The following is a 144,179-nucleotide window of genomic DNA, read 5'->3' on the forward strand; positions in this document are numbered from 1 at the left end:
GCACCAGTACTCAGGGGGAACTTCATGAAATGATTGTAAGGAAAGAAGTGTGTAGGGGGGACAGAGAGAGAGAGAGAGAGAGAGAGAGAGAGAGAGAGAGAGAGAGAGAGGTTGTCTCCAGGTGAATTGTTTCTATACAGCTGGAGATGTGAGCAAGCCTTCCATTTCTATCCATGCCAGCGATAATTTCATCATGCACTTGACTGATGATGTCATCCTGCATTTGACTGGTGCCCATAGCTTTCTCAGAGAAACCTAAAGCGTGTACAAGCTTACCTGTGTGTAGGAGGACAATTGGTTGAATATCATTTGCATGAAAATAATAGATTAGATATTGTTTGCATGAGAATGATTGATTGTATATACGAAGAGAGGTGCTTCCCTAAGCAGGGAACCAGGAACTAACAGACCAAGGAAAGGAGACTTCCTCTTGCTGCTGAAATGTAAATTCCTCAAACCCTCTTCCCTGAATGCCTACATGACCATCTGTCTTTAAAAGGTCTGATGTTGTTAGTAAACTTTGGCTATTGATCATCAGTCAGTAGTCCATGCATCTTATCTGCTCCGTGCACCAAATCCATCGCAGCCTGACAGCAAACACCTGTGCACAGGTCTTCAGTTCAGGGGTTCAGGACTCTCCATGGCTTTAATTTATATTCATCAATATTTCTTTTTAAAATTGTCCTCCTTTGAGAAAGTCCTTGAACTAAAGTTAGCTAGCGGTGGTGACGCATATTGCTTGACTTAAGTTGCATCCTTTGGGCCTTGCTTGCCTTTTGTTCTCAAGGACTTTCTATGTTGATACTTCACTTTAGCTCAACTCAGTCACTGTGCATCCCATACTTTTCCTTCTCTGATATCCTACCCGGGAGACTGCAATATACGCCACACAGAAAGTGCTTGAGAAATATGTCTGAACTCTTCTTGAATGGATAGGCTGTTAATCACCTGACTTAGCCAAACTGAAATCTTCTCAAGACCTGGATGCATATCAGGCTTTTACTCTTGAAACAGGCCAGTGGCTGTTGAATAATTTGGAAGGAAAATTTAACCCTTGCCACAACAGCCAATGAGTCTCTAATGACTTGACCCCACAGTGGAGGGAGCAGTCCAGGAGGAAAACCACAAAGACATGACTCATATAAATCCAAGCTCAGCTTGGCGCCCACTTTTATTCAGTTAGCCAGTCCCATCACGCACCATCACTTTCCTCCGCATTGGGGTTAATACTGCAGTAGACAAAACAAAAATCCCCTTGATGTGGAACTTGCAGAATTGTGCGTCTTTGTGCTGCTTGGCTGAATTTTGAGTTTTGGGGGAGCAAGAATCTTCCTGGTTGCTGAGACCAGGGGGAGTCTGTAGATTGTAGAAGCCATCAGCCAGCTGACTCAACATTAAAGAGTGAGACCTGAGTGCAGCTCGCTCTATCTTCCTTCTCTGAGGATAAGGCGTAAACCATCTATGTAAGACCTTCAGTCCAAAATTACCCATGTAGGAAGCACGCCATAAAAAGTAATTGTTGAGTTATACATCAGTTTAATCCTGTAGAAAAAGGTTGATGGCAATTGTTGCTGCAAAATGATAGCCAAACATCTCCATGTTAGCTAGAAAGCCCTTCGGACTGTGTGCCCTGAAATTCCAGATGCCACAGCTGGGACAGCTGTGGCTCCAGCTCTTTCGTCGCATTCCCTTCACTGTGGGAGTGGAATTCAACTCCTGGACTCCCAGCTTCAGCACTCATAGATGCTGCAGCTGCAAAATTTTCCTCTTTATTTTTGGGGGAAGAACCTCTGCATTTCTGTGCCCTTCAAGACAAGCCTTTCTTGCTACTGGGGAGGACAATTTAAACAACTGTGCAGATGATGTCTTTAAAATAGGTTTAGTAATGGTGACTTTGTGGAAAATAATTTCGAAAATGCAACTTTAAGGCATGAAATACCAATTCACATCATCAAATACCAAATTTTGACAAGGAAAAACAAAGACATTATAGGCATGAAAGCCTCTTTTTTCCCCCTTTCTAAATGACTTTCATGGTCATTTAGAAAATCTGATGAAATAACTCATTGCGAATGTTTATTTGCTCTTGTTCTTTTTGTCAAAATGTCTCTTCTCTTGTTTTCTTCTTTTCTGTAGAAAAACTTTCAGTAAATGAAGCATTGAGCTTCCACTGTGGCACCTGTAACTGCATCACACCTGAAAAGTTCCATTGTGTTGAAATGACAATTAAGTCATTTAAACAGTTCTATTGTGTTCAAATGTCTTGCAGCAATGACGATGACAAAATTCTATTTCAAAAAAATTTTGATGCCTCTAAAAAGTAGTATTTCTTCACCTATCATTAAAAATAAATCTTATCCTAGACGTGGATTTTTAGGCTTTCAAAGCTAAAGCTGAAAATATGCATCTTGAAATGAATCTTTGTTCCATGACAGGAGACTTTCATGACAAACAACTGAAAGCAAATAAGAGATTATTTTCTTGGCAGATTTTAAGTATTGTTCCATTTGAATTTTGATTACAGAGTTCCAGCCTCTGTGAGATGTATTATAGTCAAGGAAGAAAATCAAGGGGCCATACCTCACCTATCCCTAAAGTGCTGCTGCTTAATATAGATATTATAGCACACTGATATCAGAAGAGTGTGCTATTCAGAAGGATTTCTACAAAATCTATTGGAGGATTTTTTGTATGAACAAAGTTACATGATACCGTTCTGCACAATATCCCAGCCATGTTACTCAACCTCTTGGGAACTTTATTTTATTGTACTTAGAATGACAGGGCTACTCCCTATACTTGAGATTTTAGCTTTAAGCCTAAATTCTAAGAAACACACTTGTTTCTATTACACTTCACATATTCTGGTACAGGAAGTATTCTATTTATCCCACATTAAATGATTCCTAGCCTCTCTGCAAAACCTGAGGATGGCTCCTCTGCGAAGCTAGGAAACGTACAGCTAGGTGATTCCCATGTGGCCTTGGGAAGCGGGTTGTACAAGTGGACAGGAGATATTATGGTGGAAGTTATCAGCCAGTATTAAGATAGTCTGATAACTGGAATGTCAGTTTTTAGGTTTACCAAAGGGAAACGCTGAGCCTAATGTCAAATACATGTGAACATTGAGGATAAAACCAAGGGAGAGGCTCCTAATTCTGCAGTGTTGCTTGTGCAGGGTTGGTTCCTTCTCAGGTAAAGCAGACAGTGGTCCAGAAAGAAACAATGTGCAGGGCTCTTCTGCCATTGCAGACATGTGTTTGGTGTGATCTAGATGTCCACTTGAGCTATTCCTAGCACATGAGTAATTGAAAAGCTTTCTCTTTCTGAGTCAAAATAACTTTGTTATCCATCTTTGCTACATATGGTCATGGATCGTTTCCAAGACACTGGATTTAATGTCAGCTAGACCAACTGATTACAAAGTCGTCTTCCATTCTGTGAATGTTTCATTTTTTCTGGAAGTTTTCACATGGTTGGATTTTAATGCCACCATTTCTGGGTATGGATAGATCTTTCCTAGACTTTTAAAGAATGATGAGGGATATGCAAAATGGTGATGGCTTACATGGGTTATAAATGCTAAGGCAACTTGAAAATCATTGGAATACTGCCAGCGGTGACACTATCAAACTAAAACCAGCCTTAATGCTCTCAAAACCTTGGCTTATTTTCTCACACGCCAAAAGGACCATTGGCTCCAGCCTCTGCATTCCATTTTTTGAACAGAGAATTCTTATCTGCAATAAAACATATGCCAAAGCTTGGAACCATTGACAGGGCTCACGATCAGCTGCCTTACTCCCTCCAGCTCTCCATGCAGGCTGTTGACAGTCTGATGTCCGTTCTGCACCAAGAACCAAGACTATGTCCAGCTTTGGCCAATGTATTTATAGAGAGTGTTTTTTTTTTTAATCTGTTACTTTTTTGCTGGGGCAAGTATGTTGTCACACACACACCCATCCCATGCAATGTTTCGGGCAGAAATGCAGATTGCTTCTGAACATTGCAATTTCCCTACTTCTCCAAGTTATTCTTGCCATGGTCATTGAGTATGGACATACGACAAAACGTGTGAACGTGGCTAAGGTGACAATGATGAGGAGGGAAGTGATGGTGATATAATTTCTCAGAGCCCCATGTGAGTGAAGTACTAACTGGCACGCAGTTGTAAAGCTAGCCAGTGACTGCACATTTTCAGTACATCACAGGAAGATCTGTAAAGCAGAATGCCAATGCCCTGGTTGTGTTATCACTTTGTGCCTTTGATCTGCCAGCATGCGTGTTTATTTTTTTATGTCATAGTTAAGAAAGAATCAGACAGGTTTTCAAGCAGGGCTGCATTAGTTGACCTGAATGTCATGTCATTATGTGAGACAACCTTAAGCATGGTGAAATCTCTGGAAATGCTTTCCAGGAGAATGATGAGTCGAAACATTTCTGCGTTCTTCAGTTTCTTTTGTTGACATCGAACCTCCTCTCACTTTAAAAATCATTCTGATTCTTAGGGCTGTGGTTGTACATCAAGAGCTTTGGCATCAGTCTTAGCCACAGCTGCAATTCAGTGAAATGTTGATCTAGAAACTAGATTGTGCTACTTTCGACGTTACTGTGATAGGTAAAGGAGGCAATGTGAGGCCGGGAACACTCATGTCAGATATCTATATCCCCTAAAGTCCTAATATGGAAATTTTCTTTTCTTGATCCATTTGAATTTCTTCCTCCAAAATTGTTTTCAGGAAAGTTTGTCATTTGCATGGTGGCTTAAGAATCTTACAGAATATGTGTGCATTCAGTTGACCAAAAAGTTTAATTAAAATGTGGAACTCCTAGTTGAGTATTTCTTATAAATCCCTTAAAGGATTTAAATGTCTTTGAGACATTAAATGCGTTTGAAAATTTCTCATAAGTATCCTTGTCACCTTGAGGGGAATTTCCGATTTGCTAAGGATCTTAGTCTGTGCACTATATTAATGCATGTTGATCTAGTTTCTAAAAGGATTACATTCCAGCTTCTTTTTTGTTTGTTTTTGCTCTCTTTTAAACTCAATTTTGCATGTTGCACAATTAAAACAAAATCTTAACAGATTCACTACTGTGGGAATAGCTCTATTTTGATTTATAAGGTTTTTGTAGTATTTATATGCTTTGTGTGCGATAAAGACCAGTCATGACCCTCATCATGTAAAAGGCTTTCATTTGTATAAGCATGCAAGGATGAGAACAGTGTGAGAAACTTCTCAGTTGTTGAAATCAATAAATCTTGATTATGTTAGTTCATCCTCAAGTTCTTTGCTGATTTTTGGAAAGATTAGTCATCTTCGTATGCATTTTTAGTACAAGTAGTGAGAGAAAGTGACTAATGCGGTTGAATCGTCATTTTACACACTCCTTGGACTGTCACTGTTTCCTTCCCCTACACGTATTCATAGGCATTAATACATGTGATACAGTTGTGCACAGAGACACAACTGAGACGTTTCTATTTGGTCGATGGCGATCCAAAAGCATAGTTGGTGTTTTTTTATTATGCCACTCCATTTTCACTGTCTTTCTCGTCCCCACAATATTGACTGCTAAAGAAGAAACAATATACATATAATGTGATGTGGTCATTGTTTAGTTCTTTTTTCCTTAGTAAATGATAGGCAGCACTGTTGATCAATTCCTGTGTCTTCTTTTGCAAAGCCCCGATGGCATTTGTTACAGTAACATGTCCATTCCAAATCAGACAAAGTCATAGATGAATTTGTCATTTAGTTACTTTGCAACAACTGAGATTTGTGCAGTGTTTACTAATAAGTGGTTGGAGGAAATCATCTGTTCACAGTGTTGGGTCTTCGGGGAAATGGGAGGAGTTAGAGGAGATCGGGTTAAATGACAGCAGAAGAGGCAGGTTAGTTTGGCAAACAGAAAGCTGGAGTACAGCTAATTTCCTCGCATGAGAGTCTTAGCAAAGAGAACAATTTTAATCAGTTACAAAAATATTTGTGATCCATATGTTGCTCTCTGTTCATCCCATATGCCCATATGCTCTTTTATCTTGGTAGATGATGACTTTATGATTCAGGCATGCAAGAATAATACCTCTCTGACTTTAGAGCCCAGTGCTATTTCAAAAAGTGTTCTGGTAATTACGCATATATACTTGCCCAGGCTGTTCCCGCTCTGAGTGACTTAAATGAATATCAGTTTGTTCTTACTGCATGGGAGGAATTATATCTTGCATCCTCCTACTGAAGCTGGATTCACACATTTAGAACTTAGATTTGGAAAACAGCATTGCCATTTACCTGCTAGCTTAAATGCCACTTTTCAAACACAAGGGTCAGAAAAAGAGGCAAGAGGGCTGCAAGGATCACTAGTAACTTACAGGAAAAGGATTACAAATCTGGAAGGGCTTGGTGATTCCATTCATCATGGATGTTTATTCTAAGACATGTTAGATAATGAACTCGTTAGCTAAATGGATCCAAATTTTAACACCTGATGATTTGTAGTTGATATCCAGTGTGTTGCAGTAGACCTGATAAAACAGGTTGACATTGAAAATTAAAGTTGTTCTTGGTGAGTGCTTTGTTCTCATTCTAAATGCTTGTTTGCTCATCTTGTAATAGCTCTATAATTTCTAACAGCAGAAGAAGCATGTTTTAATATAAAATTTTGTGTTTTAATGAAGCATGGATAAGCCTAGATATTATTGACTGGGCAAGTAATTGTGCCTTCAACAATATTTTTTTGTCTCAACAAATGGCTTTGTAACCCAACATTGTTGCTAATACAGTCATAGTAAAATCCTTTTGGGAACCAGCTGCTCTCACTTAAACTTGCAAAGAAGGGATGGCAAGAAGGAGGAAGAGAGGGTTTCTAATCTACGGGTTAAAGAACTGAGATGCATTTAGTTTCCAGAGACAGACACGCGATGGAAGAGATACGCATGCTGGTAGACTTTTTAGCCTGGCACCAATGTAGTCGCAACAAAGGGAAGAAGATCCAACTTGGTGTTGGCACATGCTCCTGGAAGCCCACCTCCGTGTTTGCATCCAGTCTGTCTTTGCTGCTGTTGTGGTAGGAGTTGGTGAGACAAAGAAAATGCGCATTCTATTGTAGATTGTTTCCAACAGGCTGTGAGATTGGAGATCTGCTGAGTCTCCCTGACAGTGTTTTCTTGCTGTCAAATGGAATGCCCTGCTGGCAGCGGCCGCCCTGCTGGGAAGAGAGGGCTGTGCTTGGACTGTGCTCAGCACACAATGAGAATGTTAGGGATCTTTCAAAGTTGTAGAAGCAAAGATACAAAGTATTCTCAGCCAAGACAAAGTGAAAGTTTCCCATTACCCCTTAAAAAAAGAGAAAGAAAAACTTTTATAGATAATGCCTGATTAAATCAAAACTCTTAAATATGCATGATTATGGTAACAAAAAGTGATCACAGAAATAGCAATACATTGTATCATTAATCTATAATTAAGACAAAGCCTTCGGTTAAAAAACAGGCAAGACTTTTGCACATAGGTGATCTCAATTCTCATTGAGGCAAACATACAGCTTGTTTTTTTTTTTTTTAAATACAAAGTGCGAGATTTCACTAAAAAAGGTTAAAATTGAAGTGAGTAATCTTCGGTGCATAATGCAATTGTTAATTTTAGCTCCTTGCGTGGGTGCCTTTCTGACTTGAACAGCCGGCTGTAGCCTTCATCAGAGAAGAGGCAGGCAGCTTGAAACAGGTGGAGTTGGATCAAGCTGTGAACGTGATTTGCTGGAAGCTGGTCATCACTGTTAGAAACTCAGTCTTCTCTATTTACCCTTAGCCTTACCATGCTTGTGGCCGCGACGGTTATTTACTTCTCATGTTTTTTTCAGGTTGATGATGATGGGTCACACGGTGTAAACCAGTCGCATGGACATGGACATTCCGAACTGCTAGTGGGGACATGGGACTCCAGTTGTCTCGGGTCACTTGCGTGGATTTTCGCGGTGTAGAACGACAGAAGCCGCTAGCACGTCGCCAGGACCGACTGCCAACATTCTGTGTGAGAGGTAAAGGTCCCGTTGTCTGGCTGTCATCCCATCTGTTTTTCGTTCGTAATAATATAGCAGGAGGCAGATTTGCACAGCACAGCTCACGGAGTGCAACCGTCACAGACAGGATCCGTGTGGGGGACGCATTGGGTTTGTAGTTCAGAGAATCAGAGCTCAATGTGTTCATTACATTTTAAATCGGATCCCAATCTGTTTTCTACTGAAGTACTCGGGGAAAAAAAACAAAAGAAAGTTAGGACAACGAAAGTGCCCCGTTCTTACCCTCTGCACTACGGTTGCAAAGGCAAGCTATTTGCCTTTAGGAAGGGGAACTTTCTATTTTTATTACCCATTCATACTGGGTGCCGCTGAAATATTAGAAATCTGTCAGGAGTCACTGAATCCTGAAACTTAAAAGCTTTGTTCGCTAGTTCTAGAGGCAAACTCCCATCCTCAAGGGAAAGTGCTCCTTTTACATTCCCAGAATCCCTTGCCAGATGCCTCTGAGTATTTTAAACACAGCGTTAGAAGCCATCTGTTCTGTCATGGTTGTTTTTTTTACAAATTCGCAATCAAAATGGCTATGGATTAGACTTGTGTGTTGTAGGATCCCATAAGAAATAGAGAATGTGAGTTAGTGAATGGTAATTAAAGACTCTCAGAGCAAGAAGCCGAAACAAGGATCTTTGTAATAATAATTACCATTGGAACAACTGGAAAGGAGACCAAATCTGCTTCGGAATTTGGGAAAGAAATGGCATTTTGAACATTTCTCTTTTTCTTTTTCTCTTCTTTCCTTCATTTCTTCCTTCATCCCTTCCTTTTTTTTTTTTTAATTTTCTTTGTTGCAGCCTAAAAAAAGGGGAAGGAAGTAAATGCTAAATTATTCATGAGCCTCCTTTGACAGCACATCAGAAAGAAAAGTGTCAGGAGGTTTATGGAGGTAGGGAGAGAAAAAAAAAAAAAGGTACTCACATGCATTAACTTGGAAAAGCCATTTCCCGAGTCTGGGTAGCAGTCTACTGGAGCCTGCAGTGGCGGGTTTGGTTGCAATAGCTTCATTCCAGTTGCCTGCCCAAGACTTCTTCCTCAGGATCTTGCAAATACTGGCGACTGCCAGGAATTTAGGAAAGGGGCTCACGTTTTTAATAATGGAGCTGTCAGTTTGAAGCCTGGCGATGTTGACCCAAAGAGGTTTATTACAAGATTGAGGCCCTAAATTTATACTGGTTTATGACTACCTCCTTGACTAATATTTGCCCCCCTGGTTGAGTGGACTGTTCTTCTTGTACCTTGGGAAGGCTGAACCTTACGAATCATTTTGAGTCATCTCAGAGATACCGCAGAACATCAGTATTCCCTCACAAATCAGAAGCTGGAGAAATACTCTCTTTTTTACGCCTTGTGGTGGGGCGTGGAGACCGGCAGCTGTGTGGCAGTGTGTGTCTGCATTTCAGATGTGTGTTTGTCCGTTTGTATGGCAGGGTGTACCCGTAAGCGGATGTGAAGGTGCGGACGGGGCAACCACGTGCATCTGTTGATTCCATCCTGTTTTATTCCGCTTTTCCATGAAGTAGGCAATCATGAAATCTTCCATGAATGGCAGCTGGGATCTCCCCTGAGCTGATGTTACTTTCTAATATCTTAACCTTCTAGAGCTCAACACCTTGTTCATTTAATTTCCACCTGGGAGGATGTCTGAGCGAGGAGACCTAAATCAGGCGAGAGTGGACGAAGGAGGGATTGAACAGGAGACGGTCGCCCCAGAGAATGGCATTGTGAAATCGGAAAGTCTGGATGAGGAGGAGAAGCTGGAACTGCAGGTGAGCACTCACTCTGTGGGGTTCTGAGTCTTTATTTCTACACTACCTCAGCCACGTAGTTCCTTTTGAGCGGAATTTGGTAACATGATCAGAAATCTACAATGCTAATCCTATCCTTTTCCAGTCTGTAGACATCTCTCACCACCCCTCCTCCCCGGGGGCGCAGAACCATGCTCTAAAATGCCTCTTGGAAAAACAAAACAAAACAAAAACAAAACAAAAACTACCCAAAGAGCATGTTTACTTGGTGAATTTCCTCAGAGCCAGTTTCCAGGTCTAAGTGGGGGCTTATCTGGAAATAGTTTTAGGCTGACTTACAAAAAATGCATTTGCTCTCCACTGGACAGACAAGATCCCAATTCATTGTAGACCAAGTAAGATGAAAGACATGAGCTCTGTTGATCTTCACGGACAGGTGAGAGTTCAAATTTTACTGGCAAACAGCAGCAGTCCTAATATTGCCAAAGACAGAAAGCCCTGGAAGAGATGGGGGCAAGTTAGAATGACAACAGGAAGGGAAAACGAATTAGGAGTAAATACTCCAAAACTGACAACAGAAAAGAAGGTTTTAGTGAGGCAAAATACACTGTACTTACAAATTGGGTGTAGGTGTTGATTTTTCTTCAGACTACAAACACATTTGCTCTCCTGTACTGTCGTTAGCAAAAGCAACATTGCCACAAAAGAGCCACGCAACATTATTGCTTCCAGTCTGAGTTTTCCCTGAAAATCTAACAGTTACATTGTCTGTAGAAGCTTGGGAAGTCATCTCCAGTGAATATGGAACTGTATGGCAAGACTCACTTCTGGAGTTTCAACAATAGGGACTCTCTCTCCCCACTCCACTCCCCTGCTGTCCTGCCCCAACCTCCATTGGTTGTTGGTTCCCTGTTTTATTTGGCTTCATTTTGTTTCCAACAAACAGAGGCGGTTGGCAGCGCAGAACCAAGAGAGAAGAAAATCCAAGGTAAGATTCTTGGTATTCTACATAGATCTGACACCCTCCGTCTTAAACTGCCTACCGCACATGAGTTCAAAGTGTCGCCAGCATGTCATATGGTCTTGCAATAACTTTGTGGTAGATCCCAGGCACTGTCTGCTTCATGGGGCTATTTTTCACATTCATCTGTCTTTACCTGTGTGCTTCTGAGTTAAAGCATTTGGGTTCGAGTAGCTATTTGCAAGTGTGTATATTCGATTCTATTTTGACACATAGGGCTGTGACAGGACTTTCGTTTAGTTTTGATTTTAGATAAAATTTGTCTTGGGCATTGATTCCTGCCTTGAAGTAAGTGGGTACTTCTGTTGAGCGTATTTTTCATCGTGTGCAGCATCTTCTCAGATCCCCTCCACACCGAGTTTTGATGAAACGCAATTCTTTGTCATTTTTGTTTGCTTTACGTATATTCTCATGAAAAGACAGCCATTTATGTGTGTGTGTGTGTGTGTGTGTGCTTCTGGCATCATGGGCACATTTGCTAGGTGTGACTTTGATTCACCCCCATCCCCATCAACACAGTCACTGTGAGCTGTGCTGATGCGAAGACTGGAATCTTGGTTTTATAAATCTGACCCGGGACTGCCACGTGAATGGCCAATTGTCTGAAGATGTATTCTCTTTGTTTCCTTGATTGCTTCTCTTTCCCTCTGTTTCTCTCCTCTCCCAGTCAGGAGCTGGAAAAGGGAAACTGACCCGGAGCCTGGCTGTGTGTGAAGAGTCAGCCAGACCAGGAGGAGAAGGACTACACGATCAGGTATAACCCTGTCTCTGCCACCAGGGTGCATGCATGGGATCTGCCTTGTGTGCATGCCTGTTCACCCGGCCCCCAATGGTGTTTCGGGGCAGTCAACCATAATTGGATAATGAAATCATGTTCTGGCTTCATCCCGTGTGTATGAGACATTCTAAAGCAGTTTAACAGTTTGTCACCAAGTATTACGTTTGCTTTCTTTCCAGACTCTCTGAAAACTGCCAGTGAAAAGGAATTCAAAAAGAATTTAGTTTAAACTAAGTAAAACTAATAATAAAAAAAGAAAAATAAGCACAGCAGTGCTGAATTTCCACAAAGGCTCTCTCAATAAGGCTGAACCAAATAGAGTCTTAATTATTCCATCTCCTCTTTCACTGGAGATGTCTTACCTCTCAGCTCCCCCAAATGCACATGCCTATAACAGACACACCTGCTGGCTTATGGGAAACTTAGGGAATGGTGAATAAGGTACATTGGATTTGGGAGAGATCTTTTTATGGCCTGTGATGGAGAGTTCTCAGTATTGCAAATGCTGTCCAAAATGGATCTGAACTGATGGTGAATTTAAGTGAATCTTATTAATAGAACACGGCATATCCTTTCCTTCATTTTTGCTCCTGACAGCAGGATGTCCAGACTTTTAAAAGTTTAAATTGTAACAGAACTCTCCTATGAGATCGGGAGAAAGTGCAAATCCTAGTTATCCTTCTTTGCCTTGTAGGCATCACATCAGCTTTTATAAAGACAGTCTTACTGCTGAAATTTTGCTAATTTTTTTCCCCAGAGGCTGAGAGCAGTCAAGGCAAATATATATATTCTGAGCCCAGGGGAGGAAAAATTGACTAAGACATTTATTTTTTGGCTTTTTTTCTTTTTTGCTTTTCTCTTTGGAGTCTAATTAAATATTGTAAACTCTCTTCATGAATATAGAGAGCATTGAAAGCACTTTCTTTAAAAGGACCAAAAATAAATTCCTGATCGAGCTTGTCCTAAGAGTAATTTTTTTTGTTGTTTTGTTTCCTCCTGGTTCCTTCTCCTTACCATGCCACTCATGTCATAAGGTCCCCCACAGGCTGTCTTTCAGTAGCCAACACTTCATTTTCTATATATGCTTTTTTATTTGACTGTTTTTCAACTTGGGCTCTGAGAAATGTGTGGCTTTTCTTCTGCATTTTATTTGTGCTTCTATTTGGACTAGAGATTGAAAAGGGGATTTGATGTGGGTATCACAGCTTGTATTATTACGTGTGGATTGGTGGCTTGTAATGGATTGCACATGATACATGTTGCTTCTGCAGAATGACAAACCCTGGGAGAAGTAACGCCGCCATTGCCCCACTCTCCTTATGCCAGGCACAGAAAGACATCCTTTAAGATCCTAATCTGCTTTTGGGCACATTTGATAAGGAGGAAAGATGTTTTAAGAGATTAGCTGTATCATAGTGCCCATCCTGGACCTAAATCTAATTTTCCTATACAATTGGTGCAGAGAAATAAGATGCAAACGGTGCTTTGTTCCTGCTGGTTCCAAGCTCAGAAACCAAGATCAGCTTTGTAGGAGACAGTCAAAGCCTGCAAGCTTCTCTTCCGTTAGCTGAAGAGGGCTGGGAACAGGGGGCAGGTAAAAAACACTCACACGTATAAGCGAATGGTTATGCTACTTTATGTAGAGAATGAAAAAGCAAACCTTGGAGTTTATGTACAATGCCTTCATCAGGTATCACTGACACTTATAAAATGTGTGGATGGAATCCCAGAGAACGTTGGTGGAAATAGAGAGTACATGGATTGTATTGCTCAACCCAATGTGTATACATTGTTCACAGTATTTGGAAAACTGCCTTCATTTTCCTGTGTGGGAAAATCTCTTGCTACCTGTATTACTTGATCTTAGACCCATACCTGATGGTTCAGTCTGTCCTCCAGTTAAAAAAGGAATTTTGCTTTTCAAATGTTCTACTATTTAACAATCAGTGTATTCCTGCAATTTGAATCACTCTTTTATTGTTGTTGGATATAAGCTTATCCTGTACTAATGTATTTATTAAACTTGTATTTTATTATCGAGTCTATCAATAAAAATATTTAAAAATAACAGATTTGGTTTTTTAACAATTCTATAGCACTTTTGTGTGTTCTTTCAACACCATAATGTGTATTTATGTACAAAATGATGTTTTCAAGGATAGTATCTATCAACACATGGTGTCAGTTTGTACATTTTTTTTTTTTTTGGTTTGTTTTGTGGGGAATATCCCTTAACCTTCAGCCTTTGATTTGTAATAGGTTCCCAAGCCCCTATGATTTTCAATTCAAACTTACAGAGGCTGAGTGACTCAGTCAGTTCTGCAGAAACCATGAGACCCCTTTCATGGTCTGGGTCCATCCGGTTTCCCCTCCCAACCAACAAATGCCCCGACTCTCCCCAAACCTCAGCCAGGTTTTTCATTCCTGGAGTATACTTAATGGGTAGAAGCAACGCATAACTCTAAAATCTGCTGGAAGCTGTTTCTGTCCCAAAGCATGTGAGAAAAGTTTTTTTATAATCAAATTCACTCCATTTTTACATATTTGTTTTTTAGATGTTCATCCGTAGGATAAATGCATGGAAGTCAGAAAACCTATTTGTGGTAAATATCAATGATGGGAATGTATTGCACTTCCCCTAAGTATCTTTACATCTTCCCAAACAGGGTGTCTTTGGTCCAGCCAGGAGTTCATAATGAAGCCCTTCCCAACAAACAAGTTTTCTTAGGAAGATTCTTAATGTATGCTTGGAAGATTAGCTGGATTTATCAAAAACCAGGGAGAATTTCAGATCAACCACAGTGGAAACAGGCATGCCAATTAAGTCACATGTAGTGGGGGAACATTAGTTCAGTCTTGGTAAAAAAAAAAATTATTAGTCACTGGGAACACTTTTCCTGCATCATAAATTTTAATGTCTCTAGTGAAAGAGAACTTCCCGCAACATGTGATCTCTTACATAAGAATAAGTGGGCTTAATGTTGGGTAATTTGTCAAACTTTTAATCAGAGCATATTTTTCCATAAAACATTTAAGAACATAATTTGGCTTATTTTTCTTTGAAACTGAAAATACTATCAACCAAATGACTAATACACAAGAATTTATATAAAAGAAGCTGTTTTAGTATAAAATAAAAACAAAACATAGATCTTACACTAATACCAGTGGGTGAAGCACTAATTCAACAGAATCTTATATTTTGAAGAGAGATAGCGTTACTAAAAAATATCAAATAAACATGCAATTTATGGAAAACACAATTCTACATCCTACCTTTTCTAAAAGCCAAAGCTTAGCAGGATTATATGTTATGAAGATTTACTAATGGCATCTGTAACTAATGATGACAAAAATCCAAACCTATTATCCCTACAGTTACATAGTTTGGGTTTTCATGATAGTAAAATAGAAATCATTGTTGGCTTGGTTCTAGTCCTCTTTTTGTAAATTAGCTGTCAGTGGCTTTTTTATGTTCGATCTATCTGTAATTAGGAATATAATATCTATCTCTCTGTGCCAATTTCTCCTTATATGGAATTACAGAAAGAACTGCAGAAACCTCTTTTTTTTAATTTCAAGATGTGAGAGTGACTGTAATACCAGTTTACTTATAAAAGAATTTTTTCATAAGTGTTTAAAAATAGAACTGCAGAAAAAAAGGCTGTGATCTATTGGAGTTTAGCTTGGTTACAGTTAATATTCATGAGGCAAAGTTTTAATGCTGGGTTTTTCTCATGACCCGCCATTGACTTCTTAAGTTTAATCCACCCTAAAGGGCAATTATTTTTCTGACAGGTTTAATTTTTTTTTTTAGCGTGTAAGAAAAAAATGTGCACCTGGCTTTCATTTTCCTGTACTCAGTAACTTCTATGCAAAATAGAAACCAGATAGAGATGATTAAATCCAGCCTTAAATTATTATATTTTTTTCCTCAACAGGAATCAATTCATTTACAGCTTTCCAGTTTTCCCAGCCTGCAAGAGGAGGATAAACCTAGGAAAGATGACTCTGAAAGAGAGAAGGAAAAGGATAAAAACAAAGATAAAACCTCTGAGAAACCCAAGATCAGAACGTTATCAAAAGGTGAATGTGAAAAATGTCTCTTGAACTCACTCAGTCGGGGCACACAGGTAGCCATACAATGTATCTGAAGTTTCATACGTACAATCATCTCCCACTAAGCTCGGCTATGTAGAGCTTTATATCTGTATCGATATGTGTGTGTGTGTGTGTGTGTGTGTGTGTGTGTGTGTGTGTGTGTGTGAACTTGATTTTCATTCTGTTTCTGCTGTCAGTGTTCTTGCAGCTAGAGAGATTACGTCTAGATTATGTGTTGTGTGTATGTATGTGTGTGTAATTTGCATTAGAGCCTACTAAATTTCATGACAAGCCTTTATCAAGGATAAATATAAACCTGCTCTTAATTCATATTTATTAGACCGTTTATTTGATTAGGGAGAGAATAATGATAGCTGGCTTTGTGCCTTCACTTACATACGACCTTAAAAAACAGAGAATACATGAATAAGCCTTCATCATTGAATGATGATGTCCACAAGACACAGATGACCAGTGAGCAATCCACAGTTTATCTGACACTGATGGGATTTTTGTCTCTGCACTCGCATAACTTCATGTAATGCGGCACTAAAAAATACATGCTTGTATAGCAATAAATACTTTTCCCCCAGAAAGTCGTTTCTTCAAAGGTCTACAAATCCATAACTGAACCTTTCAAATTGTTGTCATACATATCATTATAAAAAAACAACACCAAGTTAATGCAAAACAGAGAGTCCCGGGAGCTAAAAGCTTTACAATGGTCTCTCTCTCTCTCTCCCTCTCTCCCTTCCTCCCTCTCTCTCTCTCTCTCTCTCTCACACACACACACACACACACGCACACACCAAATGCTGAGGGCTTCTAATCATCAGGGAAATGATGATGACAGTTACTGCTATTGTCATGCTTTACATATCTGTTTCTATTGGTTATCTCTGTTTCAGAGCATCTGAAAACCAAGGTGTATAGATGCCTGTAATTGTGTTGAAAATTAAGCTTTCCACTACATCAGGAATACTTGCAAAACTTGAACATATTTTGTGCCCTTATATGTTTGGTACTGATTTGTATTCAGACTGTGTAGTTACAGAACTCTCATTTTGTTATTGAGACTGTTTTGTTTACTTCCCTGTAATAAGAGGGAGGAAGTTTCATAGGATCTCAACTCTTGAGTGACTTTTGTGGGGAGTGCCTGCCACACGTGGCCTGTGCCTTGCTGACATAGATCACTCAGTGATCGGTCACCTGGTCTTGGGCTCCACCCTCCTGCCTCTCAGGCGGTGACCACTTTCCTCCCAAGACTCTCGCGTCATGTGCACAGTTAGGCTGTCCTCAGTATGTTCAGCCTCTGAATCGATTTCCATTCTGATGTGATACTGCTAGCTTTCTGTTGTTGAAATATACATTCATACCAATCGCTTCGGAAAGTTGCCTGAGCAGAGAAATTGGAAAGGTTGGGGTTTTTACCACCCTTCCGCTTCCCACCATTCCTGACAACTCCATCTTGCTGTTTGTTTCAGATTGCAGCCAGGAATATACGGATTCCACAGGCATAGATTTACATGAATTTCTGCTTAGCACATTAAAGAATAATTCCAGGTAAACTGTTAAATGAATTTCTTCCTTCTTGAAAGATGTGAGGTCATCACAATCATGATTATTACTTTCTTTTTTTTTAATTTTTGAAATAACATGTTTTTCATTTACATCATGGCTAAAGACTAACGTTCCACTAAATGGAGATTTCAACAAATAAACAGCACAAATTAATCCAAACACATCTGAGATGATAATAGTCAAATACAGCTTTGTTCTTTATTTTCTTTTGTCCTGTGAATGGCTTGCATGTTTTCTTATGGTAATCTTAATACCTGCATTACAACTCACTGATGGTGCTTTCTAGATCGCAGAGATCGTGATTAAAGGGCCACATAGAGAATGAACATTATTGATATCGATTAAATCAATTATTCATAACATCACCCAGTTTTACGTATCCAACCACAGCCAATACTTTTCATAACATCACCCGGTTTTACATATCCAACCACAGCCAATATTTTTCATGCCATCAGCCAGTTTTATGTATCCAACCACAATACTTTTCACTTTTTGTTCTAGCTTCGTGTGAATTTAAAATGCAGTATGTATTTGAGTCACTTTATTATACCAACAGCTTGCAGATTATTATTAACATTAAGAATGCAGCATTCAGATATAACCATGATGTTTAATAGATGAGAGGAGAACTAGCCAAACCTGAGTAGAATGAAATAGTGTATAAATGGCCAACCTGTTCCAGAGGCAAGTTAGATACAGTTGTGCAGCCAGCCACATATCTTGAATGTCTTTGAAGATGAAAAATACACACAGCCCCTTCATTGTAACTTTTTTTTTTTTGCAGGGACAGAATGATACTTTTGAAAATGGAGCAGGAAATGATTGATTTCATTGGTGACAACAAGTATGTTCAATTACAATGCTGCTTAATTTTATTCTGGGTTTCAGTTTTTATATGTGGGTTAATTATTCAATACAGTAAGATTTAGGGATAAATAAACCACTGGTTAATGTGTTTATTTATTTGTAAGCTAGAGATGTTATTGGAATGAGAAGCCAAATGTTGATGGGAATGGTTGCTTGGTTAAGTTCCTGACAGAAATGGCTGGGAACAGGGGGCCACTGATTAGCATAGAGTTGCTGTGACAAGAAGCAACCCTGTCCATTTTTATTATAATTTCCTAATGGGTTCCAGCTGGCTGCAGTCAGTTCTGACTGGAAATAACTGTGCTGCTTTCAGTGTCAACCATGTAATGACATGTGTCCAGATAGGCATCTGTAGTCACCTGTGATGTCACATTATTTGTCGTGTGTCTGGCTCCCTTGATCATGTATTATGGATTAAAATAGAACCCATTGCAGCCAGCATATTTCCCAGGCTGGGGAAATGAGTAATAGTAAGGCAAAAAATACCCAGTTGCCCATTAATCAATAGATCTGTAGTATGTGGAAATTCTGTCTGGAAACAAAAATACTCAGTAATGCCAAAAACAAAACAGGGTGCCTCGTTATGAGGAAAGAGAAACAGATGCATGGGTTTATCTGTAAAATCTATGTGGGCAAGAACTAAAGCAGGCTTAGTCCACTGGTTCTGATCCTCTGTTGCAGCAATCATTACAAAAAGTTCCCTCCGATGTCTTCGTATCAGAGGATGCTTCTCCACCGCGTGGCAGCTTACTTCGGGTTGGATCACAACGTGGACCAGACAGGAAAATCGGTGATCATCCACAAGAGCAGCAGCACCAGAATGTAAGCCTCATCACTGTAGTGCTTCACCGTCTTCCCTTTCTCTTACAGATTCGTTTGTAAGAACACAGTATCAGATTCAAACTGCATGACATTTAAAATGTTATTTATCTCTTGCTCTTAGCAGCAGTAGTATGGCACTTGTCTGCAGGAGATGATCTGAGCGCCTGGAAAGTTTGCAGAATTCAGACAAGACAATAGGTTTATTCCTCAGTCTTCGACATAGCTCCTGTGTTTGTTTTCGGTCTCCTCTCAGTACCCGATGAAACCACATAGGAAACCACGGAAAAGTGGCTGTCAAAACAGATTTCAGTTTGAAAGTGGACAGTATGAATCCATCATGGCATATACAGCAGAGTCTTCTTTTTTTTCTTCTATGTTCTGGTTTGTGTCTGAAACAAAACAAAAACAACTCTGATATCTTGCCTGAAAAACCCAAACCCAATATGGCTTGCTTAGTGGGTGACCTGGCACAGGTGCTTCAACATCTGCTCTCTCTGAGTGTTTCCTGGCCATGGAGAGTTCAGAGCTAAACCATATTTGAGTTTTAACTCCAAAAGGAAGATAGATTCTTCATGTCCCTCAAAAGAGTGTTTGCTCTAGTCTTAATCGCTTTTCATTATCTCAGTAAATTGCCCATAGCATAACATGAATAATCCTTGATTTGAAAACTTGGAGATGCTCATCTTGAACTCTTACAGCTTTTGGGTACAGGGTGGATTACTTTTATAGCCAAAGGCAGCTTAGACTCAAAACTGATTCCCATGTCAGTGTCCTCTTGGAGAGTTTCTCTTTCTGCACCATGTTTGGTAAACTGTTATAACTTTCATGGCCTTTAGGAATGCCGTGTTACAGAAAGGAACTTTCATGGCAAGCAGAGAGCTATGGTTGAAATGTGTTTTTTCTATCAGCTCAGCAGAGGTCAAGACAAAGTGGAGATGGAGATGAGACTCTATCTGCTGGAGGAGCAATCTGGGCTCAGGCGAGCCTGAGTGAAACAGACAGGGAGAGTTGGGACAGGGCTTAGCTATTGTCTTAGGGACACAGAGTACTCCATTTCTCCAGGCTTCAAATTACACATATCTGCCGGACAGATGGAAGTGGATAACGTGTAAGGGCCGTTGAAACTTCAGAATCATTGGACCCTGCAGTTGCTGGCGAACACATGTTCAAATTCATCATCTTTCCACTTTATCTGATTGTTGATGCATGAGATTCTGTTGGGAATCAAAGGTCACTCTTCCTTATTCCTTTACACTTTCTCCATCAGCTATTCCTGGTTACAGTTAGGGTGATCTTGTTCTTCCCATTCTCCATTCTGTTGTTTCTTCTGGCTCTCAGATAACAAACTACAGGGAAACACTGACTGCAAAATAAATGGAAGCTTCTGTTGGACTTTTTCTAAATTTTTTGTGTCACCAAATCTTAGCAAACATGTAAAAAAAAAAAAAAAAAAGCAGTCCGCAAATCAAGCAGATTATGTTTCAAGCAGCAGATGACATGTTTATTTTCATTTCACATGGATTTTGCAATCATATAACGAAGGATACATATTTGACACCTGGTTCCCTATGGACAAGTTCTGGGGAAAAATTAAGCCTTGTTCCTAAAGGATCTTGGTACACTGTGAATGATAGTGTTAAGATTGTATTGTCTTCAAGGGTAACAATTTGATTCACTTTTAAAGTCATAAATTTAATCAAGTAGATCAGAAGTGCTTGTTCTAATCAAGTGTGTATTTCTGAAAGTTTTAATGTCCATCTAGTCTCTAAATTCTATATGATCTGAAAATTCTCAAATAGCACAACAGTGTATCATTGGCCCTTAAAAACGTTCATTTTGTGGTTAGCGAACATTATGTGAGTAAACTTCACTTCTAGAAAAGTCGCTGGTTTTCTTTTCCGTGACCATTTTGAAAGTGAACACCTCCTGGTGACACCTTCAGGGAGAGTGGCAAGTCAGTATGAGAAAGGTGTATGCGCAATCTCTTCTTGAAGGTGAGATTGCTGGGGAGGAAGACAGAGGTTCCGAGTAGCCATAAGCCCTGGTTTTACATTCCACCTTTCATGAATCAAATCATTCCTCAGCATTGAAGAGACATTACCACAGGTCATGGACGTCCCAAGCATTTCCTAAAGAATCAAGACAAATGCCTATCACGCCCTGCTATTCAGTTCTAGACACATTTCAGGCCATCTTCCAGCTAAGCAGCTTTTAGAACAAAGGGACACAGAAGTGTTGGTTCAAGTCAAATTGATATATTCTGGAAGAATTGACGTGGACGAACTGAATGTCCTTTTTCCCAATGGTAATTAGTTTCGATTTTCAGGACCTGAAACATTGTTGATAGTTTCAGCTCAAAGAAACGGTGTTTTGTTTGAAACTTTGTATTTGGTTTGAAAACTATGTTGCTATGCTCTTTGGAGTTTCCAATGTGAAATGGAAACATTCTAATCAGGACATTCTATTTATGTTGTAGGTGACTTGATTTTCCTTCCGTTCTTGAAAATTTCAAGTGTCTTAGTGTGGTAGTTGAGTGATGACCAGTGGCAGTCATGTTGATCTGGAAATAGAGTAGGATTGAAATGCTTCCGTTTACTTAAAGAAGGCTGAGATGAGAATTCCTCAGGTGATCCTGGGTAATTTTAATGTTCATGATCTACCTTTTCAGTTTAAACAGTTGTGTGCTTGCCTGGTGCAGATACATGAAAATGGGCATTTCAGGCGGCACATTATGTTGAGAGAAATGTACAAAAATGTGGCAGCAGATACTCAAAAATATAGGTATAAAAATGAACGAGGAGGTTGAAAGAGAGAGCAAGTTTCTTCTGTTGACTTTAAATGCATTGGGAAATAAAGTGCTTCTGTGATAAGGATACATTCATAACTGCAATTGTGTCAGCTAAACACTGCCTGAGATTTATTCCCCAGAATCCTTCTTTGTTTAAAAAATGCGAAGTTTAGAACTTTTATAATTCACTTCAGAATGTTACATTTGCATGGAGGGAAAATGCTTTGGTCACCATGACCCACTGTGTAAGCATTGCATCAATGCATATGGGCACATGGGTGTGTGGTTGCCAGAGTGGCACTATTTCCCTTAACAACCTTGGCTACAATCCATCTGTCTTAATGGGAAGAATTTCTTCAAAGCATTGTTCAGATAGGTGTTCAGATAGGTTGAGAATTCCAACTCTTAAATCATTTATTGTCTGATAAGAGACAATGATGGAGTGAAAAGATATTTTTGAAGGTTAATTCCATGAGATTAGCAGGGGGAAAAAAAAGACTTCTCAACATCTTGATATTTCTGCTAGGATTTCTGTGCTTATTACTGTTGCAAGATGTGAATTTTATTGAAATAGTACATCCATAAGCTTCACGTCTCTCTTCTATTTCATTGTCTTTTTCCATAAGGATGAAAAGTAGTGCAGACAGTATTAATGTAGATGATAAGTCTATTCATTGTTTATTGCTTAATGACTGCCACAAGCATTTTGATGGCCCAACTCCTGGCTTCAAGTCACTTCACGAAAGTGTCAGTGTCATAAGGGAGGGTAGAACAAGATGAGATAGTGAAAGCATAGTTACCAGAGGCTTCAAGTGAGTTCATTTTGTGTCTGTGGTGGACTGGTGAATTACCTAATGCAAGCAGGGATGTCAGAACCTGGAAGTCTTGTCCTGTGCCTGTGCCAGACTTTCCAGGCATTCAAAGCATTTCCAACAACATTAACCCACCCCCCAGACACCCAGCATCAGAATTTGCCCTCTGTGGTTACACAAAAATTGCAAGATGCCATTTCTGTCATCACTCATCTTAGGCTCCATATGTAGAGACCAGGTGCATAAATTCAGAATATCAGACATTTGAAGACCTGAAAAAATGTTATACAACTCATGGTAGACTCTCAGAAAATTCCTACCTACCTAAGGGAGGGTGGTGTGATGGAAGGTTCAGTCTATCAAGTACTGTGCGGTAAACACATAACATGTTCTAGGGAATATTGCCTGCTGATTTTCTGGTTCTGGTAAGCGTCAAGGAAGAATTGGAGTGAGATGAAGACTTCAAACAAATGTGGCGAGAGTAGGGATACTTGGACCTGAGATATTACTAGAAACAAGTATCTGATACTAGTCACAGTGTTTACTGAGACTAACCAGGATACTGTGCTGAGGTCATGGTTGTTGTTTCTTACAGCCACCAAATGAAAACACGTTTCCTACCTATTGTAAAGGAGTTATAGTGATGGAGCATTGGTAAATGACCCCAAAGCACACTGCTATCAGAGCTGGGAGGTCAGGATTCTAATCATGATCATCTGCCCTCAAAGGCGGGGGAACTTCACAGTGATGTTCTGCTGCCTGGAATGAAATTTGCTGAGACAATCCTGTCAACCACCAGTGAGAGGCTATGTAAAATTGGGGGACACCCTGCATTAAGTAGCCCTTACAGCTTTAGAACACAGACATGGACATATTCACATGATATTTTAGAAAGGTTAATCTGGCTTTGACAAGAGAGAATGTTCATGCAGGAGTGGCTAGTAAAATGCATGCAGGAGGGACAGATAAGGTTAGAAGGACTTGCGTGACTATCACTATCACCATGGCAGCAGGCTGGAGTTAAGGATTTAATCTGGAGAGTAGAAAATTATGATTGTATTTCTGTAGAAGACAGTCAAGGCTGATGACATTGCTTGAGCGAACTGAAGCCAGCTCAGAGCAGGTAAGAACAAGTGAATGAATATACGTGGCCAGAACGGTATCTTCTGGTCCACAAATTGAGCCTTAAAAACCAGAGATGTTTCTCATCAGAGCTACTTTTCTTTGGAAAGAACAGGTGCATCTTGTGAGCTGAAAGTTCTGTTGCTTCACCTTTAATTAGTCTCCACTCACTGGAAATTGTGAGAAACATATTTCCCTCCCGAGTACCCTTTTATTGTTCCTCCCGGAATTCTCTGTTATCTGTAATATTACAAGGTGATGCCCAATGAGCCCCTTGGAATAGAGGACAGAGTTTTTAGGTTCTATGTTACTTGGATACCACAAGTTATACCTATGTTGTATTTACTGACTACAATGCTATATTTTATATATTTATAACTGAAGCTTAAATATACAAATAGTGTTGTTATCCAGATATGCTAACCCTACAAACACATACGTGTTAGGAAGAGAAGCTTTGCCATTTCTGTATCTCCTTCTGATCTCTAATTTCTCTTTCACTCATATTTCACTGTTTTAGCACAAAATGTTTCATTTTTCTCCTATTAGTTTGTTTGCTTCTTCTTCATTGTCATTCTAGAGGAAGGATAGACTTGGGTGCACCACGTGGAAACCAGGAGACATTCATTTGCACTGCTATTTTACAGAAGGCCAAGAGGAGCTATAGGCACTGAGAATCCCCTGCATATCTGGATGGGTTTGCTTATGTCACAGCAAATGTTGAACTCATCCCACATGATCTTCATATTAAAAGGTTGTCCTCTCGTGAGCATGTTCTCTTTTGTCTTTCACATCCACCCCCTGTCTTTAACTCAGATCCCCTACTCCAAGAGTGCAGAGTGGAAAAATTAAAAAGTGCATCTCCTGAAGGAGAGTAGTTACAGAAATTGTCCAACAAGAATAGTGATGCAAAGTCATTTGGTTTGAGAGTCAAGAACACAACCCAGCAACTCCTCTCTGAGAAGTGTGCTTCTGTAATTTCTACTGGAAGGATCATGCTGTGTTATTCAGCTTTTAGTGTATGTGTTGCTGGAGTAAATATGTGGGTCATTAGCTTTTTAATTACTATAATGAAGTACCTGAGGCAAGCTAAGTCCATGAATCAATGAGGCTTTTATCTTGGCTGATAGTCCTGGAGGTTCATGGTCCAAGACTGGGCAGGCTGCACTAATGGTCCTTGGATGATGATGTTCTTGCCCAGTCCCAAAGTGATGCAGTGCATCCTGGTGCGAGATAAAGGGCATCCAAGTTTCTAGGTGGTTTTTTTTTTTTTTTCACTACTGAAGTCGGTAAGATCCTATCCAAAGGGATCCACTCTAATGACCTAAATGTGAACACGTCTCAAAGACCTCATTGGATTGGATTTTCACCAAAGCAGTTCCATTAACATGAGGTTTTGGGAGTACTTCTGTTCACACAAAACTTGTGAACTAAAGTCTTGCATGATTTCGAGGAGTAATTTGTAGTCAAGGTGCAGCAAGGGATTTATAGTAACTAGAATAACTTGTTTATCCCAGAAAGGATAGCTGGCTATTTCATAAATGGTAGGAACCATGAAACTCATTCTAAACAAAGTTGCCCCAGAGTGAAGAAAATGAGGTCAGTTGGTCTTGTTCAGAATCTCCTGGATTGGTGGATAATTGCTTTAATGAAAGGCAGTGAGCCAACCCAGGCAGGGGTGATGTACAGCACATTAACGTTTAGGGTCTAACAGGACTGGTGTGCTGAGTTCCTGACTCGACTTACCTTCCTGAACAGGCTTATGCTAAAAATGGAACTCTATGCCTTCTTATTTTATATTTATTTATTTTTATTGAAAAGTCAGATATACAGAGAGGAGGAGAGACAGAGAAGATCTTCCATCTATGATTCACTCCCCAAGTGGCCACAATGGTAGAACTGAACCAGTCTAAAGCCAGGAGCCCAGAGTCCCTTCTAGGTCTCCCATGTGGGCACAGGGTCCCAAGGCTTTGGGCTGTGCTTGAAGCCCACAAGCAGGGAGCTAGATGGAAAGAGGGGCCACCAGAATTAGAACTGACATCCATATGGGATCCTGGCGCATTCAAGGCGAGGACTTTAGCTGCTAAGCTACCACGCCGGGCCCTCAATGCCTTCTGATAGGTGTTTCACTCCTTCACTCTTTATAGGAAATTATGTGCATCTATAACTACACAAAACAACTACAACAAAGTTGTTTTTTTTAAAATCTAACATGGGTTATATTTCTTTTTTCTCTTTCTTTCCATTTTTTTTTTTCAGCTAGAAATGCAAGTACCTCTGTTAACATAAGTGGCAGGACCCCAACCAAATGCTCACTTAATAATAATTTGTTTAAGTACCTCTCAGAAGTCTATGAGTGCTTGGTTGGCATCTTGTCATTTTTCAACGTGGTGACTTTACACTGCCTCTTTTACAGGAATGCAAGCAAAACCATCCAACTAGAAGCCCGAGATAAGAAACATAAGTATGAATTGGGCTGCAAACAGGAAAACCATCAAGTGTTTTTTACAGAACAAATACCCAATTTCTTAATCAGTTCTCAGGCACAACAAGTCAGACTTGATTGTTAACTTTGGTCCAACTTCCTGCCGTGTCCTTCAAATGTGATATTTTCTCCACATTAATATTTTCAAGAGATTCTGAGATTCCTTAAGTGACAAAGGGAAATGTCACAAATAGAGAGAAATGACGTTTGAAGTGTTCCTTTCTCCACTTGAAATTATATATGGGCCTTTGAGTGAGATGTATTATCTACAACTTAATTTTGGATATTTAACAGATATGCACTATCTACAGTAATATTTCTTTAATAGAAAAAAACCTGCCATGTAGTAAACATACATATAAAATTTGTGCTTGTTGACTTTTTGTTTCCCCCACAGAAAAAAAGGTAGGCAAAGCTAAGCTCATGATCATCATGAGCTTTCTTAGTCAACTTAGAGGGAACCAAGACCCAAATTTTTTGCCTCTGTCTTGTAGCCATGACTTCTTTTTTAGGGTTAGGGAACGATGGACTAAATTGAATTAATATTTTCAGACCACTATCCTTTTACTCATACTCATTTGTATATATTTATAAAATCCTAATGTATGCTTGATTTTGTTAAAAGTTAGCCAAAGAGCCAAATTAAACAATCGTGTGCTAAGTTACAGAGTGAAAAGTACAGGAAAACAAGAATACAGCATGACAAACTTTTTGACGGATTTCACACTGGAGTTAAAATCCCATTCTGTCATCTTGACTTACGTCAGGCAAAAAGTATTTCTCAAGTCTTAAGCACTGTACTTTGAACCAAAGACAAGGTTAGAGGACATATTCATCTTCTGTTCCTAGCTTACTTGAGAAGTCATGACAAATTTACCAGGATTGCATGAGTGTGAAAATACATGATATATATTCCACAGTGTGGAACAGTTACAGAAAGGCTCATCAAATGTGTACATACCACGTATATAATAGTTATAAATATATAATAATTTTGGAGGCAGCAAACATGTGGTTGAATTCCCTTAATCTGAAACCAGTCTTGCTGTAGGCACAGAATTGGACATCCCTTCAAAATGCAATGTTCTTCCCTTGGTGCCTTAGATCTGCCTGTAGTTTTATCATTTTTAGTAACTGAACATTGCATTATTTTGGAGAAAAAAAATGAGTGTCTGGTTGTTTGCAATGAATGTTATGATGATAATATTTTTATCATACATGGCATAAAAATCTTAAAACAATAAATCCTTGCCTAAAACATTTTACCCTGAAACATGACTCTATCCATCATTCAAGTCTCCTAGATGATAGGATAATCTTAAGAGACCACTTTGCCTCCAGCTTTTGTCATTCAAAACAGGAAAATGAGAGCAATAGCATATATACACACAACAACTTATAATTCTGTGTCAACTAAACCACATTGACAACTTTGGACCTTCCCAGCAACTACAGTACGGTATTTGCTCATAAACTCCAAAAGAATTCCTGCAGGTGCAGTGTCACACTACATAAGAAGAAAATCTTTGACCCAAGCAAAAACAACTACAGTTAGTGGCTTCCAAAGAAAACTTCACTGCTTCATTGGGAAGAAAACAAATCCAACTATTATTTGAATGCTACAGTTCAAATGGACTCTTGTCTTAGTCAAGGTTAACGCTAAGGAAATTTTTGGTTTATTATGCCATGTGTACTCTTGGGAGTTTACCCAATCCAAAAAAATAAGGACAATGCAGCAATAGTTTCTAATTTTTCTTGAGTGCTCTATTGAATGACAGTTTCCTCTTGCTGCTTTCTATCTGTTTAGGTCTCCCATGTACTATAAGGTAAGAGTTGTTTCAAATCAGTTTGTACAACAACCAAAGCAGCAAGCAGTACCTGTCCCTTGGGAAGCTTAGAACAAGTGTGAAACATCATGCAATGTGTACAGGGTTAGAGATAGCACATTTTTCTGGCTTGATTCTCATTGTTATGTTTGTGTTTATAAGCCCATTTAAATTATTAAACTTATTACTGTAGTGAAATATGGTATGTTAGTTCACATCCACTTTTTCTGGTGTTAGGGGTTTTCATGCTCAATATGCATTGGTGTTCTCAGGCAAGAGAGTGGAACATTGAGTTACTGAATAGATGACTGGCAGTATTTTTATATCTATAGGATAAGGAAATGGAAGGGTGGAGAACTTAGAGGTGAATGCGTGGCTAGTCTAGCCTTCTTTGTTGTCAGTTTATGACGACGGGTATGAATCAGCTGACATCTGGAAAACCCGTTTGAATTTAATGCCCTGAAGTGAACCAGGTCACTCAACATCAGTTAAGAGTGGCAAGGGAAAAGAAGTAAATTCAGCCTGCAAGAAGTCGTGCTTTCTGTCAAAATAGCATCAGGAAAGACGTGAGTGATCCAACACAATGAACCAGAGGCTGCATTTGTGGATTGAGTCTAGGAAATCTGTGGCTTTACTTAGATGATACTACTAGGTGTTTTTTTTTTTTTAATATACAGAAAGCCTAACATTAACCTAGGCTAATCTTGAATCTTAATCATAGACCAATCTTAAAATGAAAGAACCCCTAGAATAGTGATGATTTTTATAGATTGCTTGACATTCATGGGATAACATGTAAAATGTTTAAGTTTGAAGAACCTAGGCATGTATTTGATGTTGTTCTTTTATTTGAGAATATATATGCACCCCTTTTTGCAGATACTCCATTTAAGACGATCCATGAACAATTTACAAGAATAGCAATTCTATAAACAGTTTTCGCTATCCTTGACATGTTTTTGAAAATCCTCAATTTATTGCCAAAGTATTGTGTTAACCAAAGTAAATATACCTGATCTGCATGCCTATTTGATGATGTTGTCAATATCCTCATACTTTCACAGTTCATAAAAATAAAGCCCATAAAATAAGAATGTAATATTCCCAGATTTTTTTCAAGATTCCGTGATTTATATGAAAGCTGGAGTTACGGAGTTCTATCAGCTGGTATACTGCCCAAGTGAGTGCAGCAGCCAAGGTAGAGACAAGCCTTAACCAGAAGCCAGTGGCATTATCTGGGTCTCCCACACACATGGGCCATTTTCAGTTGCTGCTGCAGGCTGCTAGCCAGATGCTGGATCAGAAATGGGGCTGCCAGGCCTGGCCCAATAACCTAGTGGCAAAATCCTCACTTTGAATCCCCAGGGACCTCTTGTGAGCTTTGGTTCATACCTTGGCTGTTCCACTTCCCATCAAGCTCCCTGCTTGTGACCTGGGAAAGCAATAATGCATGGCCCAAAGTCTTGGAACCTTACACCCAAGTGGGAGACCCGAGTGGGAGACCCATGTGGGAGACCCTGAGGATGTTCCTGGCTCCTGGCTTTCAATCAGCTCAGCTCCAACTGATGGCAGCCATTTGGGGAGTGAACCAGCAGATAGAAGATCTTTCTCTCTCTCTTTCCTTCTCTGTGTACATTTGTCTTTCCAAATAAATAAATAAACACAAAGAAATAGAGCTACCGGGACATAAATTCTCCCCCATAGGGGGTTCCAGTGTTGCAGCCAGAGGTGTTACTATGACACCAAATGCCAACTTCAAGAAGAAAGTTTTTATTACATATGTTTTCTTTCCCATTTTTTCTTATCCCTGTTACTTTTTCCTTTAACATTATTTAGGAAACAAAAAAAGATCTTTAATTGGGGCATTATCACTTGGTAATAATTTGCATTATCACTAGTGAATTTATACTTCTAAGCACATAGGTCAAAAAGGCATAGAAATAAAGAAGGCATTTTCATAAGGGCATGAACGTTACATATTTCAGAGTCTGAATGTGATTAGCCAAAGTTAGAAGTAGGGAGCAAAATTAAACTTGTATTTGAAAAAAATGGCAGAACCATAGAAAGATTAAAAATTGATTTGACAAAACAATGCACTTAAATGTACATATTAGTTGGACAGAAAATAATAAATGCTATGGAAGAGTAATTTTTAAATATTCAAATTGTAAGAGTATTTTGATTGTGCTTAATTCCAATGACTTGATGTCAGCTAAATTAACTTGTTGAATTGGTTTCTTATATTTATAAATTAATAACTTTTATTACTTGATTGGTACAGTATTTATATATTATAATAATCATGAAACACCAAAGTTAGAAGTAAAATCATTCGCTATTTTCACCAACCAGAAAAATTTACTAACGTAATTCTCATTACATTTTTAATGTAAATGTGATTGTTTTTCTATTATACCAATAGTGTTGGATACTTTATTTGAAAAAAAAAAAAAGATTTATTCATTTGAAAGGCATTGTTGCAGAGAGAAAGGGAGGGAGAGGCATAGAGAAAATTTACATTTTCTGGTTCACTCCCCAAATGGTTACAACAACTGAATCTGGGTCTATCTAAAGCTAGAAGTCAGAAATTTCTTGCTAATCTCCCAAGCTAGACTTCTTTCCCAGGTGTAATAGCAGGGAGCTCAAATGAGAGTGGAGCAGCTGGAACGCAAGCCAGCATCAGTATCCATGTGGGATACCAAGGCTGAAGAAGCAAGCTTTAGCTGCTATGCCCCACTACTGAATATCATTTACAAACTGCTTACATATCGCATACTGTAAGTCAGTTACATAATTCACTAGGTTTTATTTTCTGAATGTGATGAACAATGAAACTGGATATTCATTTATGAGTGCTTCCTTCAATTTTGTTCTTAGGAATGAGACCACTTTGTTAAGAGATTTTCAAGGCCGTTAGGCCGTAAAACCAAATTACTCCAGACAGTGGTGGTACCAGTTAGAGATGTCTTAAAAACTCGTGTTGTATTTAAGCATTATTTTTTAAGACTTATTTTTTTTTCTATTGGAAATGAAGATATATAGAGAGAAGGAGAGAAAGAAAGATGTTTCATTAGCTGGTTCACTCCCCAAATGGCTGCAATAAGCCAGAGTTGAGCATATACGAAGCAGGGGCCAGGAGCTTCTTTCAGAAATCTATTTGGCTATAGAGGCACAAAGACTTGGGGCATCCTCCACTATTCTCCTTGGTCATAACCCTGCTGGATCAGAAGGGGAGCAGCCAGGAGTAGGAATTGGTGCTCATATGGGATGCTGCTGCAGGGCTGGGAATTAGCCTACTGAGCCACCACGAGAAAGAAAAAGATGGATATTTAGCACTGCATGTATTAGGATTTTAAGATACAGAAAAACGTCTCCTCCTCCTCCTCATTCTTCTTCTTTTTCTTCTTCCTCCTCCTCCTCCCTCTTTTTTTTTCTAATTGGAAAAGCGGATTTACAGAGAACATGAGACACAGAGAGAAAGATCTTTCATCAGCTGTTTCAACACTCCAAGTGATTGTAGCAGTTAGAGCTGAGCCAATTCAAAGCCAGGAGTTTCTTTTGGGTCTCCCACACAGATACAGGGTTCCAAGGCTTTGGGCCATCCTCTACTGTGTTCCCAGACCACAAGCAGGGAGCTGGATGGGAAGTGAAGCATCTCATATGGGATGGCAGGCACTTGCAAGGCAAGAGTTTAGCCACTGAGGCAGCCATGGCCAGGAGTATTTTTCTATTGAAAGAAAGAAAAAAAGGAAGGAAGGAAGGAAGGAAGGAAGGAAGGAAGGAAGGAAGGAAGGAAGGAAGGAAGGAAAGAAGGAAAAGATATATAACAGATTGATCATGAAAATCTGAAATGAACTTATTTTACAAGAAACATTGGACTTTATGTTTTCAATGGAAGGCACCAAATTTATAAACAGTTCCTATTGGACATGTCAAATGCTAAGGCAACAGGATTCTGTAACATGATTGATCACTAAAGTGTGTTTTGGTGGGACAGGCACTGTGGCTCATGCAGTTAAGCTGCTTGGGAAGCCTACAGTGTCAAATGCCAGTTCTGCTCCCTGCTACTCTGCTTCCAGTTGGGTTTCCTGTTGGTGAATTCTGGGAGACAGCAGGAAATGGTTCAAGCGCTTTGGTTACTGTCACTAGTCTTGAAGACTTAGAAGGAATCTGGGTTTAGGGTTTCAAACTCACCTCGCCTTATCTGTGGTGGGCATTGGGATGAAAATTTGGTGGTGTGAGAATCTCTCTCTCTCTCTGTCTTCATCTCCCTCCCTGCTTTCAAGTAGATGAAAATAAATAAATATGCATTTAAAAGTAAAACTGAGTAGCCCCAGCTGAAGGGTGAAGATGTATCTATACCTTTAGGGGGAAATTGCATTGGTAAATGTTTTTAAATTATGAAGCCAACATTCAAGCATTTCTTTTTGTGTCCCTCCATATTTACTTGATTTGAATTCTTCATTTGTGTGTAGGGGAAAAGAGGAAAAATGAAGCTTCATAACTGGGAAGAACATTAGTAAATTTGGTAGCAAGAATCTGACAGTGTGAGCAAACAATTGAAATCATATCAGGATCATAAAAGGTTAAAATTAATAGTAATAAGTGCTCATCTATTTCAAACTTCAAAGGGACAAAAATTTAGACGAAATTAGAGCTGATTGACTGGAAGTCAGAATTTTATTGTCTTCTCTGGCACCACTGCTTCTGAATTTGTGAGTTGTATCTAATTAGGGAACAATGAGAACTTAGTTCTAACCTTTTAAAGGTTTGATCAAAAATGACGTAGAACTGATTTAAAATGTCAGTGCTGTTTTTTCATTGAAAACAAGAAACTGTTTTCCAAGCTAAGCATAAAACCTACTTTCTGGTTTCAAATGACAGTACAGAGAGTCCATCGACAAACAACAGACACGTGTGATGCGTGTCCATATGATAGGTAGTAAAGTGTGATCATGTTACTTGAACAAATAACTTGACCTTCTGGAATTTCAGTGTTTTTGTCAGGGAAGGGGAAGGTACATTCCTATGTAACTGCATTACTGGTAATTCATCACCATTTAAAATAAAATTTCACGATACATTATTTTAGTTCCTCTCATTTTGTGATATGGAAATAATATTGCTGTACTGTGAAGTTAGATGTAAACAGATTTTTTTAAAGCAGTAAGGGTCCATTAGAGTAATTTGTCGTGCAATCACTTCTAATATTGTACTTGTATATGTTGGTTTGCGTGTGCATAACCTGAAAACTGCTCTTTCACTCCGTAGTGATAAATAGTTCTCTTTGAAATCGGACTGGAAAAAATAACTGGATTTATTTAATTTTTAAAAAGTAAATGTGAATGTTTATTTTATAGTAACTTAATATGTTTCTGAAAAAACAAGAAAGAATGAATAATTTTAAGTGGTATATTATAAAATCAGAAAAACAAATTAAGACATTTGAAAGCACTTATTGGGAAAATACTTGTGCAATTTATATGCCAGTAAGGAATACTATTGCTATGTACAATATTTGCATTACTAATTAGAACAAACCTTTTGATCATGATTTGACTATGTGAAAGCCATCTTCTTCCCAAATATCTTATACTATGAAAAACAAAGAGTACCATAAAGGAATGTTCAAAAAGCTTTCTCATTGCAACCGTAAAAATTCAAAATCAGACATAGCAAAACTAAAAGAACTAAGATTTCCAGCTCCTGGTGTTCCCCAAATGCCCTCAGATTTCAGAAAGCTTTTTAGTAACAAAATTAATCTTGATCAATGTGACCCAATACATAAATCTAATTGTTCAAAAGTGTCGTCTTAATGTACTTAATTTGTATGTGTTCTCCTATTGCCAAAGATTTCTCTTCTTCCATTTTATATAGAGGATTTATGACATCATGTCTTACATATTGAGTCCTTTGATCTGTTCCTGCATTATGATTCATGAAAAGTTATGCTAAATTTTCACTTACTGATACGCTGATAAATTTACTCATTCTCTAGAAGGCCTTGCAAATGCCAGACATAGGTCGAGGCATTCTAAAATCAATAACCCTACACAAAATATATACTCAGATTTTGTTTAGCATGCTGAGTTCTCATTGCAATGTCTCCAACTTATAAAGGATTTAATCTAAAACAGAATCACCACCGTATGCATCTGAGGCCATTGCGTTTCTAATTGATCAGTAACAGACCAATAGAAACTGACATAAAAGCTATTAGTAACTATAGCAGTAAGCAGACCATTTTAGCTACTGGAGCATACTGGACTGCAGAGCTGGAGATACAAGAAGAGACCTACTTAACAGGTGTGCAATCAACATCTGTATTTCAAGCAGCCTCCTCCTTTTTCTTGCTAGAGAAAAAAAAAGTGATATAACAGCGCATTTGCATTTGTTGAGTTGCTTACAAATTCTTCAGAGTTGGTAGAACTTACAGTGACCTGCGTCTATAATTACATTCTTGTGAGATTGTGTAGTCTAATGACTGATTGAGTGTACTATGACTGTGCTACAGGAAGGCAGATTTCATTTCTGCAAGCAGTTGACTCACTGTAAAGTGCGACTTGTTTATTTCTTTAGTGTTCTAATCTTCAGCTGCCATAATTGCGGCTCTAGATGTTTATCTTATATCACATTACATTTCACATTTAGTGGGAAACATGTACATGCTTCTCTAGGGTGATGTGGTGGGGGTTTCTGACTTTTATTTTTGATTTGAGGGACCGTTATGCCCTAGATAATCAGAGAAGGATTGAGCCTGGTCTCAGTAAGCATATGAGCAGGTTGCTTGCCACCTGTGGCTCAGAGAAAAATAAAAAAGTTATAACTCAGACTCTAAAAAAGTCCTTACAGGATTGCCTTGTCTTCAGAAGATGGAAAAAGAAATAAATATTGTGCCTGTCCCGCCTGAATTTACTGTGAAGAATTAATAAGATCAGGTCATCACTGTTCCAAAATTGTTCACTATATTTAAGGAACAACTACTTTCCACCAAGACTTGAATTATACATTTAAACTACCCCTTTGTTTTAAAAGTGCTGTTTTTCCTATTGGAGCTGTGAATGAATGGTGACATTCTCTTAATTATTGGTCCTCCACCCTAAACAATAGACACTATGAAGTGGCTTCCCAGGGACTGGAGGCAGAATGAACTCAGTAAGGAGAGAACACCCTCTAGGCTTCTGAAGCAATGCATCAGACATGACAGAAAAACTGTACGACCCATAAATTACAACAGTTTCTAAACCAGAGACAGTTTAGCACTTCCTCTCCGGATGAACCTGAGCTCAAGTCGTTCACTGGGTTCTTTGTGTGCTGTGAAAATGATGGGAAATTAACAGGGAAAGGAAGTCAGTCGCCTTAACCACGCCTAATGATTAGAAGAAGCTAAAACAACCCAGCTGACTGATGGATAGTTCGTAACTGCTTGGAACACTTCTGCTGTACTAATTAATCATTAAGTTGCTTAAACAAAATATCTCCTGCTTCCCCAGCTATTGAACTGATTTCCAAGACATGGTCAAGAATGTCAGAATTTATTGTGACAGATCCTGGAGCATCTTTTATTGGGGGAATGATAGAATTACTTCTTAAATGATTTTACTTATTAAGGCTTCAAAGGATTTGTAAAAGGGAGCACGCAGTGATAGGTGTGGTTTGGGTTTCCAGATATAGGGGAACTAATGTGGTGGACTTTCAAGTGCTGAACAGGTGTATTTTGGGGGGGAAATAACGGTTGGGGAGTTGCCTGAACTCAGGAGTGAAGGAGGTCAAAATCAATGAGAGAAATGTGTAGAGACTACGTTATATGCATAAGCTTCAAAATTTAAAATCATGGAAGTACTTTACCTTCACCTGTGGTGGCCAGGCGGCAACAAACAGGATTCAGCATTCAAAGTCAAGCCATTCTAACAGCACCTGTGGTGGGACAGATCATTATTTACCTGTAATGCCAGCGACTCTGATATCAAAGCCACATATAGACTTAAAAAAAAAAGTAAAAGGATTAAGTGCTACTGTGGGGGAAAGAAACAACTCTAAGAAGTAACTTTAAACAGGGAGAAAATATTTTTATTGATATGTTTTACTTTGCTGGCAGACCAGAGCAAAGGTTTTGTGAACATTTAAAAGATGAAAAAGGTGAAGAATCCCAGAAGCGGTTTATCTTGAAGCGAGATAACTCTAGTATTGATAAAGAAGACAATCAGGTTGGTTCTCAAGTTTGAGAGTGGCTGACATTGTTGTATTTGAAGGTGGGCTGACTGATGTCTTTGTCGTGCCTCTGTTGTTCCTTCTGACCCTCCCAGCCTTGCTCTTCCTCTGACACTGCTGTCCTTTCCCCAGCCTTCTTGCCTCCCTGTGCGTCCCACTTTGGCATTCAATGGATAGCATTAAAAAAAAAAAAAATGTCCTGGTTGCTTTAGCAATGGCTCTGTGTTGGGCTGCATGGGTGGTGCTTGGCGCAGTTTCTGCTGCATGTCTTGGGGGATTGGGGTGTTGGGGTGCCACAGGCTCCGAGCTGTGGGGAAAAGCTTTGTCAGTTGCATTTGTAGATGTTTGTGTAACTATGGCAGTCGTTCCAATCCCTACAGCTTTGTCCTTCAGTTGTGCACAAATTGAGCTGGATTGTCAATACAGACCGATGAGCAACCGGTGTAGCTGTAAAGAACAAACTTTGTTATGGTGAGGACAGGTGGATTTTGCAACTATCCTAAAATAAGTCTTCACAGAAAAAATGCAGTTCACATTTTAGTCTCCTTCTCCGCTTCCTGCCAGCATTTTCCGGTCCATGTAAATTGTCTGCTTATTTTGCATGAACTGTAGCAGAACTTTATGCTTATGTACCTTCCTTGTGATAAAAACAAAACACCATGCTGTTCTTGAGTAGCCGTATTCATGGCACCTGTAGGAAGGTAAAGAGACTTGGCTAAATCTCCGCTCTGGATGGAGGGTGTGTGATCCAGCATGATTAGAAGGAAAATTGAGTCAACTGCAAAAGAAAAGCAATTTTAAATGATTAAAAGAACAGTAGAAAGTCAAATGCCATTGCAATTGTACTTCGTGCTTCTGACAATTACAATAGCTTCTATGGCAAATGGCTTTGTTTTTAGAATTCTTCAAGGTAAGAGAATCTGCATTTCACTCACTCGTCATGATCATCTCTCACAGTGAGTCACTTTGAGCAGGATGTGCATTACAGACTCACTTAAAAAAAAAACTGTTCATTTATATCTCATTTCCTTCCACCACCTCTGCCTCTATCCCGAGCTGCACCGTGGCTCCTGTTGACGCTGCAAAGTGTGCTTGGGTCGTGTACTTCGTGAAAGTCTGTTGAGCAGGTGGATGGGCGTGTCTAATGCCGAATGGTTTGGAGAGTCAGCTATGGGAAGGTGGGCAGCAGGTTGGGATACCATGGGATATAGCTCAGGCGAGAAAAGGGCAAGGAGCTGTCCTCATGCTGGTTTCTCTGAACTGTTCTTCATTCTCTTGGTTTTGACCCTTCTCAACACAACAGGGAAGTTAGATTCCCTCTGGCAGCCTGCAATCCGACTTTCCATCAAGATGCAATTCACCAGGTCAGGCAGTGAAGGAGTCAAAAACCCAAATAAGGAGTTAGAGAAATAGCGTGCACATCTTCCATTTTGTCCATCCCTTCCTTTGCTCCCTTGCACTTTCTGCAGAGCCTGAGTTTTCAAAGCTATTTCTGCCTCTGTTCACCTTGACCAGCCTTTTCCTCTTGCTGTATTAGGCACTGTGCCTCCTTCTGAGCAGTCAGATGACCTATGTAGCTGAGCCAGAGACAGAGACCATCCATGGAGACCCACCACATCACTACGTAAACGTGTGAGGCACCTCCTGTACTTTCCAGCAGATACTTCCTAGCACTACATGTCACACACACACACACACACACACACACACACACACACACACACACACACACACACTCCACATGACAGATACTCTCACATAGACTCCTTAAGGACCAAAGGGAGAGAGACTTCTCAGGCTCCATTTAGTGAAGTGGACATTGATTATTCTCAGCTGACAGTTGCTTAACTGTAGATTACTGACGACTCAACTTGGATAACCATCCTGATTTCTTTTTTCTGTTTAGCAAAACAGGATGCATCCATTTAGAGATGACAGACGAAGTAAATCAATGGAAGAGAGAGAAGAGGAATATCAGAGAGTGAGGGAGAGAATATTTGCACACGCTGTGAGTAGTTGTTTTCATTGCCTCTTTAGCGTGGTCCTTCCATCAGCAGGGAGGCAGATTCGTTTCCCAGAGTCAGCTGGCAGGGCATGAGACTGGCGACTGGACATAATCTGGACTGAAGCAAGCCAGGGGTGTTTCTGGAAGAGGACCTAGTTCATGGAGGTGATGGAAAACTATCGAATAGCTTGGGTGTGTTCCTAGAAAATGACCAACTGATATTTGGAGTTATAAGATGGGTTAGTAAAATAGACTTTGAGTATAGAGAGAAGTCATCAACTTTGAAGCAGTGATTTCCCACTCCATTAGCCAGCAGATAACCAACTATTGTGTTCTTTTTAATAGCAATGATACAGAGGAGGTACATAGGAATTACAGACAAGGAATCTGTTAAGTACATACACAGACCTACACAAAATAATATCTTTTCTTAGTAAATATAAACACTTCATGGTGCTAAAGTTAGATAATAACACTGCTCCCCCCCCTCAAATTCATATCAAATTAAATTTAGGAACAATTCACCAGTGAAATAGTTGTAGGGCACTTTCTTCTGCGTGAGTCTTTTCTTCACATGAAAAGACTGGGACTGATTTTTTTCAATCCCTCACTGACTGTGACCAAGATAAATCCAGTTAAATTAAATACAGATTTAAAGGTGAAGACCACCCAACATTAATTTAAACGCTGAAGAGCTAAAAGGACTAACATTGGCCACAGATTTCCCCCTCCATGCAATCGTGTGGCTGCCTCCTGGGCTGTGATAGCTTTGTCGCTCTGCAGGAAGACATACCTGAGCTCTTCTGTGAGGTGCTGCAGCCAACATTCGTAGGTCAGATGCAGTATCTCCCTTCCTCTGTGATCTGCACCGAGGAGTTATAACAATTAGTCTGTTACATCATATACAACATATATACATAGACAACCTATTGCATCATGGGCCTTTAATTGTGTTTGCTGCATGCCAAAATGCAGTGTATTCCAGTCACAATATAGGAACATGTCTACAGTAGGCTGAGACCTAACATGTTCTTGTGTAAAAGCCTTCATGGGGGAAACTTTCCCAAAACGTATTCTTCATTCTCATTCTATCTCCCATTCTCCATCTCTCTCCCCCCCACCCCTCCTTTCTCTCTCTTCCTTCTTTCCCTCTCTTTCTCGTGCTCAGTTGCTTGCTCGCTCTACAGAGTCAAGTCATTTCTTAATGAGATGCTAGGTTGAAAAGAAATATCAATTACATAGATAATGTGCAACCAATATGAAGCCTTTGTTTGAAACTATGCTACATTGGTGCGAATTCAGGAGCTAGGTGCCAGAACATACTGTTACTAATGCCTGCCATGAGGACATCACCTTTTTGCCCACTTCATTGGCTGATTGTTCTGTCCAAGGGGAAGTCCTCACTGAAATAATACAGCAGTCTGATTTCCACTGCCCCCTGTCACTTCCAAATTTGTTTCAAAAGTTTAACATCTGTAAACCTGAGTCTTAGGTTCAAAAATTAAGGAAAGCATTGCTGTTTGAAGCATCTACAGCTAACATATGTACTAAAAGGTTTTAAAAGTGAAATGCAGACCTGAATGGGAGAGAACTTGAAGGCGAGTCCTTCCATAGCCTTTCAATTCCATGAAATTGCTTGACAGCCTCCATTAAATAGGGACCAGGGCTGTATAAATAGGGACCAGGGCTCATTAGGCTCTCCATTGGCCAGAACTTCTGACTTTCCTGAGTCAAATGTGGCACTACCTTGCTTATAGCATTACTTTGCACCGTTAACCCTGGGCAGGGTTTGGAAATGGAGATGCTCCAGAGAGCATCTATGGAATAGCTTCTAAAATTCAATGTCTCCACTGGTATCAACTGTAAATGTTATGTCCATGAACACATGCACATTTTTTCCTATGGAAAGGATCTCTGTTGTTAATTATGTTTTTCCAAACACACATGGCTGTTACAAGGGTAAGAACCACTCTGTTGGAGGGTAAGGAAACAACCAGTACCTTTTGCCCAGCTCTAAAGCTCTTTTAGACATGCAGTCGGTCGCACCAGTGACATTCTCTGTGCACTGTCTGCTGCTATATAACAAATGACTCCTAAATTTGGCAACTTAAGCAAATTCACCTCAAAGTAGTGTGGATCCAGTGACTTACCAGAGTGATTTGAGTGCAGGGTCACTCCTGAAGCTGCACTATCGCACATATTTGCAGTCACCTAAAGACTTGCTGAAGGGTTATCTGCCTCCAGATTCACTCTCATGAATGTTGGCAGACCTCAAAACTTCAGTAGGAACAGATCACATGGGGCTATCCATCGGCTGTTGACATGGCAATCAGCTTCCCCTGGAGAGAATAATCTAAGAAAGAGTCCAAGATGCCAGCCACCTAATGTTACAAAAGATCTGGCCTCCTTGCTGCTGTGGTTTGTGGTAAACACAGATCAACCTTGGTAAAGCTTGGAGTAGTTATTTTTAGCTTCTGTGCATTAAACTGCCAAGGAAAAAGCAAGCAGTAGTTAATGTTCTGGAATACATGGAAGAACAAGTCTTTATTATCAATGTACAAGGAAAGTAGACTTAAGGGAATTTTGGTCTATGCACTTCTAGTTCCCCAAACGATCATTATCACTGCCCAAGAGGCTGAGGTCCATGATCATTCTTTCACAAGATGAAGAATAAAGGGTATTAAGTCAATTATGATGCAAATGAGAAGAATCCAGCATAAGGAAATGACATTACTGAAGTCTACCATTGATCACATTTGTTAGCCATTCATTTATTGTCTTTACAGGTCAAAAGCTGAGGGTTAAAACTAGCTTTCTTTGGCAATTGTTGAAGTAGTAGAATTAATCAAATAGGTTCAAATATTGAATTTATTTATGTAAATTACCGCTTGAAGTAATGATAGTGAGCTAAAGAATACCTCATGGCATTGATATGCTAGCAAAAGTCCAGTTTGTTTTAAAATTGGAAACATGCTTGACTTTTTCAAGACATAATCTTGGTTTCTAAGGCATGTGTATGTGACTGAGTGGGTTTGCTTGCATGTGAGCACATGTATTTTTGTATGCAGACCCATAATCAATTATGCAAATTGCCTTCGGGATTTTGTGGAAAAATGTTCAAATATAGTGCAAATTTTTTTATATTGGGAGAAAATTTATGTATTATATGAAACCTAAATTATAAATCAGAACCTCCCCCTGCCAATTTAGTCCTATATTGAAAAGTGTGGTTTTATGGTCATTAATATTTGAAATGTAATGGATTTTTTTTGGAAAGGATTTAAACTTCTTTTGATAGTTGTATAGCATGTTTCTGACTTTCAAAAGCATGGGATAATAAAGAAACACATTTAGGGGAGAACTGTTTTACCTGGACTGTACGTGCAGTGGAATTGACAGGAGCTCTCCTCTGTCTTCCTAGGAGGTGTTGGGAGTCCCCTTCTGTAAGAACTGATAAGGTCATGAGGTGCCACTGCGGTTGGGAGTGGGATGTGGGAGAAAATGGTGTAATCCATTAGACAAAAATGATTTTCTCTTTTAAAGAAAAAAGTGAGCCTTTTATATCTGAGAATGCATATAAGTGACAGCTATGAAAGTTGCATTTAATTACTGTGACAATTTTTCTCTGCTATTAAAATGTACAAGTTATTAATACCACTCTTCAAAGTTTATGTTCATCAGCTCCTGAATCAGTTCCCTTCACCATCTGTATCTTATTTATGAAAATGTGATGAAGGGATAGAGGCGATGATGTTTAAAGAGTTTTCCACGTAAATCAGAAGAAAATACTCTGGAGCTTTGTTTGGGGGAAAGGTATCATCAACTTTTAATTCAAAGAGTCTGGGCTGCTTCACTTCTTCCCAAATGCTTTGTTAGACTCATGAGTCTGCAGGGGTCTGTATGTCTTTCATGAGCTCCTAAATGAGAGTAGCTGCAGTAATTCCACTAGCCAGTCATAACATTACAAACTTAACTGACCTCTTCCCCTCCAGCAGCTGAGAGCTCGGCTAGCTGAGCTCTTAAGGGCCACTTGAAACAGCTTCACCTTTCACAGACTGTGGTTTGACTCAAACTGCTTGAAAAGCTAAACGAAATGCAGTCATGAAATGCTGAAGTATCTGTTGTTTACTGTTTAAAAAAATGATCACAGGACTAATGTCAGGAACACATCATGCGTATTTATTTTCCTTTTCATAGTTAAATGTCAAAATTTCAAAATATGGGTTCTGAAAAGCATTGTATTTTCATTGGCTGATTCTCTACACTTGAAATTCAAGGTGAATTACAAATATAAACAGGTTAAAACAGAGATGATCCGAGAGATGCCTTCCCTGAAATGCTCAGGCCTCTGACAGCATCCTGTCTGGATCCTGTCCTTCGGTTATCCAGCAAAATGAAAAGAGAATATAATATTCTGCTTGTTTCTCAGAGCAGTAGTTATGTCAACGATATCATTAAACCCAGAAATTAGATATTGAAAGATCATTAAGATTTCTTTAGTTTATTTGACCTTAAAGTCAAACGTGTCTCAATGAACAGGTCACTTATTTAACCTTTAGGAAATGTTACCCATATAATATGGTGTGTATGTATGTATTTTAAAAAAAACTAATTGCTGACATGGCACCCAAAATGCAGTCACTCTATTATATGACCGTAATAACATACTTTTCCTGGACTTTGTTTGAATTTTATTTCATCCACTTTCCCCAGAATGCAATTTAATCTTCCTTGCAAGAGAAGAAACCCATCTTGGGTTCAGTTCATGAAAAAACTAACAAGCGTTACATGGGGCTTCTAGTTGCTCTTTTCCAATTATTTCATTTTGTCCTCACTTGTCTTCTGCCTATCCCCTCTCTAAGTCTCTTCCTCATTGAGAGGCTGGCGGTCCATTTTTCATCCACGCGAGTTGTTCATTACCAGGGAAGCTTTGCAGCAAAGCTTGGAAGCTTTGTGGCTTCCTGACTTTCCCACCCCTGGGTGGGTCTGCCTCCAGTTGAAACATTTACCCCATCTGTATTGGTGCCTGTGGCTCGGGGAACTCAGAGGAAACCACAAGCTCAGATTCCCTCAGCCATGCATTTGTCCAGCAGCCCGCTTCCACTCCTTTTTTCTGACCTCCCAAGGAACAGGCTTAGTCGGCTTGCAATGTGGAGATGCCAAGGATCACTATGCTGCGTGGGAAATGCTTGCTCTTCTAACTCTAACTCATTCTCACCTTTTTTTCTCATTATTTCCATTTTCTGTGTGTATTTTAGTATTTTGACTTTTAAAATCAGGTAAGGATTCGGGGGTCCCTCAGCAAATCCAGAACGTCTGATCCAATGCCTTTTTTTTATTTTTCAGTCAGTTTGCTCCCAGGAAAGCCTTTTTGTGGAGAGCAGGTAAAATGAACTTGACTTTTTCATGTCTGTAAAGGAATAAAAGTTGTCACGTTTGTCCTGTATACTCATTGATTATATATATACATACATATATATAATAAGTGTATTCTTGCATATATGTATAAGTCAATACATATATCTGTATGTATACACACATATATGCATATATTCACACATTTATGTTATTTAGTATGTCCAGAGATGATTGCATTTGGGAAAATGTTCTCTCAGTTATTTCCAAAGAGAGGTTTAAACATTTTCCTTACCCAAACTCCTCCCAAACATGTAACTCCCGTAATCTTTGCCAGGCGCTAAAAGGAATCAATTTTGAGATCATATGGGAACTTGCAGTGTCATTGGCTTATTGGCCAGACTGCTAAAATTATTTATGTAGTTGGTGTTATTGGCTATTTTCTGTGGTTCAAGATCATATACAGCAATGTGTATCATAATTGGAATTGCATTATTTTGAGTGTCTTGTTCTGAACATTGGTCTTTATAAAAAAAAAGTAACTTGAAAGTCTTTCAAAACAAAAATAAAAGAAATCCGATATTTAAAATTGTATCTGGGTTAGGAGTTAGTGAGGAAAGGTAACACTAAATTAAAGGCTTATAAGATGCATGGAAGGTCTTAAGGATATTTCATACTACTTAACAAAATTCTTTTTCAACTGTTTCAAAATTAACATAAATATTTAATGCCTTTTTGATTTCATGGTTAATATTCAGGGTCAAATTAAGGAATCCTGATTAATTGCACTAATCACAATTAAGATGCTTCAAAATGGGCAAATTAGTTTGGAAATATGGTATCCGTAAACAAAGTGGTGGTTCGGTTTATTTCAAGTGTCCTTGTTAATGTGGTATTCTACAAAACGTATTAAAATAGAATCTGATTAAATGCAAAGACTCAGGAAAATTTAAAATGAGCATTTAGAGATGATTGCTAGGAAAAAAGAAGGAGAATTTTCATCATGCATTTTAACAATTGGAAATCTTCAAATAATTAAACTCCCTTAAAGTAATCTCTCTTAGAAGCCACCATAGAAATGAGACACAATTCCACACAAGGGATTCTGATGTAATTTCAAAACCCGTAGGGATTTAGACAGACATCTCTTAACAGGGTAAAGCTGAGAATTCATGCACATTAAAATCTGTGGACAATTCTGCAGCAACTCAGTATTCAGTATCTACTGAAAAGATTCAGTGAACGTTAACAACTGTGTTGAGTGTGAAAGTTTATTCTCTGATTTTTAAAAAAAAAATCATTAACCTATCTTACTCTGTAATGTTATATTTACACTCAAGTGTCATTTATATTTACCTGGATTTTATTCAATATTATACTCATTATATTGCGTGCATATGCTTACACTCAAATATATTTATTATATGTGAACAAATTTTGATGGGTCCCAAAAGTAACGGGTTGACTCACCTACAGAAAAAATACATTTCTTGCACACTTCTCTCTTGATGCCCAGTATTTTATACACAAGAAAGAAAGAAAGAATAACTCTTGTATCAAAAGGAAGGGACACAAGAAAAATGCAAGTTTTTATCTGAAGCTTGGGTTATATCTCTCAATTTCTTTTATCCACACTTTTTCTGTTCTTTTTATTATTTTCCCCAACCCTTCTTTATTATCTAACATCGAGATCTTACTGTGGGGTATGGAATCTTAGTATTGTTACGTGACCATAAAATTATTATGGTAAAAGCATTAAAAAAGAAAGCATGGAGTGGAGATTATTAGATAAGAAAAAAATGTTCTAAAATAGAATGTGCATCCATTTAACTTTAAGGCACTTACCCCTTAGACCCTAAGGTTTTATATTGTAAAAATCATGTTTTTCATTTCCAGTAGGCTCTTGGAGAACAGTAACATATGCAGTGAGACGTATAAGAAAAGACAGCTCTTTCGGTTGGTATGGTTTCCTTTTTTCAACTGTGTTTTCCGAGTATGTGGCAAAAATCCTGTTAACTATACATGTACTAGTGTAAGCTGTTTTCTGTTGATGAAATAAAGCATGTGTGGTGATTTCTTTGTAAAGCTTGTTACAAAGCTGTTTTCAAATCTGATCAGATTCACAAAATACAAAATGGGAAAGCTGTTGCTTCCAATACACTTCTTTAGCGTTCTCCTTGAGTTTTTGTTTTTCAAGGGCTAACTTGAGCAGCATACTGATTTAATATCCCCAAATCAACTTTGGTGAATTACATTGAACTAAAATTTCTCTGGCAAGTTGCAATTGCATATACATCACCCACTCTGGAAAACAAGTCAATGATAACTCTGTTTGGATAGCTCATTTGTAAGTCACTCTCATCCATCATAAGGACTCAAACAGTGTTGTTTTCAAAGCATAGATTTTATTTCTAAGGAATGATGGGAGGTTTGTTTAAATTAGTATGAACTGCTCAAATCAAGATCTATGTACGATAAGGGGGAAGGTGGATATTATCTTTTAGGGTTCCATGCTAAGCTGGGAACTCCACAAAAGGAAAGGGACCGTCGTCATTTTCTTATTCCATTAAATGTATGAAGGCGTGTCAAACATTTCTTGGGAAATGAAGTTAAAAGATAAGCTTTGTTAGGCACACAGAAAAAAAAAATGGAACTCTGGGCAGCAATTGTGGCACAGAAGGTCAAGCCCCTGTTGGGACACCCCCATCCCATATTGGGGAACCAATATGGGCACTTAGTGTCTGATGCAGATTCCTGCTAATACATCTGAGCAGCAGATGTCAGCTCAGGTGCTTGGTTGGGCATTTGCAACCCAGGGGACACCTGGATGGAGTTCCTGGCTCTTAGCTTCCTCCTAAGCTAGCTCCTGTTCCTGGGAGTGAGCAAAAGACAGATCTCTATGTCTCTGTCTTTTAAGTAGAAAGGAAAAATAAATACTTATTTTTGTTTAAAATAGAGGTAGATTTTTTTTTAAATTTTGAAATTCATATATACTAGTGACCTTCAAAAAGTTGTGGCAGATGTGTTGTGCCAAAATAAACTTCCTTTAACTCACTCTTATGAACAGTTTGAACCACATTTGTGTATCTAGCTCCCATTACAGAATAGAAGATACATAATACTACACATAGAGTATTGTATTCACATATTTCATGTATTTATTGAAATTACTGTGTTCATTTGATGTGTTCATATATAACAACTTCATCGTAAATAGTGGACTGATTTATGTTGTAGGACAGGCAAGGTAACACCTTTGCCTGCTCAAAAACTGCATCTTTGCCTACTTATAAAATTACTGTGAAAAACACAGGGATCATGTTCTTGGCAAGGTATCTTCTTGTAGTAAATGTAAATATGCGACCTAGCCTGTAGCAAAATACTCCAGTTTGACAGAAAAAAAATGAAAACTCAAAATTATTTCTTTGGCCTTTCTTCACTTCTCCGAACAACATAATGTGAAATATTATTGCTTGTCCATTATTAGACAATTTTATTTTTGCTTTTTCACAATTGAAGATTCGAGAAAATAACCTTGCATTTTTCTCTGGAAATATCAAACATAGATTACAATGGGCCACTACTCACACACTCACACATGATAGCCTGATTTGTTCCAGCCAATATAGACAAAATGCATGTGTTTTTCCCCATTTCTAACCCTGTTAGCCAACCTTAGATCAGGTGTCTCAAATATGATTCCCCTCTCCTGCTAAATTCAACCCAGCTTAGGAAGATGATTTAAAAAATGTAGCAGAAATCCATCCGTGGTATTGTAAAAACAATCCTACGTCTGCATCATCTCTAACTTGGGAAAAAAGATAACAACATTCAAACATGAAAAAGGTACATGTTAGATGTTGATTATTAATCATTCCAGAAACTAAGAGTGGAGTATGACTACTCTGGGATCAATTGCTGGTCACCTAGAAAAGGACCAGCTCCAAAGACCAAGGATCTCATTATCCCTGTCGTCTTGAATCCTGGTAGGACAGGACCAGAACTGGACTTACAAGTGATGAGAAGGCACCTCTGAGTCTGTTAGAATTCCACATCCAAAAGGATATGGAATTTAGTTTGACCTTCATCTTGCCACTGGGAAGATGACTCATCCATTGAGAAAGATGAAGAAAACTTCAGTGTGTACATGCCTGAAAATCATCAGTTATATTTTTTGGAAGCTTATTCACGCTGACTTCCTAATCTCAATTCACTTTTCTAAAATGCACAGGTGATGACAAGGGCTGGTAGAGGAGATGCCAGTGGTCAGGAATTCCTAGGGTGCTTTGTTGAGCACAGAGTGTGACCCATGTGTAGGGGAACCTTCACAGCTGTGGAAACTTACCCAGCATAGTGAAGGGTATAGACCACAGCAAATTAGATTACACCAATGAATAATGCTGGCCACTTCACTGGCCAAGACCAACTCGGCCATTCTTACATCTAAGGGAAACCTGTACCCTTCCCATGAGATGTAGGGGTCATGGGGAGGATGACTGAAGCAGAATTAACAATGGTCATCCTGTATCTTGAAACCAAGGAGTAGCCCATCCCCTAAAACCAGTGTTTTTCTCTGACACACATTTCGAAGTAACTACAAAATGAGGGACTGTGATGTTCTCAGTATAATCACTACTGCTAAATAACGACTTAGCCAGATTCTCCCAAAGGTGAGGTAACACAATAAGCATCAGGTGAGGGAAACACGAAGCCAGATTTGGCGACTAGAAAAAGAAACAATCAAAATGAAGCATCAAGCTCTTCAGGTGTTTGTTTTACTTGATTTTTAAAATTTACTCTACTTTCTATACTTTCTGGAGTTCCAATTAGCTTAAGACAGTTCTCCTAGCCATTGGTGCAGGTTGCTTACATCCTACCCACAGCCTGGCTTTCAGATGACCCTTGTATCTAAAGCCAGCTCTCCCTAAGGTCCTGAGAATAGACATAATGTAAGAAAACCCTGAACAGAGTGCAGCAGGGGGCAGTGGACTGTGACTATTTCACCAAGTGTTCTTCATCCAATGTGCTTTTTGTCAATTTTTTTTTGTTCCACTTCTTCCTCTGGCTTTATAAAGATTTATTTTTTTATACTAGCTACCTCATTTTTATTATCTCTTGGATCAATTTACCTTACTAAGTTTTCCTGAAAGAAGTGAAAACACTTAGCAAAATCAAAAATTTTCTTCGTATCTCTGGACAATTGGGTTGGTTAGTGTTTAAATCAGATATATATTTCTAGAAACACTATGGTCTTTGGAAGCCTTTTTTTCTGTTTTTTTTTTAAAGATTTATTATTATTATTATTATTATTATTATTGGAAAGCCAGATATACAGAGAGGAGGAGAGACAGAGAGGAAGATCTTCCATCCGATGATTCACTCCCCAAGTGAGCCGCAACAGGCCGGTGCTCGCCAATCCGAAGCCGGGAACCAGGAACCTCTTCCAGGTATCCCACGTGGGTGCAGGGTCCCAAAGCTTTGGGCCGTCCTCGACTGCTTTCCCAGGCCACAAGCAGGGAGCTGGATGGGAAGTGGAGCTGCCGGGATTAGAACCAGCGCCCATATGGGATCCCGGGGCGTTGAAGGCTAGGACTTTAGCCGCTAGGCCATGCCGCCAGGCCCCAAGAAGCCTATTTTTCAACAGAACTACTGAACACATCCATGAATTTTAAATTAATGCTTCAGTAGTCACATGGTGTATTGATGAGAATTTAGGGGTGTATTTATTTTCCTATGATTTGTGTCCCCTATAATTACCTTAAATCTATTAAACTGGTGGTATTTTTATGATTTATTTCCATCCGCATAAAAGCCCTGGAAATATTCATGGAATTATCCCTTAAGCTGATTGGAAACCAATGAAAATGCAAATCTCTTCAAATTGTCTTATAAAACGTAATTTTTTGTTTCTGAGGAATTCTGAAGACTCCAACATTCACTGCAGAGTATTGCTTCTCTTTCAATACATTGGCTGTCTTTTCTTTCTGGATTTTAAACAACTGTATTCTGTCAGCAGATGGGTTTCCTTGTTGTTTCCGTTGAGGTACTGAGAAGTTTCATGTCAATATAAAGCATTCCCATTATTGGTATTTTCCCAAGTTTTCTGTGTGAAAGGAATCAAAGGGTTCTTTCTTCTGCCCATGAAGGTTAAACTCACTGGGCAAAGCATTTATCCACTGACTTGCAGGGTAATTCTGTGTTGTGTGTCCAGGTAAATATAGATTAGATATAAATACAAATACAGACACAGGTAAATATAAATGACATGGGTACAGGTACGTGGAGATATAGCTGAATCTGCAAGAAATAAAAAAGAACTCTTTGATTGGAGTTACTTTTAGAATTATTTAATATCTTAATTACTTTTAGACAGTAAGCATTGTTGGTTTGGATCAGATTGTAACCTCGCACACTGTCCGCAAAAGTTCACAACAGTGTTTTTAAAAGGTTACTATGGCCATTTCTCCTTCACTGGCAGAGGGGCCGTTTGACATTTCTAGGTTTGGTTTTCCTGTCTGTAACGTGTGTTTCATGTGATGTGTTTTCTGCCTCATCACTGTTTGGGAGCTCACTGGTTTAATGAAAAGGGTTGCCTAGCAGGGTCTGGTGTGGATGCTTCTAGCACAACAGGCCCCACTGTTCCCTCCTGCACTGCTCATTACACATAACGCATCCCTGTGTCTCTTTTCCCTGGTCATGATCTAGGGGCAACAGAGACGGCTCAGGGAGAGCGTCTGGGAGTCGGCAGAGCAGCTCCGAGAATGAACTGAAGTGGTCTGATCACCAAAGGGCCTGGAGCAGCACAGACTCGGACAGTTCCAACCGCAATTTGAAGCCTGCCATGACCAAGACAGCTAGTTTTGGTGGCATTACGGTGCTGACTCGGGGCGACAGCACATCCAGTAGCAGGAGTACCGGGAAGCTGTCCAAAGCAGGTAGTTAGTACTGAACAGGTTTATGTCCTGTGGCATTTCTGGATCCTTTGCTAGCCATATGATCATCATTTCTGCTCTGGGCTAACTAACAGATATAGCTGAGATGTCAAAAAGTATACTAAGCCTTCAGTTTCCTTATCTTTAATACAAAGTTAAAGCAGGATGTTGCTACAATCTCCTTCAGTAGACTTGAAGTTTACTTTCTTTAAATTTACCCAGTCAGTGAAATTTAAGGTGAGATTAGATAATTTATATGAAAATGATTTTCTTGGATTCTGCACATGGTAATTGCTTATAATAATTAGCCATGTCTTTTTGTAGATGTTTTTATTGATTTAGCCCTTCTGGAAAGTAGCTGAAGTGTTAATATTGCAGTGGTGTTATTTTTTGCATTGATGTACTGTTTGTGTGACAATAGGCATGCTGTTTAACCTGTGTTTGCTTCTGCCTTATCACTCCACAAATGGGAATCACAGTATGGGTATTGCAGAGCTATTGTGAGGATTAAGAATTGATAGACCTAAAGCAATACAAATAATGATGGCGAAGCGATATGCCTTGTTAAATACCAGTTCTTACTCGATTTTGTTTCTGCCATTTAATGTTTTCATCATTGGTTTACATGTAAGGAGTTCAAGTCTCCAAGAGGTTTCATTTCCATGGTGCTAAACAGATAGCTTTTTCTCCCCACACTGTTTAACATGATATTTTAAGCAAAGTGGTTCATGTCTTAGTGAACAAACAGTAGGAAGTAAATGTTGACAGCAAATCTAGCCCTCTGAACTTGAAAAAACTTTGATCTGGTGAAATCATGATATTGTCACACTTACATGATTCTACACAGTTTTTCTCCAGCATTTTAAACGTTCATGATTTAATCACTCATGAACTCCCAGAAAAATGACAAATGATCAGGCACTCCAGGGACTCGGTTTGTGGCTGTATAATGTAACTGGGTTTGTTTTGCTTTGCCTCCAAAATGTCAGACTCCCCAGCCCTTGCTAGGGGAATGAATTGGGAGCTGTGATTCAGTGACATGTCCTTGGTCTCAAGATGTACTCAGAGAACATTCCTAGGCTTGGGATAAGAGGTTGGGAGGAGGCCCAAGCGGAATGGGACAGGATGGCAAATGGAGAATCCTAGAGAGAGCTCAGGTGGGAAAATCTGGGTCTATTATGCTGATGGTCTAACATAATCATGGTGTTAACAAACATCTCCTAAGAAATTATCTTATGCTGTCTTAAGACAACAGCATCTAGCTATAGAGATAAAGATGGATGGGTGGATGGACAGAGTGATAGATAAATGATAAACGGATACACATGCACTGTTTCTGAAACAGATTTAGATGCATTCATGCTGCTTCCCTAGTAAATTTCATTCAGCAGTCAGTAAGTTCCTGGTTTCTTGCACTAATTAATTGCTATCATGTCCCATTATTGCAACAGCTGAAGATGAGAAAATCCATTGTGGAACACTTGAGGTCTTGTAAACTAAGAAAGGTTAAATAGTTTTAAATCTCCTCGAACTGCAGAAACCAAGTACCTTAAATGGTGTACTTAAAAATTCCAGCACAGCAAAAGAGCTCTTAAGATTTTGAAATTAATCATCATTTTCTATGCACCAACCCCAAATCATTTTCCAAAAGCAAAGCTCTTTGGAAACATTTAAAACACTTCAAGAATGCTAAAATACCATGTTCTTTGAACATGATTAAAGATTGTAAGTACTTCAGGTTTTTTTTTTTTCTTTAATATGTCTCCATTTGAGAGCTTGTCAAGGTGCAGACGTAGGAGGGAGGGAAAAAAAAATCAAAGATCAAGATAGGATGTCAAAACAGGTTTCCCATTTCCCAAAATGGTTTTATGAAGTAAAGCTGTCAGTTCCACTGTCAGAGTGCTTCAAAACAGCACAGCCCCCTGTTTTCACCTCCTGGCTCACAGTGGAATTGGAAACTCCTCTTTGACCTTTGAGAAGCCAAGTCTGGGGCCATGACATTTAAGTTACTCTTTTCCTCCCCTAACTACACAGCTTCTAGCTTGAAATAGATCATAATGAAACTTTTCCTATTCAAGAAACGTGTTTTCCAACATTTTTGGAAGGGGGAGGGAGGCCCATTGCTAAATTTTGAGCACCCACACATGCTGTCTACTGGCTGCCCAGCTCAGGCACTGTCACGCCTCCTTGGAAAGGGTGCTTGAGTGCCACCTGCACTTGATAATGGTGTTGTGCTTGAGCAACAAGTGTACGACATCCGTTTCTCCCTCCATTGGTCCAAGTTCACTGTTTTACTGTCTTCCATCTTCAGCTGACCTCCAGAGTAGGCAATTATCCACTTTAGCTGCATCAACATCACATGAAGAGCTTGGCAAATAAACAGTGTTAGAGTCTTAGCCCCACAAGGGCCGAGTCAGCATTTCTGGGACAGGACCTGTGGATCTGCACGTTTGATTTCTCAGGAGATCCTGATGCCACTGTTCTAGGCAGTACCATTTGAAAACAGCTGCTCCAAGGAAACAAGATGCACTTTGTCAAGTTCTTTATTTTTTTTCACATTTTTTATTGATTACATTGCATTATGTGACACAGTTTTATAGGCATTGGGATTCTCCCCCACCCCTCCCCAAATCCCCGCCCCATGGTAGATTCCTCCACCTTGTTGCATTACCACTGTTCAAATTCAGTTGAGATTCTTTCATTGCAAGCATCTACCGAGCATAAAGTCCAGCATCTAATTGTCCAGATAAGTTCAAAGGTTTCTTGGGGAGACCATCTCTGGTCTGAAGGTAGAGCCGGCAGAGTATCATCCCAATCAATTAAAAGCCCCGACATTACATCAGTAACAATTTATAATGTTATGGAATTAGTTGACATGGTATTGAGTAACCAATATGTTAAAAGGGGGAAAAAAAAAAGAATGCAAGTTCTGAACCACATCCTGTGACTTCTACATTGACATTTCAGTTATTAGTTTATATACAACCGGGTTCTATACATCTTAAAATGGCTTTGGATTACTATTCAGCTGTCTCATGTCTATTCTAATTTTAGTGTTTAGCAGTTTATAGCATTGAAGCATGATTTTGCTGAACCTGGCTGTTTTTCGGGTAGTCTATATGAAAGAACACATTTTGTATATGTCACAGATATAGAAGATAACAATACTTCTCTCCCTCCCTCAATCTCCTCCTTCCTTCTCATTCTTTGATTTTCACAATGACATACTTTCAATCCACTCTGTAATCACAGCATTAATTCACCACTAACCATAATGTTCAACGAGCAAGAAAGCAGAAAGGAATGTAAACGTGGGGTAACTTCTAAGAAAGCTATATGATCTGTGTGCGTTCTAGCTGCAAGGTTATTCTTGCTGTCTTCATATTTCTTCTCCATATCTTGGAAAGTTTTTTTAATTCATTGTAAGATATATATCATTTTATCATCACTTTCTCTTCTTGTTTGTTTTCATTACTACACTAATAACTTCTGAATATTCTCCTTCACTTTATGTCTCTGAAGCTTTGAGTTATTCTGCTAAACTGTCAACTTCTTGAGTCTGAGATACTTTTCTTGAATTATTAATGATCAAAAAAAGTAGAAACTGTACGGTTCAGGTCTAAATCACCCATTATTCATATACTTGTGTCCTCAAAGAAACCATCACTTTGCCTGGAGACTTACAAAAGAGTGTATGAGTGTATGTCCTGAGGAAAACACAGCTAGCAGTGTCAGAACTCAAAGTAAAACCCACTGAAGACCCTCTTCCATGGAAAGTGTTCCCATACCTCCCAGGGCCTTAGGAAAACAGAACTAGCAGAGTCAAAACTAGAAATAAAAACCACTGAAAACCGTTCTTCCTTGTGTTCCTCCTCCCTCTAAGTGTTCTCTCAACTCCCAGGGACTCTGCCAAGTCGTTCTCTTTTAGTCCTATCTCCTTTCTGGTTTTCCAGGTTACCTTGTCTGATGATCCTTTCATACACTCCCTCATTTCTTGTTCATTTTCCTGTGTCTCTTACACGCCACTGGGTCATCATTCTCTTCTCCTTTCTTCTTCTCCCAGCTGTCACGTAGGGCATAGCATCACTGTCACTGGCACTGAATTTGTGTCCTATATCTCTTAAAATCATCCACAGACCTGGGCAGGGCCCTGAGCCAGCTGGTTTCCTTTTGATTGATAGGGGGATAAACATAGAACCTGCAGGCTCACAGCATGGTCCCCACTGTGGATTTGCTGTGTTTAGACTCACACTCTACCACACACTAAGCGAGCTTTAGGAAATTTATTTAACATATCTGATGATCAGTTATCATTTTCAAAATGAGGTTGACTTGAAAATAAGTTTAGGCAGCTCATGCAGAGTGATTAGCACAGGGTTTAAAACAAAAGACACAGTGTTTAATCACTTGTCTTGGCTAACATAGAGTCTTAAAAAGGAAATTAGAAATGTTTTTATGGTTAGCACCCCAATTTCTGAGGTTTCTAAGTATCAATCTCAATTTAAAAAATTAAATGCTTCTAATGCTTGCTTTTATCACTGCAGCTAACATCCATTTTGAAATTGAAACAGTTTTAACATAAAATTAGTGGGTTCATATTGTATTTTAAATTTTCATAAGACTAAATTGTTTTAAATGTTTCATGCTTCAAGCTCTCCAAGTTTTACATATTGCTTTAATGAGTCCAAAACGTTGTTATTATTTCCAACAAATCCAAGGTTAATTAACTGAAAATGCAATTAGAGCTATATTTTAGAAGTTTGGGTCATGTGGAATTGTAAGTTGTGCTACAATTATTACTTCAAAGTTCTTGGCTACATTTTCAAGATTTTATGAAACAAGTTAATTGGCAGGTCATCTTTGTTCATTGGGCAATTTCTAGGCTGAAAAAATGATACAAATGTAATTACTAAATATGGGTTTATTCTACTCTTACTCCAGATTTTGTTTTCAGCACCTCTTCTTACTGAATATTTCAACAGTGCCAGCCAAGTATAGATGGACACTTATAAGCCACATCACATTGGTGATGATGACACAGTGCCATTTATTAAGACTTCGCTACATGTTGATGGCTGAGCACACCTCCAACTAGGCTTCTCCTGTCCCTGAGAGTGTGAGAGCTTAAGAAACATGCATTTTTCTTTCCTTCTTTTACCTGTGATATTAAGTCATTAATATTGCCTCTTCCGAGTTCTTGTGGTTCTGGCCACTTGCCCATGTAGGTGTTAAAGAGGAGTGAGATTGCTACTCTGTGATTAGCGGCCATATCTCAAAAGCCAAAATTGAATTGCTCTGGATTTGATCGTAGAGCCCCAGTCCACATCACGCTCATTTTTCTTTAAAGATTCATTTTTTTACTTTTAATTGAAAGGGACCTTTACAGACAGAAGAGTCAGAGAGAAGGATTTTCCTCTTCCAGGTCACTCCTCAAATGGCTGCAATGGCTGCAGCTGAGCTGATCCCAAGCCAGGAGCCAGGAGACTTCTCCAGGTCTCCCACAGGGTTGCCAAATTCCAAGGACCTAGACTGTCTTCTACTGCTTTCCCAATAGAAAATCAGGGAGCTGGATGGAATGTGGATTGGCCGAGTAATGAACTGGCACCCATATGGGATGTTGGGCACTTGCAGATGGAGGATTAGACTGTTGAGTCACCATGCCAACCCCAAACACACCCATTTTGTTAGTAAGCCACACCATAAATCAGGGCTGGGACAGACTTGTTGAATCTCAGCTCTTTTTCACTATCTAGATTTTCAGCCTATTAAACTGAATCAGTTTTGTATGACCCTAAACATCTAGGTTCAGGAGGCTTTGCAATTGACTCTGCTCTGATGTCAAACATGATAGCCTCACTTCACACAGGATGCACCCATGGACATGGTCTACATTCGTCTGCATTGGGACCACAGTCTCAGAGCCATGGTTTCACCAGTAGGGTTTCAAATGTCCTTGATATTTTCAAGATGCCTTCTAGATCCTTTGTGTTATTCAAAAACTCACATCAGCATTTTAAACCATTTTTGATGGAGCGATAACTGTGTTGTTGTTCATAGTTGTCATGGGAAAAGCAGATGACATGCCCAACTGAGAACACTAGTGACAAGATTGTTTCTGGGACTGTGCATATTCATGTGGCAGCCTGAGGTCAGGCTTCAATCTTGAACTCTTCTTCCATCTGCCTAGATCACTCCCTAGCTCTGCAATCACTTGGCTAGCAGAGCTAGCTTGGTTAATCTAATTTCTTTATACTTTAGTTTCTTTATCTATATGGGCAAAAACACTAGTAATCATTTAAATATTTTTTTCAACTTACAGTGCTTCCACATGCTGTCACGCCACCTCCATGTTGCCAAGTGTTCAATAAATATTAGTCTTTCCCCAAGATCATCACATTCTCTGGTTGACAATCTTTGTTGCACTGTATTCCTATCACTTATTTAGAGAGATCTACCATTTAAGAGCACATGTTCAATCTTGAAAAGAAAATTAACTATCACTTATATACTTTAAATATCAATGGTATAAAGTCATACTTTTTAACAACATGCATCAATGGTTATGAGTGAATGGTTTCATCTTTATATTATCCAAAATTCCAGCAACCCAAAGTATCATTCAAATCCTCTGTTACTTTGAATTTGCTTGGTAGGTCTTCTCTTGGTGCTGTGGTGGCCACCTGTCACCTAGAAGAGGCAAAGGATGCTAGCGCAGTTGCATCTTGCTTCAGTGAAAAGCAGAGAATGCCTAACAGTCATGGGCTATGGCAGATGCTTCTCTCTGACCAAGGTGTATGGAAGAGAAAGAGAGATGTTTAGGGATGATTTCAGCTAGAGAATTGGGTTCCCTGACTGTTTCCACAGTCTATAATCCCCGACGCCCTCCCCCTCCACAAGTTTAGTCTCCTGCCTCATCTGAAGGCAGGAGATCACTTACTATTTAAATAGAACCTTCCTTGGTCCTTTTATCAGGTTCTTTATCTATACAGGATCCAACACAATGTCTTAAGTACTTAAATACGTTAATAAGATGGTCAACACTTTCTTCCATCTGTTTCTCTCATGGTTTGACTACACCTTGATGTTGGTTGCTTGCCTCCTGTATTTTCTGTGTTTTATTTAAAACCGGTAATATTGAAAGTTTGTATCATCTCATCTTCAAGCAAAATGAAACTGATATTCAATGGTTTAAAGTTGTTTCTACTCTGACATTGAGAAAGAGGGTTCTGAATCAGTGTGCCTCCCTGTCTTTCAGTCCAACACACTGACTATTAAATCATGCCACTGTTCAAAAGAGACCCTACTTGATTTTGAAATGTGTCCACTGCTATACACTGGGCTCTCAATAGGAATAATCCAGTTTTTCTCCACACAGGTGGAGGGAAAAGATAAACATTCTAGCTAGCCTCTCTGCAAACCAATATGTAGAACCATACATATTATCAGATTCCTTCTGAAGCTGCAGCTCTTAACCTCCACCCAAGTCACTTTATGCTTACTGTTCCAGCTCAGTAGGGCATCGCCATGGCACTAATTACACAAGAATGTGGAAGATTCCGGGCACTGAGTTTGGGGCTTTAGGATGCCATTCATTGATGTGTTACCCTAGTGGTACCATGAAAAATCTGGAAGCGAGGGAGCTTCTTATCCTCTCTTTTCCTAGGACATTGACACATCTGAAAAAAATACATATCATGATTTCAGTCAAATGTGATTCCAAAATAAGGGAGGCGTGGCCTCAATTCTGCAGCACACACCTTGAATATGTCAGGATGGTTAACAACAGAGAAGTAAGCGTTTAGACGCAGATCTGTGCTCTGTCTCCTCCCTGCATTAACGACTTGCTGATTTGCATCCCTGTGCCAGGTTCAGAGTCTTCCAGCAGCGCAGGCTCTTCAGGATCGCTGTCCCGTACCCACCCACCTCTGCAGAACACACCACTGGTCTCGGGTGTGGCAGCCGGTTCTCCCAGCTGTGTGTCCTATGCTGAGAATGGAATGGGAGGTCAAGTGGCTCCCAGCAGCACCAGCTACATCCTCCTTCCACTGGAAGCTGCAACAGGCATCCCACCTGGGAGCATCCTTCTTAATCCACACACAGGTTAGTGACTTTCTTTTCAGGGACATAGCTTATTGAAAGTTTATTCTTGTGTTTGGTTTTAGTAAATTCAGTGGCAAATTTTCTGGATATTCCTGTTAGAGGAGAGCTGGAAGCATGAATTGCAGGGTAGCATTTTTGTTTAGGAAGAGCAGATGTACAGCTATACCTGTGTTCCTGTCAATATAATATGGATACTTCCGAGAAACATCTACTCTGCTCTGCCTTCTCTTGTCCAAGTGTCTCTCATTTCTAGGATCTGAAGTCAGAGACAGCAGGGTGCTGAGCTGGGAAATACTAATAAAACATTTGGGTTGCTCAGATTAAAGCCCTGATGAGCTTGCATTTTGTCAGAAGTGTTTTTATTGCAATCAATGATATTTCAGGAAATTGAGGTATTCGTGGGAACACTTAGTGGATTCTTAATTATAAAAGTTGTTTTCTCACTTGAGGGTTTTTTACCCAGCTCCTGCAACAGGGTAAGATAGTGGGAGGAAGAGGTGACAAAGATCCACTTCTTATGTGTTTTAGAAATGCTAACTCTAGATTGATTTTTTGCTTTATTTCATCGGGATTCCCAGATGAATGTGGTGCTTTGAGTTGCATTTCTTCAGTGGATCAAATTCTAGATCATTGATTCCCAAGGACCTAGGGCACAAAGTTTTGGGTATTAGTAAATAGACTGAGAAAGTTCTACATTGTGCATAAAATTTCTCAACCAGGGGCAGGTTTTCACATGTCCCCAAGATCATTTGACAATATCTGTTGGCAATTTAGTTTTTTTTTTTTTTTAAGATGTATTAGTTTTCATTTGAGAGTCAGGGGAAAATGTGGCTGCTACTGGCATCTAATAGGTGGGAGCCACAAAGGCCAATCAGCATGCTGCAGTTTCTCAAGGCAGTGTTATGGCACCCAAAGCATAGGCTGTGCCATCACTAAGGAGGCCTGGTTTAGAAAGTTGGGCTAGAAGCAATCACTATGGAGAGATTGGGTGTGGAGGGGAGGGTGGATGAGGAGGAATGGAATTATCTTGAAAGCAGTATGAGATGTGTGTTAGCTCATCCCAGAGCATTTATGCCATTGGCTAAGCATAAAAATGCAAAACTGGAGAACGTCTCATAAAAGTGACTCAACTCAATCGTCTCACATCGATAGTTCCACTAGTAATAAAGAACTTGGGAGACACACGAGAACAACCGTGAAATAGTTACTTGAATAACTGCCACACTTTCATCAAACATATGGCACATTCTCAAGGCCTGGTGTCTAATTGAGACATTTTGAAGATGTCATAAGGAAGACACAGTCATTTTACAGAAAACCATTTAGAAGCTTTGGAGTAGATACTTCAGAGGAGAATTTCTGGATTCTTTTTATTTTGTTTGGATCATTCTAAACACTCGACAAGAAACTTAAAGGCTACCCTGGGTACTGATCGAAGTTTAATCTGAGTCTGTTGGTTTAGTTGCCCTCACTTTTAATTGAGATGGAGAGCTTATGGGGGAGAACACACACCAAGGATCTGCTTTTGAGCAGTGCATTTGAAGCAAAATTAGTGTCTCAACAAGCTCAACAAAGTATATCTAGGGCATAATGCAATAATATTATTGATAATGATAGTATAATTTTGTGTGTATGTGTTTATTAGCATCTATAGTCTTGTTTATAGAAGAAAGAAATGAAACATGCCTGCTGCCAACTTTCAGTTCTTATTCTTTGGCCAAAGTCATTGAGAGCCATTACCAAAATGTATCTTTCGAAATAGAATCCAGCTGAGGAAATGGAGCTGATAGCACTGCTGGACACACGTGTCTCATCTGAAAACCACTGCACATGGAAATACCCTAAGGCCAAAAGCAAAATATATCAAGGCATTGTATGCTATGACTGATTGGCGAGATGGATGTTGAAATAGGATGTTTCTCCCATTTCTAGAATGTATTTATTTTTGCAAATTGAAAAATTGCCCATGTATGATTATATGATATAAATAATACGCATACTTGTATATGTGTATTTGTGATGTATGTGTAACTATTAATCTATATGATCTTTATTGACCTCTATTTTGAAAAATTAACCTCTGTGGGACTGAAACTTTTCTTCTTTCTCTTTTATTACTGTGGATTGCCTGGAAACCACATGGGTCACCATTTCCTAAATTCTTTTGTCCCAATATGCAGGAAGCATATTTTGGTAATACGACTTCAGAGTATGTAACTATTTTGCTGCTCATGGGAATTGCCCTCGGATTCATCTCATCGCTACTGGCACATTTATGAACTCCTTGTAGAAACGACCTAGGCAAAGCTCTTTTATTGTATTTATTGCTTCTTCAGAATGGAAAACAGAGTAGTAGTCACTGAGCAAGTGCTCAGTACTTAAGCATTATTGAAATAATATCAGCTACCTTTTATATATTAATGGCATACCTGAGAGTGTGTTTCAGGCATAAAACTAAGGCTGCTAAAAATATCTTAAGTGAAAAGAAAACAAGCAACGATTTCAAAATACTAATGTGTCTACAAGTCATGTGTTAATGAAACTGAAGTGAAAGTTCATTTGCTAAAACAGCTGACCCGGTATTATTAAGGAGCAAATATGTTTGTGAAACTAGCAACGTCCACCTGCATTCCCGCTGCTCTGCCAACACAACCACAATGCTAATTCCTTCTGCCCCGTAGACTTGGTCCTCAGCAGATCCACTGTAACTGGAGACCTCCGGCCTGTTCTTTCTTTACTTGGCAAGCATGTGGATGAATGCATTACTTTGAGCCTCTTCTTGAAAGCATTATCTAGATAGCATCTTTTTCTTTGTGAGACAATCCCTGGCTCTTGGACTTTCCTCCACAGGCTATCCTGGAGCTGGCCTCCTTTGGGAATTTGTAGCAGAAAGCTCCAATTCTTTGGGCTGTTTTCTCTCAATGCAGGGCAATGTAGAAATGCCAACAGGCTGTGGTGTCTTTCAAAGACCCCATGACCACAGAGCTTACACTACTGTTTTCCTTTGCTCTTATCTGCAAATGCATGAGCACTATATGAGAGGGTAGTCTTTTGCAGGAGCCTCACATTCAGAAACAGTTTAGAGCTTTGCTCAATCAAAAAGTCCCAATAGGCTTCCGTAATGCTGTTCTTTTAGTTTGGATTAGGATATTTCGAACCAATTTATCCGAACTGCTTCCATCTTTTTTTTTTTAAATGTAACATGAAACCGTCTTATGCTGTCTGTAAATGTATCTTTATAAGATTGAGCTCAGCCTTGCCCATCCAGCCATCACAATGCCAAAGTCCAAAGCCCATCCTCTCTCTTTTTAAATAATTACCTTATGTCAAGTACTTTGCAGAAATGATTTCCTGTTAGGAGTCATGAACACGTAACTGCTCCATCCTCTTCTGTGCCCTTGGCTTCTATTCCTTGCTGCTAGCACATTTCTGAGCGTTTTTGGATGGGCTCTTAATTAGTTGTTTTCACCCATGTATTTGTGTATGCGGTTTCACTTATTTTCTTTGTTTTGCTTCTCTGGAATGGATAGTAAGGTACAGGTACAAGCACTCATAAATGACACCTTATCGAAATACGATCTTACACTCACTCTACGTGTGGATGTGGATTGTGGAGTCTCCCAATATTATATACTGGAGAGAAAAGAGCAGGCTGCTTTTAGTGCCTCTCTGCCCCCCACTCTGAGCTGAAAGGAAGCTGGCTTTTTGCTGACACCGCACACTTTTACCAGTACTGACATACTGGTAAAACCGCTAACATGAAAACCTCATCTTGGGCCAGCCCCATATCTTCAACAACTGCCATTCAAACTAATTGCTTATTCAACCCTAATTACATCTGGTTTGGGAGAAATCATAGGATATAAAGAGGATGTGATTACCTGACTTGAAAACCAGTGTTTACCTCTGCTAGATCTCTTAGAAAAATTGCTTTTGTTCCTTTTCTCGTACCACCTCACTTCTTTCATATTTCACGGAGTTTCCCTACCTTTCCTTGGTGCATACAAAATCAATCTTTCATTCCTTCTTCTCTTTCCAAAAGAGCCTACTTCTGTGACTATTGGAGTACTCTTTATATGCCATTTTTTAGAAGCCTCAGTTTCTTCTAGTGTAGAGTCCATTAATCACATTTCAAATTGAGGCTCTGGAATTTTCCACAAGGACATCTAAATAGTTGGGTGTTATATTAACCATTAATTCTGCTGCACATTTTCTCAGCCCTCGCTAGGGAAAATTGACAGTCATGTAGGAAACACTGACTTTCTCTATGCTCATCATCGTGTTGTATATGCGTGTGTGCGTGTGTGCGTAGGCATAAAGCCAGATTGTTCTGAAAGAATTTCAGATGAAGTTATATACTTGTTGCTTTTCAAACATTTTTTAAAAGTGTCACTACTTAAAATGTTTCTCTTCTTTTTCTAAAATGAAAAATGAATAAAAATGGAAAACTTAAGGATTAGAACACTGAACGTGTTGATAGATTTTTGAAACGTGAAGGTTCTTTTCAGTATTTCTCAAAGTATGGATTTTGAGGGGAAATGTGGACTTGAGACTTTGAATCCGGAAGGAAGTTGTATTTTTAAAAAAGGACAAAAATACTTAAAATGATAAAATATAGCAATATAAGTATCAATGGCATGAAGGATATTGGAAAAAAAGACACTAGATGTGACAGTCACTTTATGCTGTGATTATCACATTTGCTTTGTCCCCATAGAAAACCACCAACGCTTATGAAATGTATAGGAACTTCTTTCATTTAGGCAAGTATCTTCATGAAGATGCACATACAATTTCTTTCTTTTTTTTAGAAAAGATTTATTTCTAGTTGAAAGGCAGATTTTAAAGAGAGAAGAAGAGACAACGAGAAAGTTCTTCCCTACACTGATTCGCTCCCCAAGTGGCCACGATGGCTGGATCTGAGCCAATCCTAAGCAAGTGTCCCAGTCGCTGCTTATAGGTCTCTCACATGGGTGCAGGGTCCCAAGGACCCAGGATATCATCTACTGATTTCCCAGGCCGTAAGCAGAGTGCTGCATGGGAAGCAGAGCAGCTGGAACGCAAAGCGGCACCCACATGGGATGTTGGCGACATAGGTTGGGGGATTAGTCTGGTGAGCAACCATGTTGACCTCAGCATTGACAATTTCTTGCCATATCCACATCAATATATTCGCATTCAGAAACTGTAGTAAGAGGGGCACATGCTGTGTCTAACATTAAGATGCCTTCATCCTGTATTGAAGTATCTGAGTTTGATTCCAAGCTCTAGATCCTAACTCCAACTTCTTACTAACTCAGAGCTTGGAGGGCAGCTAGGTGGCTCAAGCGGTTGGCTTTCTGCCACTCATGTTAGACACTTGAATTGTGTTCCCAACTGCTGACCTCAGACTCTGCCATTACAGACAGTTAAGGTTAGTCTGCCCATCTCTTTACGTGAAATTTTGTTTGGCTTCACTGCAGCCTTAGGGCTTGCCTCTGACCAGTGTACCATTTTGCTTTCTTAATTTAATGCATTGAGATATGAAGTATATGATGTTGTGCACAGCCTGCACATATAGAAAGAGAAAACCCTCAAGAAAGTTTTGCTTGCGGGAACACCTCTCTAAATATCACCCAGAATGAGACATAGACTTTATAATTATTCTGTGAGTGTCATGTTGGAATCAACCCCCAAAAGTACCCCTGTTATAACTTTTGTTGCAGCTGATTGTTTTGGCTGCTTTTGTATTCAATTAATGGGATCATGTAAAAGACATCTTTCTGTGACTCATGCTGTTTAGTTAGCATACAGGAGTTAATTTGTTTAGTTCCTTTTTGATAGCAATCTATTGTTGTATGGATACTGTATGCTCTTTTTTTTTCACTAAAATATTCTGTTCCCTCTGAGTCTGCTTTACCACTTTTTATCTTTGTACTACTTGCTTTTTATTTTTATTTTATCTCTTGAAATACATGAGTTTTACTTTTTACACGTTACATTTCAACAAGACTGATTTTTCTCTGCCCTCCTATGCTTATCCTAAGACTACTCAGGCAAGCTCTGTGTATCAGTACGGATCGAGTGACTCTTGTTATGTGTTTGGAAAGAACTCAGTACATGTCCCACATCATCTCCTTAATGCTGAGAGAAGGAAGCTCCCCCTTGGAAACTTGGGGGCCTTGGTGCTCCCAGCCATTTTTCATGGGTTTCTGGAGATCGTCTGTGTGACTTTAGCTCATGAACAGTCTTACTTTCCAACAGAGTTGCAAGAACTAGGGGAAAGGACTCAAAAGTGGTACCTACACTGCCCCTGGCCATTTCCCCATGTTCTGATCCTTCTCTTTCATTATCTGCTGATGTCAAGGGCAATTTCACCTTGAAGCATGCCCTGACTACACCCTGCCTTCACATTCATTGAATCATAGTTTTCAGTGATGGATATCATTTTCATGATACATCACTTTACCATGTCCTCCTTATATGCAACTGTGGAATCCATTGACTGTTTTGGTGTACTAGAAAGTGAAAGGTCTTTGCAATGTTATAGATCAGAGTGATTTAATTCTCTCACTGCTTTTTGGCTGCTGTTTATCTCGTACCTCTGAATATGTTGTTTGGTCTCTCTGAGCCCCAATTTTGCATTCTTTATGGTGAAATGAGATTGCAAAGCTCTCTGAGTGTTATTGAAACAGCTAAGGGCATGTGCGTGAGGTGCCTGTTTGCTCTGCCTCCGTTCCTCCCCCTCATTTCCTGCCCTTTCCACTCCCCTCCTTTCTGCTCCTTATTTCTATCACCTTTCTGTTGAACTTCTATTCCCTTGTCTAAACATCAAGGAGACAGTAGGTAACTTTCTTCCTTCCTGAATCATGATGAGACTTTAATGATGCTATTTTGAAGATGATGAAATACCCCTCATCTCTAAGGTAACAATGCTATTAGCAACAGCAGCAGCAGCAGCAGCAGGCATGGTGGTGAGCCATTCTGTTAATTCATAAGACAAAAGAATGTGTATCTACTTCTCTATTGCAAGGCCATTCTTCGATGAGTTTGCCAAGCTTGAAACCCATGGTAGCCCATCTGTGTAGACAAGAGAGTGGTTGGATGTGCTGTGCTCTGTTGGATGTGTTTTTGTGAAGCTGTTCATGGTTCTCAATTGACAAAAAGGCAGAAGCAAAACAAACACAGTGGTAAATGTCTTGAGGTTGAATGTACCTGGAGGTGTGTGACTGGGAAGCAGCCATCATCCATTGGTGTGTGTCATTCTCTGAGTTCTTGAAAGTATAGGGCAGCACAGTATATGGCTTTCAAAGCCGGCCCTTTCACAGGGTTCTCGGCTGGGCAGCATTGGCTGCAGGTGCACTTAGCATCAGCAAAATTTGCTCAAGGTGGTGGTTTCATCTGCTGCACTTTAAATTGTGTGAGCTGGTGTTTTTTCCCAGCACTCACAAATGATAGTCCACACAGTGGTGAAAATTCCAGCATCCTGGATTCCCAAGGCCTTGCCCTATGACCTCAGGGTTACTTTCTGGAAAAACCTTCCACCCAAGGAGAGACTGAGGTGCTCATCTTACCCACAATTTGTGATTCTTTTGCAGGCCAGCCTTTTGTGAACCCTGATGGGACTCCTGCTATATACAACCCACCTGCCAGCCAACAGCCTTTGCGGGGCACGATCGTGGGACAGCCCCCACAGCAGCCCCAGCAGCAGGCCTCACCTCAGCCTCCACAACAGGTCCAGACACCACAGCCACCACTGGCAGGGGCCCTGGTCACTCAGGTAAAGGCAAGTTGGAAGACGGGAAGACGGGGAAGGAAGGGTTCTGGGGTGAAGGCTACATGGTCTTCAGAGCAGCCATCGCAGGGTGTAGTGGTACCATACCCATCTCCTCAAGCTTCCTAAAGTAAAACTTAGCACCCTGAGTTCCTTGGTCAAAGGATACAGTATGGATCATGAGGTGGGGTCTTTGGTCACATGATATAATCCAGGTGCTTAAGTGGAAGTTGAAATAAGTGCTTCATCTAGTGACTTGTAGAGTGGGAGCATCATCCTAGGGAATAAATATACCATCCTAGGGAAAAAAATGAATCTGCTTGTTTTCCCTAATGTCTAGTTTTATGTGTTCTGTATCGGGGCTCCTCTGTCTTAGAGACAGAACTCATAATCCCATCTAGGTCCTTGCACCATCTTGCTCAGCCATTACCATCCTATACCAAATGTTCATATCATCAAAGAGCCAATATAGAAGCCTTCTTCTGCAGTAAGAGGAGTAGACCTAAGTTGGTGCCAGGGAGAACTGGGTTTTCATCCCAGCTCCACTTGGAGGGAGACCGAGCTGCCTCCCGTGCTAAGGAGACACACAGATGTACCCACAGAACCCAGAAAGGTCCTCCGGAGGCCCCAGAGTTTTTGGCTTTCCTCATTCTGTCTTCAGACAATATTTTTATACCCAGAGGATATAGCCATCGCCAACATTAAGCAGATTAGTCGTCTCTTAAAAGAGCATCTGTCGTGTGCAGGTAAGCCCCTTTCTGCTGTGTTCTCCACTACAGTGCCTGAGCTTTTCCTTGGCGGTAGGTTCCCCCTGTCTGACAGGTCTGTGTGGACAGTGGCACACTTCCTGTGAGATTTCAACCTCAGTGCTTTCCATGACCTAATTAGCATATTTTCTTTCTTCCAGTCTGTCCAGGGACTGCAGGCTCCCTCCCAGTCAGTGCAATATCCGGCTGTCTCTTTTCCTCCCCAGCATCTCCTCCCTGTGTCTGCAACACAGCACTTCTCCATGGTACTGTATCACATGTGGCTAACTTTCACTCCTGGAATGCATAGTCACTGATTTTGCTCCTTTCCCGTATGGCAGCAGCTAGTGTTGGCTGGGTAACCTGGGCTGACTGTCAAGTGAGACGATGGACCCATCTCTGCAAAATAAGGCTTCCTTTTCATTAACTGCCTTGTCCATGTTGAATGTATCTGCACTCTGGTATGCTTATAAGGTCATGCACGGCTGAGGCATACAAAAACCCTCGGGATGAGAAGGCAGGGATAGAGAGACACAGATGAAGTGTGGGGATCTGAGAAATATCTCAAGGTCAGAGTCAGGCTGGTATCTCTCATCACTCTGGGCTCCCGATAGAAGTGTTCCCAGAGGACCCTGCCTCAAGCATGTGCTTGTATTCACCCCTCCTCAATGTATGAGCACCTTTTGAAAAACAGTTGAAAGAATGAGCTAGGCCAGTGTTGCATCAGTCCTGGCTCCCTCTCCGCGACACGGATGCACAGTGTCCAGCACAGGTGCTTCCGCCTCTCTTTAAAGGCAGGTCTGATGATTACAGCTAGGAAGTTCAACTGACCATTCCAGACAGAACACAAGGCTCTCAACAGAGCAAATCATCATCTGTTCACATTGAAGAGGGAGGTTTGGGGGCTGGTATCGTGGCACAGCTGATCACACCAATACCTGTGGCACCTGTCTCTCATTTCAGAATGACAGTTGTAATCCAGGCTGCTCCAGTTTCATCCAGCTCCATGTCGATGCTCCAGAGAAAACAAAAGGGCATGTTTCAGTTCTTGAACCTCTGCCATCCATACGAGAGATGCCAACAGAGTTCCAGGTTCCTAGCTTCAGCCTGACCCAACACTAGCTATTGTAGTCATTTGGGGAGTGAGCCAGCAGATGAAAGCCTCTCTCTTTCTCTCTCTTTCTACTTTTCAAACAAACAGAAGACTTTTAAAAAAGATTTATTTTGTTTTTGTTGGAAAGCCAGATATACCAGAGAGGGATACAGAAAGAACCTCTGTCCACTGGTTCACTCCCCCAAGCAGCCACATCTGCCAGAACTGAGCCAATCTGAAACCAGGAGCCCGGAACTTCTTCTGGATCTCCCATGGGGGTACAGAAACCCAAGGCTTTGGGCCATCCTCAACTGCTTTCCCAGCCCACAAGCAGGGAGCTGGATGGGAAGTGGGGCTGCCAGGATTAGAACCGGCACCCATATGGAATCCTGGCACATGCCAGGTGAGGACTTAGCCACTAGGCCACTGTGCCAGGCCCAGAATGCATGTTTTTAAAAAGAGGGGTTATTTAGATTGAATTGTTTACTGTTGAATGACTCAAACCTTCACATGTGCTTTTATTCTGATCATCATTTCATTTTCCCCCAGTTTTACACATTCCCTCTCTCACAGCTACAAGTTCACATCCTATATCTGTCTCATTGTGTCTCTCATCACCACACTGACCCAGATGGTATCTTGATCTCATGGTTTGCAGAGAGATGACGTGGCAACCCAGTTCAACCAGATGAACCTGAGCCGGCAGTCCTCAGGAGAGACTCCGGAGCCCCCACAGGGTCCTGTCTACCCATCCTCCCTCATGCCACAATCAGCCCAGCAGCCCAGCTACATCCTTGCCTCTGCAAGCCAGCAGCTCCCCTCAGGGGGATGCACAGGATCTGGCCCTCCCATCTCCCAGCAAGTGCTCCAACCTCCTCCCTCCCCGCAGGGATTTGTGCAACAGCCTCCACCTGCACAGGTAGGTGTGTGTTTTGCTCACAACTATGACTCACAGCTAGTTTTGACCTTCATCTCTTCACGCAGACTATTCACAAGACTAACCTGATTTGTCTTCTGGTCAATATTGCTATTTCCCCTCCAATGGAGCTTCCTTAATGCTTTTGTTCAGTTGGGCAGCCTTTGGCTCAGAAAGTAAGCTGAATGAAACTTGCCCGATGCCCACTGTGCAACAGAGAACTATCCCATTTTCCAGGCTGCTCGTCCAGAGGGCCTAAAGAAGCAGACCCTTCTGTGGGATGCATATGCACAGGTTTTCCCAGAAGCAGAAAGCTTTGAGAGGGAGGAAGCCTTGTGCCTATAGGCCTGTACCCGCACTTGCTGCAGCCGCACAAATACATGCATGTTTCCACCGTGTGTCTTATCAATTCACAAGCAAGTTCTGGAGCTAATCTGGTGCTCCAGGCAGGAGCTCCTCCATGAATATAAAGGAGGAAGGTAAGTTGATACCCACTGTCCTCTCCTCTCCCCAGGGAGACGCAGAGCTCATGTCTGTACTCTCAGGTAGCCATTCATCATATTTAATTGACTTGAGCATGTAAGATACCACAGATCACTGGTTTTTACTGTCTTCTCAGACTGATTATGTGCTACTGTTCACCACTGAGCATCTTAGCTGCTCTCCTGGGCATCCCTTGCAGAATATGGAAAGTGATTACTGTCAAGATGTAAAATGCACACAGACCTTTTCTGGCCCATTTTCAAGGCACACATCTCCCAAGCAAATTCTATCCTAATTATGAAGACTGGCACTGAACGAGCTGCTTAAAGTGCAGCATCACCTCTGGGTCATTTGTCTCACTGCCTTAACATTGTGAATAAATTATTTTCTTTTCAAGTTACACAAAACCCTCCACCATGAAATGACTTCCACTCAGTTGTTTGTTGGGTTTCAAGTGATTCATTCATAGTTCATCTTCCGTCGTCTTCCTAACACTATCTCTTCCCTAGTGGCATTTAAAGAAATGTATAAAAGTAGCTTGAAGTCACAGGGAGAAGGACTTTGTTAATATATTAATGATTAGATGAGCAAATTAAGCTCTTTATGTTTAATTACTGATGAAACATGGCTTAGCTCTTTGAGTCTAACTGGCATCTAAAAGCCTTTGTCCATTTCTGTTTCCCAAGAGAAGAGTCAACACAATGTTTAATTTTTTTTTAATTAAAAAAATGTTTGAAGCAGTTCCCTGATGGAGGAATCTCATAGTGTCCTGCACAAAGGAAATTCAGAGCACACCCAAAACTATCTATAGGAGAAGGATTTTCATTTCTTTTCCATTGGATTTTTAAGACATAAAAGGAAGAAGATGTGGCTTATCATCAGTCTGGACTTTGTCTGACTTAATGACACATAAGGTGTAGGATACACTCCATAGTGACTTTCACCTTAATAAATTTTTTTTTAAAAACTGATTACCTGGCTACACAAAATGGAAAGAACTCCGTTGAGATTAAGCCCATACACATATGTGGGCATGTGATACATGTATGCAGAAGGAGGAACCAATGTAAGCAATTCTGGTGTGTGCATTCCAAATGCCTGCTGGGAAAGAGTGAGCTGAAGAGGAGAAATGGAAGAAGTACTTGTTTTTAAAGTTTCCTGTTGCTTTCTGATTTATCTACCTCCTTTGCTAATCAGAGTATTTTTGGACTCTCCATAGAGTGATTGTAAATATGTCACTACTTCATTTGGGGTTGTCCCGTCTCCTTTTTCCCTTCAAATTTTGCATACGAATCAAGAGAGAGAGAGAGAGAGAGAGAGAGAGAGAGAGAGAGAGAGAGAGAGAGAGATTTCTGTGAGCCTGAATTGCCTTCTTTCTTCTCAGGATAGGTGAGAATAGATAAGTGATTACTGGTTTCTGTGGCTGGAGGCTGTCATTTCTAAGAGGTGGCCAAGGCTGTGCTTCAGAGAACTACTGAGATAAAAAGCCTTTAGTTCTCTCACACAGCTTGTCAAAGTGCCAATGGAGGGAGATCTGGAAGGAGCAAATAAAAACTATCAAATGAATATTTCTTGATTGTTTTACACATAGTTGTTCTTTTATGAAGCCACGTGTGGTCATGAGGAAGCGTCCAAGTGTTTGAACTCCAGTTGTCAGCCCTCCAGGTGTTGTTGTTTCACGTGGAATGTAAGAGGGACGAGGAAGGAATCAATACAACAGTTTTTAACTCACATTTAATCAAGACAGTCTTTCCCAAGGTAGCAAAACGCTATTGTTCCTGAAAGACATGTAAATATGCCGATGAGTGAATTTGACATTGTCTTTTCTCATTCTCAATATTGAAGGCATCTGGTGGAGAATGATAGTAAGTTTTGAAAAAACCACAATTAGCTGCAGTATAAATGAAACATAACTCCAGAAGTACTTGGGTCTTCAGACATATAAAATTACTTGAGATTTTAAAAACTTACCCTATTAAAAAGCAAATGAAATGACTAGAGGCAATGTACATAACATACTAGTTGCTTGATGTTGACCCGTGATCGACTGAAACTCACTCATCCATCCTCTTTCCCATAAATATCAATATTACTAGGTGATCAACATTATAGCCTTGAATGATCAAATGGGATCCATACAGTTTCAGTTACCCTTTGTTCCTGCTTTGTCCTAAATCAGAACATTCTTTTATGTATATTTCAATACTAAGACTGAAATAGAAAATGGTTTCCTATTTAATGTCAACAAATCAGAAAACAAAATTGCCTTAAAAACCTTATAATTTTATTTTTTGTCTATAACTCTTATAGGCTTTGAAATAAGGTACCTCTTTTCTTTCAAAGATGAGAGAAGAAACATTGAATGTCTTACAATTGGTAATATAGCCTTTATATAAATGAAATGGGCAAAAAAAAAAAAATAGTCCTTCCAGATCAAGAAACTTTTGACTTGAATGGATCTGAGATGCTTAGGATGTTTTCAGTTATAGAAAGTTACAGAGGGCAGGATGTGGTGTGGAGGGTTAAGCCCTCACCATGCCCTCTTGGTTTGTCGAAGTGCCAGGGGAGTCCTGGCTGCCCTATTTCTGATCCAGTTTCCTGATAATGTCTCTTGGGAGGCAGCAGATGGTGGCTCAAATACTCAGGTCCCTGTATTGCACCAGGGTATTCCAGTCTGCTGGCCTCTCCTCGCCTTGACTATTGTGGACATTCAGGCGCCAGATCCCTCTTCCTTTTAGTGTCTCTGTTTTAAAAAGGAAAGTTACAGAGGGTGGCATGAGCAATAGGGCTGGCCTTTCCCCTGGTTTGGTTGAACCTGAATTTTGTATACTACCTGCTTGCCAGTCACAGAAAAGAGCTCTGAGAGAGTTTAAATCAGCTGTTGTCCTGACTAGGTTAGGTATTAAGGCAGAGCTCATGACAGCTGGCTCCTCTCTGCTCCATATGGTGTTGGCTGGGGCTGTGCTGACATGTCTGAAATCTGAGGAGAGACTGTCAGACCGAGGCCCCTTGTTTTGCAGGGAACCTCTTTCCCCAGCAGGTTCACTAGACTTCTCCCTGCTGGCTAGACTCGCCTTCTATAGGAAGTCTGCTAAAGATCAGGTTTGCAAGTCTCAGGGCTCGCTTCTACCTCATTGCATTCACTGGTCCAAGCAGGCCATGGAAACGGCTCGGGATCAAGGGTTCGGTGCGCTTCATTTCATCCCAGAAGGAGTAACAGGACTTGCCTGTTGTCTTACAAGCAGTTCTGAAGGGTTTTCATTGTAATCAATGCAATCGTATGGCATCATAAAGTGACATTGCATTTTGGCTGAAAAAATGTTCCTGACCGTGCGCAATTCTCATGCCCTGCTTTGTCTCCCATCTGCCACAGATGCCTGTCTACTATTATTCATCTGGTCAGTACCCTACCTCAACCACACAGCAGTACCGGCCCATGGCCTCAGTACAGTACAGCGCTCAGAGAAGCCAGCAGATGCCACAGGCAGCACAGCAAGCAGGTACTTGGAAACTATTCAACATTTTCTCTCCTAACCCCGTGATTTTGCTGGCTAGGTCTGCAGTTGTACTCTTTGGATGGGCTCCCGCACTTGGCAATTGAAAAAAAATGTATTTCTTTTCCCGTTCACAAAGTAGCTGAAAAAGCATTCGGCTAACCCTACAGGGAAAATTGATCAGTGCAAGAAAGTGAAGGGCACATCTATCTACTCACGCGTGTGCATGCCATGCTCAGGTGCAAAAACAACATCTGGATCTCTTATGGTATTTGAAAACAAGGAGTATGCCATGTCCCAGTCTCCCTAGTTCTTATGTTTCCCGTTTTTTTCTGTTTAATGAAAGAACATACCCTGTTCAAATGTCTAGAAAACCAAATTGGGTTGTTTTGATACTATCTGTAAAAGAAGGCTCAGAACAATGCAGCATGTACCATGGTATGGAATTCTGACTTCCTGGTTCACTCTCTCCACGGCCACCTGCCTCCTGCCCAGAGCCCGGCAGCCACTGTGCAGTGGGAAGGGGGGCCGATACACTGTACGAGAGTGAGTAGCAGGTCTCACAGTGAACCGGTCTCTTTCCCTACTGTGTCACACTCCTAACGGAACGCCATGACCCAGAGAGCAGCAGGAGCCCAGCAGAGTGACGTGTGCTAGGGACAGTTGGTGTCCTTCCTGCTAACCAGACTGCAGGAAAAACTGCTAATTGTCATGCGGAAGACTGCCTGCCTGCCTGCCTGCCTGCCTGCCTGCCTGCCTGCCGTAAGTAGGTCGTGCTACAACACAATGCTCCCTGCTGCTACTCAGCAATGCCCCCTTGGTGTGCGACTTCAGCACTGAATCTGTAAATGCATACGTAATGTGTACTGGTTATATGTAGATCCGTAATATAGAGCTGCAATGTGCCGTTTTCATGGGGAAGAAAAAGCAGAGTGCTTTCAAAAGATTAGCAATGACAAGCACCTAAAAATGCAAATGCTGAAATGACTAGCTTGGGGTCATGTTGGAGATAGAATGAAATTCTTCAGAGCTGTGAAAGTCTGTGCATTCTTTAGTTCACCTCGTGAGCTGTATGAAAACTGTGTGAAGAGAATTGGAGGCACTGACCACCCCTGATTACTTCCAGCTGTGTTGTTGCAAGCAACGTTGTAATATTTTAGGGAAGAATGTATCTGACCTCTTCATGCCTTTATGCTTGTGCAGCAGTAAGAGCCTAAAAGAGTCACAAATTCTTAGTTAAAAAAAGCATTTGCTAATAGTTTCTCTGGTTTTTGGAAAATGTTTTTGCCTCCATCATAGCAGTGAGAACTGTGCTAGTGGTTCAGACACATATTATAGTGACATGTTGCCTTCTTACTGAGCTGTCTCTCATTTGCTTCTGCAAAAGTCTTGGGTGGCACATCCCAGATCTAGACTCGGAGGCTGTGAAATTTTCCTTTTGGTTCCCAATGACTTTAGAAGAAGGAAGATAACAAATATCTAATGATCATGATTTTGTTGTTGCTTAGTTTCGTGCTGTTATGCGATACTTCTCTGAAAAGGCCTTTTAGGCTTCCAGTAAGAGTGTGGTCAAACAAAAGAATGTAGTTACAGATGTGCCACAACCTGCTGAACCCATATCCTGCGGATGTGTGTGAGGGCTGAGAAAGCTAGAGGATCATGTCATGGACAATGGAGTCAGTTTAGGACAACCATGTTATTTTTCCCCACTAGTAGCTTCACGGACAAATGATGACCCCTGGGGCGGGGGAGACGCCTGTAGAATGTTGATTCTTTCCTAAAGCATGGTGGGAGAATTTAGGGGTGTTGGAATCCCCTGCTGCATGCCACAGAAACCTAACTCTGAGTGCAACTCTACCCTGTGCCAGTCTACTGGCTTTGGCATGTCTTGTGATTTCCACATCACCAATCCGCAAGTGAGATCATGGCTCTACGATGAGTTGCAGGAGCCTGAAGGCAGCTCTGAGCGCAAAATAGAAGAAGCAAGGTCCGTGCTCTAGGTATTAGGGCAATGGGAAGGTGAAAAGAGTGAAACAGAAACAGTGATTTTTCCAGAACTGACCACCTCTATGCAGACCTAGACCTTGGAGTTTCTAGATTCTGTGACTACTAAGCCTGGGAGCTGGCCTCAAACCACAGTGCTGAACGTACCAGCTATCTGGGGAGGTGCATGGTGTCCCCTGATCTGAGCGAATCACTTCTGCTGACAGAACCCAGATAACTCTGATGACCGGACAGAGGCTGTGGGTTCCTCGACTGAATCACTGTCTACCCAAAGGGCCGTGCCAAAGCATGGCGGAGGCAGGTCTGTGTCAATGGGTTCCCTGCAGAGGAACAGCCTCCTGAGATGAACTAGAGAAGTTGCATGTGCTGGAGGAGCTTGCAGATCAGCCTGTGTACACCAGGGAAGTGGAAACCGTTGAAGAAGAAAGGTCTCTAATGGGAAAAAATCACCCTTTGGCCCTCTAACATTATCAGGTACCCCCAATAGGAAATATTCACAAGGCAACTTCTGAGGCCCCAAGTCTGCATCACAACTGTGTGAGGTTAGGGTTAAAGACAATAGTTTTGAATTCAAGTCTGATGTTGAAAGACTCGGAAGTGAAACAAAGAATGAATTTCCTCCATGGTCAGACATTGAAATGAAGAGTTGAGGTTGATCCCCTTATTTCTGAATGTTTGAGTTTGAGTTTTATGTTCAATGATCTTACTGCTTTGAGGTAATACTTGTGTCAATGTAGTTTTACTGTTATTAAGAAAAAATTAAGATCCCAAAATAACATCAGTAATTATACCCATGGATGGCTGAGGATGGATTATGGGCTAAGTATTTGCAAGCTTTGTTTAAGCCCACCACAGATTTATAGGAGAGATATCAGTGTACATGACTTACGGGCAAAGGCAATTTTTGCTCACGTGGGTGAAATACATTACCTCTATGTTTCAAGACTGACCAAGTTGAAGAAGCACCCAAGCTGGTCTGGTGTTAAGCCTGTGTGCTGACCACATTTTAGGAGTAGTATAAACATAGTGACTAGTGTCACCTTTATTGACTAGCCTAATCAATAAAAAAAAATTAGTCTTTAGTACCTAAGCCAGCATGTCTGTGTTACAGACACAGGATGTATTCTGCTTGTCATTTAGTTACAGTTTGATTAAAGCAGAAGGAACCGGGCTTTTAACTGCTGACTCAGCAAAATGTTCCTTTCAGATCATTTTGGGAAGCTGATCAATACCAAAACAGAATCAATGAGACATTTAAATACTCAATCACATATCAGAAAGAAAGGAAAAAAAAAAACACTTCTTAGGTAGTGTTCCCAACTCTGTTTTCTTCCTATTTTGATTTGAAAGGCATTACATGTAACTTCATTTTTGATACCCCCAAATTGTGAATGTGTCATGAAAGCAACAAAAATTAACTTAAAAAGTGTTAGACAGTTGTATAAAAAGGCATTTGGGGAAAAGAAACATGGGCTCAGTATCATCATCACAATAATAATATTTTTTAACTAAATATTCACTTCTATTTCTTTATGGTTCTAAAACTAGCCAAATGATCTTCATCCTTGTTGAGTGTTGATGGTTTTTGACCCAGTTCTTCAAAGTTCTTGAACTTAGAAGCATAAAGCTGACAGTGACATACTTTTTCTAAAGTTTTCAGGATGTGTAAGGATATCTTATTTCCTTCCTGGGCTGACTTTGTTTCTGTTTTTGTTTGCTTGTTTGTTTTTTGTTATTTTGTTTCCATACTTTTCTTGCTTGCGTCATTCTTTCTAGATTCGTAAATTTTAATAACTCGCTCTGTGTTTCATTGACTTTTTTCTCATTGTTTAATATTTTAATCTCATTGATTTCTTCTCTATTTTTATGACCCGTTTGCTTACTTAGGATTTGTTTTGGTCTTTTTTTTTTTTCTTTTGGTAGTTTTGTCTTTTTGTAGTTCCCAAGCTACATTGCTGAGTTGAGGCCTTTTCTTTTTTACAATGAGAACATTCAGCAACATGAATTTCTTTTTCGGCCCTACTTTTGCTGCATTCCACGTATTTTGATATGTCATAGTGTTATTTTCTTTCACTTGTGTGTTTTATTTATTTTCCTTGTAGCTTTCTGTCTGGATCTTAGATTGCCGAATGTGTGTTGTTCAGCACTCTCATGTTTGGAGATTGTTCTTTTGGCTTTCTGTTGTTGATTCTAGATGGAGTCCTTGATAGTTACGTAACATATTCTGATGATCATGGAACCGAGGTGGCTCCATGGCCCAAGATAAGAGTGGCCGAGACAGCTCCATGGCCCAGGATAAGAGTGGCCGAGATGGCTCCATGGCCCAGGGTATGACCTGTCTTGGGGAATATTCCATGAGCATTTCCTGGAAACTAGGCATGCTGCTGCCCCGGGGAGCGGGGGAGTACTCTATACACATCACATGATTCCTTGGGGGATATTTTGATTTTGTCACTTGAATCTTCTCCACTTCTACCGATTTTCTACCTAATTGTTCATTTGGTTGCTAAGGCATTTTTGCTTATAATGTCAACTAGAAGACTGTCTGAAGACCTGAAATGGAGTATTTGTTCCTGAACCCCAGGGATGAAGGATTCATCTGGAAGCCCTACAGAGCATGTTATCATTTGGCTCTTGCCCTCAGGAATAAGGAATAAGTCGCAGCTGGCAAGAGGTTAGGAACATTCTGCAAAGAGGAGTTGGAAGGTTAAAGGCCCTCTGAACAGTGAGGCTCGGATGAACGTGCCCTAGGAGACACGCCGGTGTCTCACACACAATTCCTTTCAGTGATGGCATGCTAGGATGAGGAGGAAGAGAGATGCCTGCTGAAAACAGACAGCTCTGCCACCCTGCAGGGACAGGGGAGTCTGGGTTTCTGAGTGCCATGAAAACAGGACAGTGGAAGAAATCTGTCTGCATTGGAAATGGAAAAAAAAGAAACGCACAGAGTTGGGAGAGCCTCCAGTTAGGTTATAACTGTTGCAGACCATGAAGTGCAGAATCAGAAAGCTCTGGAGATGCTTCTCCCCAGGGATTTATAAAAATCCCTTTACTTTTCCAGCTTCCCCAACTCCCAGGTATCTACTGAATGATTCATTTAGGAGGGGATCAGTTTGATAGAGCATTTTCCATGAAAAAATAAATGGTCTACTTTTCAAATTACATTTCAAACAGAAACCATGAAAAACAAATCTTAAAAAATGCATCAAATGCAAAACTGCAAGCAGTTTTCTGGGGTAGGGAGGGGAGTGTTTTCCTTAGCCTATTTTATGTACATCCTTGCTATTTTTTTTTCTTGAGTCTCTATGTTGAGACAAAGATGCTGTACCCTGAGGACGCTGCCACTAGGCTACCATGCCAGGACCCCCAAATTTACTCTTTAACTTATATTTTACGTCTTATTTTTAATACTTTATTATCAATGTAGTAGATATTGTGAATTTGGCTGATAAGTATTTAAAATAACATGCTAATATTTAAAATGCAAATGTCAGGATGAGACATCAAGCAAGGTTCTGTGGTATAACGAGCAGCAATAAATGTTTAGAACATGAATAATATGTCTACTTCTATTGACTTTGATTTATGCAGGGTGTGTATCAGTGTATGCCTATGGGTGGGTGGCAGGGTATATGGATGTGGCAGAGAGGTTAAAGAAAGAAAGCATTATCTTTCATCAATCTTTTTTTTAAGATATATTTGTCTGAAAGGCAGAACTACAAAGAGGGAAAGAGCAGGAGATAGAAAGAAGAAGATGAGAAAGAGAGAAATCTACTTTCTAGTTACCCCTCAGACAGCCACGTCTGAGCCAGGTCTCCCACATGAGTGGCAAGGATCTAAATTGTTAGGCTATCATTCAGTGCCTTCCCTCGCACATTAGCAGGACAGTGGGATGGAAGAGGAGCTGAGACGAGCAGGTGCACTGATACAGGATTTGGGCTTTGCCAGAAATACTGTAACTGGTGTGCCACAGTGCCAGCCGTTATCAGGTGGGTCATCTTTCCTCAGTGGAAAACATGGTGCCTCAGCTGGCCATTGTTGTGTGACTATTTAAAAGGAAAATGGAAACATCTTGGCCATCCAATTCAAATCTGACTAAGAACAAAAATAGTATTAGGTGTTTGAAAATCAAAGAGAATGACAGGCCAACACATCAGTCCACACCAACCAATGGATTTAAATTTTTCAACTTCAAGGACCCAAGAGATTTGTAACAGGGTCTGAAATCCAGTTGTGGGGTCAGAGAGGGCTTGGATTTTGGCACGCTAACGTATTTGTGGCATAAATAGAGACTGAGAGGGAGAGACAGAAACACAAATTCATAGAGATCTTCCATCCATTTTTTTCCACAAATCTCCACAATAGCTGGGGTTGTACTAGGCTGAAACCAGGAACCAGGAACTTCATTCATGTTTCCCTTGCGAGTGGCTGGAATCAAATTTTGGAGTCATTGCCAACTACCTCCCAAGACAAGCATTAGGATGCTCCCAGTCCTAACACAGCTGGGCATTTGACATAGTCATGCTCCATGTGATACCTTAACTGTAGTGTCAGATGCCTAACCCTACTTGGGAATTGCTACAAACTCAGTTGGCCACCTTTGATAAACTCTTCTTGTGTTTAGGGCTCAGAGAAGAACCTGGGCCTGTAGAATTATCCAGTTCACACTGTTTGGATGGCAGCTCCATCCTTGTCCTTGAGTCATCTTCATTTCCTCCTGACTGCATCACAGTGCAGTGGACTTGATAACACTGCTGGCAGGAATCTATGACTGTTAGTAGGTCCTGCTTGATTGAAATTAGACCAAAAGGCACAGTTCCTTCCATGACAGGTCTGCACACAAGTTCAATAAATAAAAATGTGCTTAGCTTCTATGTCTTTCAAACTCTCTTTTCTGATTTTGATGCCTCTGAGATGTCTCACTGTGAGTTATCTTCTGCTTGGGGTTAGCTGAAGATGGAAAAAGAGATTAAGAGAACTCAAGAAAGGAGCTGGAATCCTGATGTGACCAACAAAATGCATGTACTTCTACACAGTAGGATATTGTCTTTTAAGTTCATTTGCCTTCCCTAAAATGAGATGATTCTAAAAGGATTTATCTGTTTAATTAGCCTACATGATTTCCATATGTTTTAATATTTAAAGCACTATTCATCTATGTATACTTTTAATTTGAGGACATAATGCATAACCAGTAACCAGAGATGCAATGTACAAGAAATGTTATACTTGACAGCTCTCAGGGAGTGATTTGTACTTTGAGTGTCTGTGTTATTATGTTATCAAAGGCAGAGGAATAAGCTATCAAAAAAATTACATAAGGATGTAATTGTCTCATTTCTGTTAACATCAGTTGGAGTTACATGGATAAATCTTTGTGGAACATGCTGTTCTGAAAATATTAGTTTGGAAAAGGTTTCTATGGAAATGAGCTTGTGTTCCATTAATTGGTCTAATTACTCCATGGACTGTAATGGGAATAGCAGTATTATGATGAGGATTAAAGGGAACATTAACTATATTAGGAGCCATCATGGGAACTTTCCTATTTTTAGAACTAAAATTCTTCCATATTCCCCAGTGTCTTGTGTTCCCAAGGAGGCTGTAGTTAAGGGGGTTTGCTGAGCGCTTGTGCAGTAGTGACCATGGTTCTTAGCATTTTCTGCAGCTGTTGGTGTTTGCGTTTTTGTTGGTTAGGCAGTTTGGCATGGCTGTTATTAGAATTACTGCTTTTCCGTGCAGATAAGAAGAGAAACTATAGCACCTTTGTTCACTCTTCTTATTGTGTTGAGAACAATGGAAATATTGTTTAAAAAGAAAAAAAGGGAAAGAAAAAAAATAGAAAGATTTGGATAAGGGATAATGGAAGGGAAGCCCCTAATACATCTTTGCAGTTTTCTTACATAAACAATCAGCAATTCTCCATGTTCCAAGGTTCCCATTTTCCATAAAGAAATTTAGGAGACGGGATTGTTTTATGCCATCTACATTGTTTAGTCTCCTTTTTTAAAATCTCCTACTCTTATTCATTTCTCGTTGGTCGACTTGTTCATTTCTTGTCAACCATTTTTGTTGTTGGTTGACATCTCGGTGTATGAATTCTTGTATGTTCAAGCCATTTTTTTCTTTTAAACGGATTACTTCAAAATTTCTCCCTAAGGCTGGGCACAATAGCTTAGTAACAAAATCTTCAAATGACATGTGCCAGTATCCCATAAAGGTGCCAGCTCAAATCCCAGATGTACCACTTCCAATCCAGCCCTGCTTGTGGCCTGGGAAGACAGCCGAGGATGGCCCAAAGCCTTGGGACCCTGAACCCATGTGGGAGACCCAGGAGAAGTTCTTGGCTCCTGGCTTTGGATGGGCTCAGCTCAGGTCATTATTACTTGGGGAATGAACTAGCAGATGAAAGATTTTTCTCTCTGTATCTCCTTGTCTGTGAATTTGATTTTGCACTAAAAATGAATAAGTCTTAAAAAAAAATAACTTATTCCTAGTCTCCACCGCCTCCTCATCTTCAAAAGTATTTCTTATTTTTCTGCTTTGTCTCTTGACTCTGTGGAAGCTCTGTGCAATTCTTCCATTCATTTCTTTGCGTTACACATGATGCTCCCCACTCATGGTGCTTTCCAGGTTGTGTTGTAGTTGTCTGCATTTTTGTCTTACGTTGATGATTTTCTGACTTTCCTCTTTCTGCATGCCTCTTCGTTCTGAGACAGGGCACTTCATTCTTCACGGAAACACTTACAATCACATCTACAGATGGTGAAGCAGAGCTCAGAAAAAGCAGCAAAATCTCTTCCTCACCCTGGAGCCTTCATGAAGCTGGCCCTTGGGGTTTGTGACTTAGAAAAGAAATGCTAACCCTGGGAAAGTGAATCTTGCATTACTTTTATCTTTCTTCTTAAGTCCCAAGATGCAAGCGGTACCCGTGGAGCGGGGGGATGTGCAGGCTTTTGGATACAGTTTAATTTCATGGTTTCCAAGGAATTTTTGTTGCCTCCAAATGTTGATGGCATTCCAACTTGCAATAGAGAATGAGGTATGGATTGCTCAATTAAAGGATACTGTGTTAGAAGTAAGGACCTTTTAAGGATGTTGCTCTTTACAATACTTCCTTCCACTGTCTTCATATATGGCTGCTAACTGTGATAGACAGAAATCCTAAATTCAGTCAAATCAATGAGTATGGGCTCACTTAATTCATTACATCCTGGGGGGGGGGTCCCTTTTCTATACAGTCAGCATTAGATCAAACGTTTAACCAGCTCCTGCCACCTCTGAAATGCCAACAATTCCTTTGTCCAATGAGTGGTACAGAAATTTTCCAGTTTAGAGCCAAGGAGCAAGCACTTTAACCTAGGAAATCTGCAGGCTTGTACGTGCCCTGCTGAACATCTTAGGGTAGGTCTAGAAGGAACACTCACTTGCACACCCTCTTTCAGAGCCTAAGAGAGTGTGATGCTCACAAATGGGGTCACTCATTTATCCAGTTCTTGCAGCACCATCCCATGGTGGGAATGTTTCCTTTTGCACACCTGCTTACTATGAAAGCATGCTTGCAGTGCAGGAGCATTCCCACGAATGGTTGTGTCCAACCCAGGAAGCCACGGTGGGCGCTCCTTAGTGCCACTGAGGTACTTAGCGGTTGTCATTCTTTCTGATTGATATGAAGCCGACGGTGCCCTTCAAGGAATCCTCTAGTCCCCAATTTCCCGCTGACGCCTTCCTCCAGATTCCTGCTCCATGTCCTGGAGCATCACCAAAGTTAGCATTCCCCCAGATGCTTCTTCTGGTTGTAGTTTTGTTGTTGTTGTTGTTGTTGTTTTTAATTCTTTGGAAGCAGATCCAGGATCCTTGCGTTTTTATCAGCCACAGTGAACAGAGCTCTTTTGAAAATAAAAATAAGTAAACAAACAAACACACATAAATCAATAAATAGCACAAAGAGAGACCAGAACAGACGCAAAAACCTTGCGGAATTCAGGACCATGGAGAAGGGTTTGTATGCATGCTCAGTAGAGAATGTCAAGTTGGCTCCAATTGGGGTTGTATTCATTTCGCACAAATGACTCGTCCACAACACCAGCTGGAGCTTTTGGGGTGCCCTTAACTGACTAATGGAGAGCTTGTTCCTGCCTGTTTGAGGCCTCCTCGAGCTAGCTGGCAGAAAAGGCTCAGCTTTTGCTGAGCTGAGTCTGTGCTCTTGAGATGAGGAAGGCAGGAAGCACGAAAATAAAACAGAGAGGAAAGCTCTGCCTAGCTAGAACAGAGAGTGATTCAAATGCTGCCTTTTGTTGTTGTTGTGTGTGTAAACATTTCAAATTGTGAGAGCAGCACAGTACTTATATAGTAAAGAAAACTTGTTGAAAAACACATTAAAAACTCCATGTTTAAATGATGAATTTCTGTTCAGATCTTTTTATGCCTTTGAACCTATATATTTTTGTGTTAGAGGTAAAACATGTATTACAATTATAGATTATTCCAATTTATGAATGTATACCCATTTTCATTTCTTCAAAAACTCATGGCTTTGCATTGGCATGCACATTGGTTCTTCCAATATTTCTGTAAACACCTTTAAGTAGTAAAATCCTTAACACAGTACTTGTGGAGGAACCGAGCATTTATACCAAAAATTCAAGACAATCTAAAAAAAACCTGCTAGGACTCGCAACTGAATTTGATAATGTTGCAGAACACAAAAAATATGGAGGAAAAAACATTTTTATCTCATTTAAAATTAATTTATGTATCTAAGAGTCAGAGATACAGAAGTGGAGATACAGAGGAAGAAATTGAAAGAACAAGAGAGGTAATCCAGTTTGCTCCCCAAATGGCTGCAACAGTCAGGGCCGAGGCAAGCCAAATCCAGCAGCCTGGAGTTCCTCCTGCTCTTTCACTCAGGGGAGGTCCATGTGCTTACGCCTTCTCCTGCTGCCTTCCAAGACACCTTAGCAGGAGCTGGATCGGAAGAGTAGTGATTGGGGCCCAAATTAGTGCTCTTTTTATGGGGTGTTTGCATTGTAGGTGGCAACTTAGCCCTCTGTGCTAAACCACCAGTCCCTGAATTGCATTTTTATGTACTTGCTAACAAATGAAAAATGTTTAATTCATGTTAAAATATGATACAATTTTAATAACAATACTGAAGCATGGTCCTCCTGAAGTTGCGGTGCAGGGAATCCTAGGTCACTGGCTTGGTGTATGGAGAGCCGTTCTAAACAGCCAGCAGTGCCTTGCAGGATAGTTATTATCTGAAATGCTTCTCTCTGCTGTCTTTGGTCTACCCTTTTCTGCTTCAGTTAAAAAACAAAACACAAAACAAACAAACAAAAACCGCTATGTTGTGGACTGACTCAGTCTTTCAAATGTTTCACTTACTTATCTCCAACTTTCCTGTTCAACGAATACCCCCTAAGAAGCCATCCTTATAAACATTTCTGCTCCTCTCTCAAGCAGGGACCACTCCATAGACATTTCATGGTGTTTTCTCCACCTCTGTCAAGGACTTTTGTCTTTTTGAGTTCTCATTGTTAAATGTGACAAAATGCGAGGAGCTCACATCCTTTCAGTTGTAGTCTACCTCTAGTACCTGTGTGGATGCATCACACAAAAAGAAACAGTTTCCTTAGCAACAGGAATGTGGCAAACATGTTTCGAGAAATAAAAGAACTACTGGAAATATTTGGTGTTTGTTCGCTTGCTCCCTCTCCAGGGTTGCAGAGTGCTGTCTGCAAGGCATAGAAATTACCTGAATAGAAGCATTGCAGTTCTTGGCTGCTGGGGCCATGGGCTCCAAGACCTCGCTCTCAATCTCGTCCTCTACTTCCCACTAATGACAAATATTTGGAGGAAGAGTTGATATTTTCTTATACCCCCCTTGAGCTACTTCTTTCTAGATATGGAAATTGACAATGAGAAATTGTTTTTGAGTGTGTGTGTGTGTGTGAATATGATTGTTCTGATGAATTAATTTTAGGAATTCACAATAGTTCTATTTACATCTGTTTTTAGTCTCTGAAATTTGAATAAATTATTTTAATTTTTTAAAATTTATTCGAGAGGCAGAGATACTGTGGGGTAACAGAGGGTGCTGAAAAGACAGAGAAAACAGATAAATAGAAACAAAGAGGATTTCCATATATTAACTGTGTCTCAAATGCCAATAAAGGAGACTCATCCTGACCTCCCTAGTGAGTGTTAGTGACCCAGTTAAGAAAGCCATCACCACACTGCTTCCTAGGATCTTATTTAGCAGGAAGCTAATACCAGGTGTTAGAACTTGGTGTCAAACTCAGGTACTGTGACATGGGACACAAATGTATTAACCTGTGTCTTAGCCACTAGGCATAGCCTCATGAATATTATTTAGAAAAATAACAATAGCAAGATGCACTATCCTCTTTTGTGATTTTTATGGAAATTGATACATTAATTTGGCAGTACTTGCAGTTTAGATGTATTTCCAAAGAAGTCCCCATGGAATCCAAATGTTTTCTCCCCTACTAAAAATGACAGGAGAAATATACACACATGAATTACAGGCAAGTGAGTCTAGTAAAATCCAATTCCAGTGACATCATTCAGCAAGCACAGAGATACTGATTTTTTTTTAAGACCTAAACTCTTGCTGTGCCCCAGGAGATCAATAAATCCACATCAGTTGGGATGCAAAGCTCACCTTCTCCAGAACACACTCTCTCTCCATAGTTTTATCTCCTCAGAACAGTAAGTAAGTAACAGTAAAAAGAACACAAGTATGTAATTGTTTATTTCCAACTTGTTCTGCTGCTGAAATTGTCAGTTATTAAGGTATGATGTGCTGTGACTGTTCCCTCTTTCTGGGTAACTACTCCCCCTATTGATTTCAGAACTTTAGAAGTCTATTGAATCAGCCCATACATGTTCCCCTATTAACAAGTCTGCCATACAAATAGGAAAAATGAGGAAATTAGTAACTACCTCTGTTCTGTTGTCCTCTCATTTTTCCTTCTTCCCTCTTTGGCTTAGACAACGCAAGTTTATTTTCTCACTAACTGGAGGCAGGAAGACCATAATTAAGGCGTTGGCAGGTTTGCTTTCTTCTGAGCTTCTCTCTTTAGATTGCCAAGGTTTCCTCCTTTCTTAAACTGAAGAACAAATACAGTAAATGAAAAACAGGCATTTTTTTTGCGATGTTAACTTTGGATTATTTGAAAAGCTTTGCACTGCCTCGCTGGAATGGCAAGGATGCCCTTGCAAGCCTTTCCACTCTGATGCTGTCAGAATTACGTGTATGTCTTTTGGGACTAGATCAACTATAGTCACACTAACCAACACATCATGTCTCCACGTGTGTTTGTAAATGCATCTTACAAAGCTGGAAATCAATGTGTCAAGAATAATTCAAGAGACTGTACAAAGAGAGATTAAACATGCACACACGCAAGCTAAGAACTTGTCTTTTTGTTTTCTCCATTTTATTGCCATGGTGCTGGTGGTGGTGACTGGTGACAGTATCTGACTGTAAATTAGTGACACCAGCTCCCAGCATCCCCAGCAGCTGTCTTCCTGCCTCAGTAGAAACTGGTGGCAACCTCAGGGTTTGTGGCTTTGCTGTCAAAAGCAGTGCCTTGATGCCTGTCCATTTGCCTGGTGGTGATACCAGCATCAGCAAGGAGAACTTTTAACTGGCTGATTATGCTAGATATGAAGGAGGAATCTTTTGTGAGTTTGGGGATTTGAGATCCTCCTGGGAAGACAGGAAATCGCTGCAAAATCAACATTGGTGCCTTTGACTGAGGAGCCGATAGGCATGGAAACAAAAACAGGAAGGAGAAAATTTACATCAGCTGGGAGTTTGTTATTTGCTGCCGTTGAAGAAATTTGAGATGAAGTTACTGAGTGATTGAAACTACGCTATAGTGATGAAGAATTTGGGGGTGTTGCTAAAACAAATTGAAACCAGGAAGACTTTGAAATTAAAGAACTCATCGTGGAGTTATGGAGGCTAGCTTATTCCAAAGCCAAATGTACTGGCATGATTTCAATTTAAATTGCTGTATGTTCGACCTACATGAGGACTTGAGGAGATGTGGAAAGGGATTTTATAAAGAGTAAAGGGAATCAGATCTTCTTGAATTGCCGACGACTACACACTATCTCTGTCCTAGGAGTTCTCAGTTTTTGTGGGGAGAGTGCATCTTTCCAAACCGTCTTTGCCCTTTGAATGTAGCAGGTCCTAATGCTCAGAAAGATCTATAAATTGCATCCTCAAACAATTAATATGCCATTAATATTTAAAAACCACTTACCGAAATCTTTTTACTATGTGAAGAGAAGTCTTCTGGTGTTACTTCCGTTGTTATACTTAAAGAAGTTCACATTGGCAGGAAATACCACTGAGTTCAAATTGGGTGCCAACTTCCTTCCACATTGTCAGGAATTCTACCTGATGTATAACCGCTTGCCTTTTCCAACTGCCGGGGTATGGTCGGATGCAAAGTACTTGAAAAAGTCACTTCTGGTTTGGGTTGCTCGTAATGGAAAGCCACTTAGAGGCCACTCACAAGACCTCTTTGCCTTCTTGTAGGCTTCTTCTTTATACACTACCGCCAACCACACAAAGACGGTAACTTTCCACCTGAGAGCACCTCCTCTGCACCCCCTCTTCTTTGGGGCTACCCACCCACACAGTGAGCCTGTGGGGCTGTAGGCAGATTCTGAGTTCTACTCTGTTGCTCTTTTTTTTCTACCCAGCATTAAAAAGGCATATGTTAATACATTACAAAGGGAAACAATATAGAGGGAATTAAGAAGCAGTAGAGTTTCTTGCTATTATTACATTATGGAAAGCAGATGCTAAGATAAAATGGATTTTGAAAACGCTGAAATTAGCATGAGAGGCACTAATGATTTTAATGTTATGACAAAAGAAATAATGGAGTAGGGGGTAATATCCAGGAGTTCTGCTTTTGTCAGTCTAATTTTTCAATTGCAAAGAGAACATCCAGCTTTTGACCAGCCATTTATCCATCTTAACAGTGCTTATTGGGTCCTATCAGGACTATATGGCAATCCAATGGTGTTTAAAGGCATATATCTGATATCACCCCACGCATAAACCATTTTCACCATCCCAGAAACCATTCAGATCTGCTGTGATTTTGTAAAATCTCGAAATGCCAAAGAACTTTTTGCAATCACAAAGCCCTCAACATCAAGCTCAAAAATGTTGGAATGTTTACACAGATACACACATACACACACACAAGCACTTACGTACTTTCACACACAAAGTACTTATCATTGTCCCTGCATTTTAAACTTTCCATTTTCAAAAGTAGTTATTCTTTCTGTCTTGCACTATACTTTTCTTTCTCCTGGCTTATGCCTGTCAACAAGTTAAATTGTAAGCAAGATTGCTTAGCCCTTGCTTTTTGTTTTTGAGTATGTTTTTTTCCTCCTGTAATTTGGGATGAGAGAATGATAACAAGCTTGTTAGAACCTTGTCTGAGAGTGAGTCTGAATGATACCTAAGAAGCTTAGACAAGAGCAAAGAGCAAGATGTCTAGGATGGTAATGCTGTAATATGCAGTTGGTGAATTGGGTCCTCTCTCTCTTGTTCTGGATTCTTTACTTATTTTATGTGTAAGCATCAATGTACTTAAACCAGACAGCAATCCATCTCACCAGATGGGTAGAGCTGTGAAACAATTTCAAACAAGCTTTTTCTCAATGAACAAAACTCAACCCTCTAAGAAACAAAAAGGTGAAATGCAAATGAAATTAAATGCAAAGGTGACATGTAAATGAAATCTGAATGCTTTCAATGCCTGTTGAATTAAATTACATCGAATGTAAGCAGTTTCCTCCTACTGAGATGAAAAAAAAAATCAAGATAGAAGATAAACGTTATTTTAAATAGGCCAGCTTCAATAATCGTTATATCTCAAAAAATGTGTCCTGTGTAATGTATAGAAACCTAAGAACCAGACTTTTTGGATTCAAGTCTAGTTCTGTGACTTTGAACCAGTGTGTGTCTAAGTTTTCTCATAACTAAGATGAAGATAATCCTAGGACTACCACATCAAAAATTCAAAGTGAAAAGCAGGTAAACTGCGTAGCTTGTTGGCACTTAGAGTGTGAAATATTCAGTGATGTTGGACTAATGTACCTCTGAGCACCACACAGGAGCTGGGAAAGACATGGACACGGATTCCAAAGACTTTCCATCTCAGAGCCCCTTCCTGCTCTCAGGGAATATCCAACAACCCACTTGAATGAAATATCCGGCGCAGTGATATTTAACTTTCCAGGTTTGAAATGCTTACTCACCCGGCTAGAGCCATCATTGATTCATTGAAAAGGAAACTGAGCATTTTGGATTCTATTCATTGGGGGGGAATGTACGCGCACAGCTCTGCCAAGTGCCATTCTGAAACTAATGTGTAAATCCCTGCCAGTTGGAGCTGTAGTGGCAAATGTACTTAAGAAAATGCTGAATGCAGTACGAAAGTGCCAATGTCTTCAGTGATGTAAACAAGGGTAGCTTTATTATTGAAAAGGAAGAAAGAACAGCACCCACACAGAATGAAACAATCAGTTGCTACTTGGTTCCATTGCTGGCCTGAAATGCCACTGCCTGTGAAGAGTCATCATGAAAAACATATTCTTGGAGGAATTTGGAGCCTGTAGGCATTTGTTGTGCCAATTGCCTTCAGTTGGTTCTAATCTGTAATTTATCATTGGAGTGTCCTACCCTGCTCAAATGCGCCCTTTGTGGGCAGAGGCACAGCTAATATACTTTCCCAGTGTATTTGAATTGCTTCAATAAATCACAGCTGCCATTGTAAGCAGTTTTATCATTTGCCGGAACGGTAAGTTATTTTCATGCTTTATAGACGCCATTCTCTCCAAGACTTTTATTTGTGTAAATTGTAATATATCATAACCCATTTCCTAAAGTGAAATTAGAGACACATTATATATGCGTGTGTATACATATGTCTATATGCAAATATTTACAATTTAAGGAATTATTCTAAGGAAATCTATAAGCTCATCAAGAGCCAGGATGTGTTTTTATCCTTATTTTAGAGCAGCAATTTATGCATTTGCTATTACCATAATTATATAAGCTTTAAAAGCTTACAGTTAGGGCTAAGCATCATTCAGCTATTGTCTGCTGCAGTGTCTCAGTAAAAACAGCCCAGAAAAAAAATTAGGTCTCAGCACAATTGCTTCCTTTTAGGTCCAACACACACAAGAGGGAGAACCACAATTTTGAATGTATCATTCGCTTCTGTGCTCAACTGTCTAGCCAGTCATGCCAGTAGGTCGGGCTGTGGCAGCAAATATTTGCTCAAAGTGATCTCTGAGACTGATTTTCAGTGTCTCTTTTTTTTTCACAATGTCTAAATCCTGAATGTGTCTGACTTGAACTGTTTAGACTCTGGAGAGAAAGTGTATTACATAATGACATCATCTCTCAAGCATCTGATAAGGAAAGTAAAATCTAATTTTCGTATTGTCTCAGGACTCTATGCAGTATGATGGCCAAGAAAATACACTGGCTTGACTGATATACTGCACAATATTTATAAGTTAATTTGCCACTACTTTACATATGATAGGAAAATAAAGTCTATAAATATGGCAGGTTTAATAATTAGAGACTAATTTATTTGCTCTCAAATGAAGTGGTTTGTTTGCATACATGTTATTGTATCCAATTTTGATTCAGTTGTTTTTCTTTTTTTATTGTTTTGCTTGTTTGTTTTTTATATTTGTTGTCAAGAAGGGGCTTCTATGTCCTGCCATAGAATTCCTGATTTTTCTAGGCATCTATTTCAGATTGCAATAACTGTTTACTTTTTAGTCAAACTACTAGATCAGCATTTTTAAAAAGATTTATCTATTTTTATTGGAAAATCAGATATACAGAGAGGAGGAGAGACAGGGAGGAAGGTGTTCCATCTGATGGTTCACTCCCCAAGTGGCCACAATGGCTGGAACTAAGCCAATCCAAAGCCAGGAGCCAGGAGCTTCTTCCAGGTCTCCCACATGGGTGCAGGGTCCCAAGGCTTTGTACCATCCTCGACTGCTCTCCTAGGCTACAAGCAGGGAGCTGGATGAGAAGCGGGGCTGCTGGGATTAGAACAGGCGCCCATATTGAATCCCAGTGCATTCAAGGCAAGGATTTAAGCCACTAGGCTATCACAGCAGGCCCTAAATAAGCATTTTGAAGAACTTCACAGATTAACTTCTTCAGGCCAGATCAGATCTCTAAATTGGTTTCCCAAACGCTAGGTGTTAGCCATGTCTTAACCCTTGAAAAAGTCTCTGGACCCAGTAATTCATAAGCATCTTTGCACAAGTCAGCATTAACAATTTTTGCTCATGATGCACCATGCTTTTCATCTTCTTACTGCTGCTGTGACGTATAGTTCTTGGCTCTGCCAGCACCACCTTGGCTCTGTAAGGCCTAATCCGAGCACACTTAGATACAAACACCATGACCCTGTGTGTGTGTGTGTGTGTGTGTGTGTAATTGTGGAGAAGGCAGTGAAGGAAGGTAAGGATGAGAATGGAGGCAGAGACACGCACTGGCTAAGGTGGATTTTCACCTTTCTGTTTCCCATTCCCTCCTTTTCTCAAAATCCCACACCCCGGTCCTTTCTTTCACTGAGTTCCTGGAAGAGAGCTGGGATTTCCTATTTTTGTTTGTTATTTAGAATGGATGTATTCAGTAAACTCAGCACCAAAAAATTAATGGAAGGGGAATGATCATTTCAGAAGCTTAGTTCCTTTTCACAAAATATGGAGAATTGTCCAACCCTCAGATCTACCATGGCTGTGTATTTTTCTTAGAAAACTGATAACTTATGGGGCATTATTTTACGCATACCCACTTAGAAAGCAACAAACAAATATGTGGTGTGGCAATGTTGTTAACTTTATCAGCAGTGTCTGCTTGAAGAATTCAGGCATACAGCAGCTTCCCTTGGTGGATAATTAAAGCTAGAGACGCCACCGGATCCTTTATCTATTCAAACTCTCCATATATAAAAGTTTGTAACATGTATCTTATAAATAAGCCAGACACGCATATCAAAAATTTTGAACAAACATCCTTAATTTCGTTTTTCTATGAACTTTTAGAAGTACCCTCTTACTATGTATTTTTTACATAGTTAATTCATAAATTCTTACTTCATTCTTAAATATAAGATTTCAAAATCCATTTCCCAGATGCTAGCTGGCGCTGCCATCATTTGCACACATGCTCGCTTCTGTTAGTGATGTGGGAGCAGCCTCCTCTTCAGCAGGTGCAGCACTCAACATTCCAGGCACTTTCATTCCAGATATTTCCCGAATCAGTGTGGTCACCAGCCCTTCGTAGGAGCAGATGACTTAATGTCACGTGTTTCCGGGAATTCGTCGCTGGGGATGGGCAAACGCAATCAATGGGAACATGTTTTTTCTTCCATCCACGAGCTACGGTTTTTTCACCTGAGTTAAGTCCCCATAGCCCTGTAGCCATTACTTTTGTAGTCCACAGCCAACTGCAGAATCTGCACAAGTGTTCTCTTTCATCTTCAGAATTTCATGAATAGAACATTTGTTTTAAACACTTGGCTTAGCAATTTCAGCCTATGATCTTTGTTTTCATTGGGTGAATCCTTGCTTCTACTCCTTTAAATGAAGTACTGAATGCCTTCTTTTTCATCTGTTTAAATTTCCAGCCATCACTCTCTTGCACTTGGGGGTCCGTATTAACCAAAGCGAGTACTCTGTGAATACAGGCCATGCCATATTGCCACAGTCTGACAACCAAGATAAGTACCCAGTGACCAACAGACAGGTAGCACATAGAGTGTGGATATGCTGTGCAAAGGAGTGACTGACATCCTAGACAGAGATGTGAGATTCCATCCTGTTATTCAGAAGAGTATGTGATTTAAAACATAGCAATAATTGCTGAAGTCTCTGCTTTGTATTTTTGGACTGCTGTTGACTTTGAGTAACTGAAACTATAGTAAGAAAAGCTGCAGTTAAAAAGGAGAATGACTGTACACTTAAATTAACACGTTTTCATGGATGATTGCCTGTTTCTGCGAGGAAGCCCATTCACCAATGTTCTTTTAGTGGGAATTCCATTTTAGCATGTTGAGTTTGCCGTTTTAAAGGGCTCCATCAGGCATCGCGTATTCTAAGTTATTTGTTTTTTCGCAGAGACGACCTGCATCCTTTTCTATTTCACTGCTATGTTATGAAAGTATGATTACAATTATGTCACCATCACATGCTTAGTCTTTATCATCAGGTTGTAAATGTGGCTTTGCATGCCGGCTTGGCAACGTTCGATGCTGAATTCATTTTAAAGGCATGGTCTGCTGAAGAGTTCGCAATTCTATAAGCTTCAAATATGAGGAAAGGCTAGAATAGAGACATTTCTCTTTTGAAAATCAGCCTGGGTAAAGCTTGACTGGAAGTTAAAGAGAAATGATTATTAGTCCTTGAAAAAACTCTTCCTTGTGTGTGTGTGTGTGCGTGTGTGTGTGTGTGTGTGTGTGAGTGAGAGAGAGAGAGAGAGAGAGAGAGAGAGAGAGAAAGATTGTTTATATATCTGTATCTGGATAAAGTGCAAATTACTTTGGGAAAAGAAAAAGCACACAAAATCTATACTACCATCTATCTATTTGTCTGGAAGAACAGACACAAACTATACCAGGAACAAAATCCTGCAAAACCACAGGTCTCCTATGAACTTGTGGCAGCTATAGATTGTCATAATAACCCCTTATGGACCATCAGTACTGCTTTCTTAGTCGTTGAGAAATCTTGTCCTCTGGTATCATGAAATAGCAAGCCTTTCCAGTTGGCGTTCTGTCCATTAGGACTATCCCATCAAAAACTGAAGTCACTATGACCTTGTAGAGTCCTGAATGTACAAGCGCCGTAGAAGCACTCACAGACCGTTCTGCACACAGCACACCACTTTTCTTACTTTAGTGTTCTTGAAGGATTGAATGCCCTGTGTGCTGAATCCATAACACAGCCCAACTCTGCTTTAATCCTATCAACACACTCCTTGAATTGGATGCCATCTCTCTCTATGTTTTCTCCTCTTGTGTCCGTGATCCCCCACAGCTCTGCTAAGTGGGCTCTCTCATTACAATGGGTAATCATTTATTACAGTTTTATTATTGCATGGCTTAACAGGACCCTTTGATAATTATTCAGAGAAAGCTTCCTTAGCTATGCTCATACAAAAGAACACATTGCTGTAGCTAGACTCATACTGTCTTGCAAAGACATGGAAAAGGCGACATGGCATAGCATAGAGTCTTTTCTTCAAAGGGCAGGTGGTGGTTTGTCCTTAAAACGTGCAAATATGTGCTCATAAGTACAAAAATCAAGTGCACAATGTTTGTGGGAGTGTGAGAGCACACAGTTCACCCGAAGGTTTCAGAAAGCAGGTGGCTCATTGTTTCTGCTTCTTGTGCTGCTGCAGCTAATAGAAACACTGTCAGTGCAAACGTAAAGACAGCTGGAAAGTTTCTGCGTCATGATCCACTCATGCATATCTGACATTTTTATCTCTTCTGCAATTAAAGCAAAACCTATTTGATATGATGCTCCAGTCTCTACGAAAGTCCTGGATGAGATTCTGAGTTTCTTAGAGTAGGAATATTTTATTTCCTGGAATGTCTAAAAATTATGCTGCCTTTTTCATTTCCTTCCTTTTCACCAGTTTGGCTTAGGAAAGGAGATGGGTTTTATCCACAGTAGTTTCTTTATGGGTCTAGGTCATAAAATTTGAAAAATGGACAGCATTTGTAGCCGAGGGAAGCACTTGACGCTTGTAGAGTGCCCTTTGCCTCTGCCCTTGAACACATGTCCTTTTATCTCAACAGTCTTGGTGGATCAGCCTTTGAAAAAGCAGGTGGTTCTTTTTCCTTTTTCTTTTTTACCACAGACAGGTTCTGTTTTCATAACCAAGCAGTCACAGCTACGTTTTTGGAAGAATTGTCTGGAGACACACCCAGGCTTTAGAAGCACGAATGCATCTGTTTTCTTTGATGGTTGGTGACAGTGGCATCTCCTAAGGACACAGTTACTGAGTTGCATTTCTGACCATGGCTTGTTCCAAACCAGAACATTTAACAGATGTTGACCTCAGGAAGAGTAGCTTGCCAATTGTATCCCTGAACTGTACTTCTTTATGCACTAAGAGACCATTTGCATCATGTCTTTGATTTATGGCACAAAGGGAAAATGTGCATCAGATCATGGCTTCAATATGCAACATTGGTCTGGGCCCTGTTTGGTGGCCTAGCAACTAAAGTCCTTGTCTTAAACACACCAGGATCCCATATGGGTATCAGTTTTAATCTCAGCAGCCCCGCTTCCTATCCAGCTCCCTGCTCATGGCCTGGGAAAACAGTTGAGAACTGGCCAAAGCCTTGGGATCTTGCACTCTCCTGGGAGACCTGAAAGAGATTCCGGGCTCCTGGCTTCAGAATGGCTTAGCTCCAATCATTATGGCTGCTTGGGGAGTGAATCATCAGACAGTATATCTTCCTCTCTGTTTCTGCTCCTCCCTGTATACCTGACTTTGCAATCAAAATAAATAAATCTTAAAATATATACTTAAAATATATAACATATTAGTCAGGGGTTGGCTACTAGTTGTGACAAAGAGAGTAAATTAATACCTAATAAAAAGAACCCTGGGTTTTCCACGTAGAGCAGAATGTCCTTTGGTAGTGACCAGATTTTAACATCATGAATTGTTGGCGCTATCCCTGCTCTGACTCTCACGTTGAAGAAGTTGAAGGCCAGTGAGCTACCTGCTTTTTCCAATGCTGCAGAAGTGATCAGGGTGGGGCCCAGGGCTGCAGTGGAAGAAAATGTCCTTCTACCTTCTGCATTGCTTAGTGTTGCCTCTTTGTAGAACCTGGAATGCACTTGGCCAGTCAAGACGGTCCGTCAGAAGAGCCAAGAATCGTAATTGTCATTCCTATTTTTCATGGTGCAGTTTTATAGGTAGAGGGATTCCTTCCTCCCTCTCCTCTTCCTCTTTCCCCATTTGGAGATTGACACTTGCTGTTAAATCACCTTTTCCATCAGTTCTCCTGGTGCATTCATACTCATCTGGTCCATCCCCACTTCAACTCGCTGCCTCTAGATACTACTGTTAAGAAGTGAGTGCTCTGTGTGAAATGTTATGTGACATCTGGAGATAATGCTGTTTTGATGATCAATACTCATTCATCAGTAACACAGAACATTATTAGACATCTGCTATAGACAGGCATTGCATTGCAAGGAGAATTTTGCAAGGGTATTACAATTGCAAAGCATTTCCTTGCAAGGGTAAGTAAAATGTACCAAGTAAAAAAAAATGTCATCTAAGAAATGTCATCAGGAAATTGCAGTTAAGAGGAAAATAACTTAAAATGATTGCATTGGCAAATATAGTAAAATATGTAAATCTTTGGACTATGTTATGCACAGATCAGGTTTTTGTTGGTGTTTGTTTGTTTGTTTTTTAATTTGTTTGTTGTTACTGTATCTTCCTAAATCCTGTTGATGTAGATTGAACTTAACAGTCATGGAGAAAATCCAGTTATTTTTAATGAGTAAATAACAGACTTATTTCAGTTCAATACCATCTTTGCAAGTAGCAAATGTGGCTGCTACTTGAAGTCTTTCATGGTCTAATCTTAGTCACAGCTGTTTATTGTACTTAGTCAGAATTGCTGACTTCGATTCAATCAACAGGTTTATTTTTGAAGCCTTTTTAGCATCTGGAGAAAAACCCAGTAGCAGCATCAGACATTCTCGGAAGTGGCATAAAACCCAAGGTTGTTTCAACAGACAGCATCTCCCAGAGCTTAAGAAACTTGTATCAGGGTTATGATTTCTTCAACTCTCCCAATGAAGCAGTTCCATTAGAATTTTATACTGTTCTCCACAGACCCATATTAACCCACACCCCGAGTCTTACTGTCACATTGCTGGCAGGGCAGCCATGGCCAAAAGAGGCTGACAGCCAGTATCTCCCGTGGGCTGATGAGCCGGTGACAACAGTCTTAGCAGCCAGGCAGGTTTTCTGTAGTCACTTGGGTGTCAACAGCCTGCTGGATGGCCACCCCCATCTCATGGTCTCCAGTGTGTTTTCATTTTGCCTTTTTCAAAGACAGCCTACACTTTCTGCCCTGGCGAACTTCCTCTACAACATCTAATGCTCCTCTCTTTTATTGCACTTCATTTTGAGCAGTCATTGGTGTGGATTTCTGAGTTGCAGATAAATTAAAGAACTTTGGGCTTTGCGTGAGTTGACACATGGATGTCAGCTCGCGTGGCGAGCAGGGGCCCTGCCAGAGAGCCTGGATCAGCTGTCATTCCTGTCATGGAACCCGGCGTTATCAGTTTGCAATTATTTCTGCCTATAGTGAGTGAACTGCTCATAGTTACTTTATTTTTTATTAAAGCGAGATAAAAAGGATTTTATGCTTTTTTAAAAAATATATACCTTGACGTTATCTTCAGCACAAGTGTTGAGTTTCTTTTTATTCATAGGGCTTAAACCTGTGCCTTGAAAATGAGCGAAGATGCCACCCAAAGGATAAAACAAAGTCTTAGAATATCACATCTTTTCAGCAAAGCCTGGAGCAAGTGGAATTCTAACTTCTAAGCATTTAAGCAAAACAAAACAGAAGAAAGAAAGAAAGAAAGAAAGAAAGAAAGAAAGAAAGAAAGAAAGAAAGAAAGAAAGAAAGAAAAATGGATGAAAAGAAAAAAGTATGGTCCTAAACAACTGGAATCCTTCTATATGTCAGACCTAACCCAGGGGGTCATTTCACTTAACCCTCGCCATAACCCTATGAGGTTGATGTCACTAGTTCTAGCACTTTCCCTGTCTCAAAAAGAATGGAAATAAAAGCGTATAAATGGGTGTAACTACTGTAAAATATATAATAGTGTTTCAAAAACTTCGTGGCAAATGAAATGAAAAGATACCTGTATTTTTATGTCAATCTTTTTGAAAAACAAATGTAGTTTTTCATACTCAACGTTTCCTGGTTACATTTTGAAGACCTTGTGTGTGCTTGCGTTTCAAAACCTTTTGTATCAAAACTAAACCTGTCTTTCAATTCTGATCACCACGAACTTTTTGAAGTACACTTATACTAAGAGCCTGTCTTGAAAACTATCTTTACCATAACGCATATTCTCTCATGACTCAACAATGTTCGCCTACAAAATACAACACTCAGTTCAATTTCTTCCTCCCCCAAAAGGATTTGAACCAGTTTCATGGGAAGTGTTTGTATGCATGGAGATATCATTAGCTGTATGGTGATGGATAGCAGGTACCAAAGAGCAGCGCTCTCATGTCTATATAAAGCAGCTGTAACCATTTATTTTTAAGCTGCTCAGCTATGTCCTTCATCATGATCTTGTTAATAATGCCAGGCTGCCTAGGAGCCATTGTTCATGAAATTTCATCATGTAAGCTTTCCAAGGGCCCTTGCCTGCTGAAACACCAACTTTCCTTAATTAAAATTGTATTCTCAAAAGAAAACAGCTATATGTGGTTTTAGTTAGCTACTAATGAAACCAATTATTTGCTATAGCTTTGGCTACATTCTTTTAAAATATGAGCACTTGAGGTTTTATTCTTTGATGATACTGAGGCAGTAACAACTTAGCTGATGTTTCTATCACGTATCTGGGTTCTACCTGGACCAGAAATCCTACTGATGCAGCAGCTTAACTTGCTACACCACAGTGCCGGCCACAGCTTACTGATGTAACAACTGACTGGAAATGATTTCCTATGTGAAAAATGACCTTTCTTCCCCGAAAAAAATCTTGCTAAAAGAAATGTACTAAATAAAAAAAAACACACAAAGGAAATGCATTGTATTTGGGGATGTTCAAGCAGAACTCTGTGTCTCCATGTAATTCATCAGGCTTCTTCCCGAAACATCTGGCGGCTGCTGTTTTGTTTCTTTCTCGACTAAGCCAGATGTGTGCACTCGCTCCAGTGACATGGAATAGCTCTTCCTCGATGCACAGGTGTTCCCCATGACCTCCACAAAGCTACCTCAAGCCCCACGCCTTTCAGATCTTGGGATCTGTCTGAAGGAGAGCCAGGAGCAGTGGGCTTCATGTTACATTTGACCAAAAAAGCATGAGAAAGGCTGATCTCTGTGGCTAGATCAGGGCTTTGGAAATCTGAATTCAGTTACTGGGTTTCTGAGGCTCTCAAAACCAGGAAAATAGAATCCAAGATACTTCTGTAACATGTGCCTCATTACAATTGACTAGCATATGGGCTCAAGGCTTTCATCAAATGCTCACCAGGATCTGTATTCCTACATAAAGATTAAATGTCGGTACCATTGATCACTAATATTTCTCAGTGATACCCAACGTATGACTGTCCCATTCTCTGCCTTGCAAGGATCCGTAGGAAAACTAAGCAGCCGTGTTCAAAAGAGAACATAAAGGATTTCTGAGAGCCCCAGCTGTTACAGACAGAATGTCAATTAAAAAGAAGACTAACACATCAAATTAATATAAGCACTCTTCTCCACCCAAAATGTTTTATTTAGCAATTTGGGGAGGAGAAGCTGTGCATTTGAGAGGCATTTTGAAAGGCTGGCTGAGGAAATTAGGTCAGTTGGCTTTCCAACACTCCTTAATACTGTTGGCACTCTTTTGAGTTTAATTAGCAACCAAATTGCTTTAAATAGCTTTAATTCTGTTATTGAATATATATAGACAGAGAAGCTTTAAAAATAGGAAGAAAAAGGAAAAATTCTGCAATGCAATTTATGAGGCAAGAGATGAATAATAGAATTGTTATTTGATTTACAAAAGATATATATATATATATATACACACACACACACCATATATGTGTGGAGACACATCTTTGAACACACATGTATATAATTATGTATGTGTGTATATATTGCAATTATACAGTTTGCTATCTGAATCCATATGCACAAGAGCATGAAAATGGGGACTAATTCTTATTACACTAGAATGTCAGCACTGTTAGGCATCAGTGGTATTGCTAGTAAAACCTATGCCTGTCTTGCTTTTAAAAAATTAGAAGTGGGTCCAGCGTGGTGGCCTAGGAGCTGAAGTCCTTGCCTTGAACATGCTGGGATCCCATATGGGTGCCGGTTCTAATCCTAGCAGCCCCACTTCCCATCCAGCTCCCTGCTTATGGCCTAGGAAAGCAGTCAGGGTTGGCGCAAAGCCTTGTGGTCCTGCACCCACTTGGGAGACCTGGAAGAGCTCCAGGTTCCTGGCTTTGGATCGGCATTGCATCAGCTGTTGTGGTCACTTGAGGAGTGAATCATTGGAAGGAAGATCTTCCTCTCTGTCCCTCCTCCTGTGTATCTGACTTTGCAATTTAAAAAAATTTTAAAAAAATGAATCTTTAAAAAAAATAGAAGTGAGGAAGGTAGATTTTATTTCCCATTTTATAAACAAAAGTGTTACAAATAAGGGCTTGTGATTAAAGAAACACCCTCCAAAGTTTACAAGGGGAATCAATGGTGTTTCTGTCTAATTTGGCTCTTTGGAAGTAAAAAACCCCATCTAGAGGACACTGGGCACTTTGTGACTAAGCACTAGAAGTCAGTAAAATGGATTTCTTTGTCTTAGCTCCTAAGTTGCAAGCAACAGATCATCAAAGCCATACGTTTGACTTGTCGAGTTCATGAAATGTAGCATTTGCAAACATAAGTTAAAAAATACATTCCATTTTAATTATTTAATGTGACCTCAATGTAATGGCCACTTTATTATGAATTTCATTCCCTATCCAGTATTCCAAAGGATAGTTGTTGACAAATTGTATTTTTGTTTGTTTCAGAGTTAAACAGAATGCGAATTACCGTATGACATCATCTGTCCCTTGCTAAGTGTAAAAAGTAAAACTGCGCCTTTATGTGTTCTGATTTTAGGTACTGTGATTATGTGTCACAGTTTAAAGAATACTAAAACTTTATCTGTAATATATTAATAGAAAATATTATACTTCTTTTAAAAAAAATCACTTAATTATCTAGCACAAATAATGAGGAAATGGTTAAGTTAAAGAGATTTGTGAAATAGAAGAGTCTGTCCCTCTGTGAGACTTGTTGTGCTGGGAAGCGTCACTCAGGTGTAATGGTTTAAATGTCAGGTGAAAGTTCCAGAAAAGGAGCCAGCCAGGGCAAGCAGAGGAGGGCTCACTGCTTTGTTATGTTCTCTTCCGGGCAATTGCATCAGGCTCCATTTAATATCACCTGAAAAAAAAGGGGGGATTGCTAGATTCTGCTTGAGTCTGTGATGCACCAACTACGCTTTGTCTCTGAGATGGTAGGACTGTAACAGCCGGAGACTGGTAAGGCACCCTTAGGAGAACTCTGTTTCTTCTCTAGAAGCAAGAATGAGACTTCGGTTTCCTTGAGTCCTTGGTGATTCTCCTTAGGGAGAGCCACTAGCCAAGGAGCAGACCTGCAGCCTGGCAGTTTGAAAGCGACAGCCCAGAGAGCAGTGCTACCCCCACGGACTTGGAGTCTGGCCGTTTCCAAATGATGCCTGCCTGGACATCTGTTCCCTGGTTAGGACCAGCTTGCTTATTCCATTCCCTACTGTGCTGAGTATTTCTGCTTATCCTCATGTCCAGAGCTGCTTCTGCTGTTTTTGTTAACAGAGATGGCCATTACTGTAGAAGACCAGGGTGTAAAAGTGTATTCGTTGTTGGGACTCATGGTTCCTACAGTATGGATTGCAGTGAACAACAATATCTTGGGTCTTCTGGAAGTGCGTGTTTAAAACTGAATATGGAAAGCTGAAAGAATCATTTCCAAACTGTTGTGCGTGTGTGTGTGGTAGGTGAACTTCACCTTGGTAGCTGATTTTGCTCTTTGTTTAAGATGTCATTCTGGGAAGTGTAAAAACACTATCCTATATGGAGTGCCAGTTGGTGGCAACCAGTGCCAGCTGCCATGTAGTAAATGCCATGTGCCAAGCAAGTCACATTTACTCAATGTCTACTTGACCTTCACAGAAGCACTGGAAAGTTGGGAATTACTGGCTCCCCATGAATAGGCAAGAGGCATGTAGGAAGGAGGAATTTGCACAGTCGTTGAGCTGGTGTGACGGCGAGCTGGCAGGCAACTGCTTGTGTGTCTGATCACGGAGCCTGTGATCTTAAATATCTTAAAACGATATTAAATATTCCCTCTTACTATTTTCACCTTGCTGGTGGTTTCTTTAAGTATTTGATGGCTACATGTACTCAACCTGAGATTAACTAGGAGGATTTTCTCAACTAAATAATGCTTATGAGAATGCAAGGAACAGTTAGGGTCATCGGAGAAATAACCTATATCCCCTGCTTCTTTCTTTTTCATTTTTTCCTGAAATAATCCTCACCCACTGTTATCCATTTGATCTCTGCCATCTGCTTCTGCGGGCAGGAATGGAAAATGTCAAATTCAGCTAAATGAGTGGTACTGCTTGAGTTCAGCCACAATTTAACTTCCCCCACCCCCTTCCCTTGCCTCTTTGGATATCTAAACAGTGACATGGCTTACTGTGCCTATCTAAGTTATCATCAGTTCCTCGTAAATGTTGCTATTTCCCCCAAATGGAAAGGCAAGCATGAGGGCAATGAGTCAAATATTCTCTCCTAACATCTAGTGACATATAAATTTGAGAGTTAACATTTACCTAATTGTGGAAGCAGTCTTGCTAAGTGCACAGTCTGATGTATTATCAGGTGTTATGAATGCTAATTTCTAATGTGGAAAAGGGGTCCAGAAATCCTAGACAGTACAGAAGTAGCATCATTATGCAACATTATTATTTTTTTTAATCTGCATTTCAGCAGCTTGGACCAGTCTCTTAGAAAATTCTCCCTAACAATGGATCGTATTTTTCTGTAATCTTTGAAAGGAAGGGATATGCTGAATACCCTCTGCTGGTCTCTCCTCTTACCACATAGCTACCAACACCACGGTAGACTGCATCTTTCTTTGCCCTGTGGTTTCCAAGTGGGATTTGCTAAAGAAAACGATGCGGAGTGAGAAGACTCAGGCGTTTGATAGTGAGGTGACAGCATCCTGGGATACAGAGTGTCTGGACTCAGAGGCCAGCTCTGCTGCTGATTCTAGATCCCTGTTAGCGCATAACCCAGGAGGTAGCGGGTGATCACTCAGGGGACTGGGTCCCTACAACTCTTGGGGGAGACCTGCATTGATTTCCCAAATCTCAACTTTGGTGTGATGCAAGCCCTGCCTCAGTGTGAGCATTTGCGAGTGGGTCAGTGGATAATAATCATTTCCTCCCCCTCTCTCTGTCTCCATTTCTGTCTTTCCAATGACGTACCTATATACCTACATAGAAGAAATTTGATTAAAAACAGCAGCATTGAGGGATGGAAAAGCAATGAGAGAAGCACAGGTTCTCTGCAGCTGTCCTTCCTGTCCTTGTCTGCAGTTGGCTTTGGCACACGGTCCAGTTCCAGCCGTCTCAGCTTCCTGGACACATTCACTCACGCTGTTCCTGGTACTTTCAAGCTTTGGGGAGAAAACGATAAGCTATTAGTAGGTGCTGGTTCCTTCTTTTCTTTCTGGTCGCTTACCTTGTCTCCTCATTTGACAATACAAGGGGACTTCAACAAGTTCATGGAAAATGAATTTTATGAACCAACTATGAATGAATTTCAAAATAGCTCGGCACCACTTATAAATGCATCTAACAATTCCACTTCTTAACGAACTTTTTGAATGTTCTTTGCACTCCTTTTTATTAATGTGTCTTCAGTTGAATCCTGTGAATGGGTTATTGTGATGTGACAGAACCTTGAAAAAATAGTAAAAAAAAAAATACATCATCTATGTTTTGATTTTGGCACCTTTGGTGGTTGTGTTCCATTTTTGTTTTCCGTAAGATGAGAATCATGACTATAGCCAGGTTATAAAATGCTTAGCCCATATGAATAACCATTGCTATTAGGTTCAGTGGGACATGTGAATAATCGTTGCTACTAGGTTCAATGCGGAAAGGAAAAAATCTTATTTTCCCCATTTCAGTTAGTACAAATGGGACGTGTACTAATCCACTGGTCAGCAACCGCTAATGTTTGTATGTAAGGCTTTTGAGGCTGTCAGTTTGCTTCAGAAGACATGCTTTGATTCTGTGTTGTGCAATTCACCCCAAGTTCCCCAGACCTCTGACACACACAAACACACATGAGCATTTTTGTAAGTGTATAAGTAGGTAGCACCTAACACCATAATGTGTGTCTCTGTGCTGTTATAGAACAGTTTGCTGTTGACTACTGGATGTAAGTTAGGAGAGATCCAGTCCTCATACACAGGATGTGCTCTCCAGGCTTTCAGTAATACCATGGTAAGAGCAGAGATATGGAAAGCAAAGGACTTTGCTGTGCAATTCTGAAACACAAGCACTTGTAAAATGGCACAATACAATTCTTCAGTGTGAACATTCAGGAGAAAAATATTTTTAAGAAATCAACCTAATAGTCCAGCCTGTAATATTTAGAGGAGGTGGAACAGCTTATGTGGGAAAATGAATTATCCGTAAGTGACACTGTCAGAATTATGAGCAACTTGGCACATGAGTCCTGTAAACTCAGCTTCATTATTCGGGGCTTACTGGACCAGGTTGTCTCCCGATAGATCCACTGTCCACTCTGGAATCAAATCGCTGAAGTATCAAGAGGACCAAGGAACGGGTTAGAAGGGCAACAAGTGCCAGTTGGAGATGCTGCCTAAAAGAGGAGCTTGGGATAAGTAAAAGAGGATTGGATTTCCTGATTGCTTTTCTTATAGGCCCAACAGGGCTTAAGGGACAGAGTCACAATGAAACACAATCATTTGTCAGTGAACTCACAAGGCTGTAGGAAGGTGGTTTGCTTTCTGAAATGAGGGACGGGTTTAAGAAATGAAGAACAAAAAAACCACTATATGCTTCTGCCACTTTTCTTTGTCCTTGATGTTTTCAGCTTGTTTCTAGTCCCCCTTTTTGTTTTATGAATAGATGTGTAATCATCGCATTGAAGCAAGCCAAGGAGTCGGAACTCTGCTGTAGCTTCCAAACTGGCTGTTAGAAACAAGGTGGCTGCTGTCTTCCAAATTTATTCTGTGTTTGTCTGTGATGATGCAAATCGCTTTGTTCTGCCACTCCTCCTCCATGAGTAGGACTCTGAGTTCTCCAGTCCACGTGTGTGTGTGTCTTCTCGTTTTCTGTCATGTGCTTTTGTAGAGATGTGGGGAAGTTTATCAGTAGCATCAGTGGGTGCTCTTAAGATGCTAAATAAATGACACAGGGGCAGGCAGAGATTCCTTTTCCAGAGAATCATTAGCTGCTTGGGGAGTATGACCTAAATAAGTACAAAAATAGAATTCAATGTCATGCAAGGTATGGAGAACGAAGGGTGTGGAAGGGCAGTCACGTATCAGTCAATACCAGGTACTCAAGAAGAGGGATACCGGCCCATCCTGAAACTGTTCCTATTTTATGGAGAAAAACAATGAACTCAAGGGAGAAGAGCTGCTCCCAACAGAGTGCGATTGACCAGATCCTGTTCCACTTATTGAGGGAAAGGGGAATGAGTGCGGTTAAACAATATACGTATAAGGCAAGAGTTCATTGAGAGTAAAATCCTAGCGAGGATTTTTTAAAGTGTGCTCCTTCTGCCAGTAGTGTCAGCATCCCAAGGAACTTGTCAGAGATGCACATTTCCAAACCATCGCCTCAACCTATTGGATCAGAATCATGGGGTTTAGAGCCCAGTTGCCTTTCAACAGGCCCTCTGAGTCATTTTCAAGCAGGCAAACACTGACAACCCTTGATTTTGCCAAAAGCGCAGCAGCTTAGGAAAAAAGCATTCTAGCCTGAGTGGAGAAGTTCAGCCATCAGAAGTGGGGATAAAATGGTGAGCTTGGACTGAACAGAGGCAGAATCCAGAACCCGTAAATGTCATCAAGTAAATTATGCTGTGTGGCAGGATGCTTGCAATATGGGAAATTCTGAGAAAACCTGATGTCCAGCCGTGCAATGACTGTGGGCTTGTGTCATGTACTCTTAGATCCAGAACTTAGCACTTATCTCATTACAGTGAAGGTAATAGCGATGCCACCACCCCAAGTATTCCGTTAGTCTCAAGGTCTAGAGAGCTTGGGTTTGGAGGATTCTTCTGCATCCTTACAAGGAACCCCAAGCAACAAGGCTTGTGTTCACCTAGAAACACTCCTGCTCCATGTGAGTGCTCATTGACATGCTTAACCATGATGGAATGCAAGTATTACATCTGAGTGTCTTGGGTTGAAGGCAAAGTTAACAAGCAACGATTGGGTTCATTTTTCTCCTTGCTCTAGAGCAATTCATTAAAAGGCATAAAGACACTGCCCTGTCCTGGTGGAGACAGAGCTCCTGAAGAGGGTAATTGAAGGGGTCTTCTGAACAGATTATCTCTGTCTGAGTGTTGACCATAGTCAGCTGAGGATATGCTTATTTTGTGCAGCCAAGCCTGCAAATCTACAACTGTTGCCTCAACCACATGCAGTCAGCAGTACGTTTCAATACAAGCTCCATACATGGTGAGATAAAAGGCATTTCTTTTTCTATTTCCAAGGATGATTGCATGTTTGTTGACTATGCAGATGAACCAAAAAAATTATTCCTTTTCAGTTGCTTGGATTTGTGGTCTTTTGGGTATTCAGTTGCTTTGCTTTGGGGTCCTCATGGATATTGAAGAAGCACATAATAACAAGGAACCAGATACAAAGTTTCCCAAACTCTGTGATGAGAGATTTTGAAACACAGACCCCCAAATTCTCAGTAGAAAACATTGGTTACAGGTAGAATACATAAAATGACTCATACATTTTATAATGGAGAAACTTGAGTTGTAATCAAACCTGAAACACTTGACCTTTGAAATTTTCTGATGTCTTGAAATTCAAAAGAGACTCATCATAGTTACCTGGGTCCTAAGGAAATATCAGAAGAATTTAGATTTGAGAATATTAGTGCCTAGTATTTTATGTGCAAGTTTATGCTCAAATAACATGCGTCCATGATATAATGGAAAATGTCTTACTCTTCTATCTGCTTTATTCTGGGAGTTCCACTTGATTGTGCACATCAGTAAATAATTCAGAGGATGTCACAGTGACAATCGATTCTGTCTGTTATTTTTGCATAGAGTTTGTAGGATTGAAGACATCTCATTTATCTTCAATCAAGGTCTTCTTGGATGTTTGTAATTCTGTGTAAATCAGATCTTCATAAAAATACATAAATAGTCTCTTTCAAATTCTTGTCTGACGTTATCTTGGCTGGTTTATGGTGTTGGTCTAGAATTGTCTTATTACATTTGGTGATGTCTCCAGATAAGCTCTCAAGAGATGTCTTACCTTATTCCATCAAGTTAACAGGGAGAAAACAGCCCAGACAACTTTGTTGCTGAAGGAGATGAGATGGTGGGGAGGTAGCAGGGATAATCTGGGAAAAAAAATACAGACTCCTAACCTTCTTGGTTGTTTGCATCCATTGTTGTTGGATGTTGTGTGCATTAAGAGATTGGCTTACTATTAAAGTCCTTACATATATCCTGTGTTAAAATAGCAGCAAAAAGAAGACAACAAAATCTCATCTTCCTAAGTACCCTTCTGACTGACTGCCCAGGTCTCAGACCGCCACTTTTTGCCTCACTGCCAGACTTCTTACAACAATCCTTTTCTTTCATTTTCCTTCCTGCCTGAGTGATTTACCCATTCCTGACTTTGCTTTTCTCAAGATCAATGACTTTTTTTGAACCTAGAGTCTACTTTCGTCTGTTTCTCAGGATTTTTGCCACTGAAGTCATAGCCAGTTTATCTTTCTGGACACACTCCTCTCCAATTCCTTTATTAATGCCTTTTTAGTTCTGGGTTTTCTTACCATTCTTCATTTCCCTATTCAAGTTTCATTTTCTCAGCTCAACAAAATTGAACATTATTCTGCAATAAATATCCATTTTTATAGACTTCTAAATCCATTTCTAGGCACTTACGTTGCTTCTGCCTATTTCTGACCTGCCTGTTATGTCCAAATATCTCCATTTGAAACCATGCTTTTCATGTCTGGGATTTGTACATGTTGAAAATATGTCTTTAGTTCCATTATGTCAATTCTTCTCTACCCCGTTAGCAAATAACCCACCACCTTCTAACAAGAGGTTCAAACACATCTCCAGGAAGTCTTCCATGGAATGCTTCCAACTTTCCCTTCCCACACCTGAAGTAAATGTTCCACTCTCAGTGATCCTAGGCCCTGAGACATGTTCCTATTCCCATGCCATGCCATGCCAAGATATCTTTTCTCATCTGTTTTCTCAGCACTCTGAATGTCTTTTCTGGTCATTCTTCCACCAAATGCGGGGAAAAAAAATTGCAAATGGGCTTTGTGAAAGGAGCAACCAAAGGAACAGAGCTTTACACGAGCTGAAAAGCTGACTGTTGGACATGGAAGTGTCACTGGTCATGCCGATCGGTGGTGTGCCACGACTATTTCATGCCAGCTCATAAGGGACATATACTTTAAAAAATCTGATTTATAAGTCCTCTGTAGCTCAAAATCAACTACAATAAGAATTACGCAGGGGAATTCCATTTTAAATGGAAGAGGCTGTCATGTTATTGAACTGATTTTCTGAACTTATTCATCTCCTCTAGATAGACAACTTACATCTATGATTATAATAAGTCAGTTTATCCATGATCTCACGTTCATCAAGCATGTGATACCACTGGAATTCACAGAGCTTGTGTCTGATAGTTCATACCCCAAATATCGCTGTGCATTCATGTCATCCCTGCCTTAATTCACATCTCCATTCTCTGTGCGGCATGATTAATATTGCCTCCCAGTAGACACAGCAGTAGAGCAATATTCTTGTTCAACTTGCTACTAGAATAGTGTTTGGGCAAAAAACTTTTCAGTCTGAAGCTGAGAAAAATAGATATCTTGAGCCATCTGGGAATGGTAATGATGTAAATGGTTATTATATAAAGGGGGGTACTTTATTTCGACATTTGATTCATCAATTGCCATTAAAGTAATAGTGATAAGTGGATTTCTGTAGGTTGAATCTGTAGTCGACCGAGGCCACATGCAAGTGTCAGTAATTTGACCACAAGTATGTTGATGCCTGATGTTTGGCTTCATGATTATCTACTGGTCAACAATAGTTTATCAATAGAAACATCCACCATGGAGGGTTAACACAGGGCAGTTTTTAGAAACATCTATCTCTTGCCATTTCCCCAAACTTGGTCATAGGACAAAGCTCCTAACGCTGCCTCCACAGCAGTTTGCTGCCACGCAAGCTGGTTTTAAGTATGTCCATAATTAACACACCGAAGAGGTGTAGGAATGCCACATTTTTCTTTTGAGCCGCACAACCTCCTTAAGAAAGTAAAACGTCTGTGAGTATCTCAGGCAGTCTTTTTCCCTCTGGGTTGTTGAAGTTCTCTGGCTGCCAGCACAGCACTATGGGCCAGCAAAGTTCAGAAAATCAGTTCAATAACATGACAGCCTCTTCCATTTAAAATGGAATTCAGTGCTGGCTTCCCTCAGAGGCACTCGTTGAAATTCCGTGCATGAGCCCTTCTTCTAGTCATTTAACAATGTCTCTCATGTTTGCCCTCATTTGAAAAAAAAAAAGAAAAAGAAAGAAAGAAAACTAGCTTTGCATTTGTGATAACATGGATCCGGATAGTATAATTGTAGGGAAGAAGCCCCCGAGCTTGCAGTAATAGGACGGTTCATCTGATGTGTACTGCCATTAGAAAATGACCCATGCATGGATGTTCTCAGGGGAGAGTAAAGAGGCTTTTAAGAATTACGCTGTGCGCACTATGAAAGCTAATGAGCACAAGATCAAGTGTGAAGAAAAACTATTGCTTCTGGAAACACAATTTCACTTAGGAACTGTCACAGCTTTCCTCAAATTCATTAGGATGGACCAGTCCTAACTCAGATGTGTGCCACGTATCACTTCACTGACACGCAGGCTCCTTGCAGGTCATTCTGCATTACATTCCTAAGGAATGAAAGCCCCTGGATAAAAGTGTGGGGGATGCCGGGAGGGGAAATCAAGAGTGTGGGTGCAGAGACCGCCAAAACATAAAGTGAAAGTAGGCATTGCATGGAAGATGAAAGAATTCATAGTGAGATCCAACAGAAAGAAAAGTACAATTTGTTTTATGCTTTTTTCAAATTTCAGCTGCGTGTCTGTGCTCCCTAACCAAAGCCATCTTAAACACCAAGTGCTATCATTAGACCTTAGCAAGGATTCCATGTTTTGCAGGTGTTACAGTGATAGTTAAGTACAGTTGAGGAGCGAACCCATTGTTTTATCAAATTAGAAAGCCCAAGAATAGCAGCCGATCCAGGACAGAGTACAATCATTTCTCTTAAATTTGTTTTTGTTTATTTCCTTTTATTTATTTGAAAGACAGAGGAAGAAATAGAAACAAACACAGAGAGATCTTCCACCACTTGGCTCACTCCAGCAATTTATACCATATCCAGGGTTGAGCCAGGCTGAAGCCAAGAATCTGTAACTCACTTCGGCTCTCCTGGGTGAATAACAAAGACCCCAAAACTTGAGCCATCTGTACCACCTCCTAGGGTGTACTTTAGCAGGACACTAGATCAGAAGCAGGATTGGGGTTTGGATGTAAGGCTTAAACTCAGGCACTCTGAAATGAGTTTTGGGTATACCCAAATGACTGCACTCAACACATATCCCAGCACAATAATTTCTAAATGGTCTGGAGATTTTTGATTTCTCATCAGAGGCCCTGACATGCTTTGTGAGAGTCCCTAACCTGATCTATAAGATAAAAGTGACTTAATTCTACAATAAATATGCCCATGTTCTGAATATTATGAATAGGATCCTTGTCTTTGAAGGTTGAGTGACATTCCTGTGGAAACCACTTGCCTAAAAGAGTCAAACAAGGAGCGCAGTGTCATATTCAGTGTTATTTTTATCTTATAGGTTATGATCCTAAAATCATTTTGAGAAAGTGAGCCATGGTCAGTGTGTGGTCTCTTCAGGGATGATGAAATGAGCCATTATTTGAAGTGGCCCTGATAATTTAAAACTATAACAAGAGTTGATTAGAAACCCCCTCAAAAAAAAAAAAAAAATCAGTGGGGCCTGGCAGCATGGCCTAGTGGCTAAAGTCTTCTCCTTGAATGCGCCGGGATCCCATATGGGCACCAGTTCTAATCCCGGCAGCTCCACTTCCCATCCAGCTCCCTGCTTGTGGCCTGGGAAAGCAGTTGAGGATGGCCCAAAGCTTTGGGACCCTGCACCCATGGCGGAGACCTGGAGGAGATTCCTGGTTCCTGGCTTCAGATTGGCATAGCACCGGCCGTTGCAGTCACTTGGGGAGTGAATCATCGGAAGGAAGATCTTCCTCTCTGTCTCTCCTCCTCTCTGCATATCTGGCTTTGTAATGGAAATAAATAAATCTTAAAAAAAAAATTAGTGAAGGACTAAGTCCATTTGAACAGCAACCTTTCTCTTCTCCTTTCTCTCCTTTTGTCTTCATACTCTCTTAGCAATAAATGTTTAAAAGGGGCATTGTGGTGTGTGTTGGATTGCAAAGGAAAACCATGATTTCTTTTTGGGTTTTATTTTCTTTTTTGCTTGCTTGCTTGCTTCCTTTCTTACAAACTGTGGAACTAATATCTTGCCCCCACACATAATTATTTTAACCATTGAGAAAACAACAAGTGCAGTAACTGGTCATTAAGTGCCTGATAAATGAAAAGATGATATTAGGGGATTAAGACTTAGAGGAGTTTTAAACAGTTCTAAAGCAAAAGTACTGAATTCTGAACAATGCTGCTTAAATTTTAATGTTCTCTCCTGTTAGCTATGCAGCTTGGATGAGTTATTCCACCGTTTTGAACTACAATTTTCTCTTATGAAAAAGGAGTTGGTAAACAGCACAGTGTCTCTGGATTGGCATCATAATCACATGTGACAAGTCACTCAGGTTTCAACTTACAGTAAATGATCAATAAAAGAAATAATGTGACTCCGGTCACAGGAATTAATGGAAACTTTTCGCAGGAGATGAATATGCAGAATTGATAAAGAAGCCAAGTAGCAAATCTAGGAAGATATTGGAAAATAGAAAAATGTTCAGGCCACAAAACACCAGCTAAAGAGGCCATTCCCAGACACACGTGAATTTGCTTTTCACTTTTTATTGGCTGTGCCACGGTCAGGAAGTAGCTGGTCTACTGCCTTTCCACCCCAGACTTGAGCAAAGAGTAAACGTGAACTCAAACAGTTCCTTAGGTGCTTGTAGAAACATCCTATGTTGGTTTGTGTGATTTTATATTAAGCAGATTGTGAATACTAGTAATTTGAAAAGACATTCTACTATGTTAAGAATACTCTAATTAGTATGCATAATAGGTGAAGCCTATGGGTGGCGTGGGGCGGGGTGGGGTGGGATGGGTTGGGGTCGGCGGAGCAGAGTGAGGAGTGTTTCCTTGAGAAATGTAAGTCGTCTGTCTTACTTCCTCCCGTCTCCTTGTTCTACTTTCATAACTGAATGCAGCAGCAAAGCAAACAGACACCAGGAAATACAAGTTATTACTTTGTCATTTCATTAATTTCCAAAATGTTGAATCTGCAGGCAGGTATTCAAATAAGGGTTGAAATAATGCAAATCACAATCATAGCGTAGTACATAAAAATGGATCAATTCACATTCTAGTTTTTTGTAATATTGCTGCATTGTGTTGTTCAAATAGTGATGAAGTATCCCCAAACTGCAAAGGGTATTTAAAAACTCTTGACAGGTTGATGTGATTCCAGTGTTTCAGGTTTATACAACTTCCTAATCATAGCCCAAGACGTTACTCATTGGCTGGGACCCATTCCTCCATTCTTAAACTTTTTGCTTTCAGAAAATAAATGACACGTGGGACTTGGAAATTGAATCAAGCATGACCAGAAAAGAAATTTAAAAAATAGCCCATGTCTTAATCATCTCCGTCACAAGCCTATGAGGCAGAATACTGTTGTTATTACAATTTTGTAAGATGCATTGTGCCTTGCCAATTCTCTGTAGATACGAAAAAGTGATCACTCTCCAGGCAGCAACCGACAAACTGGAACACATTTGTCATTAGAATAGACAAGATAAGCAGGGTGTCACCAACACTGCCAATCGTGCCTTCGGGGTGTTGTGTCACAGGCAGACACCGCTGGTTCATTCTCTGGTCACTGCCTTCTCACTGCTATTTCTCTGTTCCTGGACCAGAGCTCAGACTCTCTTCCAAACAGCCTCATCTCTTGAAGATCACGCCGCAATAACTGAAAAAGACGGGCACTCCTCCTCCAATTAAATCATTCCACATATAAATTTCTTGCCTGGAGAGTAAATTGGGACATGAATGGGATTCCTGCATATAAATTGAGCTTTTTCTACACTTAAATTTTTTATCTTGAAATTGTAGCGTACATACTCCACACATAAACCCTGATTTGCCTTGAGTGTGTTTACCATAAGAACTCCGGTGCAGAGCTTATTGCTGTGTATAACTATTAAAATTCACTAATCATCATGCCAATGAAGTCTATTGAGAAAGGTGTGCAGGGTACTTGGGTCTGTGCTCACAGCAAGGATGAATGGTGCTGGTCCAGGCGCTGGCCCTTGATGAGAATGGGGCCAGCACATTTCTCCCCTTGAATATTACCTGATGTTGACATCATATGCCCTGAATGTCTTAACAACTCAGTTATTTTTATTCTATTCTGGTTTTGCCTTAGAGAGTGGTGTGGTAAATGAATGGTTATCAAACTCACTTTATTTTTGACCAAGAGGTTTCAGACAGGATTGAAGGATTCAGTAGGTACATGTACCAGTAACCTAGGCAAACAATGCACCTCACTCCCTCGCTCCCATCTCCCCTTCTCCTCTCCCCTCCACTCTGCTTTTGGTTGACATAGTGGCCATGTGCATTCCGCAAAAGACCCATCCAAGCCAACAAGACATTCTGTATATGGCCAAGTAAATGCCAGAATGTGGAAAAGTCTTGCTCTCATTTCCCACCTGTGCTCTGAATCTTCAACAAGAATCAAGACTGTTTTATATTCATAATCACATGGATTTGAAAGTAACGTCATAGAGCCTGTTGTTGCTATAGAACTAAATGGTAAAGAAGGATTATTGGTGATCAGGTGCCTATGATGAAACCAAGCCATTTTCTTCTGTGGGTAACAATTTATACTAATTTAAAATAATGCCATAACAAAACTTGTGGGGAATTAGATAAAAATTTAAACAATGAAAGAGAAGAGCTAGACACAAATGCACACTAAAAACGGGGTTTTTTTTTTTTTGGCAATTAACGTTGAAAAAAATTAATTTCTCCCAGAAACTTCTGCTTATGAAGCTTTCTAAAAAGAAACAAAGGAAAATACATTATGGTCTTACTCACATTTCCTATCCCCAGTCTGAGAGTTTTTCTCGATTGTATGTGTTGGGCTTTGGTTTATTCCTTTGGACAGAATGTACCTGGAAAGAGAGTCCTCTTACCCTTCATGTTCATGATAATACGCCGTGTCTTTCCAAGACGTAAACATAACTCCACATCTAAGAAAATGAATTACAGTAATGGGAAGGTAAAAGGGGAGGATACGTTAAGATAAAAGGATGGCTTTTCAGAGGTTATGCTGGCTGCTCTCCTCAATCAGCTGTGGGCAGTCCAGACTCTCCCATTGGGTGTTTCTTACCCAGCTGTACTTCAGTCTCAATGAATGAATTGGACCAGTCTTTTAATTCAGTAAGCCATGTTTACACAATGTGTTTGAAGTGAATGAGATATCTTAGGGAATAGCAAAGGATAGCAAAGTGTTGTCTCTATAAAGACTTAAATATCAATCTGTCATTCTTCCATAGAGTTCAAATCCTCACATACATTCAGAATACACTATTTTGTATAACTATGTCATTGATAAATGACACAGAGATTAAGGAGTTTTTGTGCTTTTTAAATCTTGTTTCAATTTGAGCTTTGGTTATACCACTTAGGTTGGTATTTATGTTGAAAAAAATGGATTTTGAAACGCCTCTGTCTCAAATATTTGTGTTAAGACAGCAGTTTCTTTTAAGCTATTTGGCATGGTTAATATGACCTCAGAAGGGATCTTTACAGTATGAAGTGGTTCTGTTTCATTTCTTTATTACTGTGTCTTTCTCCTCACCATTTATATAAAGGGTTCACAATCTTTTTCAGGTGCATGCTGAGCCATTTGTGGTATGTGGTGTTAATTTGAACAAATTACTAAATTAATCTGGTCCACTTAAAACAGAAGGGGAAGAAAGGCAGTCTAGTGACCCACTAGGAACTACACAAACAAGCAAATTTTCAGAACACTATATTCTGTATTTTTGATTGTATGTATATGGTCACTCAGAGAGTTACCAGAACATGTTCTCAGGAACTGATAGTATAATTGAGGAAAAGCAGGGCACACATTTCATTTACTGTTGTTGTCTTTGGTCTACGACCCCTGATATTGAACTCCCCAGAATAATGAATCATTTTGCTCACTGTGATGTAGGATAATAGAAATCATTCAAAATTAATATGCTGTTTGGTGGTCTCTGTGCAAAATAGAACAGTACAAGAAGGTGAGTGATAAATGGAATGAGTTTGTTCAATGTTTTTAAAATAAAACGGCATGAAGTTGTGAACTCAAGCCATGAGAAAATTGTACATGCAGAGTTTGCAGTAGTCAACTGATACCTTGAAGAATTTACCATCAGTATTTATGCTTTTTGCACCATGGTGACTTACAATCAATATGTCAGAGGCTATTTTGCAGTTATAACTCTCTACTCTATAAGTTTAAAAATCATTTTTTAAGGAAATAAACCTGTGTCTGACATATTTATGACATAAGAATGGGCTCACGGTTGCCTCGTGAACAGTTGCTCTTACCCCTGGATATGTCATCTGTATTGTTTCTGGCCCAAACAGTTGAAGCGGTCACTCTTTCTTGCAGGTTACCAGCCAGTTCTGTCTGGTCAACAGGGATTTCAAGGTTTAATGGGAGTGCAGCAGCCGCCACAGAGTCAGAACCTGATCACCAACCAGCAAGGAACTCCGGTGCAAAGCATGATGGTCTCCTACCCAACAATGTCTTCTTACCAGGTACAACTCAGCTGCTTGGATTGTGTGAGTCAGTCAGGAGTACTTGTCCAAAGCTGTAGGTGTGTCACTGTGTTGGGTGCTTGGTTGTTCCCAAGGTGTTTGGCCTGGCCACTATGGATAGCTGATTTCGAATCAAGATGGTAAAAGAAAGGTGTGAGATGGGAAGCATACTCTTCTAAAACAACTTTGGTTTCCGAAAGCCCTGCTCAATTTGATTCAATAGAAAATTGAACACTTCTGGGAAAAAAATCAGTAACAAAAAAGTTGTGTTTTATTGAATTTTTATTTCATGGTGGAAAAACATCATGACAAATTCTCATTTCTGTACACATCCAAGAATTTTTTTACCATGATTGTAACTTATAAGATGCTTCTATATAACACATCAGATGCATTTAAAGGACCTTCATGAGGCCTAATAAAAAGGGCCTTTGCTTTCCAGAGAAAAGCAGCTTATAGAGTGCTTCAAGGGAGGAGAGAAGGATGTTCACAACTAATACCTTTGGTGCATCTCCTATGTGCCAGGCAGCATGTCAGACACTGCACCCCACTTCTGCAGTCCTCAAGTTAGTCCTCCGAAGTAGGGGTCATTCATCCAATAACCTTAGGCATCAGAAAGGTTATGTGACTCCCCCAGCTGAAACAGCTTTGAAACAGTAACGTTGGGCTGGTGATCTTTAGGTTGAACTTCAATGAGTGAATGGTTGGGGAGACTGCATTGTCCATTGGATAACTCAGAAGAGCCTTCTCATGCAGCATTCCTGTTTATGTCTTTCTGCAGGTGCCAATGACCCAGGGTTCTCAAGGACTGCCCCAGCAGTCATACCAACAACCAATCATGCTACCTAACCAGCCAGGTCAAGGGTCCCTCCCAGCCACCGGAATGCCCATGTACTGTAGCGTCACACCGCCAACCCCTCAGAACAACCTTAGGCTGCTTGGGCCACACTGCCCCTCCAGCGCAGTCCCTGTGGTGTCAGCTAGCTGCAGGACAAACTGCACGAGTATGAGCAACACTGGCTGGCAGGTTAAATTCTGAGAGCTCTAGCTGTACCACATATCTTTCCATATTACTCATGGCCTTTAAGGGAAGAGGAACAAGGTGAGGAAACTGGCTGAGGACTTAAATATTCATTCAACACTCAAATGATTGCTGCTGGCATTCTGTAAAAAACAAAATAATAACAAAGACTAATACAAAATGTTAGCTGGTTAATGGTGCATATTTCTGTCATGTCTGCTAGGTATGCCTTTATAGCTTAGCTAGTGACATGAGTTCATCAAGGTAAGATTCTCTCCTACCACTGAATACCACTGTGTAGATTCTAATATCCCTTAATTTGGATTAGTTTTGTACTTTGTGTTGGGTTTGTGATGCTAAAAGTATTTAAAGACTATATACTGAAATCACATTGTACCAAAGCTGTAATGGAAAAGAAAAGAAAAAAAGATGATGAATGAAAGGAATAATTTATATACACAATAGAGTTTTCTTTTTTTAACGGATATGTACTGTATTGTAGTGTTTAATCAAAATAAAACTATTTGACCTTACGAAGGAAGGTCATGTTTTTACCATCAGTTTGGCTCTCTCTCTCTATTCCAGTATGTGATTCATCATGCGTCGTAGTGTCCTTCCCATACTATGTCTTGTATAAAGCACGGAGAATATATTCCAGGCACTTGTCAGCAAATGGGGGTCACAGTGGGAAATGCTGTAGGCAAATACTTAACCAACTGCGGCTTCTAATCCTAACACCACAGAGGGCTTGAAAATAAGATGGTGTGCATTTCACTCATTCACTAAGTTCACAGTTCTTAAATGGATACCTGGCTTTTCGTAGTAGGACTTTAGAAGGTGTGCTTTATACGGATATTAGCAACTTGATAAACCTGAGTATCTTGAGCAACAGCAGCTGTACAGCAAATTCTGCTCTGCCTCCATTTCAGTCCTATCGTGCATGTCCAAAACAAGACATTTGGTTCAGAAGGAAAAACCTGAATGGACTGCCTACCCTGATTTATTCAGAGGAAATTGCCATGAGTGGTGGTAGAGGATCAGCAACTCAAAGCTGCTGACAGTTGATTAGTAACTTAAAACAAGGAAAACAGACTCATGTTTTATCGCAAAGATCTGGAACATTGGCAAAGATGCTTAGAAAATGTTTCCACCCCTGCGGATTTGAGAGGTTATGATGATGTGTGACAATCTGAAAAAGGAATGAGTGGAATTCTGAATGCTTAGCTGTGGCCCTTGGGAAGATAACTAGTTGGTAAATAAACCTCATAGAATTCACTTTAGTGTCACGCACAATACAGGATTTCATAGCCTGTAGTCCCTGCCTGAAAACCTTTCCCACAGGAAAGATGTAGAAAATATATCTGAATTCTTTCTTTTTTTTTTTTTTAAGATTTTTTTATTGTTATTGGAAAGCCGGATATACAGAGAGGAGGAGAGACAGAGAGGAAGATCTTCCATCCGATGTTTCACTCCCCAAGTGAGCCGCAACGGGCTGGTACGTGCCAATCCGATGCCGGGACCAGGAACCTCTTCCAGGTCTCCCACGCGGGTGCAGGGTCCCAAAGCCTTGGGCCGTCCTCTCCTGCTTTCCCAGGCCACAAGCAGGGAGCTGGATGGGAAGTGGAGCTGCCGGGATTAGAACCGGTGCCCATATGGGATCCCGGGGCTTTCAAGGCGAGGACTTTAGCCGCTAGGCCACGCCGCCGGGCCCTATCTGAATTATTTCTATGGTTTTTTTATATTTACTATTTTCATGACAATTAGGTATGAGTAGACTTTAGCAACTTGCTAAAAATTATAATTCATACATTACCAATTCTTAGTTTTTATATTTCTTCTTTTTTATTTAAAAAAAGATTTATTTTTATTGGAAAGGCAGATACACAGAGAGAAACATCTTCCATCTGCTAGTTCACTCTCCCCAAGCAGCCGTAATGGCCAGAGCTGAGGTGATCCAAAGCCAGGAGTCAGGAACTTCACCTGAGTCTCCCACGTGGATGTAGGGTCCCAAGGCTTTGGGCCATCCTCAACTGCTTTCCCAGCCCACAAGCAGGGAGCTGGATGGGAAGCGCAGCAGCTGGGATTAGAACCGGTGTCCATATGCCATTGAAGTACAATCAGGGTGAGGACTTTAGCCACTAGGCTATGATGCTGGACCCCATCATTTTTTTCTTTAAAAGTGAAGATTTACATACACTCCCATTAACTTCATCCCTTGTAAACGCTATCTCATTTTTCCAAATCTCTACTTAATTCTTCCATATAAATACCTCCTACCCATAAAATATGTCATCAAAAGATGTTTACTACATTTTTTTTTCTTATTGGGCCATAAACCAATAGCTACTCTGAGGGACGCGGTGGGGGGGGGGGGGGGCATGCATCCTTAGTATCTTTCTAATTAGTATCTTTCCTGAGTAAGAGGAGATTGAGAAAAATAGATCCGTTTAGCCTTCCGATCTTGGCAGTGACCCCCAACTCAACATGCAAGAATAAGTCTGAATATTTCTTCTTTGCATGAAAGTTTGGGGAACGCTGGCCTTTTCCTTAAAGACTTTTAGAATTAGAGGATTTCTTTCTGTGGGTGTGAATTGTCTGCAACTGTGCTTGGGTACAAGGCTTCTTGCTCCTGGGCTACTCCTCCCTAAATGTGTTGTGGACCTCCTAATTTCGACATTCAGTCTCTGTACTATCCATCCATGTGGCTGCTGCTTCAGGCCAAGCATTCTTGCATACTTTTGATATTGCATAGTTATGATCTTATACAAACATAGCATGCTTACAATTATTTTGTGTTAGCACATTTTAAATAGCTATGAGGACTGATGATTTAATTAAACATTTGCAGAAATGAATATGTTTGCAGGAGAATATAATTTTTAGGTCAACCAATAATTCTATCACCAGTCATGTTTTATAATTACAGGTTACTCCATCAGTAAGTGTATATAGGGATATATGGATACTTACATATATAAATACTAAACTACATTTATCACTGATTTTAGATATCTGTGTGTTATTAAAGAGGACAGGAGTGATTTATGCATTTATTTACTCAGAAGAATTTGATCACATCCATAATGATACTCTAATTATTTGCCACGATCCAAAATGAAGTGCAGATAAATTTACAACTCGATTTATTCCTATACATCTTATCATGCATTTCATTACTCTTTGATAAATGAAACCAAATGTTCTAAAATTCCCATGAACTTAATCCCTACTTATGTTATTGTTTGAATATAGTTCTACAAGGTTAGAGGTGGGGCAGGATAGTGTGTTATACAACATTACAGAAATAAGATGATGTAATTGGTTATAAATATAGTTGAAGAACTTTGAATAGGGTACTTTATAAAAAGAGATTCAAAAAAAAATGAAGCAATACACAACATATCAGCAGAAGCGGAATTTCAAGTCGAATCAATGTTGATTTCAATTCTGCTTTTACTTTTGCTAAAGTCAGAACGGGATGGGACACTTTGAAAATGACAGAGGCTCAGCCCTGCTTTCTACACTGCCCTAACTCTTACTCCATAGACACCTTCTCCATTAACACACCGGAAAGAAAGCATTGTCAGAAGGTTATGGTTAAGGCAGAGTTGGAACTATTATTTTAGCACCTCGACGAGAGTCCTAAATCCATCATTCTGCTGTGTAAATGTGTCTTGACATTGACAGAATAGAGAATGGTACAACATCCAGCATGCAGGTGTCAAGACATGTTGTTGAAGGAATTATCTGTTGTTACAATATAGGGGGAAGAGTTTGAGGAGGGGACAGAAGAGGGCAGGAGGGGAATCCCTGAGCCTGAGGGACTGTTTCATGAAAAAAAAAAACCTAAAGAAACTATTGTTTTGAGCTTTACAATCCGAGGAACTACTTTCTACAATGTAGAGGTGTCTTCTCCAGAGAGTTTCCAAGGAAGACACATTCTTTGGAATATTCGTATTTGTTGTAAGAAATTGACCATCCTAAGGGCAATTGTAATTGGTAGACAGAGATAATCAACTAATCAATTTTAGTTAAAGTTATCTAGTTTCTGGGAACCTTTGATATGTCACTTTACATCAGCAATTTCCAAGAGAGAGGCATCATTCTCACAGTTTTTGAGATATGTACTGAATGAAATAATCTTTGTTCACAGCATGCATCCAGACGAGTATTAAAATTATATTGCTGAATTCTAAAAGAAGTACACAATTACAAATCTATATTTCTACATAAAATGTGGTGTTCGTGAAAACGTAACACCACAGTCCTGTTTCCAACTATGACATCTTTTGGCAATCTCTGGAGTGACCACAGCTATAGTATATTTCCCATCGATGTGTGAAACTGAAGCATTGTAGCTTTATGCAATACTTTCTGCATTTTTATTTTTGAGTTCTTACTATAGAAGGACTTAATATAAATACTTAACCTACAATTACAATTCCATTCAGGTACATATAAAATATGTTATGTGTATACATACATTTTATAAAATAAAAATTATAAATAGATATTGTTGCTAATGGTCCTTTATGTAGCTTAACAGGAAGTAGCAGTGATTTCTTCATTCATTCACTCTAAGTTTTTACTGTACAGTTTTTTATTTCAAGAACAATAAGCACAATCTTCAGAGTCCCTGAATCTTCAGATTAAACTGCATCAGTATATAAGTAAATCAAAAATTGAAAAACACAGCAGCATTATCATCTGGGAAATAACATAAAAATGGAGCTTGGCCGGTCAGTATTGTGGCAATTTTGGTTAAGGCACTGCCCGTGGCAATGGCATCCCATATGTAAGTGTTGGTTCCAGGCTCAGCTGCACTCATGTTAATCCAGCTCCGTGCTCACACACCTAGAAAAGCAACAGATGATGATCCACCGGCTTGGGACCTCACTACCCATGTTGCAGACTCAGATGGAGTTCAGGACCCAGGCTTCAGCCTGACCCAGCTCCATTTATTGCAGTGATTTGGTGGGAAAAAAAGCAACGAGTAGAATAACTTACTCTCTCTTGTGCGTTTTTTTCTCTCTCTTCCTCTTGCTCTCTCTCTCTTTCACGTCCTGTCTTAAAAAGAAAAAAAAAAAAAAAACGTCTTTTAAAGATAGAACTTTAAATAAGGAAGAGATCGTTTCTGGCTATAGGTTGCTTTGGGCTTCTGTCTTGAACCAATTGGATACTTGGAATCTGGATATAAGAGATGGACTGGGTGGGTCATAACTGGTGTCCCCGTCCTCCCTCACCGCTCCATGTGCGTCCCTCCCGAAACTGCGCTCTTGGTCCAAGAGGACGATCATGCCCACTAGAGAAGGACCGATCTCCGGTCAAGGGTATAGATGTAACTACGCTTCCCTGCTAGAACCTCCAAACAAGCGTGCAAGAAGTGTGTGCCTCAAAAGCTAGGATGGATTCTTCATTCGGGAGCCAAAGATGAACACAATCGTAGTTACGTTTTGCCAGTGAGCTGCAGCTCCCATTCATATTACTGGGATAAGGAAGGCAGAAGTTCTAGCTTAGACACCTGACATTCAACAAATCAGCTGGATGCACAGTGAAGCTTTAAAGATATAGGTCTCATTTTTCTCTCTTGGATGTAACTGGTGTCGGAACTTATAAATGTCCTGCCTTAAGCTACAACACAAGGCACAGATGCTGTAATCTACCAAGGTAAAGCAACGGCAGAGGTGAAATTAGAAACAGTATGAGAAGGGTTTCTCAATAATCTGAGAATCAATGCATATTGTAGAAGCAAGTATGTCCTCAGTTCCCCTCCTGCCACCCTTGTTAAAAAATACAAAGGCAACAACACTTTCAAAAGGTCTCCTTTTTTTTTTTCCTGTAATTTTATGGATACCACTTGCTCCACACAAGACCAGAAGGTCAGACAACTTTGCTTCTTCCCACACACTTTGGTCCAAACTCAGAAAGTTTGTTCTCCTTAGGGCTTTGGCATTACTTTCCAATTTTTTTTTACACATCAGTGTTTATTCCAAAACACATCAGGATTTTGTTCAGATCTTTTATCACTCATTTTCAGTAGAGTTTTGCTGCTTTCCAATCTTTGCTACACAGAGATTTGACACCATTATGTGTTATCCGTGGCAAGAGCTTCTCTCGCTCTGTGGCACTCAGTTGTCTGTTGCTCTGGGCACTGCGTACATCACAGGGCTGAGAGAGCTGATGGGTTTCTGTTGAGCAAAATTCACTTCCTGATTGATATCATAGAGAACTGATTCTTCCGCTGGGCTGCCCCCGCTAAGACAAGACGAACCATCTCCCTGACAGCAGAAACTCAGGAGTGCTTTGACATTTGTGTTCGTTATTTGATTTACTTTGTTTTACTGCCTTATTCCATTTTATCCTCTGTGTTAGAACAGGAGAAAGAGGGGAGTTCAGATACTGAGCAAACAGAAAGGATTGTAGGCCTGAATAAGAGTGATGGCCGTTAGTATTTGATGGACACTCCAGCAACAGACCAGCAGGTGTACAGGATGATGTCTAAGCAGATGATGCACTGGACAGTGCCCTGCTGGAGGGCAGTTACATTTGAATATTCAATGTCCCACCCCCTCAGGGCCTAGTGGGTAGGGGACAAGGGGGTGTACCTGCAGCAATTGCGAGAGTGGCAGGAAATTGAAGCAAATATATGTAAAGACCATGAAGTTAAACATAAGGGGAGTGTTTTCCCCTCAAATTCTGAATCATGTTGCTGGCTAAAGGATCCAGGGCCCCCCCATAGATCTGATAGTTAAATGCAGGATGAGCTTAATGCCTTGTGTGGTTCACTTTGAACTCAGGATTGTTCATAGAGTTGATAATTTTGACACCATCAATACCTTCATTGGCATGATGCTATCGTAGGAACCAGATTCTCCTGAGTTAAGAAAGTAGGTTGGTAGACATCTTTGTCTTCATCAGCATATTTCAATACTTTGTGGAAAAGGGTAGGGAGCTTCAGATAGCACAAGTTTTGCAGGTCTTTGAAGGGTTGTGAAGGTACCACCTTTCTGTTCCACAGTTGTTGAGTCAAACGCTGTGTGCGCCAAAGCCGTATGATGACCTGCGTCGGTCCCTTGACTTGCTTCTAAGCTGACAAAAACTCAGTAGCTTTTTCAAAAAATCGGATGATGACCTGCCATTTCCAAGCGCTTCACATTTTTGATCTAGAGGCATGAGGAATGAGAATGCAGCGTACCAGCCAATTTCATCATTTCGGAAAGGAAAGAAGTTACTTTAGGTGCTTCATAGTAATGTAATAGAGTGCAATGGCCTGAGACTGAAAAAAGAAGCGATTTAAATTGGACATTAAGAGAACTTCCCATGAAGCAAGGGCAATTATACAATGAAATAATTTCCTAAGGGAGAAACACTGAGATGCTATTAAAAGAGTTGTTTAAAAGAGAGTTGATAAAAAAAAAATTCACCAGCCACCAAATCTACTGAAAGATAATTTTATGATTTATTGCCTTCCTTTACCTGTATGTCATCCTCACTGGAGGTTTACCTAGTTGCATTAGTTTACTTTATATCAGGAAAGGATTTCACTGTACCAGAGAAGGAGTATGTCTGGGTTATATTTTTCTTTATGCAAAATGAAAAGCTTTAAATAGAATTTTATTGAGGTAGACAAGGAGCATGATGGGAACTAGTATTGTGAAAAATATACTCTGTGATAGGCAGTGTCCTGAGATCTTTTTTTGGCCTCTACGTGAACAGGTGCACCCAAACATGTTTCTGTATCTGATATCAACTCCTAAAAGATATTGCATCTATAGCTAGTGCTATTTAATTTTTTCCTGAATAATAAATTGATGGATTCTGTTTTCGGACTTTGGTGGCAAATACAAAGGCCATTCCTTCCTTCCACCAAATTGGGATATACGCAGTGTCCTGTAACTGCTATCGGAAAACTCATTGTCAATGTCAACCACTCCTTATATACACACACTGTCGGTCATGCGGGCATTGTCAGACACACCCTGTAGGAGTTGTACATGTCTTTTAATACCCTGAAGTTTTTACTCTATGTCTGTAAATGGAAATGGAAAATGGCAATATTGCCTGAGCAAAATGCACTTACAGAGTTGAGCCAGATTTCATGTAGTTCTGTATGATCTTCTAAATGTACTAAGCTGATAGACTTGCTTGAAAGATACCCTGACAATCTCATTATTAAGGTACTTTGTAGCAACTTTAGCCTTTCCCGAAGACATATGCCTCTTTTATTCTTTTATTATATATAATTATATGTATTTCATATATATAATTCATAATTAATACATAAAATTTTACTTTCTCTTATATTAAGAGTACCTCCTTGCAGAACACCAACTAATTCAGGGAACGAGGCATGTCACTCCATAGTTAGTCTCCTTTAATCCTCATTATACCTATCCCATAGCCAGTCCTTGTCTATATTAGCTGTGTCTACTTTGAAATACAAGGCCTGCCAATAGTCCTATTTAACATGTAAATATGGGATCCCCTCCCAACTAGAAAAAATGGCCACGCCCTGTGTTGCAAGCCCCACTCCATGGGGAGTGGCCACTCATAAAGGCATAAGCCCAGAAATGTCTCTGGACTGATGGAAATAAGTATTTTTTAATCTTGTTTTCAAATTCATATTTCTGTCAACTGCTTTAAATAAATATCACAAACTGGTGGAGTAAAACAGTACACATATGGTCTGTACACAGTTTTGCATGCTTAACATAAAAAAAATGTAAAAAAGAAATCAAGGCATTGTCAGGGTCATGTTATAGCCAAAGATTTTTTTTTTTTTTGTTATAATATAATTCGTCCTTGCTTCTTTCAGTATCTGGTGGTTTCCAACTCTCCTTGACTTGTGACCATATGTTGAATGTATCTGCCCTTTTGGGTGACCAACTGTGACGGGTGTCTCTTCTTTTTTTTTATGATGACACCAGCCATAAAGAATTTCTCAGGGTTCACCATCTTGAATGTATCTTGATCCAAGATTGCATTTCCCATAAGTTCACATTCATAGCCAGAGGCAGGTCGGACTTCCACACATCTCTTTTGGGATCATGGGAAAGGCATGAAATACAGCATAAAACACACATCCTGGAACCTCAAACCATTGTCAACCTCAAGATAGGCAGCCTGCCGTAAATCATCTTCAGTCTTTAGGTGAAAATTGAATGTCAAGTGTTGGAAAGATAACATGCCAGTGACATTGGACAAGCTTCCCTCTTTGTAAAATCTTCTTCCTCTGAATGTGTCTGTAGCTTATGCAATCCATAACAAAGCAAAGGATGAGCCCTCCTCCCCAGGTGACTACCGTTTCCATTCACATGATGGCAATGAAACCCCTTCTACTCACTGTGGGGCACAGTGAGTCATTCAGTCTCTGTATCTAGATGTTCCAACCTCCAGTAACTGAGATAATGACTTTTCCACACTGCGTGACTTGAAGAACAAGGTGAGTTTTACAGAGAAAGCTCTGTCCCAGTGACAAGTACTGCAGTTTCCAGCTCAGTGCAGCACTCCTGAGGGTCATGATCAATGGAGAACTTTCTGAATCATTCACTTTTGCTGTGTGAGGGGTGGTAGGTGATGGAATGTTAGGGTTTCCTGTGTTAAACAGGATCTACCAATGGCTCTGTTGGCCAGCTGGATTTGGATTCCATGACCTTTAAGATCCTTAACAGATCTGTGAGACACTTATAACCTGTATATAATATATAAGTTATAGCTTGATATATGACCTACATCTAGGTCATTTCTAATACATAATCCAATCTACACAGCTTGTTAGTTCTCCCTGTCTACCTTGGGTGCTAGCAAACGCAGACAAGTGTTCATAAGCAACTACTCATGCTTTTCTCAGCAACAAGTTTTTAACATTGTTTAGCCTGCATTCCACTCTTTGAAATAAATAATTTACCTTAGATGAAAGAATGAAGCAGTGAAACTAATGAAAAAATGGGTAATAAAAGTTGATTATGTACTTCCACAAAGAGAAAAATGCTATCTAGGTGACTAATAAATATTGAAGAAGATATCCAATATCAAGTGTTGATAGGGTGTGGAGCATTGGGGACTCTCATATGTTCCTGGTTGGAATACAAATTGGTACAAATACTTTGGCAAAACATGTGCAGTACCTGTTAAAACTGAATATAGAAATAACCCCTATGTATGTAGAAAACAAAATCAACATATATACTAAACAAATTGTGTGTTTAACAATGTTCACAGAATGCACAAAAGCCGAAAAGAGAAAAATTACTCCAAAATCCAAAATGAATAGAACGAATCAATATTGTTCATTATATTCTCACAATGAAAAATTTTGCATCAATGAAGTCAAATGAACTATTTCTACTGATAAACATTTCTACAAAAACATTAAGGAACTTTATAGAGAGAGTTTGAGCAATAGGAGCCAGTTGTAACAGAATCCATATTGTGTGATCTCCAAGACTGTAAGATGTAACAGGCTATCCCTCTACAAACTGAACCTCAGTAAGACAAAGCCTTGGGCTGTCCAGGCAACTGGAAGCAGTGTTTGGATTGTGAATAAGAAAAGTTGCTAAGCATGAAAAAGACGATCCAAAGCCTGGGGACAAAGTAGTGGGATCACGTTCATTCTGTGATCGTCAGGGATCTGCAAAAGTCAACTTCAGAGGTTGGAAGTGATAATTGACTAGAAAAGACCCAAGGTTCTGACAGAGTGATTGGGCTAGGGTACTCTATAGGACTCTATCTTGAAAGGGCTGACAATGAGTTTAAAGACCTCCCCATTTTAAGATGTCTAATGAATTTGACCTAGATGCCCTGGATTTTAATGTTTCTCTGAGCTCAATAAGATAGTAGTTTCTGAGTTGCAGTGAGTTGCCTCAAAAGATGCCCATTTGACAAGAAGCAAGGGAAAGCCACCTAGCTGAAAGAAATATTTAAGAGTCTCTGGCGAACCTTGTATGATACGTCAATTGGCCGATTCGCCACCTCCAAGTGCCAGCATCTCCTATGGGTGCCGATTCTTGTCCCAGCTGCTCCACTTTCCATCTGCTTCCCATAATCTCTGTTTTAAAATGTGTAAAAGCAGTGGAAGATAGCCCGACGCTCTGGGAACCTGAACCAATGTGAGAGACCAGGAAGGAGCTCTTGGCTGCTGGCTTCGGATCACCTAAGCTCCTGTTGTGGCATTCATTTGGGAACTAAACCAGCACATCTTTCTTTCTTTGTTTCTCCCCCTCTCTGTAAATCTTCCTTTCCAATAAAAGTAAATAAATCTTAAAAAAAAAAGGGGGGGGGGGAGAGGCTGTCATGCTGCGGAGTGTGAGCGAGATCACACCAGACATGTCTAAGGCTTATTAAGGAGTCTTTATTAATCAAGCTTGGTGATAATAGAGCACAATAGCAAATCACAAGTCCATATAGCAATCCACCCAATCATAATCCAACCAACCATAATCCCAAAAGCAACAAATGGTCATCATCCTTAAATCCATCCATTAAGCTGAAGACTTATGTCCCAGCTTCCCCAACAATATAAGCTATCCTAAGAGACATGCAATGAATAACCTGGACACACTTACAAAGCTGCAGAGATTCACCTTTCCCTGGCTTCTCTGCCCACATTCCATTACTGATAGGCCTCACCTCTCCTGGAACTCCTGACAGCACACAAACCAGAAACAACATTATTATGTCCATTGTCCCATCAAAGCAGCACACAGGGACCATGCTCAGGGGATTACCTGTCCTGGGTCAGCCAAGAGTCAAGGTGCTAGCGTAATGGAAGCACCTGGCCAGAAAGAGAGAGAGCCCCTGCTTTATTATGGGCCTTTTAAAGGGGCTTGTGAGGGGAGTGGTTACACAACAATGCAGTACCATCCCTTCTCAGCTGATAGGTGAGTCACAGGTGGGCAGGAGGGAATACCTAAGTGTTGTGGGCTAAGGAGTTGATTAGTGCTCAATGGGATGTGCAGGAACAGGAACTGGGCTTGTAGCTAAAACACTTAGACTAATTGGACTTCCAATATCCTGGCTAATTTAGGATGTGGGGGAAGTGGTTGAGGATGGAATTAATATTCCATTGCTGTTAGGACCCACCTTCAGGACAGAAGGTAGAGAACACAGCCAAATTTCATTTGCCCACTGTCAATGGGTGCTGGCTATCACTGGCTGCACCCCATAACAGTCATATTGTACTTATTTCTAAGTCCCCCCACCCTACATCCCCTGGTCCTTTTTAAGTGTGACATGAGCCTCAATAATTTTCTGTAGCACCAGAAAAGGGCCTCAAACTCAGCAGACCTCAAAGTTTTTGTCATCCGGGTGACTACAGGCTCCTAATTAATTTAATTTTGATTCATATGACATGGCATTTTCTAGATGGGATAAGGGAACATAAACATGGCACATATTCAGAAAAACCGATCATTCCAATTAAGAATTTCGCTACCCATCAAGAACAGAGAGAAGTGTATAAACACCTAGCCGAAAGAACAGGATGTCAGCTTAATTGATTGACTGCTAAATGGAGGGTAGCCTATGATTACATGTGTTCCACAGACTCTGTTGTATCCACATTATCAAAGCAGCGTCAGCATGGGCCAGGAGCCAAGAATAGGCAAGAGCTACATTACAGGGACCAGGAACTCTGGTGGCGTTCATTAACATCAGATGCTGTCAGGCATCTTGAGTGATGAACTGGAACAGAAAGTAATTGACATTTGTTCAGAGGCTTCCGGGGAAGCCTCAGTGTGAACCCGGAGAGTCTGAAGAAGATCTTCATTAGTGATGAAGTGATACATCAAAGCTTGCAGAGGAGGCTTTGATGCCCACAGGCCCAAGAAATACACGTGTTAAAATCAACAGTGAGGCCCATGTCAATGCTTTCTCTCTTCTGAAATTAATTGCCTCATTCATGTAAAATTTATCTCATCGTGTCTATCCTATATGATTTGTAATTAAGATACAATTGGGAATGTCTGTAAAATCAAACTGTGAGGTTTTTTCCCCCCCTCCATTATAAACCGAACGGGTAGGGATGGACCATGGGTGCAGCAATTGGAGCACCGCTTGTGTCACTCATGTTCCACATTGGAGTACCCAGGTTCAAATCCCAGCTCTGCTTCCAACTCCAAATTCCAATGAATGTACTTCCTGGGAGACAGCAGGTGATGGCTCAGGTTCTGGGATCCCTGACACCCACACAACAGGTGGACTGCGTTTCAAGCTCCTGCCTTCTGCTGGCAATATCTGAACTGGAAAGCAGGGAAGAGTAAACAGCAAATGCAAATTAGAACTCTCTCTCTTTTCTGTGTCTTTAAAGGAAGCATTTAAAATGTCATGACTGTCTTAATTAAAGATACATTCATTTGAAAAGCCTGAACAGTTATTTTATCCCATAACTGCCATCTGAGCAACCCTTGGCTTTGTTGAGCAGCTATAATAGAAAATTATATATATATATATATATATGTATATGATTCAACCCTGAGTCCAACGATTGAGATTATACTTTTCATAGATGAAACACAAAAATTTTGTGGAAAACTCCTGTCAGGCAGAGACTATGCTTGCTGGTAGTTTGCATCTAGTTTTGTTCCTACCTGGGCTGACGGAATGGAGGGATAAGAACATGCTGAAAACAGATGAATTAGCCCACTTGTTTGGTTTTAAGATACTGCTCAACTTTGCTGTTTCATTGTTAATGGGGAAGGTTAATCTAAGTTCAAACCAACTTCAATAAAGATATGTAGGCAGGGAGAGTGAGCTTACATGAAAATATTCAGGGAAACTTAGAAGAGTAATGTGACGAATGCCACAGTAGACTAGAACTCAAAAGAAAGAAGTTTTTAAAATTCTGATATTTTGTTTTTAATTTTTTGAAGTTTCTACTACTTTTATGCTCATATTTATTCTGTAACAGAGGGCATTACTGAATTTTCTATTTTCAAAAAAATCATTTTAACAGAGTTTTGGATTAAGAGCTTGATTGCAATGATACCATAGAGTTCTCACAAATACCCAGTTTCATCCACTGTTAGCTTCTTATATACATATGGCATATTTATCAGAATGAGTGAATTGGCGTATTCTTCAATAAAGTCCATCTATGATTCTGATTTCCTTGGTTTTTAAACTGTCCACTTTTCTGTCTCAGGATTCCATCCAGGAAATCATTTTCTTTAATTCTAAATGTTAAAAGCATGTGGTTATTTAGCTTATTTGAAAGGCAGAGAAAGAGAGGAGATCTATCTGTTGGTTCATTTTCCAAGTACCCACAATGCTTGGGGCCGGACCGGACAAAACTCGAAGGAATTCTCTCATCCGGGTGGCAGGATCCAACTGAGCTGTTAACTGTTGACTCCCAGAGTACACCTTAGCACAAAGCTGATGTCAACACCAGAACCAGAACTCAAGCCCAAGGATGCTTACCTGTAACACAAATGTCCCTTGTGGTGTCTCGACTACCAAGACCTACCCCAGGATACTACATCAACTGTATTACCCTCATTTCTGGTTCCTCTGGGTGTCACAATGTCTCGGGCGTTCATAGTTTTGTGGATGTTCACAGTTCTGAATATTTGTGCTCAGCTTCTTTGTCATTCCAACGGAGTTTGTTGAATGGTTTTCTCATTGCCAGACTGGGACTATGGGTGCTGGAAAATTATCAGGTGACAGTATGACATCTTCATCACATACTATTATGAGAACATGCAGCAACATGTATTATTACATTGAAGGTAATCTTGATGACCTTGGCTGAAACAAATGCTCCAAGTGTCACCACCATAAAATTATTTTCTCTATTTCTATACTCTTTGGTGGAATCAAATCGCTATGTTTAGTTAACACATCAGAAGTAAGGAATTACGTTCATCTCCTTCAGGACAAGACACCTATACCAGCTATACTTATGTTGAGTCTGTTTGGGGCCTCAGTGTTCTGCTATTTGTTCTATCTAGCTGCTCTATGACCCACAAGGTACTGTTTTCATTATCATAGTCTTATGACAAGTGTTATTACTAGTGATGTCATGCATAATTTTTCTTCAAAGTTATGAAGCTTTGTAAGTTTTTTGCGCTTCTGTTTAGCTATAGAACAAGATTGTAATTACATAAAAGTGTCTTATTGGAATTTTAATTGGAGCCAAATCTATAAATCAAGTCAGGAAGCATTGACATTTAGCATTGTTGATTCTTCCAACCCATAAACATGGAATTTTCCCCATTTATTTAGAGCTTCTTGGTTACCTTTAACAGTACCTTATAGCTTAATGCATATAAATTTCATATGCATTTTACTAGATAGATATGAAATTGTTTCATATTAGTGGTGCTATTTTAAATGCTATTCATTATAAATTTTAATTCCATTTTTTAAGATTTACTTATTTTTATTAGAAAGTCAGTATACAGAGAGGAGGAGATTAACCTCAATGTTGGTACAATTCTACAGAAAATTAGCAAGCCTCGTTGAAGCCAGTTCAAGTGCTATCTTCCCTGTAAATCATTTCTTCAGAGAAAAGATGCCAGGAATGGCTTTTGGCCTAGGTAGCACTAAATCCGAGCTGTTCTTTGGGGAAATCATTGTGACATGGTTATGCAGAATAAGTACGAGAAAGAAGGAAAATGGAATTCTTCAAATTGGTCAGATCCAGAAATCATTACTTTCGAACATTTTGGAAACACTTTGTTAGACTCTCCACGGATTTGCCATCTTTCCCCTAGTCCTACGTATCAGTGGCCCAGGTGGTTGGTAATCTCTTTCCTTAATGAGAACAAATGAGTTCTGCAGGTTCGGTGGAGGTAGCTGAGTCCCTGGAATGATGACAAGATCAGGAGCTTGGGCGCTGGAGTTGAAAGAATATTACGTAACAATGTCTGTTTGGGCAATTGCCTTTGGACATGTGATGATTCTATTGAAAATGGAATCAGTCAGGGAGAAAAATGGACTTTGTGAAGCTGAACAAACAAGTTACTCACCCAAAATTGAAATTTTCATTTTCTCCTGAGTTCTTAGATGAAGCTGTCCACATCTGTGAAGCAAGGTAGGCCCACTTCTTCTCTTTCTCTCCTGTCAAACAAGACAGTGTGTGTGTGTGTGTGTGTGTGTGTGTGTGTGTGTGTGTGTGGTGTGTGCGATCCATCCAATGTGTCCAATGGCCATGCTCTAAATTCAGTTCCTGCTGCCGCTGAATCTGTAGCTCTGCTGCTTGCATAGTTTACTCTGTAGTTTGCTCCCCCAATGCACTTGCACCCACTTTCTCAGTTAAAATAAAAGTGAACAATGACAATGAACTCTGTCTTGTCAAGCTAATTGAATTTCCTAAATCAAAGCATGTAACGTTAAGACAATGGCAACATGAGTTAACTAACTTCATATCTCTAGGTTTGCAAAAAATGTAATTTCTTCTCCTGTCCCTCAGTCTGACCTCATCAAAGACATATATTATCATTTGAGTTTCTAAGAGGGCATGACCCTGTTTGTCTCAGCCATGTTATCCTCTCATGTTTCCAGTTACTAAGCCTGCAATGGCAGATGGGGACTCAATCTTTAGAATCACATTCTTAGTTTACAGGAATATTATATGTCACTGACTATAAAATTAACATGTACTAGGTATAGTACTAAATATATAATATATGCGATCAGATTTAATCCTCGTAGACATTCCCTGCAATAACCATTATTATCTCCATGTTGGCAAAGAAGAACTTCAGGTTCATAGAGTATGTGGAGCCTACGCTTCCCAGATTCACTCCTAGGTCTGTTAAAATGACTCTCTTTAATCACCCTGCCACATTGTCACTTGGAGTCCCGACAAGGAAAAGCTCTCACCTTTGAGACTAGAATTTTTATCATTTTTACGGATGATCTGGCAATAACAGAGCTCTCTTTAAAAGCTGGCAAAGCAATGACATTTCGTTCAGAGAATAAAGAAGCATGAACACTTGTAATACAGTAAGGAAAGGACATCTGAGGTTTATAAATGGGGCCTTCCATAGCTCTACCAAATGAAGGGCATAGACAGGCACCCAACAAAAAATGATGAATCAGATTCGATCTTTTATTGAAAACACAGTTAGCATAAATTTTTATCTACATTATTTAAGATTATGCTACCATGGGGTGACTCTTAGCCTAGCATGCAAGGCGTTTTTATTCCATACCAAAACATAGGGGTTCAATTCCTGCTTCTAGCTCCTAAGTTTAACTTCCACTGGTGCAGACCTTGGAAGACAGTTACTGTGGCTCAAGTAATTGGGTTCCTATCATACATGTAGGAGCTCTGATTGCCTTCCTAGTTCCCGGCTTCTTTGGCCCCACCTGGCCCATCGCCATCCATTGGAGATGTTGGGATAATAAAGCAGAAGATGTTAATGTGCTCTCTCTCTCTCTCTCTCTCTCTCTCTCTCTCTCTTCCTTACCTCTCCCCCTCCCCACCACTTCCCAAGCAAAATTTGCAAAAAAAAAAAAAAAAAAAAAAAGCTGTTGGGACCAGGCCTGCAGAGAAGCTCAGCTGAAGGTGCAAGCGAAGTTGAATGTACTTCATTCCACTACATACTTCAAGCAATCCAGTGTTTTCATTCTCCAAAGTCAGGATAAGACTAGGAATTTATTAAAATAATTAAATGAATTACTTACATAATCAGGTGAGTTGATGGAACATACTAAGCAAAATATCTGGCACAGGAAAGCCACAATTAATAAACTCAGTGAATATCAAGTAGAGGGCATCTCAGTGCCTAACTCTGTACTCATCCCTGGAGTCTGAAAACATGAAAAGGCCTCAAGAGACTAAAACAACTTTAGGGCAAACACTGCTAGGAACTTAGGGCCACGGAGCTCTGAGAGTAGAGGAATCCCTTGCCCAACTTCAATGGTGGCTGTTGTCTTGATTGGCTCGTTTCAATGACAAGCCGTGAGACACCGATTAAAGGGTGAATATTTGATATTGAAGGTAAGAAACGCTTGTAAGAGAGCTGGAAAGTAGGATAGAAGGAAAAGAAATGAAGAACAGATACGCTGTCAAGCAGGTGACCACTGGGGAACCCCCATCTATCTCAGTCACGTCAAAGGCTCTGCATCCAGCGTAGAGCATGCATTTGTGGGACCCCAACTGGGGTCAAGGAATCTAGGGTATTTTCCTAACTTACCATTAACTGAAGATTAATGGGATCTGGGAGTGGTAGGGGTTACTCCAGAATCCTTTCGCTGGCATCAGCTCCCAAGATACTCAAATGTTAGCAATAAGTACCCTTTATTTCACTTTATGAAAAAGTGAACAGAGGATTCTTGGAGAAATCTTCTGTCCGCTGGTTCACTCCCGAAGTAACCACATGGCAGAAGCTGAGCTGATCTGAAGTCAGGAGCAAGGAATCTCTTCTGGATCTCCCACATGAATGCAGGGACCCATGGACTTGAGCCAGTCTTTAAATAAAAGCAAAGGTGTCCATATTGTAAGGTAGAAAAGGGGGTCAGGGTTACAGCTTGGTATCAGTCAGCATGTGTGCACAGCTACCCTCTGTGTGTCAAGACTGCAGGAAGCAGTGACTAAGGAAAGGAACTTACTCTCCTTTCTGATGGGACTAACCTTTTTAATGAGAACCCAGTGAACTTTTCACAAAAGGCCCAGACATGTCCTGCATGTATAGGATCTTTGTCACAGCCATTCAAAGTGTCCATTTTAGCATGAAAATACAGAACAGCTTCCTGGATGGCGTCTATGGATTTCCTTTACTCCCTTCTAGCTAGTAGCGCTCAGAAAACTATAAAACATGCCTGGAATGGAACATTGCAAAATAAAGCAGAAGAGACCAGAACTGTCTAGAGTCTGTGCCCATTTCTTTCAGAAGAGAAGGTCCTATGGCCTGCTAGCTCACCATTCAAGTAGCCTCTGGGATACAAACATGCATGGCAGAATGAATTTGGATTCTCTCAGCTGCTGGGCAAAGTGGAACACAGGCAGGTGAGGCCCCATCTGCACTGACTGGGCATCTCTCCTGAGCCTTAGGGTCCCTGATTCACCTTGAGTCCTAGGTATCCATTGTCCTTGGCTGTCTATTGCTGAATAATAAAGTTAATTTACATTATCTGTTTCTTACCAGATTAGTACAAGTGGTGGAATACACAGCACATGGAGAAATAATCTCTTGATGCTGAACCTGTTTCACTGACCACGGCCACAGGCAACAAATAAAAACAGGGATTATGTTCCAATGAAATATTAGCCACCAAGGAAGGCAGTGGGACAGATTTGGCCTGAAGGCTATAGTTCCCTGGCCCTTGGTATAATCCATTACAGTTATATAGAAAATGAAAATGAAAACACCATGTATCTTAGTCCATTTGCTACTGCCGTAACAGAACACTACAGGTCGTGTAGATCACAAACAAAATTTATTTGGTTCAGTGTTCTGGATAAGAAGAATGTAGCATCCAAGGACAAAGTCCTTGTTGCATTAGGGCAGAGCAGAAGGCAAGAGAGCGAGAGTGAGAATGAGGGGGACCAAGGACTTATCCTCCCACCAGAAGCTTGCATCCACAATAACGGTATTCATTAAGCCATCCACAAGGGAAGAACTCTCCTTACCTAACAAACTCAGAAACTCCACCCACTCTTAGTACCATCATGATAACAACAAAATATCAGTACAAGTTTTGAAGCAGACATCCAATCCTAGAACCACGTATATATTCAAAGACAAGAAAAATGCAACAAAAATTAAATCAGGTGGGAATTTAGGGTCATTGAGTTACGTGCAGTTGTTTGCTTTTGAATACATTTTTACAACTTAAAAATTTTTTCAAGTGGTTATACGCCATGTCCAAAATTTAAAGGGAATAAAGAAATATTTGAGAAGGTATGTACATTAGCTAAGTCATTGGAATAATGAGGATATACTAATTTGAGATTAAAATATAGCCATGATGTTGCTTATGTTAGTTAGCTTTGTTTCGTCACTCTGCGATGTACGTATAAATCACAAGATCGCATGCATTTATTTCATACATCTATTTAATATTTATTTGTCAATTATACCTTAATGTGTCTGGGGAAATATCACCAAAAACACATGATACATTATTTTGACAATATGGGACAGCTAGGCTGCTTCTGAATGCTTTTTTTCAAATTTGATGACTGCGAATTTCAGGTGTGCTCTGTTGTGGTACCTTCATTTGGTTCATGAACATGAGTGTAGGTGCTTAAGTAATCAAAACCACCTTACATGGGTGTTCATACTTGGCTTAGCAGTAAGCTTGGAGTTATGAAGCTTCAAATGCAGCAGTGAGGTTCTGATCGGGTACAGCAGGAAATGGTACCCTACTCCACTGCCGGTGGGCATGCAGAGAAGTGCAGCCATTATGAAAATCTGTATGAATAGCACTCCAACAACTGAAAATTAGTCTATCATATGATCCAGCAATCCCACTCCTGGGACTATATCCAAAGGAAGTGAAATCTGCATATGAGAAAGAAATCCGCATCCCTATTTTCATAGCAGCACAATCCACAATATCAAAGATACGGAAATAACCCAGATGTCCTTCAAAAAAGGAGTGGATGAAGAAACTGTGGCACCTTTTCCCCCACATTCACACCAACAGGTGATGCTAGAAGATAGCTGTATGTGGACCATCTTTTAATGTCTTCTTCTATTTCATTTTTAGTGTTTTGTAATTTTCATCAGAGAGATCTACTATACCTTTGGTTAGGCTTATTGCAAGGTATTGCAGGTTCTCCTGTGCTGTTTCAAAGAGAACTGTATTAACGAGTTCTCTCTGAGCTATGGAGTTGTTTGTGTATACTAGGGCTACTGGTTTACGTTCATGCATGTTGTTCCCAGTTGCCTTGTCAAACTCTCTTATGAGTTCCAATAATCTCTTTATTGAGTCTCCTGAGTATAGTACCATGTTGTCTGTGAACAGCTGTGAGTTAAATTCCTCTTTTCTGATTTAATTCCTTTAATTTCTTTTTCTAGCTTAATAACTCTAGTGAGGACTTCCAATACTATGCTGAATAGCAGTGGTGAAAATGAACGTTCTTCTCTGGTTACAGATATTAGTGGAAAAGCTTCCAGTATTTCCCAGTTCAGTATAATGCTTGTATTCAGAAGTTTCTTTTATTCACTCTCCAAGAGGCTGCAACAGATGGAGCTGTGCTGAACTGAAGCCAGGAACCAGGAGCCTCCTCTCTGTATACCTGACTTTCCAATAAAAATAAATGAATCAAAAAAAAAAATGAGCTGATTCTGCCCATCTGGTTCAGAGAATTCATCTTATAACTGGCATATCATCATAGAAACTAAGTTGTGGCTTAAGTAATTTTCAGAGGTAAACAAAATACTGCACTGTGTCCTGTGCTGCGTATGTATTTTAGAGCCTCAGCAGTTAATTCTCCCACAGAAACTCACATGGCCATCATTCCAATATGGAAGCCCGCATTTCCAGCGCCTGTTGATTGGTGGCATGCTCTTCACTGGCTTCACGGCTACGTTTTAGATCTTCTAGAGCTGTTGGAGTGCCACAGTCCTATCCTTATTTTATTTATTTACTTCTCAAAGCTCAGTTTAGAACATGGTCCCCAGCACACCAAAGTGCTCATTAACACAGAGTTACTTTATTTGTACAAACATACAGTCTCCTTCTAGAGTCTCTCATGAGTTCCTTCACTTTGGTAATGTTGAATATTTCTCCACCCTCTAGTATAGAAGTAACTGTTACCATCCACTGAGTGTCACTTTTCTGACTTTTTAACAGTTCATTATCACAAAGCATTCAGAAGATCAGAAATAAGGAGCAATGCAGAGCAACAAAATCCCAAGATATCCTGAAAAACATCAGCAAAACCTCGTGGAATGCCGTTTCAACCACCAGATACTCCAACAGCTGCAGAACCTTGCCTGCTTGTCATGCCAGCGTTAGTCCTTGATGTTCCAGTTACGCGTCCGGCAGTTGATGGCTAGATTCTCAGCTCTGCCTGCACCTGTTTTGAGGTATTACTCAAAGGTGAACATGTAACACCCCCGCAGGTGGTTCTGATATTCAATTTCACATGTGTTCTTCAGTCTCCTACAGCGGTTGCAAAGGGAGCATAGATACGAACTCTAACATTTCAAGAATGTAAGACTGGCATTTTCTAGGAAAAGCTGAGATGAGCCTGAGAATGTCACATGTGCTTTCTGACTCTGAATTTCAATGACATGCATCAACTTGATCCTCAAGGCCTCCCCCACTGCACACTCTCAACTTCATCCAAGATATCGAGTCGGATACCAAGTGCTTTCCAGCTTTAAAATCTGATTGAAAATCACATTTATACAAATTGGAATCTCCCCACCCTTTGTCAGAGCACATGCCTTTAAATCCTCTACTTTATTTCTGTATTTACTCTTTAACGCTGTTTTAGTGGGGTTTATGAAGAGGGGCAGTAGGTAGGATTATATACATTAATATGCTTTACTAGGAATCTTTTACATCTTTAATCCCTTCTTTCCAAATATTCTCTGGGACAAGAATCAGAAGCCCAGCAGACCAAAGAGAGGTTGGTTTTGAGGCGGAATCTGTTTTGGGTATACTGCGAAAGTCACTGAAAGGGGCTTTCAAGCCAGTTGGTCGATCAGGGTCTTACTATTACAGCAGAATCATAGAGGGACAGGTCTCTTGGAAAATTTCACACCTGAATCAAGCTGAGCCAGAGAAGAAAAGCCATGGGACAACAAAGGTGGTTGTTTGTAATAGGGTTTGGAGATCTGCCCATCTTACAGATTTGCTTCTCTCTTCAGATCAGGAATATTTCATTTCACTAAGAGAAGGCAAAGATTTTCAATGGCTTTATGCAAATCCAAACTACAGCCACCGTCTTCAGAGCGACGTTTGGAACTGACCAAGGACATAAGCTTAGCTACCAACTCTGCCATAGTTCAATGAACCCCCTCCGTGCTGGCTGGTCAAATCTCTCCTTCCGTGCAGTGTCCTCCTCCTTCTTAACATTTTTTGAGATTTTCCAAATGGTTCACCTGGTATACAATGTTGGTTTTACACAGCAACTGGCTACTTCAGAAATTCTTCTCATGTTCCTGACACCACTGAGTGAAACTTTTGACACAGGATATAAGTTCACTTTAAGAAGCAATCAATGGGGCCTGATGTAATAGCCTAGTGGCTCAAATCTTTGCCTTGCATGCTCCAGGATCCCATTTGAATGCCAGTTCATATCTCCACTGCTCCACTTCCCATCCAGCTACCTTCTTGTGACCTGGGAAAGCAGTGGAGGATGGTCCAAAGGGTTGGGACCCTGCACTTGCATGGGAGACCTGGAGGAAGCTCCTGGCTTTTGGCTTCAGATTAGCTCAGCTCTGGCCAGCAGAGGAAAGAATTTTCTCCCTGCATCTTTGACTTTCCAATAAAAAATGAATAAAGCTTTAAGAAAGAAGAGAGACGAGAGAATTTATTCCTCTTAAAGCACATTCCTTGATACATGATTTTTCCACAACTTCCTGCCAAATAGTCTTTCTAACCTATAGTCAAAAACAAATTTGTGGGAGCAGATTATTTCATCAAGGAATGGTACCATTGAAGTCCAAGTGAAGGGAGAAAATGCATTCCAAATATGCACACATCCCCCCAATAAGGGGTATTTTCTTTCCATTTAGGAGATTATCACCATCTGAATAAGTAATAAAATTCAATTGAACATTTTATTTTCCCCTCTTAGCTGAGATAATCTGAACAGATCAGATTGGCACTATTAGAGAGAATGATAGACGTCTACCCTCTGGCTCTTCTCTGGGTCCTATCCTTCTCCCAGTGCTCTCCCCTTAATGAGCCATGGTCTCAGAACCACACTTGCTAATTACCTTCGTCACCGGCAGGAATAGATCTTCAGATGCTTCCCTGGCATTTTCTGTTCAGCTTCTTATACTGTTCCTGCATCTTCCCAGCTCGTTTCTCTTTGAAAAGGGCACGATTCGCAGAAGACAGAAGTCAACAGGAGTCTCTTAGAGACAGCTTTTCCTAGACGCCAAAGTCTTCCGCCCCAGTAACCTCCTCCTACCTCATTCTACCTCCTCCTACTGCCAGGTCCAACACTGCTGCCTGATTGCAACTGACTTAATATTGTTCAAGGAAAGTATTGCAATCTATGTAAAAGCTCAAAAAATGACAAAGTTGCAACATAGTTTTAACTGTGTTAGTCTTTATTAAACAAATCAACTATATCTTTGAGATGACTCATCGCATCCATCCTCTCTTCTATTTTAGAAATCCCAAATTGATTTATCAAGACAGATCAAAGAGGAACGAAGTTTGTTTCAGGCTTATTGCTCTTGTGGTTGAGTAAAAGACACACAGACACTGTTACTGGAAGCAAAAAAAAAAAAATATTCACTTACCTGGTGTCCTTCATTTTATAAGGCCGACTCACTACCACCATACTTCTGATAAATACTTTCATTTCACCTTCATTATTTTTGACATGTATTCTAGCCTAACATTTTGGTTTTGCTTCATTAGTTAAGAATTCTTACTATTCCAAATTCTTCCCTTGGTGTTGGATAATAGAATACAGTGAGTGTTGTGTGATCTCAAAGTCTCTCTTTGAGAGTTTATTACAACATCCTTGTCAAATTCATTCATATATTTATTCATAGATGTGTCTGTGTGTATAGAGAAAAAACAATAAGGTCTACAAGGATTTTTAAAGTTTATGAAATAAAATTTTAAAATGCATTTAATGCAATGCAAAAAAATTGAAATCAGTACCTTTTTCATACTACATATTTCTATGATCTCTCAGATAATTTAACCAATTTGAGTGATGTAAATCCCAAATCAATTTGATTATATCAATATGCTAGGAAAAAATTCTTGAATGTTTTGCTTTACCTTCTCAGAGTCAAGGGGTCAACAAGAGCAACCACATTGCTAATTCGCTTGTTCAAATATGAACATTGCATCGATGCTACACTTAGTCTCATTTTAACACATTACCGAACGTTTGCCAGTTTGATCTTTGTGCGGTACAAATGTCTCATGAATCAGTGTCTCTTTTTGTTCTTTTGCGCATGCTGTCATATTCCTAGCATTGTTTTTTGTACTCTGCTGTTTGATGAGGGGAAAAAACACTGTGGCATGGGGTGTAATTTTAGAAATAAAACAGGACTAACAGGTAGGTAGTGTGTGTGTGTGTGTGTGTGTGTGTGTGTGTGTGTGTGTGTGTTTGAAAAGTGTATGGAGCTACGTAGGACCACTGCACATCATGAAAATGCATAACATTTCATGATAGGAAGAACTAGCTTATTCTAAGGCCTCAGAAAGCATACCAATTGAAGCAGAAAAAAATCAGGTTCTTCACTATACCCTCATGCTCATTCAGGTAAATGGGTCTGGAGTGGGGCAATTAATTAAGAGAATTAAAATTCGGCTTTCTTAGAAAACCTTAAAGTCCAGCGTGGTAGCCTAGTGGCTAAAGTCCTTGTTTTGCACTCACAGAGATCTCATATGGGCACAGCTTCTAATCCTGACAGGCCCACTTCCCATCCAGTTCCGTGTCTGTGGCCTGGGAAAGCAGTTGTGGACAACCCAAGACCTTGGGACCCTGAACCCATGTGGGAGACCTGGAAGAGGCTCTGGATTCCTGGCTTCGTATCGATGCAGCTCTGGCCATTGCAGTCACTTGGGGAGTGGAGCAGCAGATGGCAGATCTTCCTCTCTGTCTCTCCTCCTCTCTGTATATCTGACTTTCCAATGAAAATAAAACAAATCTTTAAAAAAAGAAAACCTTAAATCTGACCGATTTAAAGATTACATAAGTACATATTTTAAAGTGTAATATGCTGTCCTTTCACATAGATTGTAACCAATATTCAGCATTTGATCTATAAATGATGGTTGATTGAAGTCTTCATTTTTGCTTCTTTGAGTAGTTGAAAAATAATGAAAATCCTACAAACTTCGTAAAATATGTTTCTGCCTCTGACTACTACCAGCAATTCATGGCATGCATTTAGGAGCCAAAGTGGTCACTGACACACAGCCCAAATAGAGCACTACGTAAACGCTTTTGCTTGGGGGAGGCAGAGTAATGCTTTCTGTGATACAAAGCATGATGGAAGGGGAATATATTTGAGGAGTCCTCTACTGTTGAAGGTAGAATAAGATCAATGGAGTTTCTGTGAAGGGGAGACAGCCAGCCAATTCCACTGCACAGCTCTTCATCAGAAGGGACCTTTTGTGGCATAATAACAGAACATGAAGTGCAGAGGCAAAGCTGAATTGAACCAACCTCTAGAGTCTCTAGCTAAAATTTTCCATGATTATAGTGTTGGCTTAGGAATAACTAAGCTTCTTTTATGCATGGGATTATAAATACTGGGATTTTCATATATCAGTGTGAGTGCCAAGCATGAAATGAAGATGCAAGGCGCTTCCTTAGGAGTTCTTGAATCCATAAAAATCTGAATATTCCTGAATAAGGCAAGAGCACCCATACTTCATGTCTAAAATGGAATTTTCCACCCACTGACCCATACAGAAAGTTCTCAGGCCCACTTGAAATCGTTCAATAAAATGTAAGGAATAAAAACCTAAGAGTGTAATGTTTTTCATCCCTGAAGTATAAAATTCCACTTGTGGAGCAAAGTTGATAGCAGTTACAGCATTTGTTTTGCATGTAAGCGGATTCATGAGAGTAATACTGTAATTTAGGTGCCATCCTACACTAGAGGAGTGTAATATAAAGTGGATGCTGATTCATCTGTTGCCATATT

At 40.1% G+C, this 144,179-nt stretch overlaps 1 protein-coding gene across 1 annotated transcript; it reads left to right on the forward strand.

The window, feature by feature from the left end:
• The first annotated feature begins 7,876 nt into the window (after positions 1-7,876).
• ARPP21 (cAMP regulated phosphoprotein 21) lies at positions 7,877-117,767 on the forward strand. The gene is made up of 20 exons (XM_058657047.1): positions 7,877-8,037; positions 9,676-9,842; positions 10,768-10,809; positions 11,510-11,596; positions 15,562-15,706; positions 17,206-17,284; positions 18,090-18,149; positions 18,854-18,994; positions 36,126-36,234; positions 38,145-38,246; positions 43,590-43,627; positions 45,495-45,554; positions 50,304-50,536; positions 58,397-58,630; positions 66,208-66,389; positions 67,291-67,395; positions 68,881-69,141; positions 72,995-73,121; positions 116,254-116,402; positions 117,184-117,767. Exons 2-20 carry the CDS (start codon positions 9,714-9,716, stop codon positions 117,439-117,441), a joined length of 2,541 nt encoding a protein of 846 aa, XP_058513030.1. The 5' UTR covers positions 7,877-8,037; positions 9,676-9,713; the 3' UTR covers positions 117,442-117,767.
• The last annotated feature ends 26,412 nt before the right edge of the window (positions 117,768-144,179 follow it).

The sequence above is a fragment of the Ochotona princeps genome, chromosome 30 (assembly GCF_030435755.1).
Source record: "Ochotona princeps isolate mOchPri1 chromosome 30, mOchPri1.hap1, whole genome shotgun sequence".
Classification (NCBI taxonomy): Eukaryota; Metazoa; Chordata; class Mammalia; order Lagomorpha; family Ochotonidae; genus Ochotona; species Ochotona princeps.

Bases quoted from the DNA above. Each gene is read 5' to 3' on its own strand.
- ARPP21 (XM_058657047.1), top strand. From the start codon at position 9,714: ATGTCTGAGCGAGGAGACCTAAATCAGGCGAGAGTGGACGAAGGAGGG. The intron at 43,628-45,494 runs GTAAAATGAACT...TTTCATTTCCAG, and splicing joins AGCCTTTTTGTGGAGAGCAG to TAGGCTCTTGGAGAACAGTA. The intron at 50,537-58,396 runs GTTAGTACTGAA...TCCCTGTGCCAG, and splicing joins GAAGCTGTCCAAAGCAGGTA to GTTCAGAGTCTTCCAGCAGC.